Below are 144,179 nucleotides of genomic sequence, written 5' to 3' on the forward strand. Positions count from 1 at the left end.
ACTGTGGTGCGTGCTAGAACATGTAGTTGTTAACAGCCTAGCTCTTATCTCAATTGCAGATATCACAAGGAGCTGCCCTATCTTGATTGCTGTTCAGTTTCAATATAGAGGCAGTCACAGAGTTGAGTGAGCAACTATACAGCAATAATGCCTCTCCAAATTAAATGCATATAAAAAAACACTAAAAAAGTCGAGATGAAAAATACATTGGTAAATATTTGGATGTAAAAAGTTGTGGCCAAAATATTTGTCTATGAAATACATACATGTAGTGGAATGCAGGTTGATTTCTCCACTATCATTTAATCTTATATCTAAACACTTCCTTCCTGAACCACAAAAACAACAATTTAACACCTTCTTGTCTTAGCAGTTATCCAAACCTCCTGACTTTTACAGTAGCCCTACTCAAACTCAACCCTAAGTAAAACCTAAAGGAACCCTAACCCAAACCAAAGCCATACCCCAGCCCCATGCAACACTCTAATTTGTTTCCTTCCTGTAACCTAAACCTATCTTTTACACACTAGGTTTACGTTATCACTTACCCCTGACCCCAGCCTATTTTCTGACTATAAAACTTTCCACATGTTATCTGAAATCCATACTATACCCTATCTTTAACCTTTTACCCTAACCCTTAACACTACCGTTATCATATCTCTAACCTTAAACCTTACCCAAACTCTTAACCTTAATCCAATTATACTTAAAATGTCAGTTTCCAGTGCAATAACAGCTGAATAACATTAACACTACATTGTACTTTCATAATATGTTTTGAGTTTTTTGGAGATTCATCATTACCTACACAGGCATATTAGGGCACTTTTAGAATCACGTCCACTCATCCCCCAAGGTAGTTTTATGTAAATGGTTAAGCCTTGGTTCTAAGTAAGATTATCCTACTTCAGTGCTATACGATGACTCTCAACAGAGAAAAAGTAGTGATAAACGTAAGTGTTCCAACCCTCTTCAAATGCCCTCCCGATAATTACCAATGTGGACCCCAGATATGATTTCTATTTAAAATGTCCCTCTGGAGGACTCCATGTTATTGGGCAGACAAATTGACAATTTTAGTTTTTTGTTTTACAGTTCCTTAAGTCCTTAAGGAAAGCCATTCTAAAATTAGAAAAAAATGTCTTTGAAAAAAAAAAAGTCCTTAAACCATCACTACTCTGAACTCTTTCAGGTTTTTAGGAACAGTGTTCATTCCACGCCGTTAGCTAAGTAATTTATTTCTCTCATTTTGCTTTTTATTTAAAGTTTTTTTTTTTAAATGTTAATGACGTAACCAATATAATATCCAGGCAGCCTCCTGCGATGCTCTCCCTGCCCCTCCCACCACCCTCCCCCACAAACAGGGCTCTTGGCACAGAACTGGAGAATGTAAACCTTCAGCAGGACTAATCTGGAACTGTATCGAACCTGCGCTCTGTTACGGTCATCCTGAACTTTTGACCCAGTCCAGCATGACCAGATACCCACAGTTGGCAATTTATGCTTTTAGACACTATTTTTCACTTTATTCTTTAAGAATCCTTTAAGAATTTATCTTGTTTTATTTATTTAACTTTGCTCAATTTATCTAACCTTGGGCCTGATTTAGATCTTGACGGATTACTGTTGTCCTGCCACAATGGCGGACCCAAGTACTGCGTCAAGTTGACGGTGTTCCGACCATTGTATTTAGATGGATTGCAGGTTAGCCACCAACCACCTCGACGGAGTGCACTCACTGGCCATCAGGCTGACAGGTTCCCGCTGACCATATTCATATGTGACAGTTATACAGGCGTTCTACTGGAGGTGGATTGCTGACAGAGGGAGCCCATCGCGGGAGCCAATGTACATTGTACAATGGCAGTGGCTATGGAAAACATGCAGGTAGCCCCCATGTACTTTTGCCTAATATGTCCACCTTCATAACACACTACACAACACACTACAAACACAATGTGATCTTTCATCATTCCACCACAACTCAACATGTACATGCAGAAAACACACAATGTCATACATCCTAAATACAACATAAACACACTATTGATACTACACCTACATACAAAAGTACCACATCTACCAACACAATGACACACTCATCTACACAAACACACTCACGCCAAAGCACATCTACACACATCACAACAACCACAACAAAACTGCAACACTCAACTCAATGTTGCGCATGGCAACAAAACACACTACCAAACATACACAACAAACATTAGACCCACATGAAAGTGGCACAAATACAGACACAATCACATCAGCCATTCCAGCTCCTGCTACCTTATCCAGCCAATCCACTCACACCTTTCCGAAGTAAAAGTTGTGAGGTGCCAGATTTGTACCAAATAGATGTCCATTCATGAGGAGGACACCCCTGGACTATAGGCAGGAGGCAAGTTAAGGGCAACAGAGGCAGGGGAAATTGTGCCATCTAAACATTACTCACTGTCGCATATGTGATACATTACCAAAATCAAATACATGAGAGTAGGAGTACATGTCTGATGACTTAAGTCCAACTTTCACACTGTAGCCCTTATTATGATATTGACGGTAAATGCTGCTTACCGTCGTGCAGACGGCGGCCAACTTACCGCTGCGCTGGCGAATATCGGTTCACCATATTATGACACACACACTAATCTGACAGAATACTGCCACATACTCAAATCAGCCAGCCCAAAGTTCAGTGCAAATGTAGTGGTCCCAAAACCCACACCACGCCAACAGAACAACGCCCATCACATTATGACCCACGAATCACCACGGCAGACATTCAGCGGTGGTAAACCATTGGTGGTACTCACAATGGACACCCACAGACGAAACAATACCACAATGGACAATTTAAACAAAACACACCTGACACCCATACACACACCACACCCACACCACTATAAAACACACACCCACATCACCCACAGCCCTTTACGAATACAAATCATTGTTACCAGATAGACACCAAGACCACTGCGACAACTAGACACACACACCACTCACACCCATACACCCCTCACACACTCCACATCACACACCCTAACATATTACCCAACACACCCTCACCAACACACTTCACATAACACCCATGGCACCACAAAGGCACCCCTGTTTCACTGAGGAGGAGTTAAGGGCCATGGTGAAGGAAATCATCAGAGTAGAGCCACAGCTATTTGGAGCACCGGTGCAGCAGATATCAATAGCAAAGAAGATGGAGCTTTGGCAGAAAATCGTGGACAGGGTCAACGCCGTGGGACAGCACCCAAGAACAAGGGAGGATATAAGGAAGAGGTGGAATGACCTGTGGGGGAAGGTACGTTCCAGAGCAGCAAGACACCAGCTCGCTGTACAGAGGACTGGCGGTGGACCCCCACCTCCTCCACCATAACCAACAGCATGGGCGGAGCAGGTACTGGCAATACTGCATCCAGAGGGCCTGGCTGGAGTTGGAGGAGGACTGGACACTGGCAAGTCAACTTTTAACAATTATCACCCCCATACCTACATGCGATCACACACCCTCACCCTCACTCCCATCACTCCACTCTATCCCACACACTCCACCATCACATCACACTAATCCCAAGGCCTGCATTATGTACCAATGCGTGGACACCTCTCCCAGCCCTGCATGGACACTCATCACTGCATAGGGAAACTAACAATCCCACAATACACAAACATACACAAGCAAAAGCTGGTAGGGGAACAACAACCATAGAGGGGAAGCCACAGAAGTACAAATGTCAGACACCTGAAGCATAATACATCATTTACATCCCCATAGGAACCCCAGACAATGTCATTGGAGAGGATGTGCCACCACTATCTAGTCCCCCAACAGAAGAGGCTCACAGTGATGACAGTAACTTTGGACATCTGGATCTGGATATTCTACCTGGCCCATCAGGGACCACTGGACAGTCGGTCACCTAAGTCCAGTCACAGACCACCACAGAGCCTCCCCCATCAGTATCCAACACCCCCCCCCTCCAGCGTACCCACACCTCTGTCCCCAGGACACATCAATCAGCAATGTGCCCACCTGTAGAGGGACCCCAGACCACACCTCGTTTACAAGACAATCAGGGACCTGGGGTCAGTGGCAGTGGGCACACTATTCAGGGGACAGAGGCACAGGCCAACAGGGACACTGGGAGGACTGCTGTGCACCAGGGGGAGGACAGGACCAGGGAACCGACTCTCCAGGAGGCACTCTCTGAGATCCTGCTATCCTACCAACATTCCCAGCACACAATCGGCCAGATCTTAGATAACGTGCAGGAGAACAGGCGGCTGCAGGAGGGACAGTATCAGGGGATCAGGGAGGACTAGCAGGCCATCAACAACACCCTGATGTCCACAGCAGGGGTGCTGGCAGACATGGCCAACATTATGAGGGAGTCAGTGTCACACCAGCGGGCCCCTACCACTAGCCAGTCTTCTGAACAGCCCTCCACTTCTGCTGCTGCTAGTGGCCAGGAGGCCCCGCCACAGGACCAACAGGCCACTAGCACCCCTCCCCTTGCAGAAAGTGAACCACCCCGCAAACGTTCCCTGCGACCCAGACAAAAGCCAGAGACACTTGCCAAGAGCACCACCGGGAAATAAGACTCTCCTGATTGTCCCTCGTGTCCCACTCTGTCACCTTGTCCACCTTGAACAGCCATTGCTCCCCTTCCTATGTCCCCATGGACAATGCACCTGTGCTACAAACAGACTGGAACAATACACTAGAATTTCCTCCATCATCACCTCATTCCATTGCACTTTCCCCTCTATAGTTTAGCACTACAATAAACACCCTTGGATAAAAATCGACTACTAGTATTTCATGTATTGCAAATTTCTATTGATTGAAACAGCTACAACCATTACAAATGAACTGTACATAGAATGAGCATAAAATTAATGCCTGTAGCTGGCTGTTGAGATCACACCAGGAGAATGTGTCATATCACCAACATCTGCAAAATGAATATCCAGAGGTAACAGTAAGTGGGCAAGGAAGTGGCACAGCCACACAGAATACAACAATAGTCATAGAAATGGAAAGTTGCACTGTATCACCTGTATGTCATTGGAAGTACTGTCGGATCACAGATGACCTGTTGTCCACATCCTCATCCTCTGCCTCCTCATCCTCAATGTTCTCAGGGTCCACTGCTGCCACAGGGGCATCTCCAGTCTCTCCCTCCAGCAGAAAAAGTACATGCCGTCTGAGGGCCAGGCTGTGCAACATGCAGCATACCAATACTATCTGGCAGACCTTCTTGGGTGAGTAGCACAGGGACCTACCTGTTAGATTGAGGCACCTGAACCTGGCCTTCAGGAGGCCAAAGGTCCTTTCAATGATCCTTCTGGTTCACCCATGTGCCTCATTATAATGTTCTTCTTCCCTTTTCCTGGCATTCCTCACAGGGGTCAGCAGCCATGATAGGTTTGGATAACAAGAATCAACTGCCAATATTGAGGGACAACATTTAGCCACACACTATCCTATATGGCCAACACCATAGGCATACCCCAACATATACTGGATGGGAACCAGGGCTCACCTATTAGCCACACCCTGTCGCTTTGTAGTTGGGACATCACCTTTGGGATACTGCTATTCCTCAGGACAAAGGCATCATGCACTAACCCTGGATACATAGCATTGATGTGGGAGATGTCCTGGTCCGCCAAGCACACCATCTGCACATTCATGGATTGGAAACTCTTACGATTCATGAACACCTGTTCATTCTGGCGGGGGGACACAAATGCAATATGTGTTCCATCAATCGCACCAGTTATATTGGGGATATGTCCCATTGTATAGAATCCGGCCTTTTCAGTGGCCAAATCCTCAACTTGGGGGAAAGCAATGTAGCTGCACATGTGTTTTATCAGGGCAGACAACACTCTTGATAGCGCGTTTGAGAACACTGGCTGTGACCTTCCTGCTTCCAAGCCCACTGTCACTTGGAATGAACCAGTTGCCAGGAAATGGAGAACTGATAGCACTTGCACAAGAGGGGGGAACCCAGTGTGGTGACGGATAGCAGATATCAGGTCAGGCTCCAATTGGGCCAACAGCTTTGTGATTGTTGCCCGGTCCAGTCTACAGGTGAGTATTATGTGCCTATCCTCCAGTGTAGCCACGTCCACCACGGGGTTGTACACTGGGGTATGTCTCCATCTCCTATTCATCCACAGCGGTAGGTATCTAAGGGACACAAGAGTGAGTAGGCTGTCAAAAACTGAACAATGGAGGCACAACAGTAGTCCACAATGTGCAAACAGTTTATGACTCTGGTGTTTTTGCAGCTTGCCTCCAATCCACGTCTGGGCAGACTGACAGTTGCGGCTTTGTGCATACTTTTCAGACAGCCTGTATACAGGGAGGGTGGGCGTGTCACAGAGGTGCATCTACATATTGTATAGCCTTCCTGGGCTGAGAGAAGGGAGAGGCTGGGCACACCTGCATTTGTAAAGGCTGTAGCCTGGCCTTGCACAATAAAATCGTTTACCTACCACTGATGTTTGGAGCCTGTGCTGGAGGAGAGAAAGGGCACTCCCAGAACCAGTTGTAACTGGTTGGAACCCCCTCTCCTCCTCATTGACAAAGACACTGTAAACTGGGTATAAGTACAGAGGGATTTTCCCCCAATTAAAGCAGTCTTGAGGACTGAGAGACATTCTTGAACCTTGAAGAAGCTTCCCTGAATCTGGACACTGGATGCTGCTGAATGGACTCACCAGGACCCGCCTTGGACTGCTGCTGCTGTGCTGACCTGTGACCTGCTTGGTCATTAGGATGAACTGCCACTGCTTGCATCCACTTGTTGAACTGGCCTGTAGCTGGGTTGCCAGCCCTGTACCCCCTTCTTCATTTTTTGTCTCCAGAGGCAGGGTGTTGTGGCCCCTGACCCCTGTAACTCACTTCAGCACGAGGAGTGCTGCTTTGATGGCTTAAACGCTTTGAGAGCGCTCCTGTGTGGTCTCCACGCACTTTTCAAAGTGCTTTATTGGCTGCCCAAAGTCACCGCCGCAGCCCAGGACACCAGTGTTGCTCTATTTGCTTTTTAAGCGCTTCCTGGCTGCCCCAAATCACCATCGCAGCCCGGGATCCACATGGTCTAGAGACTAGAGAGAAACACTTGTGCACCACTTCGGGTGCGGGCGAGTGTGCTGCAACAGCCCCAGGAGGGAGAGAGACCTCATCGGAGGTCTCCTCCGGATCCCAGGGCCACCCCTGAGGAGGAGGACTCAGGGGAGGTGAGGGGAACGTCCTTCTTACCCCCGGTCACTGCCATAGGAGTGGGACGCTCCTAACTTTGCAACCAGGAATTGTTCTATAAAGAACGGGGAAAGGAGGCCTCAATGGAGGCCCCTTCCTCTCGCACCATTTCTTTTGTTGGGCTGCCGCCCACCCCTTGTTGGCGACAGGGCCCCTGGAGGCCTTGGGGGCCCCCAGAGATCGCGGGCCCCATGTGGGTCCTGTTTTCCACAACAGAGAGGGTGCAGACCACCCCTCTCCACCAGGAGCACCACGTGGCTCCCGTTTCACGCATAGGAGTGCCGGGGCCCCACATTCGTCTCCCAGGCACTAGGAGTGCCCCCCTTCACAGGAAACAGGTACTTTTGCGTGGACATATCTGAATGTTCCTTTTATGGGCATTCTAGGCCCCTATGTGCCAGTAACTTGCCATTTAATTTGATAATGTTCCTAACATGGTCATTTATGCTATTTTTATGACAAGTGCATACCTTTATTTACTGTGATTCTTGACTACTGCTTATGTTGCAGAGTATTAGTACCTTGTGTAACATTCTGACAACTGCTAAGGTAGCAGGGTATTACTGACGTGTAATTTTGGCCTAATTATGTTTTGTGCAATATAGTTTATTTTTACATAGCTCCGTGTTGTGTTTACTTTTGTGGTGTACATTTTGCATCACGTGTGTTGTGTGTGTTGTGCAAACGCTTTACACATTGCCTCCGGGTTAGGCCTGACTGCTCGTGCCAAGCTACCAAAGGGGTGAGCAGGGGTTATCGTGTAACTCCCTTGCCCTGACTAGAGTGGGTGGGTTCTGCCTGGCTTAGGCACATACCCTAGCCAACCAGAAACCCCATTTCTAACACCGATAAATTAAATAAGAAAGGAGGTGGACTTGTCAGTGTTGTTCGTGATCACATCCCTGTCCGTGTTGTCCCGGATGTTAGTAATATGCTTTGTGAATCCCTCACCTTTCAATTAGAAGTTACTAAACACTATACCTTTAGAGGCCTATTGATTTACGGTCCACCTGGTCCCAGGGCATCTTTCATACCTTAGCTTAGCCCATTATTAGAAACCAGTGTTAACTCTGAGGACTTTACATTTTTGGGGACTTTAATTACCATCTTGAAAATATTGAGGATAATGACACCGCTCTTCTGACCGAGACATTGTCCAGCCTAGGACTTTATCAATTTGTCAAACATCCCACACATTTGCAGAACACACGCTGGATGGCATCTTTTCCAGTAAAGCATACCTTCAGGTAACAGATCTTTTACATTTATTGTGGTCAGACCATAAAGCTGTGTTGTTGAGTATTAACTCAATATTCACCCAGCAGGGGTTCTAGCCCTCCATGTACCAAGGGCAGGGCTTGGCAGAATATTGGTTCAGCAGCCTTAAATACTACCCTATCAGAAACATTGCCAGATTTTAACCTAGTTGCTTGACAAACCTTGATACAATGATATATAACTACACTACATGGGTAGGAATGGCAATTAACACTTTAGCACCAGAAAAAACCCTTTTGAACCGCAGGAAAACACCTTCAGAACCATGGTTTTCTGTGAAGGTGTGAACTCAGAAAAAAGATTGTAGAAAGAAAGAGTGGCTATGGAGATCTAATTATGATCCCCAAGATAGAGAGATTTATAAGCAATCAATTGCGGAATACAAAATGCTTATTTTAAAGGAAAAATCTAAATATTTTGCCAATGAAATCATGCAAGCTAATAATTCTAAAAAAAAAAACTTTTCAACACTGTGAAAAGTATAGGAAAGTAATCTTTTTTCAGACTAAAGTAAATGACGTCTTCAACACTTTTGTGACTAACAGTGAAACATCACCTAAATCTTTGTTAGACAGCGGTTTGCCACATTTGACTGCGGCCTTGGTCAAGTTTTCCTTGCTTAGTACAAAACATGTTCTTAGTTTATTGAAATTGATCAAATCAGAATCGGCATCTGATTCCTGCCCCCCAAAATTGCGCACCTGGTTCCATAAATTTTAAGTAGTCAATTAACTCTGATTTTCAATGATGTAATTAACAGTGGCTATTTTCCCCTTGAATGGAAAAAAGCCCCCATCTTACCTTTATTAAAAAAAACACATCTAGACCCACAAGAGCTTATTAACTGTAGGCCAATTTACAGGCTTCCTTTCCCATCAATGATACTGGAGAAGGCATTGAACTCTAAACTTATGGCTTTTATTGATACCAACAGTCTGTTGGACTGCACCCAATATGGTTTTAGAAGATCGCATAGTATGGAGACATACATTGATAGCCGCATTGGAGGAGTTGAGGTCCATCCTAGATGGGGTGGCAAGGTTTTACTAACATTACTTGATCTTTCAGCAGCCTTTGATAGGGGCAGAGTTAGGAATTGGCAGTCTTGATCTTAGTTTGATAAAATCCTTCACTACAGAAAAGAGTGCAACAGATTGCCATGGAAGTGTTTCTCTCTGATCAATTCTGTCTGCCTTGTGGGGTGCCACAGGGCCTCTCGCTGAGCCCCAGTCTTTTTAATCTGTATGTCACTCCCTTAGGAATACTGATTAAATCAATTGGATTTTCAGTAGTCTCATATACAGATGATATCCAAATTGTGGTATCAGTATCAACCAGCTCAGAAGATACTGCCTCAAGATTCAGCTCCTGTATGGCTCAGATAGACATCTGGATGATGCTAAATTGTTTGAAGCTCAACTCTGGAAAATGAAAGCTCTTCTCCTAGGCAAAGATAACTCATTCTGGTCGCCAAATTGGTGGCTCCCGGAAATGAGGTTGCTTCCTTCTCAAGTACAGAAAGTGAAGAACTTATGGATTGTCTTTGATGCCAAGCTCACTTTTGAAGATCAGATTCATACTCCGGCTTCTTCTTCTTCCTTTACTTTAAAAATAATTAGGAAAACCTGCCCTTTCATTCCCCTGGACCTACAAAAAAATGATGGTTACCACCCTTGTCCTATTCAAACTGGACTATGGTAATGCCCTATATATATATAGGCCATTAAAAAAGACTTCTTCTCCAACTCCAGATGTTGAAAAATGCTTCAGCTCGGCTTCTGTTATGAACCTCAAAACAGCAGTTCATGTCTTAGGACTTTATTATGCTTCACTGGCTCCCAGTGGCCAAGAGGATTGCATTTAAATCTCTTTGCATAGCCTTTACGTCAGTGCATAACATCAGTCCCAGCTACAGTCAGGACAGATTCATCTGGCATATCCTGTTCCTTTGGCTAAGATCCCTAGAATCCAAGCACTTAGGCCCATATTTATACTTTTTTGACACAAAACTGTGCACACGCAGTTTTGTGTCAAAAAGTAAAGGGGCAGCATGCGTCATTTCAGAGTGCCAGCCGGGTGCCAAATTTACGGAATCCCGCAAGCCGAGACAAAGGGTGGGCTAGGGTCTAGGAAAATGACATTAGCTGGGTGGGGGTGGCGGTATGGGGGAAGTGGTTTTGCACCACAAAATGACAGTAGGCTGGTTAGAGGCATAAAATGCCTTTCGTCAGACTAGCATCATTTCCTGACGCAAAACCATCCATACCACATGACTCCTGTCTTAAAAACGACAGGAGTCATGCCCACCACCTCAATGACCAGCACAGGGGAGCAGGGTCCCTTGGGCATGGCCATTGCACCCCATGCCATGTAGTGGGGCCCATTTTAGGGCCACTAATGGCACTTTAAAAAAAATGTTTTAAATACTTACCTGTACTTACCCGGGATGGGGTTCCCCCTATCCTCTGGTGTCCCTCTGGTGTGGGTGAGGTTGTTCCTATGGCTAGGGGTGGGCACCTGTGTGCTCTTTCCATGGTGTTTGACCATGGAAATGGGTCCACAGGTCCCCTAATGCCCGCCCTGACCCAGGCGTTAAATAATGGCGCTAAGCAGACTTAGCACAATTATTTATGCCCGCCTCCCTCCGTGCTCCATTTTTGCATGGGAGGATAAATAAGGCATTAGGGGCTTTGAGTCATTTTTTGGACAGGAACCCCTACCTTGCATCTCATTCACGCAAGGTAGGCTCACGTATCCAATAAATGACTTTAACTCCAATATTTTGATGCTAGGCGGGTCTAGCGTTAAAATATAAATATGTAGTTGAGTTTGCGCTGAATAAGCGTAAACAAAATTATGCTAATTCAGCTCAAAGAAAGTATAAATATGCCCCTTAGTGCTATCTAGGGTTAAGTGAGCATCTTTGGGTGGAATGAGCTTCTTCTTGAGGATGATCACATTTTGGAATTCACTCCCTTTGAATCAAAAGAACTGTTCAGATCTACTGTCCTTCGGGAAGCTTCTTAAGACCTGGCTTTTTTACATTAGTGTAGCCCCTTTCTTTGCCTTTTTTATGTTCAGCAGCAGCAGCTCGAAGATGCCTCCGGGCATTCGAGGGCTATACAAAACCAAAAATCGAATCAAATGAAATAGTGACTCCATTCAGGTAAATGGTGCATTTAACCTCTCCATCCTAGTTAAAATTTAAATAAGTAAGTCCACTTTCATAATGAGCCAGCTCATACTTCCCCCTACAGCTATCCTCCCAATTTACATCTGACTACTTCACGCGCCACTTTATTTCCCCAACACCTTTTTACAACAACTAGCTAAGTGTTCCACAAAATGATGCTTCAATATTTTTAGGTGCCAAATGACTTAGTAAAGCTAGTAATCAATAGGGTAGTCGAGGCAATGTGGCGGTGCAGGTGGTGCAGCAGCACCCGTCGCACTTTCCACTGCCCGTAATGCCAAGTGCATGAGCAGTGCAAATTGGCAGTACCCCCATGCAAAGGCTGGCAGAGAGGGGACTCGTGAGCCCCAGGGTAGCACTGCAAGCAGCGCTGCCCTGCAGGATTGAGACCGCCAAGACCTCCTGGCTTTCCTCTGGCGGCAAACTGGCAGTGTTGGTGGTCCGCCCATGGTGGCTCCGCCACGGTCATAATGTGGCGTTTGGACCACCACTATGGCGTCGGTCCGACCGCCATGGCAAGTCTTCTGGTCTTAAGATCACCAGACTCAGAATGAGGGCTTATGTGCCATAATGTAATTAGGTAGCCAGGGGGTGCTTCCACCTCTGCGCTGCCTGTCAATTCCTGATTGTGCACAGGTATTAAGAGTTTGATTTATCCCAAAGTAGACCCACCCCTTCAATCCTGAAGCAAATCTCATCCTCTGTATTACAATGAAAATCATGAAAGGGGCATCTAGATTGGCTGGGACAGGTAATCCAAGTGCTCCATCTGAGAACATTGAACTGCTTTCTCTCTTTACCCCAGCTCTCAGATAGTTCAGCTGGGAGACCGTAAAGTGCTCATGCCTATATGGACGAGCCAGAGAACTGGCCAACCCATCATACGCAGTTTAATCTACTGCCTTGTCACTAATGATTAGGGGTAATGTGGTTTCCGTGAGGACCAGGCATCTTCATAACATTGAATAGAAAAAAAGACGACATAAAGCAATGAACATGAAGGCAGGGTGTGGTGCCTCATAGGAGGTGGGGCCAAGCCCCTGAGGATGACAACCTCTGGGAGCTGGACACAGCCGCGCTTACACCTGAATAGGTTGTGTCCTGTCCACACACAAAGGGATTAACGCCCATGTATTATCACCCTATCCAGCTTGGAGCCAGGGGAGGAAGGGAATTCCTTGCACTTCAAAGCCTATTTCTAGAACCTTCTTCCACCTTCCAGAACCAGGGCACCAAAGTATAAACATTGGACCTCAGAAACACCCACTTCAGTACACCTCTGAACTTGTGGATACTCTGCCAGGCAGAAGGCCTGCTGTGCTGCTTAAGGTCTGCCGCTCTTCTGGACTGCTGTTTTTCTCTGCTGACTTGTGTCTGCTGCCCTTTTGCCTGGGAGTAAAAAGGACTGGGCCTGCACCTCCCCAACCCAAGACGCAGAGTGACTCCAATGGCCAGTCAATTAGTCTCCTGATCTCAAGTCTCAGGCACATAAAAGACTTTCGATCAACATGCCGTTGCACCTGAACTCTGCCAGCTGTAAGTCTGCTCTGCCAAGTGGTACCACCCCAGTCCTGGACCCTTGGAAGTGCACCCAAAGCACTTGCTCCAGCAGATCTGACGCAAATACTGTCATCCCGATGCATAACTGTTGCTGCGTGGATGAGAATTGGCACATCACCCTTGTTGCATGGATCGGAACCGTTACATCGCCTCAACTGCGGCAATTGACTCAGGCACATGGCTTCTGTTGCAGGAACAGAATTGGCGCTTCGCCTTCGGACCCACCACATTTAGAAACCGACACCGTTGCTGAATGGAGAAAATCAATGCATCTTCTCTACTGCGTGGGGAAAATCAACTAATCTATTCCACTGCAGAGATCAACACCGGCGCATTGCATCAGCTACACCCCACATCTTCAACACTGATGAAACCAGGATTAAGGTCCTTTTCTTCAGTCGACCTCACTGGGTCTCTGTAGCCAGCCCATGCTCCATCGCATTCAGGCTTAACTCTTGACTTTGTTCCAGCCTGGCATGACCAGATGTCCTCGGGTGGCACTTCTTGCTTCTAAACCTTAATTGTCAGTTTAATCTTTAAAAATTCACAACTCAAGTTCTGCTTATTGGTTAGTTTGTTGTTTTGGTCATGGTTTTATTTATTAGAATAGGTTCTATTTGTCTAACTTGGTGAGGGATCCTTTTGTGTGGTGTTTCACTGTTTTACATTGCACAAATACTTCACACATTGCCTCCAAGTTAAGCCTGATGGTTTTGTGCCAAACTAACAAGGGGTTAACCACAGATTACCTTAGGGTTTGCTTGTGTCTTACCCTGATTAGGATTGTTGTTGCTGCTTGACCAGGGTTCTCACCCTAGTCAAGTACCAACCCAATTTCTAACACAATGGGCCTCATTTACGAATCTCTATCGGGACACTGTGCCATGGAGCATCATTTTTTTGATGCTCCGGTGGCACAGTGTGACATCCCATATTTACAAGTGTAAGCAACCAAACACAAATGATGGACAGAATGCGGAACCAAGCAACCATTCACCCCCAGCTACAGATCTGGGTTTAATCCATCAATTCTTTTGCTCACCATGCCACCCCATTTTGGACCCAGCCATATGCAAATCAGTGTTGACCTTGTTCCCCATGGGAACAGTCCAGTTGAACTGCCAGGCCAGGTCCTCCCCAGACCAGAAATAAGAATCCTAGGACCTGTTTCAAGGTGTCACCCTTCATCAGCCAGGCTTGTTTGAATCCAGTGGCATAGTGAGTCTGGGACCCACATCTGGGCATTCCTGGTGCACTTAGGGTCACAGAAGCAAACAAACACAAATGATGGATGGAATGCGTAACCAATCAAACATTCGCCCCCAGTCACAGATCTGAGTTTAATCCATCAATTATTTTGCTCACCACACCACCCCAGTTTGGACCCTGACATATGCAAATCAGTCTTGAGCCTGTTCCCCATGGGAACAGTCCAGCCTGAACTGCCAGGCCAGGTCCTCCATGGACCGGAAACAAGCATCCTGGGATCGATTTCAGGGTATCAGGTTTCATCAGCTAGGCTAGCTGGAATCCAGTGGCACATTTAGCCCAGGACCCACCTTGCCTGGCTTTTCATGGCCTTGGAAATATGGGCCCCTTTCAGGCATAAAACTGCGTGAAAAGGGCATACCATGGATGTTGCTGCAGGTGTTCTCATGCAACACCCATGGAACGCTAAGGAATCTGATGCATTTCTAAATTTACAAGTCTGGGAATGCGTCAAATTCGAATGCCACCTCAGAGGTGGCATAGAAGTGATGCAACAGGGAGAAATATCTTTATTCTGCAGCACACATGGAAAGAGGAAAACACCTCTCTTGATTGATTTTGTGCAGGAAGGTATCCCTTCCTGCATAAAAAACAATCATCCCCACAACACAGGCATCCTTGCACCCTGGTGAAAGTGTGCCCGCGCTGGCGCTAGACAGCACTTTGTGCACCATCACAAAGGGACGGGACAGAAATGTGCCGAATCTTGTAGATACAGTGCATTTCTACCCTTTCATGGTGGCGCTGGGTGGCACAGCAAGACACTTGGTGCGCCTCCCTGCAACATGGTGCTGGTAAATAAGCCCCTGTGTGTCTCCTAGATGCCAAACAAAGATTTACATATCTAATTAAACATAAGCCCCATCACTCTCAATCCCACCCACATCCCACACCAATCCCAAACAATATTGAATACGCTCCTTTTAGTTAACGAAAAGGATCAAAGGAATATAGTGACCCATATAGTCACTGACATTGCTCTTTATGCATGGGGGTGCCTGACAGCGTACATTTGGCTCAGGCATTCTTCAATAAAAACAAAGCCCATTAGCCCACCCAATCAACATTGGCACTATCAAAAGTATCAAATCATAATGCAACCATGTGCACTCACTTGAACTAAACTGAGGCATCTTCATCAAGTGCTCACACACGTCAAACATTGCAAAACATGTGTACTACAATTCATCATTGCACAAAGTTACTAAAATCAGTTTACACAAACCCAAGAGCAAATATACTTCATCTGAATGCACCATAATTATTGCAAAAGAGAGCATAAGGAATACTTAATCATTATCACTTAGGCCAGCGGTGCAATTTCACCAGTCCATCAAGTGGAACCTGGACTCCTGGAAATAGATCTCGTTTCCCCTCTGTGTTTCAGATGTATGACAAGAAAGATCAATGATGTTTCCGGTTGGTGAAAAAAATGTGCTTTCTCATTAAGCTCCACTCTCAATTTGGCTGGGAATATCACTGATCTCTTGATAGATTTTTCCACAATATCTTCTTAACTGCCAAGAACGATCTTCTAGCCTCCTGAACAAGCAGTGTGAAGTCAGGGTAGAATGCAATAGGGGTGCCTGCATATTGTAGATTTGGGACCGCAACCCTGTTTCTGTAATTAAGTGGGCATACAATTATGGGCCTTAGATCTTTCCTTGGTCATGGTTTGTAGGTCAGTAATCTATGAGCCCTCTCGGTGATAAAGATCTTAGAAACGTCTCCACTGGCAATGATTCCAGCAGGCTAGCCACAAACATTACTATGTTGGTTAGGTAACTGGTCTCTTCGATCCCCATGATTTGAATATAGTTTCTGCATAAGCATCCTTCCACTTCGTCATTCGTCATCTTCAGCAGTTTCATCTCACGCACCAATTTAGAGACAGTGTCTAACAATTCATGGTAGGAATCCTCAAAGTCAGAGATCCCTGTTACAGCTGCCATCAGACATTTAGCATTCACGTCCAGATGCTCCTGAAACTGATTGTCATTCATGTCTTTACACGAGGCACAGTGGATACCTGCTCCTGATCCTCTGACTGCCCTGGTGAATGCCACCTATCAAGCTGTAGCCTTGCCTGCCACTGTTCTGTCTTGTCCATTAGCCCCTGGACCCACTCCCCTCTGGCAACAGAATTTGCAGAGCCACTCTACTAACGCTGGTCACAGGCACTCAAGACTAAAAAAACAAGCAGAAGCAGGTAAACCATCAGATCTATCGTCAGATCTTTCTATGTATCTAGTGCCCCAGTCAAGACCCTCTGATTCCAAGGGCTGAAATGTCCTCATCACAAAAAAACGAGTCTGCTTTACTGTAATTATGCTTGGAAGATTCCCCTCTCATCACAAAAGGAGTCTGACAAGCAGAATGCATTTCTCCAAGGTGCCAGGTGCATTCCTTCAAACAATAGTGCAGCTCACAATGCCTGGGGTTCAACAAGCATTCACCTGCTCCAGGCTAAAAAAATCTGCAGCCTCAGCTGGCCCCAAAAATGCACCACTACTGTGTATCCATGCACTGCTCCTTGGGAATCGATTAAATGAGACACTGCACACCCCAGCCTGCACTAGAAATAATTGTGTGGCTCATAGTGACAGCCCAGGCTTACCAGCAGCACTCACACCACCATCCGCAAGGCGCATACCTGTGCTAGCATAGGTGTTTCAATTAGGTGTTTCAATTAGAGTTATTAAAGACTGTTTGAAATATTTTGAATAATGAATTTATGCTGAAAATGAATTAACGTAGAAAAATAATGCACGCATTTGAAAATGTGACCTTGATGAATGACCACCAATGTTCACAAAATGTACTAATCAATGTCTAATGTTTAATACATATGAAACGTTGAAAGAGTATTAAATTAATGCATTAATATGTCATATTAAGGGTTATGAAGTATGCTTTAGCTTTGTTAATTGTAGGCCTTAACTTAGCGAGTGTCTTGGCCTCTTTTGCCAGGCCTCATGCAGAAGCTGTATTTCTTAGTGTTTAATAAATAAAATGCTGACCAAGTGAATTTAACTGAAATGTCTGTCATATTGTTTAAATGTGCTTAACAGAAGCTTCTCGTGAGAACCGACTGCTAGATGATGTTCTTGCTAATGCAACATTTTATGTGCAATGTATGCGAGTTGGACTTCCCCAGGACAAGAACAATGAAGATACTGACTGTATTGGAAGCTGCAACAATATTGTTACCTGACAAGCCGGATGATAAGAACATCGTAAGGCGAACCAATCATCAGTATGGGAATGGAGAAATATTAGAATTCATAGTTTTGATATAGTAGTATCATTGGCCTAAGTGTGAACATACGACTAACTGACCAATAGGGAATTAGGAGGTAGTTTAGGTGACTTTGATATAACAACGCCACAGAGGGAAAAAGACTTCAGACCTTACCAGATTGAGAGAGACACTTTAGGAGAGAAGAGAGCATTCTCTTCTCGAAAGGTTATTACCTTCTTATGCGTCTTTATTAGAGACTTGTTTATCTTTAATGCTAAATCCCTTTAGCCTATACTTTCCTGACTGAGACCTGATTTCTTGCTGATCAACTGATGTCCTGAGGACGAAGACCGATTCTGCTTTGCTGACTCATAGGACCGATATAATGCTATAAAATTGTGGTTATTATGAATATTTGCTTTTTCTTTCTAGGTACCAACTGCGCTGTTTTGTCTATGGCTCTATCATAGTTAGATGTTTTCCAAATTTGTCTGACTAAATTGTTTTGCATGAAGCCCAACATGCTGATGCTAATCTGGTGATAGTTAAGGATTGTGACTTATGACAAAACAGAGTAACGTTTGATGGATTCCTCTGCTTAACTACATGTATTACATCTTGTTAACGTAGCTGACTCTGCTGTTGATTTTCAGTATAACTTTAGAATGTGTTGTAGTTCAAGCTTTGATTAGATTGTGTTTCTTCCGCCGCTTTGGACAATCAGTGTTGTTTCTATAGTGTTTCATTTGATTTTGAGATTAATATACATGACCTTAGAATTGTAAATATAGGAAAATAAACTTACTAAACTTTTACTAAAGGTGTGGTTATTCATGGCTGAAAGGCCATGGTGTGTGACAATTACTGACTCCAATTGATTTTATTGAATACTAATGATTATTGATTATTGTGTATTGATTATTGATTATGTACTGGAGCTATGGTAAGAACTGCTTAATTGCGAGTCAAAAGGTTTATCGACCTCTTCGTGTCCCCTTGTAAGTATGCTTATTAAGGTCTGACACACTAACAGTTATGGTAGCAGACTGATGGTTTGTCTCTTGAAGAGCTTGCCATAGATGTCCTGTACAGAGTGATAACAGAGACAGTAAGAGACCAGTGGTTCATCTCCTTAGGAGCCTACCATAGACGTGCAGTACACAGTGACGGATTCTCAGAGATTGTAGCAGTCTGAAGCTGGTCCTTTCGCGAGTCATTATTATTGAGATTTGGATTTTGTTTTCAATTATGATAATTGGAGAGAAAATGATGTTCCCTTAAGCCTAGAAATGACTTTCCCAGGTCCTGGATCCTGCTTATGGCTGTGTGGGGATGTTCTCAGCATTCTAGTGATAGAGTGAGTGAAATAGGTTGTGCTTGCACAGCTTATGCAAATCACAGGTGAATTGTGAGGTCTGTGAGGGTTTAAGAAGTTTGCGTACTCCAAATGAAGTTGTAGTAGGAGTGTGCGTACTCTGCAGTGTGAGAGTAGGGAAGTCGTCGAACTTCATATGTGTGTGGCGCTTTGTGCTTAGCAATTATCCACGTGGTTGTTGATGTATGGACCGTGCGTGGTCTAAGACTCCGTAGTACATTGAAAAGTGTATGAGACACTTGGTTATATGTTGTAATTTGTCTCGTTTAGTAGGTTGATCAGGCGTGGTCAACAAGTCAGTGTATGAGTTAAAGTGGGTGAATGAAAATTTTGACTGAGATTTGGCGAGTCCTATGTGCACCAGGACAGACCCATTGATGAGTTCAGAGCAAAATTTGCGGGTCAATCAATCAATTAATCAATCAAACAATTTATAAAGTGTGCTACTCACCCGTTAGGATCTCAAGGCGCTGGGGGGGAGCTATTGATCGAATAGCCATGTCTTGAGGTGTTTTCTGAAGGCCAGGAGGTCTTGGGTCTGGCGTAGTTGGAGCAGTAGGGAGTTCCAGGTCTTGGCGGCAAGGTAAGAGAAGGATCTTCCTCTGGTGGTGTTGCGGTGAATGCGGGGGACGGAGGCAAGGGCGAGGCTGTCGGAGCGGAGCTGGCGGGTGGGGGTGTGGAAGGTGAGCCTGTCGTTGAGGTAGGCCGGACCTGTGTTGTGGAGGGCTTTGTGTGTGTGGGTGAGTAGTTTGAATGTGATCCTCTTCGATACGGGTGGATGCGGCGTGGGACATCAAGAATGAGTCGGGCGAAGGCATTTTGGATACTTTGCATTTTCTTTTGTAGTTTGGCCGTGGTTTCTGCATAGAGCGCATTGCCGAAGTCCAGACGGCTGCTGACTAGGGCGTGGGTGACTGTTTTTCTGGTTTCGATGGGAATCCACTTGAAGATCTTGCGGAGGGTGTTATAGCAGGAAGTGGAGACTGCGTTGACCTGTTGAGTCATGCTGAGTGCTGAGTCAAGGATGATTCCCAAGTTCTGTACTTGGGTGGTGGGGGCGGCTCCGAGGGAGGTAGGCCACCAGGAGTCGTTCCAGGTGGAGAGGTTGCTGCCGAGGATGAGGACCTCTGTTTTGTCTGTGTTTAGCTTGAGGCGGCTTGATTCCATCCAGTCGGCGATATCGTGAAGTCTCTTGTGGAGGTTGTTTCTTGCTGTTGTGGGGTCTTTTGTGAGGGAGATGATCAGCTGGGTGTCGCCTGCATAGGATACTATGTTGATGTTGTGGGATCGTGCGATGTTGGCGAGGGGAGCCATGTAAACGTTGAAAAGTGTTGGGCTGAGGGAGGATCCTTGAGGGACACCACAGACGATTTTGGAGGATTCGGACAGGTAGGGCAGAAGGCGGACTCTCTGGGTTCTGCCGGAGAGGAAAGAGGAGATCCAGTCGAGGGCCTTGCCGCAGATACCGGTGTTGTGGAGGCGTGTTCAAAGGGTGTGGTGACAGACGGTGTTGAAAGCAGCGGAAAGGTCCAGGAGGATGAGCGCTGTGGTTTCGCCTTTGTCGAGCATGGTCCTGATGTCATCTGTGGCAGCAATGAGTGCGGTCTCCATGCTGTGGTTCTTGAGAAATCAGGATTGGGAGGTATCGAGCTCTTTGCTGTCTTCCAGGTAGCGGGACAGTTGGATGTTCACGATTTTTTCGATGACCTTCTCTGGGAAGAGGAGGAGGGAGATAGGTCGGTAATTAATGGGGTTATCTGGATCTGCTTTGGGTTTCTTCAACAGGGCATTGACGTTGGCGTGTTTCCATCTCTCCGGGAAGGTGGCTGTCTCGAAGGAGCTGTTGATGATTACGCAGAGGTGGGGGGATGATGTTGCTGGCTTTGTTGAAGATCTGGTGCGGGCACGGGTCCGAGGGGGAGCCAGAGTGGTTGGAGGCCATGGTGTTACTGGTGTCTTCATTGTTGACGTGGGTACAGGAGCATGGAGGGTTGGTGTTGTTTGATGCGTCGGGTTCTTGGTTGTTTGTGGTTGGCTGATGGATCTGGGGTTCGAAGCTGTTGTGGATGTCTTTGATCTTTCGATGGAAGTGAGTGGCGAGGGAGTTGCAGAGTTCCTGTGATGGCGAGGATTCGTGGGAACAGGTCCCGGGGTTGGAGAGTTCTTTGATGATGCTGAAGAGCTCTTTGTTGTTGTGGGCGTTGGTGTCTATTCGGCTTTTGTAGTTGGTTCTTTTGGTAGTGCGGATCAGCTGGTGATGTTTGCGGATGGCAGTCTTGAGGGCGGTGTGGTTGGATTCGGTGGGTGCAAGGCGCCAGGTCTTTGCTATTCTTCGCCATTCCCGTTTGGAGGCCTGCAGGTCGGGGGTGAACCAGCTGGCCTTGGGTCTGTGGTGGGAGTCTGAGGGTTGTTTGAGTGGTGCGAGGGTGTGGGCACAGTGTTCTAGCCATTTGTGCAGGTAGGTGGCGGCTGTGCTGGGGTCCCAGGTCCTGGGAGGGGGTGCCTGGGTGAGGGTGGAGAACTGCTGTTCTGTTGAGATTCTGTTCCAGTAACGGAGGGGGGTTCATGGTGAGGTGGTGAGTGACTGGCTTCTGAAAGGAGAAATGGATGCAGCGATGTTCGGTCCATAGGAGTTCGGTGGTGTGGCTGAAGGAGATGTGGTTGCTGGCTGAGAAGATGGGGTCGAGTGTGTGTCCTGCGGTGTGGGTGGGTGACGTGACGATCAGGAAGTGACTTTTAATCCCAAGATTCCTTGTTGAATTTTGCTTGTGAATCTGGGAGACTGAGAAAGAGGAATAGCTGTAAGTGTGGGAAGAGTCATCAGTGAAAATCTGTAAGGTTTCTGTAGCGATTGTGTCACCTTTCCTGTAGTAAACCTGGAGATTTGTTTTTGGATTTTGGTTAGTGCTTGCAATATTTTGCATTAGTTTTGTGTGGATTGGAGTTTAGGAGGACGAGCAGCAAGACTTTGTCAGCCGCAGTACTTGTGGGTGTGAAGTCATTGGAGCCGCGCTGAGATAGGTCGGTTAGTGAGAAGGGTCATGCACGGATTGGCAGCCGTCCGTGAGAGGCAATTGGTTGAGAACGTGAGTGAAAGGAATCTTGGGATTAAAAGTCACTTCCTGATTTGATTTTGAATAAACAAAAAGGTAGAAAAGATTATGTTTTTTTCAAAGCGTTGAGAAGTGCCCTAAGGGAAGATACGTATATTACAGCGAGTGTAGGAGAGCCTACACCACCAGAGAATACACTGGCTTACATTGTAATGGAAGAAAGTCTTTGGCTAAAGCAATGGTGCAAATTGACAGAGAAAGATGGGAGCTTAGCATTTCCTACAAATGGGACGTTCAATTTGAGGGTTTTGGAGCATTTCTGAATGGCGCTATATGAATTGAAGCCCCTTCCGAGACCAGCACAGTTTGAAGCATCAGCGATCAGGGGGCTAGTGGCCAGACAGCAACAGCAATTGAAATTCGAGAGAAGGATGAGAAAGTCAGAAAAGACTCCAGAGGAGGCTGGATGGGATTGTGATCAGAAGGTATGGAGAACAGAGATTTTGCAGGAAATTAAGTTGTGTCCAACAATTACGCAGGAGAATGAGAAGGAATGAGAAGGAAGGAAAGAAAGCGACTATGAAGACTAATAAAAGTCCTTCCAAATATAAGGGAGCTAGAAAGTCTTAAATAGTAGTAGAGGAATCCGACAATGATGAGGTCCTTACACAGTTATTGAGAGATCGACCATCACCATATACAGTACATGAGAGTGGTCTGAGTACTAGTGTTGATCCGACGGCCCTGAAGCAGGTTAATGGGACAGCGAGTCCAGTGCAGGCTAATGCTGACCTGACACAGAATGCGGTGTAAAATAGTCCTAATATGCCAACTACTCCTGTAGTGCAGACACAGATGCAACCGCCACAGGTGTAGAGAATTCATCCTGATGTGCCCATTTTGGAAACGACTTCGAACTTAGTGGTGCCCATGAAGCAGGTGATTTCAAGACCAATACTGGCTCAGAATGAGCCGACTCCGATTTTGTTGCCCCAAGTGCAGCCGCAGGTAATGCCGAGATTTACGCCAGTGACTTGGACACAGTCCGACATGACTCAGATGATGAATCAGAATATGGGAGTTACTCTCGCACTGAGTGTAGGTGCCAGAGCAGCCCCGGATGCTATATCGCTATCAATTACTGATGGTCCAGCGGTACCATTATTTGCACAAAAGAAAATGACTGTAAGTGAACAGGGATCCAAGACCCAGAGTTTAATGAGGGGAGGACCTAATGAACATGTTCGGGTAGTCTCTCCTGTGGGTCAGACTTTTGACGAATCCAGATCATTGTTAGATTTCAGTCCACTTGTTGCACTTCCAGATGCCATGACAGGATCAAATGTAAGCCAGAGCCTGAAATTGTTGACACCGCAGACTCCGAATGCAGTTGCACAGCAGGTGCCCCAATACAAGCGAGTAGCATTTCATTACAGGGACTGACAGCTCATCAGTTAACTGAATGATTAGACAAGCTGAATACCCCACAGAGTGCCCCTAAAGGAGAAGAGTATGGAAGTGGGTGAACTCATTGAGAGAACAATGGGGGTGAATAGGTTAGAATCCTACACAGAGGCAGAATTGAGATATTTGTGCCCAAAGATTACAAGAGAAGTGAGTAGGGTGCAATAGAGATTAGCAGACGTGGCAGGGAAATACGGCATAGAGATTGAGAAAATGAAGCACTTGAAAAGGAGCTACAGATTAGATTTAGAGGTGAAGGATTTTTAACATATGAGGTCGGCCAGAATAAAGGCACACCTTAAAGAATTACTGGAGAGTGCTCAGACCTTGGGAGCATTAGATAAATGGGAAGGCAGATGGGTAAAGTAAAGAGACAAGAGAAAAAGGGATTCTTTGGAGATGACTGAATGTGCAGCCGGACAAAGATCCAGTAAATATTTTACCATTGAGGGAGATTCCAGGGGGAAATTTGGTTCACGTCCCTTTGAGTAGAGGTGACATTCTATCTTTTACAAATGATTATCCAAAATTGAGAGAAAAGCCAGAAGAGTGGTATCAGCAGACAGACAGGTTTGTGAAACTTGTGAAGTGTTTGTGGGAGGACTTGAACGCATTACTAGAGATAGTCATTCCAGCTGATCTGTGGATGGAGTGTAAGAGGAGTGTAAACTGGCCAACGAGTGAACTTGAGAGAGATAAGAATGCAGATGCTCCGTCTCCTGAAGTAATGAAATATTACTATAAGTTGACTGAGTTTCTGAAATCGAGGATTTCGCCCAAAAATATTGATTGGCAGAGAATTGACAGGACAGCATGGGAAGCAAAAGAGTTGATACATGCGTATTATCAGAGGTTGCTGCAGGCATTCAAGCATTACAGTGGTACAGAAACAATTGAGGCGAAAGACATGCTACATTTTGTGTTCAGATATGTGGAAGGATTGAGACCTGAAATTGGCCAGATGATTAAGAGTCTTTTAATTTGCTGGCAAGTGAAGCCAATTGATGAGGTGTTGTAGTACGCAAAATACTAGGGTGATGAGATTGAGTTGAAGCCGGAAAAGTTGAAAGAGAAACCGATGGTGATGCAGATGAAAGCAGCTCAAATAGGAGTGCAAGGGAATTTTTCACAGCAGATGCCACAGCAGTAGGGAAATATGTTTCAGCCACAGATGAGAGCTAGAGGTCATCGAGGTTATATGAATCGTGGTCCAGACTTGAATACTGTAGTGGTTCAGAATGATGTGCAGGGAATGAAGAAGCTATTGCCGTGTCACATTTGCAGAGCGGTGTGACATTGGAAATGGGAGTGTCCCATGATGGTGCAGGAAGGTGTTGGTCAGCAGAGTAATTACATCAACTCATTTCAGAATGTCAGAGGACCGAGACTAAGGGGTTCTAACCCACATTTTCAGAATAATGTGAATCAAGTGCAAAATGTTTAGCCCATGCAGCAGGTGCAAATGCCTGTGCACATGTGTCACAGTTGCAGCCGATGCAGCAGCAGGTCCCCGTGGTGCCTAGACAGCAAATGCAAATACCTCAAGCCCCAATGGAGCAGCAACAGAGGATACTTTCTCAAAAGGTCACAGGACAGAGGCAAAACAGAAGTAGTAACACAGTGCATCAATTCCCTTTACACAGTGAGGATGGAATAAGTGATGAATGGATGAGTGACAGTTCAGATGAGGAGCCATGTGTGCTTGCGACTTTCTTAGAAGTCGATCAGAGGGGTCCTTATGTGAAGGGTAAGGTTATGGGTCACAGAGTTTCGTTCTTGGTGGACACAGGAGCTACACGCTCTACAGTGAGAAGCGCAGAGGTTCTGAATTTGACCCTTTCAGGTAGAACAGTTCAGGTTGTGGGGGTAGCAAACCAGTAATTGACAAAACCGATTACAGACCCAGTTCAAGTCAAGATTGGCAATTTTCAGGGACTGCATAAATTTGTAGTCTGCGATTCCAGTCCGGTATCCCTACTGGGAAGAGACTCAGGGCCAGATGTAGGTAGCGTTTTGCATGGCGCAAACTGCGAAAATAGTAGTTTGCGGCATGCAAAAAACACGCATTGCAATGCTCATTCCAAAATGGGAATGAGACTCGCAAATAGGAAGGGGTGTCCCCTTCCTATTTGCGACTTGCACCACAATGCTAAATTGCTTTGTGACCGCGAACGCGGTCGCAAAGCAATTCGCAGTTACCACCAGTGTCACACTGGTGGTAACCCATTCGCAAAACGGAAGGGGTCCCCATGGGACCCCTTCCCCTTTGTGAATGTTGCCATAAAGGTTTTTTCAGAGCAGGCAGTGGACCACTGCCTACTCTGAAAAAATGAAACCAAATGGTTTTGTTATTTTTTTGTATTGCAACTCGTTTTCCTTTAAGGAAAACGGGCTGCAATACAAAGAAAAAACTGCTTTATTTAAAAAGCAGTCACAGACATGGAGGTCTGCTGTCTCCAGCAGGCCACCATCCCTGTGAGTGCAGGGAATCTCAATGGGGTCACAAAATGCGACCCACCTCATTAATATTAATGAGGTGGGTCTTTGCGACCCCATTGAGATTCGCAGACGGTGTCTGAGACACCGTTCTGCATCCGATTTTGCGATTCGGAAATTGCGATTCACACGACTCGCAATTTCCGAATCGCAAAATGGGAAATTGCTACATCTGGCCCTTGCTGTGTAAAACAAAATGTTTGATTACTTGCTCAAATGACAGAATTGAGATTCAGACGAATAGTAATGATGAGGAAGACCAAGCCCCAGAAATAGAATGTGAAACTACCAATAAGAAGTACCATTTGATTGAGTTTTTCCCGATGTTCACTGTGAAAGAGCTCCCTCCTGATTTGGAGGGAACAGTACAAGAGAAGTTGTGGTATTTGACAGGAAAAGAAGGGGGTCTGATTAAGTGAGTGGAGCCAGTCAAAGTTAACAGAAAACCAAATGCAGTTTTTCCCCAAAGTCCGCAATACCACATGCCACAAGATGTCCTGATGAAAGTGGCTCAGATAATTGCAGATTTTGTGAAGCAAGGATTTCTGAAAGAAGTGTTGAGCAGTCCATGAAACTCACTTATAATGGGCTTGAAAAAGCCCTGTGGGAAGGTTCAGATTGTTCAGGATTTGAGAAAAATAAATGAGATTGTGGTCAAATGTTGTCCCATAGTGCCCAATCCAATTGGTATAATGCTACAAATTCCATATGATGCAGAGTGGTTCACAGTCATTGATTTGTCACAAGCGTTCTTTTCTGGGCCTCTTTATGAGGATAGCCAATTTCTCTTTTGTTTCAAATTCCTAGATCAAGTCTATTGCTGGTGCAGAATTCCTCAAGGGTATTCAGAGTCACCTTCACTATTCAACCAGATCTTGAAAAATAATTTGCAGTCGTTGGAATTGCCTTTTCTATCAACTTTGATGCAGTACACTGATGACTTACTGATTGTGTCCAAGACGAGGGACGAGTGCAAGTATGATACTATTGCCCTGTTGAACCATCTGGGAAAGAATGGTCATAAAGTGTCTCCACTGAAGTTGCAGTACTGTCAGAAAGTAGTGAAGTATTTGAGTCACCAGATTGGGAAGGGTTCAAGAAAGATATCCAGAGAAAGGATTACATCGATATTGCAGATAAGTCCCACAACCCCACAGAGAGATGTAAGGATGTTTTTGGGAATGGTGGGTTATTGTTACCCATGGATCCCAAATGTTTCAGTCATTTCAAGACCATTGCAGAAGCTGACTCATGGGGAAGTCACTGATTCTACAGTGTTAGACCAGGGTGAGATGAAAGCATTCACTGAGTTGAGAGAGAGTTTGTGCAGAGCTCCAGCATTGAGTATGCCTGATTACACGAAGCCTTTCCCATTCTTTTGTCATGAGCATGATGCATGTTCATTGTCTGTCTTGACACAAGTCCATGGAGGCGCACATCTCCCAGTAGCATATTTTTCAGCTACTTTGGACACAGTTGCAGCAGCCTTAGCAGGTTGTATGCATGCAGTTGCTGCAGTTGGTCAAAGTCTTTCACAGTGTGAAGGCGTGGTAATGGGATACCCCCTGACTGTAATGGTCCCTCACTTTATTGAGATTCTACTGACAAGGACGAAAACCCAATACTTGACTGGTGCTAGTTTGACTAGGTACAAAACAAGTATTTTGGGGTCACCAAATGTAACATTGAAAAGGTGCAGAGTGCTGAACCCCTCAACCTTACTTCCAAGTGAGAATGCTGAAATTGAAAAAGAAGAAGATGTTGAACATGACCGTCTAAAAGTAACTGATTTGTGCACAAAACCGAGACCTGACATTAGAGATACACGAGTGGAAGAAAATGACCAAATTATCTTTGTTGATGGTTCTTGTCTGAGAGACAATACAGGGACACTGAGAGCAGGATATGCTGTGTGCACAATTACAGGTACCTTGGAAGCTTCCTGGCTTCGAGGAGTGTATTCTGCCCAGTTAGCAGAACTGGTAGCTCTTACTAGAGCATGCCATGTTTCTGCTCAACTGAGAGTTACCATCTATACAGATAGCCAGTATTGATTTGGAATAGTCCATGATTTTGGTCAATTGTGGTCACAAAGACATTTCCTGACCTCTCCTGGTTCACCAGTGAGAAATGGTGAGAGAATCAAAGAACTGTTACATGCGATTCAAATGCCTGAAAAGATTGCCGTGGTGAAATGCAGTGCACATCTAAAGTCGCAGGACTATGTGTCATTGGGAAATGGATATGCGGATCAAGTTGTAAGGTTTTGCACATTGAACTGTATATCATTTAAACACAAGTGGGAACTGTTACCTGAAGAAGATGAAACTTGTTCAAGTTATGCATTGAAAATAATTGACACTTTTCGAAGAATTAAAATCTTTGCAGAATAATGTTGACAGGGAGGAAAAGCGTTCATGGAGCAAATTGAAATGTGTACAGAGACAAGATAAATTGTGGGTTTCTGAGGAGGGTCAATTGGTTTTGCCAAACAGCCTGTTGTCTCAAATGGCAAGGTACTATCATGGCCAAGCACATATTGGGAGGGATGCCATGGGTCGTCTGTTCAAACATGATTGGTTCAACCCAAAGTTTAGAAAAGTTGCTGAAGCAATTTGCCATTGTTGTGTCCTTTGCCAACAGTTAAACGCGGGGAAAGGGACAATGGTTGATTTGAGCCACATGGAAGAGTAGGAGGTCCATTCAGCAGAATGCAAATGGAAGTTATGGAGATGCCTGTGTGTGGAGGTTTGAGGTATGTGTTGGTAATTATATGCATCTTTAGTCACTGGATTGAAGCGTACCCTACACGAATAAATGATAGTCTCACAGTAGTGAAACTACTGCTTAGGGAACTGATACCACGTTTCAGGTTTCCGATCTCTTTAGAATCAGATAGTGGAAGTCACTTCAATAACGAAGCAATTAAATTACTTTGTGCGGCATTGAACATTGAGCAGAGGTTGCATTGTAGTTACCACCCTGAAGCATCATGACTAGTGGAACAGATGAATGGTACCTTGAAGTCGAGAGTTGCAAAGATGTGTGCAGCTACGAATTTGAAATCGCCCAACGCATTCCCTCTAGTGTTAATGCCAATGAGGAACACACCTGACAGGAAGAAAGGATTGTCGCCCCATGAGATCCCCATGGGCAGAGCAATGAGGTTACCAGCGGTGCCAGCAATTGCACTTGTCAACAGTACAGATGATATGGTGTTGGATTACTGCAATGATCTGGCTGATGTAGTCTGGTCTTTTTCTCAGCAGGTGGAGGCCACCACACTGCCACCAATCCATGAACCAGGGAACAGCCTGAGACCTGGGGACTGGGTTGTCATCTGAAAGCACGTGAGAAAGACATGTTTGGAGCTTCGTTGGAAGGGACCATACCAAGTGGTCCTGACTACTCGTACAGCTGTGAAGTGTGCTGGAATTCTGAACTGGATTCACGAGAGCCACACGAAGAAAGTGGCATGTCCACTGGATCATGAAGAAGCATTGTTGAGAGTACCAACAACAGTGAGACGAGTCTCAGGGCTGGAAGGAGAGCTAAGAGGAACTGAGACCGGATCCAAGCTCGTTGAGGATGGTTCAGTCACTCCTGTGAGAGACGATGGAGGAGACCTCCAGGAGAGTATCGGAGAGCCTATCTCAACTGAAGCAGCAGGAGAGCCTATTCAGAGGAGGGCATTTCCAGAAGAAAACGATCTTGAGAGATGAACAGAGCAATTGCTAGACCCAGAAGGGGAAGGAGTTGAGATAGATCAAAGTCAAAGTGATCTGACTCCTCCTGAACCGGTTGCAGGTCCATCAAGAGAAAATACCACAGAACAAGGAAAAGGTTCAAGTTCAATCTTGAAGAGAATGCTGACAAAGGGTCCACTGAAAGGAGATAAGTGGCCAGAATTGCAAGCAGAAAAAGGGAAAGAGGTGGTTGTCGAACCAACAATAGAGGAAGAAGTAGATACCACAAGGAAGGAAGATTTAAATGAATAATTGAATAGTGATCAAAAATTAAAAATGGAAAGAGAGTAGCAAGTCAAAAAAATGCAGGTCCTGAATGGGCGTATGCAACTACAAACAAATGGCAGCAACAGTTTTTGTCTTTTTGTTTTGATAGAGAAGTTCTGGGTCAGTATTTTGGCACATGAAGGAAGCTAATGAACAGAACTGTTTAAACAATATGAGAGAAAAAGTTTGAGAAAGAGACTGTTGAAGTAACAGGAAGAGACATTGATAACCTGATTTGACTTTTGAAACCTGATTTTGACAAAGCTGCTAACCGATTTTGACAAAAAGGGATCCTGGAAGTAAAACTGAACTGCTGAAAGAAGAATTGTCTATTTTTGATCTTTTGCTGCAAGTTTTATAAATGCCTTCTGCTTTCTGATTCTTTAAAGATCAGGGCTGACATTAATCAACAAGGTAGAACTGCTAGGCGTGTAAATATATAAGCATTGGTTTGGCAATTATGTGTGGGATAATGTTTGTGCTGTTGATTGTAGGTACATCTGTTCTGGATACGAGAGGAGCCAACCATACTTCTGCTTTTGAGACGACTACTGCACTAACAGCATTAGAGGAGTTTAAGTTATATGAGAAATATTTGCATGACTATATTGATGCGCAGGGAAAACTTTCTTCTAACGTTCTCTATCGCTTATTGAGTGAGTATGTTGAGACAATGGATGCGAAGAATTGTTTTGAGTGTATGCAGATTCCTTCATCAGTTGAGGAAGAAGTCACACATCATAGCTTACCTTTAACAAAGGGAATAAGTTACAGTCTGTTACTAACAAGGTTTTATAACCAGGAGCACATTCAGTACTTCTATTCAAATCATGACCTTGTGTTTTCGTTTGTTCCTATAATTAGGTATTTGAGAAAAGTAGCTGAGGATAATGACATAGTAATATTCAGAGGGTTCTTTAAACCTACATTAACGTTTGGCACAGCATATGCACACCAAAATAATATGAAATGCTTGCCTACACCTTTAGAGAAGAGCTTCTTAGATCACACAGATGACAGAAGAAAAGCATTAAAGGAGAAATTAGAAAAAGGCTTAGAGAAAATGACTTACAAGAATGACTATGCTTAAAGTGCAATTAAAACTCAAGGGAAATTAGCTTTAGATGCACAACACGTAGGGAAGCTTTGTGTATATAGTCCTAAATTACGCACTGACACTTTATTTGCGGGTACGAACGAATGTAGACATGTGTTTTTGTTTCAGAGTAAATGGACTTTTATGTTGAATGGACAGGGCCCTGCAATTCCAGGGATATACTATTTGTGGACTTAATGCTCATAATCGTCTTCCAAGAGGATGGTATGGGACATGTTATTTGGCGATAGTTTTCCCAAAATGGTGCACAGCCTCATGTGCACCGTTTTTTAACGCATGGGTCAGGGCAGGCGTTAAGGGACCTGTGGGCTCATTTCCATGGTCTGTGACCATGGAAGCAGTTAACAGGTGCTCTTCCCCGCCCCAAGTGACACCCCCTGCCACCCCCACCCACACCTGGAGGACACCCATGGATGGGGGGACCCATCCCAGGTAAGTACAGGTAAGTTGAGGTAAGTATTTTTTATTTTTTTTAAGTGGCATAGGGTGGCCTAACTTGGCCCCCCCTACATGCCACTGGGCCCATTGGCCATGCCCAGGGAACATAAGTCCCCTGGGCGTGGCCATTGGGCAGGGGGGCATGACTCCTGTCTTTGCTAAGACCGGAGTCATTTAAATGGGGGTTGTGCAACAAAAAATGGCGCAAGTCTGGTTAGAGCCATGATTTTTGTCTCTAACCTGACTTGCACCATTTTTTGAAGCACAACCCCCATTCTTCCCTATGCCTGCACGGCCTGGTTAGAATCTTTTTTTTTACTCTAACCAGCCCGCAGCGCCAGCTACCGTCAATCCATAAATAAGGCGCCTGGCTGGCGAGTTGGAATGGCCATAGTCGGCGGTAATTATTTTGACGTTAACCAGCGTCAGCGCTGGCTTGCATCAAAAAGTATAAACATGGGCCTTACTTACTAATCTGACTAATGCAAGTGCTGATTTGAAAGAATTGGAAGAACCAGGTATTGGGAAAAGGGTTTGCTTCAGTGGGAAATTGGCTCAGCAACATTTGGAATGGGGTACTATTGAAAATATTACAGGGAATATTAATTGATGTGGTTTGTTTATTGGGGATATGGGAATTATGCTAATTATGTAAAAAAATGAAAATGAAAAGGTCTAAGAATAATCAGAGAAAGTGTCCAGACGGGGCCACTCACCTGAAAAGAAGAATGTCTGCAGGGGCGATGGTATGCCCCGACCTCCTGGAATACCTCTCGGCACTTCCTGGTGGACATAGAAACCCTGGCAGGTGTCCCAAAAGGAAAGGGGGAGTGGAAGAGAAAGAGACAAAACACTGCCACGTCTTGCCGGTCCAGCCAGGAACCATGTGTCTTCGGGGGGCAGGTCGTTGTTGACAGAGTGATAGTAGAGTTAGTGTAATCAACTTCCTTGAGACGGAATCTCTCTTTCTGATATGGGCAAGGGAGCGGTAGAAGAACACCTGGCTGCTCCAGCACTTTTCTTGGATAATAACAACTGTTGGTACAATTACTAACACTGCATTACCAAAACCCCAAACTGAGTACCATAACAATAAGTACTGCAACATTAGGGCTGGCTTCATAGAGATTCACTGTTGCACACTACAATTAGAACTGTGGTTGCACTTATCATATACAAGAAAGACAAACAAGGGCATTAATTATATCACATATAACTTTCCTGCATGCATAAGGTAAACTAAAAGAAACAAAAACAGTCCAAAAAATACAAATGTTCACTCTTAGTTTAAACAGTTAGGGTGGCAGAGTTTGGTTTCACCTTGTGTGTGAAAAACCCTTCAAAAGCAAATTCCTCAAACCTGAAACACAGGCATGAATGGCACAATTTAAATCCGAGAGTTATGCTATTAGAGAAAGAAAAGTCACGTAAATGCTCTTTTAAAATTGCACTGCCACTTTTTGTAGTACTTTAGCTCAAGCAGATTTCCTGAAACACATATAGGCAAGTAACTACAATTATAATGTAGAATGTTCAGACATGCATTTGTCTCTTCAAGATAAGCACTCTGCCAAAATACGGGGTCTGAAATACACCAGCTGTTCTAGGAAAGCGCGGTGCTCAAAGAACAAACTCCTTGGAGAATACTAGTCACTTAGCTGCAGTCTTTTCTGGAGTGCTGGAGGAATGCTTGGTGTCAGCTGGTACAGGAACAAAGAAAATAAGTGCCTCAAAAGTCCTGAATACGAGGATGACAGCAGGGGCTGGACTGCCAAATCTGAAGCTGAGATCAGGAAGCAAAACAAAGCCAAGCAGGGAGGCATGCTTCACTCTGCTATTTATAGCCAATCAGGAAAGCAGTTGAGTTTGCATATGTGGATGAGCCACCACACCCAATTAGAAGTACATGTTTACACCTGCTCACATTAGCAAACAAGCATTGGTAAAACAAGCATTGATAAAACCAATTGTGTAACACAGCACATTATGTTTACTTAGAAACATGAAGGTTTAACCAAGAACAGAGATGAGATTTAACCCCAATCCCTGTGGATGCTGACAGATAACGCATGAGGCACCTTGGGGATTCCTGACAGTCCTCCCCACCAAGGACCCTTTCAAAGGACGGGGCTTGGAAGGGTGCAGGAGATGGAATTTTTTAGTAAGACGTGGAGCATGAACTGTGGACGCAGGTTCCCATGAATTATCCTCAGGCCCATGGCCTTTCCAAGCCAATAAATATAATAGAACACGATGGACATGCCTGGAGGCAAGAATTTTGGCCACATCAAATTCCCATTGCCCGTGTACTTTTACCGGGGGAGGTGGTGGGGCATCGCAGGTATCAGGGTAATAGGGACAGAGTAACAACACATGAAACACAGGGTGTCCCATGAAATCATCTGGCAGTGTCAGTTCTACTATCACAGGATTGATGATTTTGGCAATAGTAAAGGGGACTAGAAATCGGGGGTTTATTTTTCTGAATCCTGGAAGATGGATATATTTTGATGAGAGCCACACCTGATCTCCTATCTGATAAGAGGGAGCAGGTCTCCTTCTTTTGTCTGCTTGTTATTTTACTTGAGCTTGGTAGAGTTTTAAATGGTGTTGTATTGTTTTTGAATCTCCTGTAACTCTTAATGGTGTTTCTGTACTGATGGAAGCTTGTGGTTGGCACATTCTGTCTGCCCATCCGTTTGTGGATGATATTCAGGGGACAAGCGTACGTCCATACCGACAGAGGAACAGAAGCTACACCAAAACCATTATATAAATTGGGGTCATGATCAGAAACAATTGTGGTGGGCAACCCATGAAGCAGTACAATGTGTTGGACAAACAAATCAGAGAGGTTGGAAGCTGTAGGGAGGCATTTTAATGGAACAAAATGAACCTTTTTAGTTAGGTAATCTACAACCACCCATATGACAGTGTGTCCATTAGAAGCTGGGAGATCAGAAATAAAATCCATACTTATGGTATGCCATGGGGCCACCGGAATTGGCATGGTAAGTAACAATCCTCTGGCTGGAGTATGTGGGGTTTTAGCCCGAACCCAGGTGGAACAAGTCTGGATGTAGCTTCTGACATCCTGCACAAGTGTGGGCCACCAATACCATCTGTGACAGAGATCTGACATCTTTTTGTCACCCCGGTGACCTGCGAAGACAGAATCATGTCCCCAATGTAACAATGTATCCCGTAATTCTTTGGTAGGAACGTAAAACTGATCAGCATGGTATAGTAAACCCTCTTTTTTATACACATCAGTTGAAGAGGGAACCTTGTGTTGGGCTACCCGTGTTTTCTCAAGGAACTCTTGGGAAGTGCCCACAGCCACGATTTTTTCTGGGGGTATAATGCTTCTGACCTGTTCTAGCGCAACATCAGAGGAGAAACCCATCCTAGACAACGTTTCTGCCTTTTGTTATGTAGTACCGGGCCTATAGGTGATTACAAAGTCAAACTTGTTAAAGAATAGAAGCCAACGTAATTGACGAGGTGTCAGGGCCTTGATCGCTTCAAAAAACTGTAAATTACGGTGATCTGTGTAAACAGTTACGGTGTGTCTAGCTCCTAGTAGGTGGTGACGCCATTCCTGGAAGGCAAGCTTGATGGCCAGAAGTTCCTGCTCCGCCACTGTGTAATTTTGCTCTGCAGGTAGCAATTTCTTTGAGAAGTAAGCTACTGGATGGAAATGCCCAGACTCAGGATCTCCTCGGGACAAGACACCACCCACATCTGCTTCCACGAAAAATGGCTGAGCCAGGTCGGGATAATGGAGAACGGGTGCCTCAGTGAATGAGTTTTTAAGATGTTGGAAGGCTTTCTCAGTTTCTGCATCCCAGAGGAACTTAACCCCCTTTCGTAGGAGACAGTTATGGGAGATACCACGGTAGAAAAGTGGGTCATAAATCTCCGATAAAAATTTGTGATGCCCAAAAACTGTTGCACTTCCTTGGTGGATCTTGGGGCGACCCAATCCAGGATGGCCTGTACCTTGGACCTATCCGTGGAAATTCAGTCAAGAGTGATCACATATCCCAGGAATTCTACAGTTGTAGCATGAAAAACACATTTTTCCAGCTTGGCGAAGAGATGATGCTCACGAAGCCATTGTAAAACTGCTCTAACATGTCCTATATGTTCCTCAGTGGAAGACGAATAGATCAAAATGTCGTCTATGTATACCACTACACAGATATCCAGAAACTCCTACAGCACTTCATTGCTGAAAAATTTAAACGCTGCAGGAGCGTTACACAACCTGAAGGGCATCACTGTGTACTCGAAGAGTCCGAATTTAGTTCAGAATGTCTCTTCCACTCATCTCCCTTCATCACTCGGATCAAGTGGTAGGCACCCTGGAGGTTGAGTTTAGTATAAATGGTCGACTGACGTACCTGATCTAAAAGTACCAGGATCAACGGAAGTGGATACCAATTTGTTATGGTCACTTTGTTCACTGCGCGATAATCTATACAGGAGCGCAGCTCGCGATTCTTCTTAGGCATGAAGAACAAAGACGACGATACTAGTGACGTTGAATGATGAATGAAACCCTTAGCCAAAAGATCATCCAGGTAGTCTCGCAGGTATCAATTATCAGACTCAGAAAGAGCATACACCCTACTACATGGTAGCGTTGACCCTGGAATCAAGTCTATACGACAATCGTATGACCTATGTGGCGGCAGTTGGGTGGCCTTCTGTTCACTAAAGACATCATGGAAGTCTCTATACGGTGCAGGAATGGTGAGTGTGTTGTCCCAGCTTGATAGCGTACTATTTGTGGACCCACAATGCAAGGGTGTCACTAGTAATGGTTTGTCATGGTAACAGGAGTGCCACCAATGTTTAGAGTCTAATGTCACTGTCCTTGCTGCCCAGTCAATTTTGGGACTGTGTAGCTGAAGCCACGGTATCCCCAAAATGGCTCCAAATACTGGGGTATCTATGAGGTCAAACTGAATTTGTTCTGTATGGTTGTTTGCAAAAAGCATGGACAAGGGTGTTGTTTGATAAATGATAAGCCCGGAGGACAATTCTGAGCCATCCACGGCTCTGACTGGTTCAGGGACGTCTTTTCTGACAGTCGTAATATTTAGGGTTTTAGCTAAACCCAAGTCTAAAAAGTGTCCGGTAGCCCCAGAGTCAAGCAATATGGCAATTACCTTATGAACCTGAAGGGACAAAACTAACATCACAATGAGAGTTAGATGTCGAAGTACTGGACTGGTGGTATTAGCCAGAAGGTGTGAGACTGAGAGAGCGTAGCTTATATAATCTATATTAACATGAAAGGTTTGTGAATTAATGTACAATGATGCAGCACAGAAACTGTATTAACATGTTTAGCTAAAACGTGCACTTGAAATGTGCCCACAGGGAGTGGCTACCAATATATACGGGGACTAATGAAACTGACTAATAATGGTGAAATGTTTTGTTAAAATGTGATTTTACATTAATGTTGAAAGGCTAAATGTATTAGATTCTTGCTAATAAAGCAGTAGGCCTTAGTTAGCATGAGTCGAGGCCTAGCTGCCTGACTCTCATATAAAAAAAAAAATTCTAACGTGCAGTGTGCTGACTTGTTAAAGGACATGAACTCTTGTTTTTTTCAAGAGCTAGAAGCTGAATGGAACTGTAGTAGATCCGTTCTCATGAAATTCACCCTGCCTGTAGTAACATTTTTAGCTGAATGCAACAGTGTAGATTAATACTATTTACAAGGTCGCCTAAACCGGTACGGACAATGGAGCCACTGACCGAAGATGTGCAAAGGATCACAAGATGATGAAATCATACCGGACATTCCACCTGTTAAAGACGTCAATCATAAGCACCAATAAAATACGTGAGAACTGTTATGGATAACAAATTTGATGAGCTAATGTGTTTTTAATTGGTTAAAGATAGTGGGGTGCAACCCCTTGTCCAATTAGATTTTAGCGGAATGTTCCACGAAAAGGGGATTTAAACCCTTGACACCAGGAAGTAAATTATACTAGAGAGAATTAGGGAGCAGGAGACTAGGAGACGGGGAGATACTGATGCTACTTGCTATAACCCAGACACTTTGTCACTCAGCAAAGAGACTTTGCTGTTTGGTTCTTAAAACCATTCTGTCCTTAGGTTGACCATTTACACTTTACCTCCTTATGAGGGAAGTGCCCCTTTTTCCCCTTTTGCTGGAGCTGAATCTCTTTTGATGGCGAATCAACTGATGTCCTGAAGACGAAGACAGAACCTGAGTGCTGACCAAACTTGGAGGGTAACTATATGACAATGAAATTGTGATTGTCTGTTTGCTTTTCCTTTCTAGGTACCAACTGCTTCTCTTTTGACAGGAGCCATAGTTAGATGTTTTCCAAATTGATGTTACGAAATTGTTTTGCATGAAGTCCAAAATGGCAATGCTAATTTGAGGTTAGGTGAGGGGTTCACTGAACTGACGCAAATAGACAAATGACTGAATCTATGTTTTGTTGAACAGTGCGCTAATATACTCTGCTTAGAATAATCTATTCTGACGGTGTATTATATCCTAATGTTTGTGATTCTTGCTTTGATGAAATCAGAGTTGCCATATTGTGACTATGCTATTGTGTTTCTTGGTTTTGAGACTAATAAACTTGCTAGTAGTATTGTAACCAATAGGGAATAAATATCACTAAATTCATACTAAACTGGTGTGGTTATTCATGACTGCAAAGTCATGGTGTTTTTCAGAGTTTATTAAATGTTATTGACTAAAGTAAAGTGCATTGTGGTAATAAATATTGATGATGTCATTGATGTATTGATTGACATGTTGATTAGCTATCTCGTCCTAAGGTGTCTCTCAACAGGGTCAAAAGATTCATTGGCCTAAAACGAGTCCCAATGTGTAATAATTTATCATAAAGGGACGCGTTAACAGTTCTGGTAGCAGAGCGACAGTTTAAGCCCTTTGGGGCCCTAGGACGGAGAATTATTGTTTAGATTGTTTTTCTGAGATAATGCAAATTGGAGGTATGATGCATTTCTAAATTACCCATGACTCTCCGGGACCTCGGAAGCCTGCCTAAGTGAGTTGGGAATGTTCTCGGTGTTTTAGTATGTGTGGTGTAGAAATTGCGCTTGCTCAGCTTATGCTCATTGCAGGTGACTTGTGAAGTTTGTGTGGTTTTATGTCAGGTAATGTTGTTTTAGTAGGAGTGGGCGTACTCCGCAGTATGAGAGTAGGGAAGTCGGCGAACTTCATGTGAATGTGGCTCTTTGTGCTAAAAAATTATCCACGTGGTTGGTTGGTGATGTACGGACCCGTTGTGGTCTAAGACTTCGGAGTATATTGACAAGTGTAGGAGACACTTTGGTTTAAGTTGTAATTTGTGCGGTTTAATAGGTCAATCGGGCGTGGTTGACAAATCGAGTTTGAGTCAAGTTGTGTGTGTGAAACCTTTGATGGAGATTTGGCAAGTTCTATAGTGCACTAGAACAAACCATTGACAAGTCGAGAGTAGGATTTGCGGGTCGAATTCTGCTTGCGTATGTGGGAACTGAGAAGGAGAGAGTAGCGGCCGAGGCTTCAAGTGAAATCCATGTAAAGTTCTGAAGCGAATGTGTTACCCTTCCTGTAGTAAACCGGAAAATTTGAGTTGTTGGTGTTGTTAAAGGTGCTCGCAATATATTGCATTAGGGTGAATCCAGTGTAAGGAGGACAAGCCGCAAGACTTTGTCAGCTGCAGTGTGTGAGTGTGACGTCAGTGGTGCCGCGCTGGGATAGGTCAGTTGCTGAGAGGGGTCACGCACGGATTGGCAGCCGTCCGTGAGAGGCAATAGGTTGAGAAAGGCAGGTGAAGAGTGTTCTGGGAATTAAAGTCACTTCCTGATTAGATTCAAAACAAAATAAAAGACGTAACAATTAATTTTTTCAAGGCTTTAAAGAGCGCTCTGAAAGGAGACGCATACATTATGGCGAGTGAAGGGGAGCCTACACCGCCTGAGGGTACTCCAGCTTATATAGAAATGGAGGAGAAGGGAGTCGCACCATGTCTTTGGATGAATCAGTGGCGCAAATTAACAGAGAAGGAGGGATGTTCAGCATTTCCAGAGCACAGAACATTTAACACAAGAATCTTAGAAAATTTGAGGTGGATGTTAACTGTACAAAAGTTGCCTCCGAGACCAGCCCAGTATGAGGCAATAGCAGTCTGGGATTTAATGGCCATACGACAAAGACAGCAAAAACTTGAAAGGAGAATAAAAAGGGCAGAAAAGACATTAGCCGAGGCTAGATGGGACAATGAGAGCAAAATGTTGAGAAGGGGAATAGTTGACGGACTTAAGTTGTTTCCAGCAATTACACAAGAAGATGAGACACAGGGAAAGAAAGCCACTTGTAAGACAGACAAGGGCTCTAATAAGCCGAAGGAGACCCAGAGGTCTTGGGTAGACAAAGATGATTAAGACGATGAAGAGTTTCTTAATCTGTTGTTATATGATCGCCTGCCACCTTATGCCATAAATGACTCTGCTCCAAGCACTAGTGTGGGTCCTGGGAACCAGACACAGAGTAAGGAAGTTACAAATGCAATGCAGACAAGTGATACGGTTTTGATACAGAATGGTGTCAGTGTACCCACTGCACCAGATGCGCAGATACACTTGCAACCTCCACCACAGATACAGAGGATTTATCCAGACATCCCAGTACTAGAGACAAACACGAGTCTGATGGTGCCGCCTGATCCGATATACACAAGATCAAAGCTAGTACAGATTGAGCCAACTCCACAATTGCTGCCCCAGCTGCAGCAACAGCTGATTCCGGGTTATAATCCAGCAGCAGGACCTTCGTTAGTACCTGCACCAGCTACAGTGAGTCAAGCTTTGGGAGTTACTGCTCCACGGGGTTTAGGACCTGGTCAGACACCAGCTGCCATATCATTACCAATCACTGTTGGTCCCCCAGTACCATTGTATGCACAGGGTAAGTCTGACGTGTGTGATCAGGGAGTGAGAACCCTAGAGGTAGAAAGAGGAGGGTTCACAGGAACTCCCCAGCCAATAACATCAAGAGAGCAATCAGCAGAAGGACTTCGGTCCTTGTTAGACCTCAGTCCGATTGGGGCTCCTTTGGAGGCAATGAGACAAGCAGGGTTAAGGCCCGTATTTATACTTTTTGACGCTAAACTGCGCTAACGCAGTTTAGCGTCAAAAAGTTTTGCGCCGGCTAACGCCATTCTGAAGCGCCATGCGGGCGCCGTATTTATTGAATGGCGTTAGCCGGCGCAAGCAGACCGGCGCTGCCTGGTGTGCGCGGAAAAAAACCACGTACACCAGGCAGCGCCGGCGTTGGGAAAAATGGCGCTAGGGCGTCTTAAAAATGGTGCAAGTCAGGTTGACGCAAAAAATCGCCTCCACCCGATTTGTGCCATTTTTAACGACGCCCAGACGCCATTTACATGACTCCTGTCTTAGTAAAGACAGGAGTCATGCCCCCTTGCCCAATGGCCATGCCCAGGGGACTTCTGTCCCCTGGGCATGGTCATTGGGCATTGAGGCATGTAGGGGGGCACAAATCAGGCCCCCCTATGCCAAAAAAATATATTTAAAAAAAAAAAATTATACTTACCTGAACTTACCTGAATGTCCCTGGGGTGGGTCCCTCCAGCCTTGGGTGTCCTCCTGGGGTGGGCAAGGGTGGCAGGGGGGGTCCCTGGGGGCATGGGAGGGCAGCTGTGGGCTCATTTTGAGCCCACAGGTCCCTTAACGCCTGCCCTGACCCAGGCGTTAAAAAGAGGCGCAAATGCGGGTTTTTTTGACCCGGCCACTCCCGGGCGTCATTTTTGCCCGGGAGTATAAATATGACGCATTTGCGGCGCAGTCATTTTTTTGGACGGGAACGCCTACCTTGCATCTCATTAATGCAAGGAAGGCGTTCACGCAAAAAAATGACGCTCTTTCCTCCTACTTTGGCGCTAGACGCGTCTAACGCCAAAGTATAAATATGGCGTTAGTTTTGCGCCGAATTTGCGTCGATAAAAACAACGCAAATTTGGCGCAAACGGAGTATAAATATGCCCCTAAGTGTGCTAGCCCCACAAACAATGAGTACAAACACATTGCAGTCACCACTGATGCATTCAGGGAACATTTCGCTGCAATGTTTTTCTGCGCAAAAATTGAATGAGTGGTTAGAAAAGACTTATGCTTCCCAAAATACTGCAGTAACCGCAGATAAGCCAGAAAAGGGAGAATACCTGAATTTTGTGAGACTGGGCATGGAAGCTGCGGAACTAGTGGAAGGGACAATGGGGGTAAACAGATTAGAGTCACACACTGAAACAGAATTGAGGTATCTGTGCCCCAAGATCACAAAAGAAGTGGGCAAGGTGCATCAGAGGTTAGCAAACCTGGCAGACAAATACAACATAGACATTGCGAATACTAAACATTTGAAAAGAAGCTATAGATTAGACTTTGATTCTAAAGATTTTGGGCACATGAGATCTACCGGAATGAAAGCGCATCTTAAAGAGATACTGCAAAGTGCGCAGATCTGGGGTGCCTTAGAGAAGTGGGAAGGCAGATGGGCAAAGAAAAGAGATAAAGAGAAGGGGCGAAAGTCCAGATCCGAATCAGGCTAAAACTGCACCGAACACGGGGACAGTAAAGATGTTACCAATGAGAGAAACAGCTGGAGGGGTTCTAGTCCATGTGCCGTGGTCCAGGGGAGACATTCTGTCATTCACAAATGATTATCCCAGATTGAGGGAGAAGCCGATAGAGTGGTTCCAGCAGACAGATAGGTTTGTGAAGCTTGCGAAATGTATACCCTCTTTGAGATTATAGTTCCACCTGATCTATGGCATGAGTGCAAGAGGGGTGTGGACTGGCCAACACAGGAGCCAGCAAGGGATAAGGTGACTGGAGCACCATTTGAGGAGGTGATGAAGTGCTATCATAAAGTGATTGAGTTTTTGAAGCAGAAAGTGTCGCCGAAAGTGACTGATTGGCAGAAAATTGATCGAACCTCACAGGAGGCTAAAGAGTCTATTCATGCTTACTGTGAGAGATTGTTGAAAGCGTTCAAGCATTACAGTGGCACGGAGACCATAGAGCCGATAGACATGAATCATCTTGTGTTCAGGTTTGTTGAAGGGCTGAGACCAGAGATTAGCCAGATGATTAAGAATCATTTAATCTGTTGGCTGGCAAAGCCGATTGATGGGGTATTGCAATATGTGAAATACTGTAGTGATGAAATTGAGTTGAAGCAGAGAAAGTTGAAGGAGAAAGTGATGGTGATGCAGATTAAGGCAGCGCAAGCAGGGATGCAGGGAAACGGAGTACAGAAGATGACACAGCAGCAACTGCAAGGAAATGGCATATTTCAGGCACAACCGAGAGATCGAGGTTTTGTGAACCGTGGTCCAGACTTGAATACTGTTGTGGTTCAAAATGATGTGCAGGGGATGAAAAAGGTGTCACCATGTCACGCGTGCGGGCGTGTGGGGCACTGGAAGCGGGAATGCCCAAATGTGGTGCAGGATGGTGTTGTTCAACAAAGCAATGATGTCGGTACATTTCGAAATGTGAGGGGTCCGAAGGCGAGGGGCCAAAATCAGAGTTTCCAGAATAACATGGTACAGATGCAGGGGTTACAGCCCATGCAGCAAATACAAATGCAGCGTGTTCAACCAGCACAAATGCAGCAGGTACAACAGCAGGTTCCCATGGTACCTTTACAGCAAATGCAATTACCATTAGCTCCGATGGGACAGCAACAGGTGATGCTTCCTAAGCAGGTCACAAGCCAAACAATGAGTCAAAATAATATAGTACAGCAATTCCCATTGCATGGTGAGGATGGAATAAATGATGAATGGTCGGATGATAGTTCTGACAGTGAGGAGTGCAGGCTTGCAGCGTCCCTAGAAGTAGATCAGAGGGGACCCTATGTAGAGGGAAAGGTGATGGGACACAAGGTTTCATTTCTGGTTGACACAGGAGCTACGCGCTCTACAGTCAGAAGTGCAGTGGGTTCCGAAATGACCACTTTCAGGACGTACCATAAGGGTGGTTGGTGTGGCAAATCAGTACTTGACAAACCCGATTACAGAACCCGGTTCAAGTTGAGATTGGCAACTTCCAGGGATTACATAAATTTGTAGTCTGTGATTCTAGTCCAGTGTCCCTACTGGGAAGAGACTTACTGTGCAAAACGAAATGTTGGATTACTTGTTCTAATGAAGGAATTGAAGTGCAGACAAACAGTGATGATGAGGGGGACGATGGACAATTTACAGATCAAGAGACGGAAAGTACAAATGAGGAACACCCTTTGATAACCTTATTCCCAATGTTTACAGTGACTGACTTGCCACCTGAGTTGCAGGGAACAGTGACAGAGAAGGTGTGGGACCTCACAGGTAAAGAAGTAGGACTCATAAAGGGAGTAGAACCGATTAAGGTACAGGTTAAGCCGAATGCAGTGTTTCCGCAGGTACCACAGTACCACATGGCACAAGATGTCCTCATCCAGGTATCACAGATAATTGCAGACTTTGTAAAGCAAGGGGTTCTGAAAGAAGTGATGAGCAGCCCGTGTAATTCACCAATAATGGGTCTGAAAAAGCCTTGTGGAAAGGTCAGAATTGTGAAGTATTTGAGAAAAATAAATGAGACTGTTGTAAAGTGTTGCCCCATAGTGCCGAATCCAGCAGTGATCATGTTTCAGGTTCCATGTGATGCAGAGTGGTTCACAGTTGTGGACCTGTCGCAAGCATTATTTTCTGTGCCTCTTCATGAGGACAACCAATTTCTCTTCAGTTTCAAATATCTGGATAAGGTGTACAGTTGGTGCAGAATTCCTCAAGGGTTTTCTGAGTCACCGTCCATCTTCAATCAGATATTGAAGAAGGATTTGGAGTTGTTAGGACTGCCTTTCAGTTCGACTCTGGTACAATACATTGATGACTTGCTGATTGCATCCAGAAGAAAAGACGACTGCAGGCATGACACCATTGCCTTACTGAATCATTTGGAAAAGAACAGACATAAAGGGGGTTATTCTAACTTTGGAGGAGTGTTAATCCGTCCCAAAAGTGACGGTAAAGTGACGGATATACCACCAGCCGTATTACGAGTTCCATAGGATATAATGGACTCGTAATACGGCTGGTGGTAAATCCGTCACTTTTCTGTCACTTTTGGGACGGATTAACACCTCCTCCAAAGTTAGAATAACCCCCAAAGTGTCCACAAAGAAGCTGCAATACTGTCAGAAAGAGGTGAAGTATTTAGGTCACTTGATTGAAAAGGGCTACAGGAGAATATCCAAAGAAAGGGTGACAGCCATACTGAAGATGAATCCCCAGACAACAAAAAGAGATGTCAGGATGTTTTTTGGGGAATGGTGGGCTACTGTCGCCAGTGGATTCCCAACTTCTCGATTATCTCCAAACCTTTGGTTAAATTGACAGGTAAAGAAGTTCCGGATGACCCGGGTACCAAAATCTTGTCCGAGGAAGAGCTTGAGGCATTCATGGAATTGAGAGAGTGTATGTGCAGGGTGCCAGCTTTGGGTACACCTGATTACACGAAGCCTTTTCTACTGTTTTGTCATGAACGTGATGCTTGTTCTTTGTCTGTCTTAACACAGGTCCATGGAGGTGCAAACCGCCCAGTAGCTTATTTTTCAGCTACTTTGGACCCAGTCGCAGCAGCCTTACCGGGTTGTTTGCGCGCAGTTGCAGCAGTTGGTCAGAGCCTCACAAAGTGTGAAGGCATAGTGATCGGGCATCCCTTAACAGTAATGGTTCCACATTCAGTTGAAATTCTGTTAACCCGAACTAAGACTCAGCACATGACAAATGCTAGGCTGACGAGATATGAGACCATTATACTGGGGTCTCTGAATGTCTCTCTCAAGAGGTATACTGTATTGAACCCGGCAACTTTACTTCCTGTTGAAAATGCTGAGATTAATAATACTGAGGAAGTAGAACATGATTGTCTTGAGGTGACAGAACTATGCACCAAACCCAGACCTGACATTAAGGATAAACAAGTTAGAAGAAAATGATTACATTATGTTTGTTGATGGTTCATGCTTGAGAGACTCAGTCGGAATACTGAGAGCTGGTTATGCCGTGTGTACAATCACCGGTATCCTAGAAGCTTCCTGGCTTAATTAATTGCCCTTACTAAGGCATGCCACACAGCTGCAAACCTGAAAGTCACTATCTATACTGACAGCAGATACGGATTTGGAATTGTACATGATTTTGGCCAATTATGGTCACAGAGGGGTTTCATGACCTCTTCTGGCTCACCATTGAAAAATGGCGAAAAGATTAAGGATTTGTTGCATGCGATTCAGTTACCTCTTGAAATTGCCGTGGTGAAATGCAATGCTCATGTCAAGTCACAAGACTTTGGGGGTCATTCTGACCTCGGCGGTAAAAGGCCCTTACCGCCGGTCAGAAGTCCGCCATACTACCGCCGCGGCCGCGGTGGACCGCCACGGTCATTCTGACCACCAACTGTGAAACCGCCAAAAATCCGACATCCAAGGAAGGCCGCCACATCAGTGGGCCGCGGAAAACTGGAGATGACCAAACCTCCACCGTCACGCCAACACAAACACGCCCATGCCATTCTGACCCACGAATCCACGCGGCGGTCTTTCAACCGCGGTATTCCATTGGCGGTACACACTGCTGCGGTCAAAATACACACACAGCTCCAAAACACTGCCACATTGGACATTTTGAAATACGCACACCTGACACACATACAAACAACGCTCCCAAACATCCAATCAACTATAAAACACACACCCACATCACCCACAAACCCCCACTAGTTGGAAATCGGAGCGAAGGCGAGAGCGAGAGCGAGAGATAGCGATAGCGAGCACAGCATTAGAAAACCCCAACACACACAGGAACACAACTTCATCACCCACACCACATCTACGCACACATCACCACATATCACCACGCACATCACCACAAACACCACCCCACACCTCATCCACACCACCCCATGGCACCCCAAAGACACCCAAGGTTTTCGGACCAAGAACTCCGGGTCATGGTGGAGGAAATCATGAGGGTTGAGCCCCAGCTCTTCGGCACACAGGTGCAGCACACCACCATAGCAAGGAAGGCTGAACTATGGCAAAGGATCGTAGACAGGGTCAACGCTGTGGGACAGCATCCCAGAAATCGGGAAGATATCAGAAAGCGATGGAACGACCTACGGGGGAAGGTGCGCTCGATGATCTCCAGGCACAACATCGCTGTGCAGAAGACTGGCGGCGGACCCCCACCCACCCCACCCCAATTCACAGCATGGGAGCAAGAGGTGGTAAACATCCTGCATCCTGATGGCCTCGCTGGAGTAGGAGGAGGAATGGACTCTGGTAAGTAGAATCTCAACTACTTCACCCCCCCCAAACCCCAGCATGCCAACCCCCCCCCTCACCCCCAATCTCACCCCCCAGCACATAACCTCCCTGCCAATGTCTCACCAGCACAACCCACCCTAAACAACACCAACCCCTGAATGCCAACACAAACCATAGACAGCCACCACCAAAGCATGACCATTGCACATACCCATACACCCCCCCCAAACCCTCACAACACCTCCCACAAGGGAATCCCAGCACTGGGGGACAAGGGCACCCAAAATGCATGCCATGGCACACACAGAAACAATAACCATACTCCTTTACCCCTGCAGGGCCCGAACGACAACACACCGCCACGGAGGGTCCAGAGATGTCCATCCCACCCCCAGAACAGGCCCCCAGCGAGGACAGCAGCTCTGTCGACCTAGAACCTGATGACAAGCCCGGACCATCGATGACCTCTGGACAGTCGGTTCCCCACACACAGACACAGGCCCTTGCAGACCCAAACCCCTCTGGGAACACCAGCACAGCTTCCACCCAGCGGGCCCATGCCTCTGTCCCGCGGACGCGTCAATCAGCGGTGTGTCCGCCACTACAGGGCACCCAGGCTGACCCAACACCCCAACAACAACAGGGACCTGGGGGCAGTGGTAGTGGGCACACCGTCCAGGGGACAGAGGCCCGGGGAAACAGGGCAACTGGGAGGGCTGCTGTGCGACAGGGGGGGGAGGACAGGCCCAGGGAACCGACTCTCCAAGAGGCCCTCACCACCATCATGGGAGCGTATCATCACTCCCAGGAGACGATGGCGACGGTACTGGCCAGGTTCACCGAGATCCAGGCACAGCAGGAGGAACGGTACATGGGGTTCAGCAATGAACTCCGGGCCATCGCTACCGCAATGGGGACCATAGTCCAGGCCCTCAACCGCATTGAAACCACATTGCGGGACCATGTGGCACCGCAAAGGGCCCCTGTCACTAGCCAGGAACAGCCTACCTCCTCCGCCGGCGCTAGTGGTCAGGAGGCCCCCACAGAACGACGGGCCACCAGAACCCCACTTCCTGCTGAAGAACAACCACCCCGCAAGAGGAACCTGAGATCTCAAAGGAAGACAGAGTAGGATGCCAAGACAACCGCCAGTCTAATATCCCCCCGGATGTCATTCCACTGTCCCACAGTGTCACCCTGTCCAACCTTGAACTGCCCCTGCTCCATCCTTCCACTGCCATATGAACAATGCACCTGTGCGACCGAGAACTGGACTCTGCCATGGACATAACTCCACCCTCACCCTTCACCGTTTTAATATCATGTACCAAAATATAGCACTAAAAATAAATCACTCATTGCACATAAATCATTCTGGAGTCAGCCTGTATTATTTACAAATGTATAACACATTACTTATCAATAATGTTCTGTTATATATGTGTGGACAACATACCGATGTCAATAAGCATTAGTCCATGGGCTAACCAGGCAGAAGTCACGCAGTGGGTCATACAGCACTGAAAAGGGAAGGGAAAAGTAAACTTCAGGTTAAAAGAACTGGGGGGAAATACACAAAGTAAAGATGCAGGGGGCATTCACTAAATGGTAAATGGCGTGGGTGATTCCTACCTGGGTGCTACTGAAAATACTGTTGGATAACTCTGTCCCTGTTGTCTGGGTCGTCCTCTTCGTCTTCCTCCTCTTCACTCTCCGCAGGCTCCACAGCTGCTTCAACACCACCATCTGGGCCATCCTCCTGCAGGAAGGGCACCTGACGTCGCAATGCCAGATTGTGAAGCATACAGCAGGCCACGATGATCTGGCACACCTTCTTTGGTGAGTACATCAGGGATCCCCCTGTCATATGTAGGCACCTAAACCTGGCCTTCAGGAGGCCAAAGGTTCTTTCAATGACCCTCCTAGTTCGCCCATGGGCCTCATTGTACCGTTCCTCTGCCCTGGTCCGGGGATTCCTCACTGGGGTCAATAGCCAAGGCAGGTTGGGGTAACCAGAGTCACCAATTAGCCACACACGTTGTCTCTGTAGCTGTTCCATCACATAAGAGATGCTGTATTTCGCATCACATACGCGTCATGCACTGACCCAGGGAACTTGGCATTCACATGGGAGATGTACTGGTCAGCCAAACAGACCACCTGGACGTTCATCGAATGGTAACTTTTCCTGTTTCTGTACACCTGCTCATCGTCTTTTGGGGGTACTAAAGCCACATGGGTCCCATCAATGGCACCAATGATGTTGGGGATATGTCCAAGGGCATAAAAATCACCCTTCACAGTGGCCAAATCAACCTCCTCAGGGAATACAATGTAGCGCCGCATGTGTTTCGTCAGGGCAGACAACACTCTAGACAAGATTTTTGAAAACATAGGCTGAGACATTCCAGATGACATGGCCACTGTTGTCTGGAATTAGCCACTTGCCAAAAAATGGAGGACTGACAGAACCTGCACTAGAGGGGGAATTCCTGTGGGTTGGCGGATGGGGGACATCAGGTCTGGCTCCACCTGGGCACACAGTTCATGTATAGTGGCTCGGTCAAGTCGGTATCGTAGTATGATGTGGCGTTCTTCCATTGTCGACAGGTCCACCAGTGGGCGGTACACGCGAGGATTCATCCTTCTCCTCGCAAGTCCCAGCGGACGGTGCCTAGGAAGGACAACATGGAGCACAGAGTCAAGCAAGTCACAGGTACGTTCACCACTGCATGCACAGTACACGAAAAGGTATGGATGGCTATGTTTGGATGTGTGGCAATGCAAGGCCTAGGCCTGTGTGACGCAGTTGAAATTAAGCCATGTGGGCCCTTGAAATGGCGGGTGCCTGACCGGTGAAGTGGGACAATGGGATGTGAGGTCAATGCGCTGGCGTGGCACACCGTGGCGGTAGGCGGTCGAAGACCGCTATACGAACCCGCATTGGTTAACATTGAACCCTATGGGATGCAGGAGCCAATGACGATGTGCGCCGGCGGTCGCGGTACGCACCGCCGCGGTACGCACCGCCGCGGCCGCCATTTTCTATCTGCCTAATCACTCGATACCTGATCATCCACAGGAGAGGACCTATACTGCAAGTGCTGCTGTGACCTCGGTCTGGAAGTGACAATGGCTGCTGCGACTGGGGAAAGGGCCCCTGCCTTCACGTCTGAAGTGTTGGAGAAACTAGTGGATGGGGTCCTCCCCCAGTATGCGCTACTCTACAGTCCTCCAGACCAACAGGTGAGTACACTGAGTGCACATTGAATGGGTTATGTCTGTGTGGAGTGGGGTGGATGTAAGTTGTTGGGGTGGGGAGAAAATGAGGACTGCAACACACGACAGATGAGAGAATGGGCCACATGGCAAGGTTGGGGAGGGGGGGGGCATGTACTCCAAACATGCCAAAATTTCACGTATTCTCTTTCCCACCCTGTACATGTCTAACAGGTGAGCGCCCATCAGAAAATCGACATTTGGCGTGCCATCGCCAAGGAAGTCCGGGCCCTGGGGGTCTACACCCGACGGGGCACCCACTGCCGCAAGAGGTGGGAGGACATCCGCCGCGGAACCCGAAAGACCGCCGAGTCACTGCTGGGGATGGCCTCCCGACCTAGGAGGGGTGCCAGTCGTACCCTGACCCCCCTGATGTCCCAGATCCTGGCGGTGGCCTACCCTGATTTGGATGGGCGCTTGAGGACATCACAGCAGACACAAGGGGGTGAGTACCTGCACATTCTGCTATCCTTAAGGGCAGTTGAGGCGTCTGGGTGGGGGAGGAGGGCCGTGGGTGACACTAGGCCAGGGCGCTTTCTGTAGTGTAGTCCCCTCCCTTAGACATGGCCCTGTGCCCCCGCCCCCCACCTCTGTAGGGTGCCAAGTACAGCTATCCATGGTCCTGCATCACCCATGTGCGCGTCTGTTGTCCCTAGACCTGTTGGCCTAGTCAGAAGTACTGAGTAGTGTACCCCAATTTCGCGGCTTAGTGCATGAGGCACCTGTGTCTGTCCTCTCCGCCAACGGTATTGACAAGGCATACACTCAACTTTGTATTATTTCTCCCCCCACCCTTATTCTTTGTCTTCTTGTGCATCAGCATCATCAGGCGGAGGAGAATTGGCGTCGGAGCACGAGGGAGCTGCAAGTCACAATGCCCCGGTGGGCACTGGAACAGACACCGAGGGCACCAGTGATCCAGAGGGCGAGGGGAGCACCACAACGGGGACCGGTGAAGACACCAGCGACACGGACACGTCCTCATTTGGGAGCTCCCTAGCGGGGGCGGCAACATCCGGGCCCCCCACCTCCACAGGTACAGCCGCCACCCAGCGCTCCAGCTCCGCCCTCCCAGCAGCCCCTCAGCCTTCGCTCCGTGCCCGCTCACCCAGGAAGGCGGGCGTCTCCTTCGGCCCAGGCACCTCAGCTCCTGCCCCAGTTACCCCTGCTGCCCTCAGTGCGGAGCTCATTGACCTCGTGAGGACGTTCATTGTTGGGCAGACTACCCTTTTGAATGCCATCCAGGGGGTGGAAAGGGAGGTGCATCTGAGCAATGCCTACCTGGAGGGCATTCATTCGGGTCAGGCTGCCCATCAACGATCGTTCACTGCTCTGGCCTCAGCACTGACGGCAGCCATTGTCCCTGTCTCCAGCCTCCCTCTTCTAACTGCCTCCACCCTTTCTCTGTCTCCTGTCCCTCAGCCTATCCCATCCACACCATCAGACCAGCCTGCACACACCTCAACACCCAAGGCCAGATCATCCAGACACAAGCACCTCAGGACACACAAGCATTCACCCCAGCAACACCCAGATGCAGACATTCCAACAGTCACTACCACCTCTGTGTCCCCCTCCTCCTCGTCTCCCTCCTCCCTCCCTGTGACGTCTACACTCACACCTGCATGCACACCACCATCAGCCAGTGCTTCCATCACCAGCACACCCTCCACTACAGTCCTCACACGTGCAGTCACCACCCCCACTGCCATCTACACGTCCCCTGTGTCCTCTCCCACTGTGTCTGTCACCCCCTCTTCCAAGACACATAAACGCAGGCAGACACCCAAACAACAGCCAACCACCTCACGACAGCCTACGCCTCAGTCACCTGCACCCAAAGACAGCACACCTGACTCTCCTACAACCACATCCTCTTCCTCCACTTCCATCACCACTACTCCTACCCTTTACCTTGGTCCTAAGAAATGTTACCTCTCCAATCTTAACCTCTTTCCCTCCCCTGACCCACCCCCTCCATCGGTTAAGAGTCCCAAGAGCACCTCAGCCACCACCAGCCCAGGATCGAGGGTCCAAGTGGTGCATGGCTTCTGGAGTCCACCCTTTGGCGGCAGTGACACTTCACTGAGCAGCAAGGGGACATCCAGCCCACCCCCAGGCAAGAGGACACGTAAACTGAAGGGCCGCCGTGAGAGGACTGAGACGGCTGCCCCCAAGGAGCCAACAACGGCCACTTCACCTGCCACAACAGCCAGGGGAGGCAAGGGCCCGAGAGCCCCATCTAAGGAGCGAAAGGGCAGCAGGGCGGAGAGGTCCCATCAGGAGCGCGGAGCTGGAGGGCCCCGCAAGCCCCATCCCGCCTGCAAGGGACGACAGCAAAGGGCCCAGGACTCCGGCCCCGAAGGGGCCTGCCACTGCACAGTCGGAGGGCGAGTGATCAGGGTGTCCAGCCCAGGTCTGGCTCCCTAGACTTCCTGGAAGAGCACCGCTGAAGAGGGCCCCGCCGTGCAGAAGAGCACCGCTGAACAGGGCCCCGCCGTGAAGACAGGCACCGCTGAAGAGGGCCCCGCCGTGCAGAAGAGCACCGCTGAACATGGCCCCACCATGAAGACAGGCACCGCTGAAGAGGGCCCCGCCGTGCAGAAGAGCACCGCTGAACAGGGCCCCGCCGTGCAGAAGAGCACCGCTGAACAGGGCCCCGCCGTGAAGACAGGCACCGCTGAAGAGGGCCCCGACGTGCAGAAGAGCACCGCTGAACAGGGCCCCGCAGTGAAGACAGGCACCGCTGAACATGGCCCCGCCGTGCAGAAGAGCACCGCTGAACAGGGCCCCGCCGTGAAGACAGGCACCGCTGAAGAGGGCCCCGCCGTGCAGAAGAGCACCGCTGAACAGGGCCCCGCCGTGCAGTAGAGCACCGCTGAACAGGGCCCCGCCGTGAAGACAGGCACCGCTGAAGAGGGCCCCGCCGTGCAGAAGAGCACCGCTGAACAGGGCCCCGCCGTGCAGTAGAGCACCGCTGAACAGGGCCCCGCCGTGAAGACAGGCACCGCTGAAGAGGGCCCCGCCGTGCAGAAGAGCACCGCTGAACAGGGCCCCGCCGTGAAGACAGGCACCGCTGAACAGGGCCCCGCCGTGAAGACAGGCACCGCTGAAGAGGGCCCCGCCGTGCAGAAGAGCACCGCTGAACAGGGCCCCGCCGTGAAGACAGGCACCGCTGAACAGGGCCCCGCCGTGAAGACAGGCACCGCTGAAGAGGGCCCCGCTGTGCAGAAGAGCACCGCTGAACAGGGCCCCGCCGTGCAGAAGAGCACCGCTGAACAGGGCCCCGCCGTGCAGAAGAGCACCGCTGAAGAGGGCCCCGCCGTGCAGAAGAGCACCGCTGAAGAGGGCCCCGCCGTGCAGAAGAGCACCGCTGAACACAGCCCCGCCGTGAAGACAGGCACCGCTGAAGAGGGCCCCGCCGTGCAGAAGAGCACCGCTGAACAGGGCCCCGCCGTGCAGAAGAGCACCGCTGAACAGGGCCCCGCCGTGAAGACAGGCACCGCTGAAGAGGGCCCGCCGTGCAGAAGAGCACCGCTGAACAGGGCCCCGCCGTGAAGACAGGCACCGCTGAACAGGGCCCCGCCGTCTCAAGCACTGCTCCGCTGGGCCCTTCCTGTCAAGCACCGCTCCGCTGAGCCCTGCCGTCTCAAGCACCGCTCCGCTGGGCCCCGCAGTCTCAAGCACCGCTCCGCTGAGCCCCGCCGTCTCAAGCACCGCTCCGCTGGGCCCTTCCTGTCAAGCACCGCTCCGCTGGGCCCTTCCTGTCAAGCACCGCTCCGCTGGGCCCTGCCGTCTCATGCACCGCTCCGCTGGGCCCTTCCTGTCAAGCACCGCTCCGCTGGGCCCCGCCATCTCAAGCACCGCTCCGCTGGGCCCTTCCTGTCAAGCACCGCTCCGCTGGGCCCCGCCATCTCAAGCACCGCTCCGCTGGGCCCTTCCTGTCAAGCACCGCTCCGCTGGGCCCCGCCGTCTCATGCACCGCTCCGCTGGGCCCTTCCTGTCAAGCACCGCTCCGCTGGGCCCTGCCGTCTCAAGCACCGCTCCGCTGGGCCCCGCCGTCTCAAGCACCGCTCCGCTGGGCCCTTCCTGTCAAGCACCGCTCCGCTGGGCCCCGCCGTCTCAAGCACCGCTCCGCTGGGCCCCGGCGTCTCATGCACCGCTCCGCTGGGCCCTTCCTGTCAAGCACCGCTCCGCTGAGCCCCGCCGTCTCAAGCACCGCTCCGCTGGGCCCTTCCTGTCAAGCACCGCTCCGCTGGGCCCCGCCGTCTCATGCACCGCTCCGCTGGGCCCTTCCTGTCAAGCACCGCTCCGCTGGGCCCCACCATCTCAAGCACCGCTCCGCTGGGCCCTCCCTGTCAAGCACCGCTCCGCTGGGCCCCGCCGTCTCAAGCACCGCTCCGCTGGGCCCTTCCTGTCAAGCACCGCTCCGCTGGGCCCCGCCGTCTCAAGCACCGCTCCGCTGGGCCCCGCCGTCTCATGCACCGCTCCGCTGGGCCCTTCCTGTCAAGCACCGCTCCGCTGGGCCCCGCCATCTCAAGCACCGCTCCGCTGGGCCCTTCCTGTCAAGCACCGCTCCGCTGGGCCCCGCCGTCTCAAGCACCGCTCCGCTGGGCCCTTCCTGTCAAGCACCGCTCCGCTGGGCCCCGCCGTCTCAAGCACCGCTCCGCTGGGCCCTTCCTGTCAAGCACCGCTCTGCTTGGCCCCGCCGTCTCAAGCACCGCTCCGCTGGGCCCCGCCGTCTCATGCACCGCTCCGCTGGGCCCTTCCTGTCAAGCACTGCTCCGCTGAGCCCCGCCGTCTCAAGCACCGCTCCGCTGGGCCCTTCCTGTCAAGCACCGCTCCGCTGGGCCCCGCCGTCTCATGCACCGCTCCGCTGGGCCCTTCCTGTCAAGCACCGCTCCGCTGGCCCCTTCCTGTCAAGCACCGCTCCGCTGGGCCCCGCCGTCTCATGCACCGCTTCGCTGGGCCCTTCCTGTCAAGCACCGCTCCGCTGGGCCCCGCCGTCTCAAGCACCGCTCCGCTGGGCCCTTCCTGTCAAGCACTCCCCAGGATATGGCAGTGGGCAATCCAATCACTGTAGAGACATTGAGAGACTGTGGCTTTGCACTCCCCAGGATATGGCAGTGGGCATGGTGGCCCCTTCGTGGGTCTGGCGTCGTGGACTCATGTGGCTGAGGTGCCCCCCCTTCCCTTACCCCTGAGGTGCCTGTAGTTTTGTCATCAGATGCCCCTGCAGTGTTCTCTCCAAAGGACTCAGGTCTCGTGTGTGGGCTTTGCCCTTGTGTTGCTACACTTTGGCCCACGGACAAATCGTTACTACGTAAAATGTGCAGGACTGATTTCTGCAGTTGTCCACTGCTGTGTATATAGACTTTTTAAATGTAAATATTCTGGCTAGTTGACCAATACTTATCGGAGGCTATTTTGGACATAAATATTTATTGACAATTTTGAAATGTCATTGCATTTTTTACGGAGGTTTGGTTGGTGTCACTGTGACTTGTTGCTCTGCATTGGTGTGTACATATTGGGGGTGGGGGGGGTTGCATATGTGTGTGCCCGTAACCTTTCGTCCTCCCCCCTCCCGTGTGTCGTAGGTGCTGTACTCACCGTTGACCTCTGCGCCGGAGTTCGTACTCGTGGTAGATGAGCAGGTAGACGAGAGCAGGTATGATGTTCAATTCGGGTTCCATGCTGTCCTCCGTACTCGTGGAGTGCGTAGAGGTGAGCGTTTTCACATTCGTAGTCTGTTTCCGCCGTGTTTTTATCGGCGGGGCTCCCGCCCCGGAAAAGGTGGCGGATTGGTGGGTCATGATAGTGTGGGCGGTACATTGTCTTCCGCCTGGCTGTTAGCGGTGACCGCTGCGCTGTTTGTCGGTCCGGCCGTGGCGGTCGGAGTGTTAATGTGGCGGGCTGTGTTGGCGGTTCCCGCCAGGGTCAGAATTCCATTTTTTGGACCGCCGGCCTGTTGGCGGGTTGGCCGCCGCTTTATCACCGACCGCCAGGGTTAGAATCACCCCCTTTGTGTCAATGGGAAACGGCTATGCAGATCAAGTCGCAAGGTTTTGCTCATTGAACTGTGTATCGTTCAAGGATCAGTGGGAACTATTATCTGAAACAGAAAATGAAACATGTTTGAACTTTGCATTAAGAGTGGTGGATACATTAGATGAGCTAAAATCACTGCAGGGCCGTGCTAGCAGAGAGGATAAACGCTCCTGGCAGAGAATGCAATGTGTACAGAGGTCTGATGACTTGTGGGTCTCAGAGGAGGGGAAGTTGGTTTTGCCAAACAGTCTTTTGTCACAGTTTGCAAGGCTTTACCATGGTCAGGCACATCTTGGGAGAAACGCAATGATCAGATTATTCCAAATTGATTGGTTCAATCCGAAATTCAGGCAAGCCGCAGAGGTTACCTGTCACAGGTGCATCATCTGTCAACAGATGAATGCAGGAAAAGGGACTGTGGTGACTTTGAGCCATATAGGGAGAGATGGAAGTCCGTTTAGCAAGATGGATTTCATTGAAATGCCTGTGTGTGGAGGCTTGAGGTACGTGTTGGCGATTGTGTGTGTTTTCAGTCACTGGATTGAAGCCTACCCTACATGTAGAAATGACAGTCTCACAGTAGCAAAGCTGTTACTTAGAGAATAAATACCACAGTTCAGATTTCCGGTCTCTTTAGAATCAGATAGTGGCAGACACTTCGACAATGAGGTGATTAAGCTCTTGTGTGCTGCATTAGACATTGAACAGAAACTGCATTGTAGCTACTGCCCTGAGCATCAGGACTAGTGGAACAGATGAATAGTACCTTGAAGTAGAGAATGGCAAAAATGTGTGCAGCTACCAATATGAAGTGGCCAGATACATTGCCCTTAGTGCTGATGTCAATGAGAAACACACCTGATAAGAAGACAGGACTATCCCCCCACGAGATTTTGATGGGCAGAGCTATGAGGTTGCCCGCAGTACCTGCAAATGCTCTTGTGAATATCACAGATGATATGGTGTTGGACTACTGCCAGGGTCTGGCTGATGTGGTCCACTCTTTTTCTCACCAGGTGGAGGCTAACACATTGCCACCGATCAGTGATCCATGTCACACCCTGAAAACCGGTGACTGGGTGGTTGTCAAGAAACACGTGAGGAAGTTGTGTTTGGAGCCGCGTTGGAAGGGGCCATATCAAGTAATACTGACAACAACCACTGCTGTGAAATGTGCCGGCGTTCCAAACTGGATACATGCCAGTCACACAAAGAAGGTGACACGTCCGACTGATGAGGAACTTGAAGTGTCCCAAACAACATCTGCAGAGAAGGAAGTCTCAGGGCCGGAGCGTATTCAAAGGGAAACTTAGACTGAAGGAGAGCCTACTGAGGACGGCTTAGTCCCTCAAACAGTAAACAAATTCGAGAGAGGTGACAGTGAGCCTATCTCAGTGGAGGCAGCAGGAGAACCGAGACAAGGGGAGGTTCTCCCAGAAGTAGACGGATACAGGTTTGAACTTGAGCCCATTACAGATCCTGAAGACGAGGGGGAAGGAACAGAAGGAGGACAAAGTACATCAACTCCTCCTGAGCCGCTTGCAGGTCCATCAAGAGAGAACACCAAAGCACAAGAGGAGGATGCTGTTCAACGTCCTGATAGGCTAAGCAGAAATAAAACGCATAAAGGTGATAACTGGCCAAAGAAGCAAGCTGCAAAAGAGAAAGTGGACCCTGGTGACACAATAGAGGAAGAAATTGATACAATTAGGAAAGAAGATCTCAGGGAAGGAGAGTTGCAAAGTGAACGCAGACTAAAAAGAAAAAGAGTCGCAAACAGAAGATACGCAGGTCCTCAATGGGCATATGCAACGACATCTGAATGGCAAAAAGAATTCTTAGCATTCTGTTTTGATCGAGAGGTACCAGGCCAATACTACGGCACCTGAATTCAACAGAGAAAGAGACTGTGTTAAGTAGTGAAATTGAAATGGAAAGCTGAAAAGCTGAGAAAAGAGACTAAAAATTACTGGTTGTGACACTGATAATCTGAATTGACTCCGAAAACCAATTATGACAAGAAGTTAACCTGATTTGACAAAAGGGTCCTGGGGTGAGTGAAACGCTGTAAATACTCGCAGAAAGAAAGAGAGACTTTACATTTAAAAAAAAAAAAAGAATGAGCTTTTAAATCGTCTTCAAGTTGATTGTTTGTCTTATATCTTCTGAAATCTGATTCTTTACAGATCGTGGCTTACACTAGAAATAGTAGCAAAAAGGGTAGGGTATGTGGTTGGTTAAGTGCTATCTTTGGTATTGTGTGTGCAATAATAATTATAGGTGTGATTGTGGGAATGCCATGGTTGGATAAGAAAGTAACTAACAGTGCTTCAAAACCTGAGACTGCTGCACTAACACCATCGAAAAAGTTCGAGCAGGATGCAAAATACTTACATGAGGGAACTAATTCTGAAGGGGAACTCTCTACTAACGTCTTCTATCGCTTGCTGAATGAGTATGTTAGACACAATGGATGCAAAGAATTGATATGTGTGCACAAAGATTCCTTCATCAGTACAAGAAGGGGTCACCTACCATAGTTTGCCTCTTACATATGGGATAAGCTGTAGTTTGCTGCTAACAAGATTCTATGACCAGGAACATGTGCAATATTTTTATTCTAATTTAGATATAGGGGGTCATTCTGACCCTGGCGGTAAAAGGCAGTTACCGCCGGTCAGAAGACCGCCATAACACCGCCGCGGCCGCGGTAACCCGCCAGGGTCATTCTGACCCACAACTGCCAAACCGCCAAAAACCCGACCTCCACTGAAGGCCGCCACGTCAGCGGTCAGCGATAAACTGGAGATGACCAAACCTCCACCGTCACGCCAACAGAAATACGCCCATGCCATTACGACCCACGAATCCACGCGGCGGTCTTACAACCGCGGTATCCCATTGGCGGTACACACCGCTGCGGTCAAAATACACACACCTTTACAAAACACAGCCACATTGGATACTTCAAAATACACACACCTGAGACACATACAAACACCACTCCCACACAATCAATACGATATAAAACACACACCCACATCACCCACAAACCCCCACAAATCGAAATTCAGAGACAAGGCGCAATACACAGAGAGAGAGCACAGGGAACGCAAACCACAACACACACAGGAACCCAACATCATCCCCCACACTACATCTACGCACAAAACACCACACACCACTACACTCATCACCACAAACACCACCCCACACCTCATCCACACCACCCCATGGCACCCCAAAGACACCCCAGGTTCTCGGACCAAGAACTCAGGGTCATGGTGGAGGAAATAATTAGGGTAGAGCCCCAGCTCTTCGGCACACAGGTGCAGCACACCACAATAGCCAGGAAGGCGGAGCTATGGCAAAGGATCGTCGACAGGGTCAACGCTGTTGGACAGCATCCCAGAAATCGGGAAGACATCCGAAAGCGCTGGAACGACCTACGGGGGAAGGTGCGGACGATGGTGTCAAGACACAACATCGCTGTGCAGAAGACTGGCGGCGGACCCCCACCCACTCCACCCGAATTCACAGCATGGGAGCAAGAGGTCTTGAACATCCTGCATCCTGAGGGCCTCGCTGGAGTAGGCGGAGGAATGGACTCTGGTAAGTCTAATCTCAACTACTTCACCCCCCCAACCACCAGCATGCCAACCCACACCCCCACCCTCACCCCCAACCCCCCAGCACATATCCTCCCTGCTAATGTCTCACCAGCACAACCCACCCAAACCAACACCAACCCCTGAATGTCAACACAAACCATGGACACCCATCACCTAAGCATGACCACTGCACATACCCATCTCCCCCCCAAACCACCCTCACAACTCCTCCAACAAGGGAATGCCAGCACTGGGGGACAAGGGCACCCACAAATCGCACGCCATGGCACACACAGAAGCAATAACCATACTCTTTTACCCCTGCAGGTCCAGAACACCAACACACCGGCCCAGAGGGTCCAGAAATGTCCATTCCACCCCCAGAACAGGCCCCCAGTGATGACAGCAGCTCTGTCGACCTAGAACCTGATGACCAGCCCAGACCATCGGGAACCTCTAGACAGTCGGTTCCCCTCAGGCAGCCACAGGCCCCAGCAGACCTACCCCCCTCTGGAAACCCCAGCACAGCACCCACCCAGCGGGCCCATGCCTCTGTCTCCAGGACAGGTCAAGCAGCGGTGTGTCTACTACTACAGGGCACCCAGGGCAACCCACCACCCCAACAACAACAGGGACCTGGGGGCAGTGGTAGTGGGCACACCGTCCAGGGGACAGAGGCCCAGGAACAAAGGGGAACTGGGAGGGCTGCTGTGCGACAGAGGGAGGACAGGCCTAGGGAACCCGCTGTCCAAGAGGCCCTCACCACCATCATGGGAGCGTACCACCACTCCCAAGAGACGATGGCGACGGTCCTGGCCAGGTTCCAGGAGATCCAGGCTATGCAGGAGGGCCAGTACATGGGGTTCCGGGAAGAACTGCGCAGCATCATTTCCGCAATGGGTACAATCGTGGTGGCACTCAACCAGATTGTCACCACATTGCGGGACCATGTGGCCCCCCAAAGGGCCCCTGCCACTAGCATGGAGGATGAACAGCCCACCACCTCCGCCGGCGCTAGTGGTCAGGAGGCCCCGACACAACAGCAACGGGCCACCCAGACCCCACCCCCTGAAGAACATGAACCACCCCGCAAGAAAGGCCTGAGATCGAGGAAGAAGACAGAGTAGGATGTCAAGACCCCCTCCATGCACGGATCCCCCCGGATGTCATCCCACTATCCCACTTGTTCACCCTGTCCAAACTTGAACTGCCCCTGCTCCACCTTCCACAGGCATATGGACAATGCACCTGTGCGAACATGAGTCTGGAGTCTGCCATGGACATGCCTCCACCATCACCCATCACCCTTTTTGAACTATACACCAATTTTTGCACTTCAATAAACACAATTATTGCACAAAAACCATCTGGAGTCTGCTATTTATTTTTTTAAACCAAATGTATTCGATATAACCAACCAAAAATGTCCAAATACATTGTGATGACAACATACCAGTGTCACACAGCGGTAGTCCATGGGGAAATAAACCAGAGGGCACTCCGTGGGGACCAGATCACTGAAATAGGAAGGCAAATTCACAACTAAGTTACCATACATTGGGGTGAAAGGTCAGACAGTAGAGAGCCAGTACTGTTACAGATATAATCAAATGCAGGAGTAGATTCTTACCTGTGTCTTACTGGAAATACTGCAGTATCACTCTGTCCCTGTTGTCTGTGTCGTCCTCTTCGTCTTCCTCCTCTTCACTCTCCGCAGGCTCCACAGCGGCCACAACACCACCATCTGGACCATCCTCCTGCAGGAAAGGCACCTGGCGTCGCAAAGCCAGGTTGTGAAGCATGCAGCAGGCCACGATGATATGACACACCTTCTTTAGTGAGTACATTAGGGATCCACCTGTCATATGCAGGCACCTAAACCTGGCCTTCTGGAGGCCGAAGGTCAGCTCGATCACCCTCCTAGTACGCCCATGGGCCTCATTGTACCGTTCCTCTGCCTTTGTCCTGGGATTCCTCACTGGGGTCAATAGCCAAGGCAGGTTGGGGTAACCAGAGTCACCAATTAGCCACACACGCTGTCTCTGTAGCTGTTCCATCACATAAGGGATGCTGCTATTTCGCATGACGTACGCGTCATGCACTGACCCTGGGAACTTGGCATTTACATGGGAGATGTACTGGTCAGCCAAACAGACCACCTGGACATTCATGGAATGATAACTTTTTCGGTTCCTGTACACCTGTTCATTGTCTTTTGGGGGGACCAAAGCCACATGGGTACCATCAATGGCACCAATGATATTGGGAATGTGTCCAAGGGCATAGAAATCACCCTTCACTGTAGGCAAGTCACCCACCTCAGGGAAAATGATGTAGCTCCGCATGTATTTCATCAGGGCAGACAACACTCTAGACAATACCCTTGAAAACATAGGCTGAGACCTCCCAGATGAAATGGCCACTGTAGTTTGAAATGATCCACTAGCCAAAAAATGGAGTACTGACAGCACCTGCACTAGAGGCGGAATCCCTGTGGGTTGGCGGATGGGTGACATCAGGTCTGGCTCCAGCTGGGCATACAGTTCCTGTATAGCGGCACTGTTGAGTCTGTAGGTGAGTATGACATGTCGTTCTTCCATTGTCGACAGGTCCACCAGCGGTCTGTACACGGGAACATTCCTCCGTCTCCTCGCAAGTCCCAGCGGACGGTGCCTAGGAAGGACAACATGGAGCACAGAGTCAATCAACCCACATGTAAGTTCCCACAGCCTGCACAGTACACAAATCTCTCTGGATTGAATAGCTTGTATGAGTGTCGATGCAAGGCCTAGCCATGTGTGACGCAGTAGGAATTAAGCCATGGGGGCCCTTGAAATGGCGGCTGCCTGACCTGTGAAGTGTGACAATGTGAAGTGAGGTCATTGCGCTGGCGTGGCACGCCGTGGCGGTAGGCGGTCGAAGACCGCGGCGCAAAGCAGCATTGGTTAACATTGTACCCTATGAGTTTCAGGAGCCAATGACGATGTGCGCCAGTGACACCGACACGTCCTCGGATGGGAGCTCCCTTGCGGTGGCGGCAACATCCGTGCCCACCGATACTACAGGTACAGCCGCCACCCAGCGCACCAGCTCTGCCCTCCCAGCAGCCCCTCGGCCTTCGGCCCGTGCCCGCACGGCCAGGAAGGAGGCCATCTCCTTCGCCCCAGGCACCTCAGGCCCTTCCCCAGTCACCCCTGCTGCCCTCAGTGAGGAGGTCATTGACCTCCTGAGGACCATCATTGTTGGGCAGTCTACCCTTTTGAATGCCATCCAGGGTGTGGAGAGGGAGGTGCATCAAAGCAATGCATACCTGGAGGGCCTTCATTCGGGTCAGGCTGCCCAGCAGCGATCGTTCAACGCTCTGGCCTCAGCACTGACGGCAGCGATTGTCCCTGTCTCCAGCCTCCCTCTTCTAACTCCCTCCACCCAGTCCCACTCCCCTGTTCCTCTGCCTATCCCATCCACACCTACAGACCAGCCTGCACACACCTCAACACCCAAGGGAAGCTCATCCAGACATAAGCACCACAGAACACACAAGCATTCACACAAGCAACATACAGATGCAGACATGCCAACAGCCACTACCTCCTCTGTGTCCCTCACCTCCTCATCTCCCTCCTCCCCCCCTGTGACGTCTACACTCACACCTGCATGCACACCACCATCAGCCAGTACACCCATCACCAGCACACCCTCCACACCAGTCCGCACACGTGCAGTCACCACTCCCACTGCCATGTACACGTCCCCTGTGTCCTCTCCCAGTGTGTCTGTCACCCCCGCTTCCAAACCACACAAACGCAGGCAGGCACCCAACCAACAGCCATCCACCTCACGTCAGCCTCCAGCCCAAGCACCTGCACCCAAAGACACCAGACTTGACTCTCCTACAACCACATCCTCTTCCTCCACTCCCATACCCACTCCAGCTACCCTTCCTACGGCTCCTAAAAAACTAATCCTCTATAAACTGGACCTCTTTTCCTCACCTGACCCACCCCCTCCATCTCGTAAGAGTTCCAAAAACACCTCAGCCACCACCAGCCCAGCAACTCCCAAGAACGTCGTGGCTGGTTTTTGGAGTCCACCCTTTCCTTGTGCATGGACATCGACCAGCAGCAAAGGCACAGCCAGCCCCCCCCGGGAAGAGGAGCAAAAAACTGAAGGGCAGGCGCGACAGGCCTGATACGCCTGCCCCCAAGGAGGGTAGCCTTGCACCGTCACCTGCCACATCGGGTAAGGGAGCCAAGGGCTACGGAGAGTCTGTCAAGGAGGGCAAGGGCAGCAAAGCGCAAAAGGCAGGGAGCAGCCGACCTGGCCATGAGGGCCCCACCAGCCCCATTCCGGGGGTATCGGAGGAGACCCAGGGCCCCAGGACTCCATCACAGGAGGGCCCCGCAACGGAAAGGTCCGATGCTGACTGAGCAGGAAGTATTGGCCAGGTGTGGTTCACTCGAAACACAAGACAGGCACCGCTAAACAGGGCCCCGCTGTGAGGAGCACCGCTGAACAGGGCCCCGCCGTGAGGAGCACCGCTGAACAGGGCCCCGCCGTGAGGAGCACCGCTGAACAGGGCCCCTCCGTGAGAAGCACCGCTGAACAGGGACCCGCCGTGAGAAGCACAGCTGAACAGGGCCCCGCCGTGAGGAGCACCGCTGAACAGGGCCCCGCCGTGAGAAGCACCGCTGAACAGGGCCCCGCCGTGAGAAGCACCGCTGAACAGGGCCCCGCCGTGAGGAGCACCGCTGAACAGGGCCCCGCCGTGAGAAGCACCGCTGAACAGGGCCCCGCCGTGAGAAGCACCGCTGAACAGGGCCCCGCCGTGAGAAGCACCGCTGAACAGGGCCCCGCCGTAAGAAGCGCAGCTGAACAGGGCCCCGCCGTGAGGAGCACCGCTGAACAGGGCCCCGCCGTGAGGAGCACCGCTGAACAGGGCCCCGCCAAGACAGGCACCGCTGAACAGGGCCCTCCTGTCAAGCACCGCTCCGCTGGGCCCTCCTGTCAAGCACCGCTCCGCTGGGCCCTCATCTCAAGCACCGCTCCGCTGGGCCCTCATCTCAAGCACCGCTCTGCTGGGCCCTCCTGTCAAGCACCGCTCCGCTGGGCCCTCCTGTCAAGCACCGCTCCGCTGGGCCCTCATCTCAAGCACCGCTCCGCTGGGCCCTCCTGTCAAGCACCGCTCCGCTGGGCCCTCCTGTCAAGCACCGCTCCGCTGGGCCCTCCTGTCAAGCACCGCTCCGCTGGGCCCTCATCTCAAGCACCGCTCCGTAGGGCCCTCCTGTCAAGCACCGATGGCCCATTGGCAGGCCCGGTTCTGTGTCGGGCAGGGCTTCACGAGGCACTCTGCCCACCATGCCTCCTCCATGACCAGTGGACTCTGTAATCCACCTGATGGACTGTGGCTTTGCACCCCCCAGGATGGCACAGTGGGCAATCCACCCACTCTAGAGACTTGAGAGACTGTGGCTTTGCACTCCCCAGGATGGCACAGTGGGCAACCCACCCACTGTAGAGACTTGAGAGACTGTGGCTTTGCACTCCCCAGGATGGCACAGTGGGCATGGAGGCCCTTCGTGGATCTGGCGTCGTGGACTCATGTGGCTGAGGTGCCCCCCCTTCCCTTCCCCCTGAGGTGCCAGTATTTGATTTTTGTGATGCCCCAGCAGTGTTCTCTCCAATGGACTCGATCTCGTGTGTGGGCTTTGCCCATGTGTTGCTGCACATTGGCCCACGGACATTTGGACTTTGCAAAACTGTGCCGGACTTTTGCTACTTGTATATATATATAGTTCTAGATGTGTAATAATTCTTTATATATTGCTAATTTCGCTATACTTAATTCTTGCTATAATATAGTTATATTTTTACAATCATTGCCTTTTGTCTTTGCTTTTTTGTTTTGGGGGTTTGGGGGTGTCACTCTGACTTTTTAATCTGCATTGGTGTGTAGGTATTTCGGTGGGGGTGAGGGTGGGGGTGGGTGTGTGGCGTATGTGTGTGCCCGTAACCTTTCCTCCTCCCCCCTCCCCTGTGTCGTAGGTGCAGTACTCACCGTTGTCGTCTGCGGCGACGTTCGTGATCCTGGAAGAAGAGCAGGAAGGCAATGGCTGGGAGGATGTGGAGTTCCGGTTCCATGCTGTCCCGATTCCGCGTGGAGTGTGTCGAGGTGAGCGTTTTCCATTGGAAATGTTTGTTTCCGCCATGTTTTTATCGGCGGGGCTCCCGCCCCGGAAAAGGTGGCGGATTGGTGAGTCGTGATAGGGTGGGCGGTACATTGTCTGCCGCCTGGCTGTTGGTGGTGACCGCCGCGCTGTTTGTTTGTGCCGCCGTGGCGGTCGGAGTGTTAAAGCGGCGGCCTGTGCTGGCGGTTGCCGCCAGGGTCAGAATTCCATTTTTTGGACCGCCAGCCTGTTGGCGGGTTGGCCGCCGCTTTAACACTGACCGCCAGGGTCAGAATGACCCCCATAGTGTTCTCTTTTGTGCCTGTGATTGAGTTTTTAAATAAATTAGCTAAAGAGCACAGTATAAAATTAGTTAGGGGATTCTTTGAGGCAACACTAACCTTTGGGACAGCTTACGCGCACCGCAATAATTTAACCTGCTTGCTAACACCTGTAGAGAAGAGCTTTTTAGATCATACTGATGACAGACGCAAAGCACAAAAAAAAAGGCTAGAAAAGGGGTTAGAAAAACGCACATATGCAAATGATTATGCTTACACCGCAATAAAAACACAGGGCAAGTTAGCTACAGACGCATTGCATGTAGGAAGTCTTTGTATATTAAGACCAAAATCTGAGCATGACACTTTATTTGTGGGAACGAGTGAATGCAGGCATGTGTTTTTATTTCAGAGTAAATGGACGTTTATGTTAAATGGACAGGATCCAGAGATCCCTGGGATCTAATATATACAGTATGTGGACTCAATGCTTATTACCGTCTCCCTAAGGGATGGTATGGGACATGTTATTTGGGAATAGATTTACCAAATTGATGACTTAAAACAAATATCTAAAGTGTCTGAATTACAACATTCTAGACAGAAGAGGGAGACAATGGCTGCTGTCGCTGGTGACATTTTTGGAGCCATAATTCCTTCAGTAGGGGTTATCTTAAACTCCATAAAGATTCAAAAGTTGTCTACTATTGTGGATAACATGCTGACAAATTTCACAGGGGCTATACACCTGATGGATACTGAACTTGCTGCGGAAAGAGCTATGACTCTTCAAAACCGGCTTGCTTTAGACATTCTTTTAGCGAAGAGTGGCGGAGTCTGTAAGATGCTTAACGAGCGCCATTGCTGTGCGTTAATTCCTGATAATAGTAAAAAGATTAGAGGTATGCTTACTAACATAACAAGAGATAGTGCAGATTTGAAGGACTTGAAGGAACCTGGAGTTTGGGAGAAAGTTGGGAAAGGAATTACTAGAATAGGGAGTGGGTTTAGTAATATTTGGAATGGGGTACTTGCAAAAATATTAGGGGGTCTACTGATTGTTCTGATTTGTTTATTGGGTTTATGGGGAGCATGCAAAATTAATGAAAGAATTTCAAAACGAAGTAAAAGAAATTAAGAAAATGAAAGGGAGAAAATGTTCAATGAAATTTGGGAAAGCTCACACAAAGGGAAAGATGTTGAAATGAGTATCATGCGCAAAGTGAAAAATTGAAAGTGAAAGGTTGAAAGGGAAAGGTTTGTGTGATGACAAAGGTCTGAGGGACTGAGAGAGCGTAGCTTATATAATCTATATTAACATGAAATGTTTATAAATTATTGTACAATGATGCTGCATAGAAACTGTATTAACATGTTTAGCTAAAACGTGCACTTGAAATGTGCCCACGGTGAGTGGCCACCAATATATACGGGGACTAATGAAACTGACTAATAATGGTGAAACGTTTTGTTAAAATGTGATTTTACATTAATGTTGAAAGGCTAAATGTATTAGATTCTTGCTAATAAAGCAGTAGGCCTTAGTTAGCATGAGTCGAGGCCTAGCTGCCTGACTCTCATATTAAATGTATTTTTCTAACGTGCAGTGTGCTGACTTGTTAAAGGACATGAACTCTTGTTTTTTTTCAAGAGCTAGAAGCTGAATGTAACTGTAGTAGATCCGTTCTCATGAAATTCACCCTGCCTGTAGTAACATTTTTAGCTGAATGCAACAGTGTAGAATAATACTATGTACAAGGTCGCCTAAACCGGTACGGACAATGGAGCCACTGACCAAAAATGTGCAAAGGACCACAAGATGATGAAATCATGCCGGACATTCCACCCGTTAGAGACGTCAATCATAAGCACCAATAAAATACATGAGAACTGTTATGGGATAACAAATTTGATGAGCTAACATGTTTTTAATTGGTTAAAGATAGTGGGGTGCAACCCCTTGTCCGATTAGATTTTAGGGGAATGTACCACGAAAAGGGGATAAAAACCCTTGACACCAGGAAGTAAATTAGACTAGAGAGAATTAGGGAGCAGGAGACTAGGAGAGGGGGGGATGCTGATGCTACTTGCTATGACCCAGACACTTTGTCACTCAGCATAGAGACTTTGCTGTTTGGTTCTTAAAACCATTCTGTCCTTAGGTTGCCCATTTACACTTTACCTCCTTATGAGGGAAGTGCCCCTTTTTCCCCTTTTGCTGGAGCTGAATCTCTTTTGATGGTGAATCAACTGATGTCCTGAAGACGAAGACAGAACCTGAGTGCTGACCAAACTTGGAGGGTAACTATATGACAATGAAATTGTGATTGTCTGTTTGCTTTTCCTTTCTAGGTACCAACTGCTTCTCTTTTGACAGGAGCCATAGTTAGATGTTTTCCAAATTGATGTTGTATGAAATTGTTTTGCATGAAGTCCAACATGCCAATGCTAATTTGAGGTTAGGTGAGGGGTTCACTGAACTGACGCAAATAGACAAATGACTGAATCTATGTTTTGTTGAACAGTGCGCTAATATACTCTGCTTAGAATAATCTATGGTCACGGTGTGTTATAGCCTAATGTTTGTGATTCTTGCTTTGATGAAATCTTATCAGAGTTGCCATATTGTGACTATGCTATTGTGTTTCTTGGTTTTGAGACTAATAAACCTGCTAGTAGTATTGTAACCAACAGGGAATAAATATCACTAAATTCATTCTAAACTGGTGTGGTTATTCATGACTGCAAGGTCATGGTGTTTTTCAGAGTTTATTAAATGTTATTGACTAAAGTAAAGTGCATTGTGGTAATAAATATTGATGATATTATTGATGTATTGATTGACATGTGACTAGCTATCTCGTCCTAAGGTGTCTCTCAACAGGGTCAAAAGATTCATTGGCCTAAAACGAGTCTCAATGTGTAATAATTTATCATAAAGGGATGCGTTAACAAGACCATATTGAAAGAAGCACTTGATAAAATGGTCTCAGAAGTTATCGAGCCAGTTAGTTTTCCACCTGGTCAGGACGAGAGAATTCAGGCCCTGTTACCGCTCCAATGACTTTCTTTGGAGCAGTAGGCTTGTTAGGACATTCCCGAGCAAAATGCCCTGCCTTACTGCAGTATAAACACAGTTTAAATTTTTTCCTACGTTCTTTCTCTTCCTTAGATAGTGGACCGCACACACTGCCAATTTGCATGGGCTCAGGTGTATCATGAGTGAGAATGGTGCACTCCTTTTTCTCAGTTTTGAGCACCACTAAGCGTGTGTCACCCTGGAATTTTTCTCCCTTACGTTCACTCAAGCGGTGATCCAAACGTACCACCAGGTCAATGAAATCGGAACACTCCGTACGAGGTTCCACAATTTGGGCTAGAACATCCTTGAGATCGTCCCAAAGGCCACAATAGAAGAGGGAGGTCCTCTTCTCCTTGGGCCACTCAGTCCCTGCACCAACCGATTGAAAGAGGTGATATAGGACAGTAGATCCTTGTTTCCTGGTACAAATCCAGCAACTCATTGTCACTGGCTTGTACGAAGAGGTGTTTGGCGAACAGTTTCCACAAGGCTTCCTTGAACCGGTTGAAATCATACAGTATAGGGTCATTGCGCTCCACCAGCAGAATAGTCCAATTAGCTGCATTGCTTCCCAAACAAGAGATAACAAAAGCTACCTTTGCAGCATCATTTGGGAATGCAGCTGTCTGACACAAAAACTGTAGCCGGCACTGGTTGAGAAAAGTGTTGAACTTGGCAATATCTCCAAAAAACTTTTCAGAAGGAGCTAAGGGCAGAGGGGTTGGTGTTGTGACCATTACCTGCATGGGTTGTGTGGTGGAAGTTGCTGGGCCTGAATCGGGTCTAGGAACATGATTAGACGGGTCAAACCGAGGGGCCTCTAGTACTGGAGATCCTTGTTTTAGTTTGACTCCTCCCCAGGGGTGTCTTGTGGTTCATACTGCTGGAGTTCAGTGTGCAACTCCAGGTTCTCTTGCTTTAAAGAAAGAACTTCCTTCTGTAATCCTGCAAGGGCCCTAGTTAAATCTAATAAAGATGGAGCATCCTGATCAGCTGGTAAAGCCTGTGCTAAACCTTGAAAGTACCCATTGAGGAATCCATCGCCCTGGCAGCCCTGCATGTTGTGGCTTGGCTTTGTGTCGAGAAAGGGCCACTCACCTGAAAAGCAGGATGTCTGCAGGGACGATGGTATGCTCCCCGACCTCCTGGAACACCTCTCGACACTTCCTGGTGGACACAGAAACCCCAGCAGGTGTCCCAAAAGGAAAGGGGGAGTGGAAGAGAAAGAGACAAAACACTGCCACGTCTTTCCGGTCCAGCCAGGCACCCTGTATCTTCAGGGGGGGGGCAGGTTGTTGTTGACAGAGTGATAGTAGAGTTAGTGCACTCAACTTCCTTGAAACTGAATCTCTTTTTTTATATGGGCACAGGAGCGGTAGAAGAACACTGGGATGCTCCAGCACTTTTCTTGGATAATAATAACTGTTGGCACAATTACTAACACTGCATTACCAAAATCCCAAACTGAGTAACATGACAATAAGTACTGCAACACTAGGGCTGGCTTCAAAGAGATTCACTGTTGCACACTACAATTAGAACTGTGGTTGCACTTATCATACACAAGAAAGATAAACAAGGGCATTAATTATATCACGTATAACTTTCCTGCATGCATAAGGTTAAACTAAAAGGAACAAAAACAATCCAAGAAATAAAAATGTCCACTCTCGGTATAAACACTTACGGTGGCACACTTTGGTTTGGTTTTACTGTGTGTGTGAAAAACACTTTAAAAGCAAATTCCTCAAACCTGAAACACAGGCATGAATGAAACAATTTAAATCCAAGACGTATGCTATTAGAGAAAGAAAAGTCACGTAAATGCTCTTTTAAAATTGCACTGTCACTTTTTGTAGTACTTGAGCTCAAGCAGATTTCCTGAAGCACATTTAGGCAAGTAACTACAATAATAATGTAGAATGGTCCAAAATGCATTTGTCTCTTCAAGATACGAAGTCTGAAATACACCAGCTGTTCTAGGAAAGCGCAGCGCTCAAAGAACAAACTCCCTGGAGAATACTAGTCACTTAGCTGCAGTCTTTTTCGGAGTGCTGGAGGAATGCCTAGTGTCAGCTGGTACAGGAATGAAGAAAAGAAGTGCCTCCAAAGTCCTGAATACGAGGATGACAGCAGGGGCTGGACTGCCAAATCAGATCCTGAGATCAGGAAGCAAAACAAAGCCAAGCAGGGAGTCATGCTTCACTCTGCTATTTATAGCCAATCAGGAAAGCAGTTGAGTTTCCACATGTGGATGAGTCACCACACCCAATTAGTAGCACATGTCTACACCACACACAATTAGAAGCACATGTCTACACCTGCTCACATTAGCAAACAAGCATTGGTAAAACAAGCATTGATAAAACCAATTGTGTAACACAGCACATTATGTTTACTTAGAAACATGAAGGTTTAATCAAGAACAGAGATATGATTTAACCCTAATCCCTGGGGATGCTGACAGATAATGCAGGAGGCACCTTGGGGATTCCTGACAGGAGGGAAGAAAAGAAAAGAGAAACGTTTTACAGGGAATATTCAAGGGGAAGACAATATTATGAAGAAATTGAGTTGTAAAAGTTTTTAGCTGATGGGAAATTCGTGAGAAATAGTGTGATGACACATTTATTCATCAGAGGAAAGATTGCTAGTGCAGGTGTTTTAATTAGAGTTATTAATGAGTGTTTATGTATTTTGAATAATGAGTTTATGTAGAAAATGAATTAACGTAGAAAAATAATGCACGCATTTGAAAATGGGACCTCGAAGAATGGCCACCAATGTTCACAAAATGTACTAATTAATGATTAATACATATGAAACGTTGAAAAAGTATTAGAATAATGCAGTTATATGTCATATTAAGGGTTATGAAGTATGCTTTAGCTTTATTAATTGTAGGCCTTAAGTTAGCGAGTGTCTTGGTCTATTTTGCCAGGCCTCATGCAGAAGCTGAATTTCTTAGCGTTTAATAAAAAAGAATGATGACCAAGTGAATTAAACTGTGAAATGTCTATTGTATTGTTTAAATGTGCTTACCTGAAGCTTCTCGTGAGAACCGACTGCTAGAAGATGATGTTCTTACTAATGCAAAATATTATGTGAAATGTGTGTGAGATGGTCTTTCCCAGGACAAGAACAATGAAGATACTGACTGGAGTGGAAGCTGCAACAATATTGTTACCTGACAAGCCGGATGATGAGGACATTGTAAGGCAAACCAATCATCAGTATGGGAATGGAGAAATATAAGAATTCATAGATTTGATATAGTAGTATCATTGGACAAAGTGTGAACATACGATTAAATGACCAATAGGGAATTAGGGGATAGCTTAGGTGACTTTGATATAACAACGCCACAAAGAGAAAAATACGTCAGACCTTACCAGATTGAGAGAGACTCTTTAGGAGAAAAGAGAGCATTCTCTTCTCGAAAGGTTACTACCTTCTTATGCGTCTTTACTAGAGACGTGTTTATCTTTAATGCTAAATGACTTTGCCCATACTTTCCTGACTGAGACCTGATGCCTTGCTGATCGACTGATGTCCTGAAGACGAAGATTGATTCTGCTTTGCTGACGCATACCGAGGATAGGTATAATGTGATAAAACTGTGATTATTATGCATATTTGCTTTTTCTTTCAAGGTACCAACTCTGCTGTTTTGTCTATGGCTCTATCGTAGTTAGATGTTTTCCAAATTTGTAATACTAAATTGTTTTGCATGAAGCCCAACATGCTGTTGCTAATCTGGTGATAGTTAATTCAGGATTCTTATTTATGACAAAAGACACTGTTTGATGGATTCCTCTGCTTAACTGTATGTATTACATCTCGTTAACGCAGCTGACTCTGCTATTGATTTGCACTATAACTTTAGAATGTGTAGTAGTTCAAGTTTTGATTTGATTGTGTTTCTTCCGCCGCTTTGGACAACCAGTGTTGTATTTATATGTGTTTCAGTTGATTTTGAGGTTAATATACATGATCTTAGCATTGTTAATATAGGGAAATAAACTTACTAAACTTTTACTAAAGGTGTGTTTATTCATGGGTGAACGGCCATGGCGCTAGACAATTACAGACTCCATTAATTATTGATTTTATTGATTACTAATGATTGTTGATTATTGTGTATTGATTATTGATTATGTACTGGAGCTATAGTAAGAACTTCTTAATTGCGATTCAAAAGGTTCATCGACCTATTCGCGTACCCTTGTAAGTATACTTTTTAAGGTCTGATGCACTAACACCTGCAAATACTAGATTAAGGCCTCCATCCACCCATCATTGATAATAGATCGTGATAGGCTGCGGAGTACCGACAAGCAGGGCAGGCCAAACCGTAACCAATGCTCAATGGCCAGGAAGCACAAAACGACTATGGGCGCCAGGGCCCTTCTTGCCTCCACTCACCCCGCCATCCCAAAAGCAAGGCCCTCCATGAATGCAAGGCCTTCAAACAGTCTCACAGGGTCAGTAGCCCCTGATCACTAACCTGACCACCATGCAAGCCTCCTTAATTCTGCAGCTGGCATACTTGCCTGCTCAGACCCACTATTCACCATACCAGGGCAGTTACTGTTCAAGATTCAACAGGGGCGCGATGTAGGAAGACCAGTCCTTGAGAGGTATGCTGTCGCTGATTGCCTGCCAGATGGCAACCATGGTTCCTGATGGGCCGCGAGCCTCCTCCATGACTGGACTTTACCATCTTCAGTACTGGCACGCTCACGCTGGGGATCACATAACGCCGTGTCCACTGTTCTAGGCCGCAGACCACAGGCCCGCACAAAAAGGCCTGTGGCAAATAGTTCCATCAGTATCCTGGGACCTGCGCTAGTAAGTGGCATGGCACTTCAAACACCCTGAGCTAATGACAGCGAAACAGGATCGGCGGGCCGGAACAGCACACTGTTCAAAGCGGCCATATTGCTTTACGGCTCTCTGACAAACTCCACTCCATCTCCTTATCTCATTAGAAAGCCACTCAAAATCAGCATTATTCCTTACTTATGAACTTTCATTTTTATTGCGACTGTCCACTATTTTATCTAATATTATGTAAAGTTGTCAAATAAATTCCTGTGTTCAATTGATTGTAAAATGCTCCTCTATTTAAATCACAGAAAGACAATTATAAAATACGTTTAGGTTCATAATATATAAGTTTCTTAAATTGATGAATTCCATAGCCACGTTTTCACTCACACAGGACAGTGACCCAGAAAGTTGTCTTCGAGCAGGTGAGTGCATTTTTTTCCATTAGCAGTGTCGAGACGACAGAATCAGATTTTTTTTTTTACCAGAACTTTCTTGAATTAGGTGAATCAATTTTTTGTATTGTTATCGTGCAGGCGATAGAATCTCATTATGCTCCTGCTTGGCTGAAAGTTGGTGCATAACCTGCTTTGTTCTCAGAGCCGCTCTCACATATTATATATAGCTCAGAATATATTTGCTTTCAATTGCATTTCTCCCAGCAGAATGTGATTTTCCATAACGAACCACCTTGTGTGGCTGGCCTGCAGGTGTATTTTTATATCTGTCACCGATGGATGCATTTCCAGTTTAATGAAATACCGTGCTGTGCCGCATCCAGGTAAATGGTACCTCACGAAGTACAAACTATGCCCGCGCTGTCATTCTCACACTACTAGGCATGTTATTTGCTACCAGTGTGGTACTATTGAGGGCGGTTATTCATAGCACACCTTGGTATTTAAATTCATTTTTTGTGTGATTTTATGGGAAAGTGATGTGTACAGAAACGCACCCATTTTGATTGTGCTTGCAAGTCTTATTTTCTTACATTTTTAGTTGCTGTCCATCCAAGCTATATATAGAGCGTTATCATAGATGTCTCAGAAATGCTGTTCAAAATATGTGAAGCTTACCACGGAAACATTTTTTATTGGTTACCACAATTTTGCTTGAGCCTCCCACCCACTCTTTTCTCGTCGATTTTCATTTTTAGCAAACTCGTTATTTTTGTATTAACAGCACAGTGACACGGGGTATGCCATGTAGCCTCATTTAAATTATAGCCTTTTCCAACATGTGTTTGAAAATTTAATAATTAGGTGGCAATTCACATTTGCGAAGCGTATTTGATTTATTCTCCTTTGTGTAAGAGAACAATGTTAGTGTCATTTCGCCTCACAAAAGTGGGAGCTAAGGACGTGGTACTGTAAAATATGCAAAACGTCATTAAAAATTGAGAACTGTCAAAGTGTGTTCTTTGAGCGGGATAGAGCAATGTCACCATAATGCGAAAAATAATCAAAACCATCATTCGTTAAAAAAGGATAAAGTTGACAGGCCTGTGGGGCATCACGAAAGCAACTGTTTTGTTCAACTTCATAATAAAGAGAAGATGGCGAGTATTGCTGCATTACCGTGATGCAGATGAAGGGATTTCGGAGTGATTGGTGGGTCATGGGGTTCCACAAACACACTAAACACCTTGCTGTGTGCCTTCAGAAACGTTAGTTGACCCAAGACAGTAAAAACGAAGCACTGTATACCTAGCATTAAAAAACCTACCGACAACACATGCAAACATCATCAAATTATCCCTTAAATACCGGGACAGGCTGAATGAAACATGCTGCATACATTAGCCATTTGTGTGTGTGTGATAAATAGGTGTGAAATAGGTTCTTATGGGAATAAACTACAGAATTGTTCAACATAATTATGCAAAATACTGCCATGATAGTTGTTAGAACTCAATTTATACTTAAGATATTAAATAGTGCATTCATCATGTACAGAGATGGGTTAGATTAGCAAAATTAATCTTTTCGCCTTCTTCTACCCTGTATTTTGTCTCAGCATTTTTTTTATTTTGTCCACTTTGGTGTCTGAAGGCCTGCTAATTAGTAAAACTATTTATATTCTCAATTATTATAAACTCTCACTCAGCTAAATTAACTGCTATCAAGTGTAGTAGTAAAAGTAAAACACAAGTTTATTAGTTAATTAAAACCATAAAACTTTCCTTCCACATAAACATTTAACAGAACAATTTTAGTGCAAAAAGGCAATTACAGTTCTTTAGCTTAAGGTGAAGTGGTTAGTGAGTTTTTCTTCTATATACAGATTTTAAGAAAGGAACATACTGCTATAAGTATTAATAATGAGACAACAGAACAATCTTTTTGTATGTAAAATGAATACAACGCCGGATAAAATCCTATGTTTAAAATGAAAAGCTATATGAGATGTCGTTCCCCCGAGATATTTAATGAAAACAGTGGCAGACAAATGAGGCATTGGTAAAATAGGACAAAGTGGGGGGAGGCCTTCCATCAGTTTTATCTACCCCTACTTACGTCTGATTGTTGAAGCCGGACTTTATTACGACACGAGCTAAGCAACTCTGTGGACTACATAGGAGCCTTCCCTTCTTTAGGATGTTCAAAGCAGGTTATAGGGATTTCGCTATCGTTTCCGCCCTCCCTCTATCTGGACATTTCGAGAGGTCGTGGTTTTATGAGTGAAAATTTCCAAAAATTGAACCAGCCTAATGTTCAATATTGTATTTTGAGGGTTAAAGGCTGCAATTAGTGCTTGTCTGCAGGATCTAATTCTTAAGCCGTTAAATTATTTTTTCAGCAAGAGTCTCCTTTCGGCCGCCAGGGCTGGACAAATGCAGACCACATGCATCAAGTTTTCATCTGCTAGATGGCAGAGACGGCACTCCTGGGAGTCTGCTTGCCGCTCCTTCTTCCATTTTGGCATGAGGTCTAAAGTAGGGACATCACCCAGCCTAAGTCTGAGAAAGGATTGCTTGATTTTCCGTGAGTACGGGCCAGCCATAAGTGGTGATTCTTTAAATGTTTTGTAGGAGTTAAGGATCAACCAACTATGTTCCCTTTTGGACAATGAGATCTTATCTTCTAGCCGGCTCTGTAATTTACTCACTTTATTCACTGCTTTATTGAAAATGGGGATGGGTAAGGACCTGTTCCATACCTCATCTAATTTCAGAAGACTCTTACTTTCTTCTAGAAATTTTATGTAGTTGGAGTTCCCTCTTTCTAGGATAATTTCCTGCCAGACTAGATTGGCTAAAGACCCCTTTGAAGCGCGGCTCAATTTGTAGCAGCATTTAATGTATGCCGCCGGACGGGCTAACGACTGTTTGACCAGCATGAATTCCAGTCTGACCTGGGCTGGCGATGCACGCCCAGGTAGCCGAAAAACGCGTTTATAGGTTTTTATCAGAAGCTTTTCCAGAAGACCTACTTCCATCCCCCTCATTATTTCGGTCCCATAGGTGATAGTTGGAAGAAGCTTCGCTCTCATTACAGCTGTTAATGGGTACAGAGCATGACCACAGATTGAGTTTGCTAGCTTACAAAAGGCGTAAGTAAGGGCCTGCGTCTTGTTTTTTATTGCTTCTTTTTGTGATGTGTAATTACCTCTAGCATCCACCACCAATCCTAGGTATCTGTATGATGTGTGCTCAACCACAGTTGGGCAGTGCGCACTTATTCAAAGAGAAGTAAATATGTAGCCAGCTAAACTTCAAACATGATATATGTTGTCAGAAATGCATGTTTTCAGCAACCAGGCTGTATGTAAGGCATATAACCAAAGTGTAGTATAAAGTAAACCTCCTTCCTTTTTTTGAACATATTTTATTGATTTTACTTCAAATACCACATAGATCTTGGCAGACGTAACCGACATTACATTGTGTGGCACTACAGAAAAGAAACAAGGAAAACTTGATAATAACAAACATAAACATTGAAATAAACCTACTCCCGTTACACCCACCAACCACATCTCCCCAGCCGTCTGCCAATGTGAAAAAGTCGAACCTACATCCCATCATCCCACCCCAACATCAGGCAAGTCACCTGCACAGGTGAGCGGCCCCAGGTGAACACCTCTATAATCAGCCCATATCGTCCATATCTTTTGATGTTTGGGGGGGGGCAACCCCGTGCCTTGTACACCACTATCTACATCCCTAAGCATTGATCAATCTCCTTTTTCAACTTCGCCAAGGAGTGGGAAACTGCTGCCCACCACTCTCTGGCTATGTCACGTTTTGCATGTGTGAGACCCAGAGAAAGCAATGCCAGTTTGTACCTCTTCCCACCGAGGACAACTGTAAGATTCAGGAGGATGACTCGAAGTGTCTCGGGACCTGCCAGGACAGGACCCCACTCAGGCATGTCACCACCCCCTGCCAATAGCTAACTCCAGACAGCTCCATATTGTATAAAAAAAGGGCCCTATATCACTCCGCAGTAGAGGCACGCCGGTGAGGTAATCACCCCATCCTCCATAGCCTATGTCTTGTGTAATATACCCTGTGTTTATATTTAAATTGGATCAATCACAACTTAGCTGCCACTGCTGTGGCACTGAGCTTCCTCAGAATTTCTGTCCAGTCCTCATGTTCCAACTTCCTACGTCAGCCTCCCATGCCGCATGGAAAGGGCCAAAAGTGTCTGGTTGATTAGAAATCAGGGACTGATACATTTTTGTGAGTTTGTGATCTCCGAGGTCCCCCATAAGGAGTTTACCCTGCGCTCGGGGAGGTCCATGAGATGGCACCATATAGGGACAGCGCATGACAGAGCTGCAGATATTTATAAAATTTGACTGCAGTGTAGCTGGAACTCTGAAGGGGCAGAGTGTCCTAAGGTCCATGCCATTTTTCACATCTCCCAAAGTGGAAATGCCAATAAGGTCCCACTTCCGGAGTCTCTCTAGCGCAGCCACCTGGGGGAACAGTAATCCCTGCCATAAAGGGGTCTGCTCTGTCAATCTTCATCACCACTTCGTGCGCCAGAGAGAGGAATGCCACAGGCCAAAAACCACTCTGGTGCTGGGGGAAGAATTCCCACTTATCCCCGCCCCCCCCATATAAATAAGTCTTGAGTGGGGTAACCCCTATTGACCACCTAACCACAGCATCTGCTGGGTCTTCCCACGCACCACACCACCAATCATTGATAATAATAAGAATAATATTCTACATCAGCCTCTGCAATGCCTCTACAATATGTGGTCTGACAACACTTACCAAGGGACACTCGACGAGGCCCCCTTCCCACAGGAAGGCATTCAGGATTGAACGTAGCCTGCGGAACCACCACTGTGGTATATCAAAAAGAACATTTTGCAGTAACCATTAATTTTGTAACTTTGAAAAAAGGGCACTGGTAAAACCAAATTCGCAGTCTTTAAATGATCTGGGCAGGAAAAACCAAGGGAAAAAAATAGATTTTTATGTCCTATAAGACATTTCCTAGGTTGGGAATAAAAAATATATCCAGCTCAGCTAAGTGCTTAAAAAAACAAGCTATACCTGGCTGATGATCCGTAACTAAGTGAAACAGGTCCTGGGTTGCTTATGTTCTGGTTCAATGATCTGGCAGTTCATGTGGGACTGTCCCAATTGGAGCAGGGTCAAGACTAAATGACATATGGCCAGGTCCAAACTGAGGTTGCATGGTGTGCAAAATAACGATGGACTGTGATGCGACCCTGAGTTACTATCAGTGACTGAGATTAATACAAGCATTCAAACCATCACTTTTTTGTATACCTTAGTGTGACATCCTAAGTGGGACAAGTGTGCCCAGATATGGGTCCTGTGCACACTATGTCACTGGAACCAAGCTATACCTGGCTAATGAGCCCTAATTATGGCAAACCCAGTCCTTGGTCCAAAAAGATGCCTAGAGCAGATTAGTGTTTTCTACATTTTGGCCCTGGACTTCTTTTGGTGTAGACCACTGAAGTTGCAGAAGGTCTGCTTGGCTAATGCTCTGCTTAATTGAGCACTATATTTTTTATTCTCACTTTCCATAACTGCCACTCTGAAATCAAGTGCACCCCTCTGCCTTTGTGCAGTGTGCATTTATGTAGTGTCAAAAAAGAAGGAAGTACTTTTTTTCACATAAACCGAAAGCATAACATGTTGTTATATTTACTGACTTACAGTAGTGTCAGTGTCCTCGCGGTCTCTCTGAGAACACTGTGATCTGAAGGTTCTCGGGATCGCGAGGAGACAGGAGGTTCGGAATCGGTTGAGAAAAACTTAATGGAGTGTGTGGCCTGTTTTGGTTGATGGCACTTGGAATAAATCTTAACATACTCTCGCTAATTGATCATGCATCTTTATAACACTGGCGACGAGAGCCTGGAGGAGACAGGCGTTACCATCAACCTCTCATGAACCCACGAATCTTACTGTTTAGTCACACCAATTGACTGCTGGGCGTCGTTTTCAACAGGCCAAACGTTCCTGATCTTCGTGACTGAGGCTGTCCTAATTGGGACAGTGAAACTGCTGATATTTCTGGAGGTGCTGCGATACTCGACACAGCGTTCATGTGTGCGATGCGACTTTTGGATTTGCCGGTTGTTTTCTTTTGCGCATACGCACAAAACAATTGAACATTTTGAAAGGAGTTTGACTTGTCCGTGTACACTGATACAAATTTGGTGTTATTTGGCGGCCATTTTAGGTGTATTATTTTTCTTCAAACTACTTGATTAGTTTATTGTATTCTTCGGCTGTAAAGCTATTAAGCTCCTTGCACCAATTCATGAACTAGTTGGAACTGTCGATTTTACAAGTATTATTATCATCACAATGGCAAATACTACAATGTCACAGCCTCCTGCATTTTTATCGGACAAAGGTGACCCAATTTTGCTGTGGAAACGCTGGAAAAATCTATTTGATTCCTATTTAATAGTGATTGGAGGTGAAAAGTTTTCCCCTTTAAGGAAACAAAGTGTACTTCTGCACAAATTAGGAGTGGAAGGCAGGAATATATATGACAGTTTGGAAATATTGCAGATAGGTGGAGCTGAAGGACAACCAAGAGATGTGTACGAGATGTCAACCAAAATGTTAGCACTACATTTTGAATCCAAGCTAAATATAGTCCTTGAAAGACATAAGTTCTTTGCCAGAACTCAAGGGAAAACAGAAAGTGTAGGAAATTGTGTTGCTTCCCTGCGAACTTTAGCACGTACATGGGATTTTGGTGACCTTACTGACTCTCTTATCAGAGATCAGCTAGTGCGTTGTACCAACAATAGACGTGTGCAAGAAAAATTGTTAACAAAAAACCCTGATCTGAGAGAGGCGATTGCAATAGTGGAAGGAATGGAAAGCACCAGCAACTGGATTAAAGAAATGCATGATCCTGGAACACAATCTGTCTCTGAATCTGATACTATAAAAGTGACTAGTGATGAAGTGTTAAAAATCAGCTTCGACAACAAAAAAGGAAAAGAAAATAAAGAATTGCGATGTTACCGTTGTGGCAACTCAGGACATATGGCTAACAGTTCAAATTGTTACGCTAAGAATTCTGTTTGTAGAAAGTGTGGGAAAAGGGGCCACTATGTAAGGGTTTGCAAAGCTGAAAAACAGTTGAATGTAGATTCTATTACTGACGATATGGGCAAAATGGTGTTCTGCGTGAAGTCTGGTGATGGTTGTGTTGTAAACAGTGTAGGAACTGTGGATGAGGGACCTATAGTTATGCCTGAATGTGCTGTTAGAATAGATGACAAAGTTGTTAAGGTGCTGGCAGACTCAGGATCTCCATACACCATGGTAGGTGACAAGAATTGGCACACAATATTTGGCAATAAATATGGTCCTTTAGAAGAACCGGATATTAGTTCAGTGAGTTATGGTGGCACCAAGATTGACATAATAGGTTATAAGGTTATGACAATTAAATTTCAAGATAAAATGACTGTAGGAAAGGTTTATGTAGCCAAAAGAGGGGACAATTTGTTGGGTTGGCGACATCAGCGGGATATGGGTATTAAGTTAGATCCTAACGCTGCATTTCAAGTCTTGGTGGTGAATGAGCAAGATACCAATCTTGATATTTTTGAGGAATTTCCTTCTGTGTTCAATGATAAGCTGGGGTGTCTTAATGGTTTTGAACACAAGATAATTCTCAAGAGTAATGCAACTCCTTCGGTGCAGAAAGTGAGAAAAGTCCCAAGATTAATGTTAGAACCTCTCAAGAAAGAACTTACAAGATTGTTGGATTTGGGTGTAATTGAAGAAATTGAATCTTCTGAGTGGTTAGCCCCAGTAGTTTTGGCACCGAAGGAAGGTGGGAAACAGATTCGCATGTGTGTGGACCTCAGGGAGCTCAACAAATACATTTGGGTGGATCGTCAACCTTTGCCGAATATTTCAGAAGAATTATCAGGGTTGAACGGCTCAAAGTTTTTCAGTGTTCTTGACCTATCGTCGGCTTACCACCAAATTGTCCTTCATCCTGATTCTAGACATTTGACGTCTTTTGCAAAGTTGTTAAGGTGCTGGCAGACTCAGGATCCCCATACACCATGGTAGGTGACAAGAATTGGCACACAATATTTGGCAATAAATATGGTCCTTTAGAAGAACCGGATATTAGTCCAGTGAGTTATGGTGGCACCAAGATTGACATAATAGGTTATAAGGTTATGACAATTCAATTTCAAGATAAAATGACTGTAGGAAAGGTTTATGTAGCCAAAAGAGGGGACAATTTGTTGGGTTGGCGACATCAGCGGGATATGGGTATTAAGTTAGATCCTAACGCTGCATGTCAAGTCTTGGTGGTGAATGAGCAAGATACCAATCTTGATATTTTTGAGGAATTTCCTCTGTGTTCAATGATAAGCTGGGGTGTCTTAATGGTTTTGAACACAAGATAATTCTCAAGAGTAATGCAACTCCTTCGGTGCAGAAAGTGAGAAAAGTCCCAAGATTAATGTTAGAACCTCTCAAGAAAGAACTTACAAGATTGTTGGATTTGGGTGTAATTGAAGAAATTGAAACTTCTGAGTGGTTAGCCCCAGTAGTTTTGGCACCGAAGGAAGGTGGGAAACAGATTTGCATGTGTGTGGACCTCAGGGATTCTTGAGGATGCCGTTTGGGCTAGCCTCGGCTGCCGCTTGTTTTCAACGAATTATGAAAAAGGTTTTAGGAAGTGTGACTGGCATTCTATTTTTCCAGGATGATATCTTGGTACATGGAAGAACGCTAGGTGAACATGACAAGGTTTTAAGAAGAGTATTAGGGAAACTGTCTTCATCTGGTTTAACTATAAAGATGCAAAAATGTAAGTTAAGGGTCACTTCTGTTTCTTATTTGGGTCATACCATTTCAGGTGAAGGCATAAAGCCCAAACTGGAGCTAGTTAATTCCATTATCCTAGCTCCTGAACCAAAAGATAAAGATAGTGTACGATCGTTCCTGGGCCTGGCAGAGTATTACTCCAAATTTATTATGAATTTTTCCAGTATAGTTCAACCTTTGAGGTCTCTTCTTAAAAAAGGTACTGAATTCAATTGGTCTGAAGAGTGTAAGATGTCTTTTGAATTGGTGAAAAACAGTATTGGCAAGATGCCGACTTTAGGGCATTTTAACAGTTTTGCTAAAACTATATTGTACACTGATGCAAGCATTAGTGGATTGGGGGCTGTATTAACTCAGAAGGTGGAGGGAGAAGAAAAGGCTATTGCTTTTGCATCCCGTTCCCTTAAGGATGCAGAACAGAATTATTCGGTCATTGAGAGGGAAGCTCTTGCTTGTTCTTGGGCAATCAAGCATTTTAAGTTTTATTTATGGGGTTTGCCTTTTGTAGTGAAAACTGACCATAAGCCCCTTATCCAAATTTTTTCCTCACAGAAGAATGAAGACTTGTCACCCAGAATAAAAAGGTGGGTTGAAGGCCTATTAGACTACAATTTTCAAGTGGAATATATACCTGGTACAAGGAACTGTGTAGCGGATTTCTTGTCTCGAGCCCCCATTGACAGTGGAGATGAAAGGTTGGATGATGTCGGAGTAATAAATTGGGTGAGAGAAATAGCTATAGCTGAAGAGGTATGGAAGAGTGCGAGAGAAGAAGATCTTTCTAGGAAGATACTTGTTGAATTTATTGTAAAGGGGTGGCCAGAATTTAAAGATGTTCCTGATGACTTGAAGGGGTTTTGGAATGTACGAGATGAACTTTGTTGTAATGATGAGGAGTTGTTTAGAGGGAGTAAAACTATTCCTCCTATGGGTGTAAGGGATAAGATTGTCAATTTAGCCCATGAAGGCCACATGGGTAGAAATTTGACTAAATGTAGGCTTAGAGAAGTGTATTGGTGGCCAGGTTTAGACCGAGATGTTGAGGCTGTAGTTAAAGACTGTGTATCCTGTGCACACAGTGATAAATGCAAGTCTGTAGTCAAAACTCCACTTTCCCCTGTTAATGTACCAGAAAGACCTTGGATGAAGTTGGGGCTTGATTTCATGGGCCCATTTCACTTATTACCTGCAAATGAACGTTATGTGATGCTTCTGGTAGATTATACCTCGAAGTGGGTTGTAACAAAGTGTGTAGGCACTCTAGACACTAATACTGTGATTGAATTTCTTAAAGAGGAGTTCTCGCGTGAAGGAGTGCCCAGTCAATTAGTGACGGATAATGGAGTGCAATTGACTTCTCAGGAAATGCAAGATTTCCTGAAGTCGTTGGCTATATTACATCTGAGAACAGCTCTGTACCTACCTCGAGCTAATGGTCTTGCTGAAAGGATGAACAGAATGGTGAAATATTGTGTTCAAGAGGCTGTTCGGACTAGAATGCCACTTTATGATTTGCTTAGAGAAATGTGGTGGGCACATCGCAACACCCCCAATATGGTCACTTCAATTTCTCCTTTTGTGTATTTAAGAGGAAGAGTGGGTTGTACTAAAATGAATCCTGCATGGATGGATGGAATGCTTGCGACAATCAGATCAACTAGGTGAGAAGTTGAATAAGGGTCCTGATTTGAGAAGGTCTTATCAGCAAAAGTATAAAAATAGATTTGATTTCAAACATAATGCATCTGAAGTAAAATGGTATGTAGGTGATAGGGTATTAGTGAAGAAACCTGGTTTTGGGAAGAAAGGGATGTCAGGATTCATGGGTCCATTCTGCATCAAGGAAGTTAGACGGAATGTTGTGATTTTAGACAATGGTGATGCATGGAGCATGTCCAGGATTGTGAAGTGGAGTAAACCATCTGGATCTCACAGTCAGGACTTGCAGAAATCTCATGTGCACAGTGGATCCAAGGACTTTCTAACTTGTGGTGAATCCAACAGACTTATGCATCAAGACAACATGCCTGAAATCTCTACTGAGTTAAAAAGGAACTTCAGAGTTCATCGCAAGCCACGTTGGCTAAAGGATTTTGTGCCTTGAGACATATATGTTTTTTATATACTGTGTTTTTATATTTCTCTGTACTTCTTTTCATTGTTATTTTATAATTGTTCTGTATTCCTATTTAGTAGTTGTTAAGTAACGGTGTTCTATTTAGTAGTTGTGTAGTAAGGGGGATGTGTTACATTTACTGACTTACAGTAGTGTCAGTGTCCTCGCGGTCTCTCTGAGAACACTGTGATCTGAAGGTTCTCGGGATCGCGAGGAGACGGGAGGTTCGGAATCGGTTGAGAAAAACTTAATGGAGTGTGTGGCCTGTTTTGGTTGATGGCACTTGGAATAAATCTTAACATACTCTCGCTAATTGATCATGCATCTTTATAACACATGTGCTCTCAGGAGGGTGCGTTTTTGAGTCTAGGCTGCAAGATGTAATATAAATGAGCAATATGCATTGAAACCTTCATTCTGTGCTTATAAAACCAAAATCACATTTCACAGGTGATCAGGGCTGAAAAGAGCAGTGTTCGGGTTAGATTTGTATGGCAAATAACTTGTTTATTAGTTTGGGAATATAAACGCTATCCTGCAAGAGCTCAATTTAGTGCTTACAAAAAGAATACCCATCAGTGGCTGGAACTCACATCTCTTCATACTTTCTTTACACATCTGCTGAGATAGATCCATCAGTTACCATTACAAATCAAAGCCACACAAAGTCCAGTACGGGACAGAAGGGTAGCGATAGGTACTTTTTGGTCACATTCACCTCATAATAGCCTTCATAGCGCATGACTAACTTTAAACCATATTGCACAAGCCCTGCCCTAGACGAAGCCTGCAGCACATAGGTAGGTGTAGCAGCAGAGTCATGAGTAGAATACGATGGCAATTAGAGCCCAGGACAGCTGAAGAAACAGGCACCTATCTCGAATTTGTGGTGCATATGACTGTATGATAGCTTTGTTTAACATAGAACATATCCCCAAGAAAGGAACTGGATCACAATGAGCTGAAACCTAGAAAGGGAGAAGCCTGGGAATTGTGTTAAGGTTTATCTATCAAATCAAATCAAATCAAAAACATTTATAAAGCGCGCTACTCACCCGTGAGGGTCTCAGGGCGCTAGGGGGAGGGGGTTACTGCTGCTCGAAGAGCCAGGTCTTGAGTTGCCTCCGGAATGCGAGGTGGTCCTGGATGGTCCTGAGGTTGGTGGGGAGGGAATTCCATGTCTTGGCCGCAGGGTAAGAGAAGGATTTCCCACCTGCCGTGGTGCGGCGGATGGAAGGGACGGCGGCGAGTGCGAGGTTGGCGGAGGCGTTTTGTATTCACTGCAGACGTTTTTGGAGTTTAGCGGTGGTTCCTGCGTATAGGGTGTTTCCGTAGTCCAGGCAGCTCGTGACAAGGGCGTGGGTCACAGTCTTTCTGGTGTTGGCGGGGATCCAACGGAAGATCTTTCGGAGCATGCGGAGGGTGAGGAAGCAGGAAGATGATACAGCGTTGACTTGTTTGGTCATGGTGAGAAGCGGGTCCAGGATGAATCTGAGGTTGCGTGCGTGGTCTGAGGGGGTTGGTGCGGTGCCAAGGGCCGTGGGACACCAGGAGTCGTCCCAGGCGGACAGGGTGTTTCCTAGGATGAGGGCTTCCGTTTTGTCTGAGTTCAGTTTCAGACGGTTGAGTTTCATCCATTCTGCGACGTCTTTCATTCCATCTTGCAGGTTGGTCTTGGCGCTGGTGGGGTCCTTGGTGAGGGAGAGTATCAGCTGAGTGTCGTCGGCGTAGGAAGTGATGTTGATGTTGTGTTTGAGTACGAGGTCTGCGAGGGTGCTCATGTAGACATTGAAGAGAGTCGGGCTGAGCGAGGAGCCTTGTGGGACACCACAGATGATCTCGGTGGGGTCTGAGCGGAACGGAGGGCGGTAGATTCTTTGGGAGCGGTTGGAGAGGAAAGAGGTGATCCAGTCCAGGGCCTGTCCTTGGATACCGGTGGAGCGCAGGCGGGATGTTAGGGTTCGGCAGACGGTGTCGAAGGCAGCCGATAGGTCGAGGAGAATGAGGGCGACTGTTTCTCCGTTGTCCATCAGAATTCTGATGTCGTCTGTGACTAAGATGAGGGCGGTTTCTGTGCTGTGATTGGCTCGGAATCCGGACTGAGAGGGGTCGAGTAGGTTGTTGTCTTCAAGGAAGTTGGTAAGTTGCCTGTTGACGGTCTTCTCTATGACTTTGGCAGGGAAGGGGAGGAGCGAGATGGGGCGGAAGTTCTTCAGGTCGCTGGGGTCCGCCGTAGGTTTCTTCAGTAGGGCGTTGACTTCTGCGTGTTTCCAGCTCTCGGGGAAGGTGGCAGAAGCAAACGAGCTGTTGATGATGGTCTGGAGATGTGGGGCGATCATGTCGTCGGCTTTGTTGAAGATGAAGTCTGGGCAGGGGTACTAGGGGGCACCGGAGTGGATGAAGTTCATGGTAGCTTTGGTCTCCTCCGTGCTGATGTGAGTCCAGGCGTTGAGAGTGATGGCTGGGGTTGTAGGTTCTGTGGTGGTTGGCTGGGTCTGGTGCCCGAAGCTGTCGTGTAGGTCGGTGATCTTACGATGGAAGAAGGTGGTGAGGGAGTTGCAGAGGTCTTGTGAGAGCGTGATGGCGTTGGAGTTGGCGTTAGGATTGGAGAGCTCTTTGACAATGTTGAAGAGTTCTTTGCTGTTGTGAGTGTTCTTGTCCAGTCTGTTTGTGAAGGAAGTTCTTTTGGTGGCGCGGATCAGTTGGTGGTGTTCGCGGGTGGCGTCTTTGAGGGCAGACATGTTTTCTGCGGTGTGGTCCTTTCGCCAGGCTTTCTCGAGGGTGCAGCAGTTTTTTTGGGATTCCTTGAGGGTGTCTGTGAACCACAGAGGTTTCCTGGTGTTGGTCTGTCTTGGGAGGCATCTGAGGGGTGCGAGGTTGTCCGTGCAGTTGGTGATCCAATGCGTGAGGCTGAGGGCTGCGTCGTTGGGGTTGGTGGAGAAGGTGGGTTGGTTGTTGCTGAGAGTGGAGAGAAGCTGTTCTGTGGGGATTTTGTTCCAATGTCTGCGTGGGATGGGTTGTGTACGGAGGTGGAGAGTCTCGCGTCTGAAGGTGAAGTGGACACATCTGTGGTCGGTCCAGTGTATTACGGAGGAGTGGCTGAAGGATACATAGTTGCTGGCGGAGAAGATGGGGTCGAGCGTGTGTCCGGCGATGTGGATGGGGGTGTTCACCAGTTGCTTGAGACCGAGGTTGGCGAGGTTGTTGAGCAGGGCGGTGGTGTTGGGGTCGTTGTTCTGTTCCAGGTGGAAGTTGAGGTCACCAAGGAGGATGTAGTCCGGCGAGGCAAGGGCGTGCGGGTAGATGAAGTCAGTGATAGATTCGCTGAAGAGGGCGTGTGGTCCAGGGGGTCTGTAGATGAGAGTTCCTCTGAGGGTGGTCCTGGGGTTGGTGTGGATCTGGAAGTGCAGGTGTTCGGCGGCGAGGGGGGTGTCTTCGGTGGAGGTGGTGACGTTGATGGAGTCCTTGAAGACGATGGCGATTCCTCCACCGACTTGGTTGGTGCGGTCTCTCCTGGTGATCTTGTAGCCGTCGGGGATGGCTATGGTGATGTCGGGGGCCGAAGAGGCGTTCATCCAGGTCTCAGTGATGAAGGCGACGTCCGGTGCGGTGGAGTCCAGGAGGTCCCATAGTTCAATGGCGTGCTTGTGGACGGAGCGTGCGTTGATCAGGATGCATTTGAGGTGGTTGTTGGCGCGTGGGCTGGCGGGCGGGGTGGAGTCACGGTGGAAGGTGAGTTTGCAGGTGAGGCATGCGAAGGGTCCATGGGTGCGTTTAGGGTTGGCTTGGAAGCAGGTTCTGGAGCGCCCCGGGTTGAGAGCGTGGAGGGAGGTGTGGTCGTAGCGGTGCTGCGGGGTTTGGGAGTGCTGGGGGCCAGGGGACGTGGCGCTGGGCTCGGTCCAGGCGCAGACGGGCTTGCCTTTGGCGCGCCAGCGGTGCGGCTGCGCAGCGGCCGCCATAAGAGGGAGGAGGGGGGGAGGAGGGGTCGGCGGGAGGCGGGAGGGGGGGCGACGAATGGGAGCAGGGGGGGCGGGAGGTGGCGGCGGGAAAGCGGAGGGCGGGGGGACAGGTAGAGGGGGAAGGAAAAAAAGATAGGGAAGGGGGGATTACAGAGGAGGAGAGGAGTCAGGAAGAACAGAAGAGAGGGGTAGAAGAGTCAGGGGAGAAGAGTCAAGAGAGAAGAGTCAGGAGGAAGAGTCAAGAAGAAGAGAGTCAAGAGGAAGATTCAAGAAGAAGAGTCACGAGGAAGAGTCACGAAGAAGAGTCAAGAAGAAGAGTCAAGAAGAAGAGTCAAGAAGAAGAGTCAAGAAGAAGAGTCAAGAAGAAGAGGAGAGAGGAGTCAAGAAGAAGAGGAGAGAGGAGTCAGGAAGAAGAGGAGAGACCAGAGAGGCAGAGGAGGGAAGTGTCCCGAAGATGAGCAGAAGGCCACAGATGAAGAAAGAAGAAGAAAAGAACACGCAGGACGGGGTGCAGAGGAGGAGAAGAGCACAGAAGAACACAGATGAAGAAAAAGAAGGAAGAACACGCAGGACGGGGTGCAGAGGAGGAGAAGAGCAGAAGAACACAGATGAAGAAAAGGAAGAAAGACACGCAGGACGGGGTGCAGAGGAGGAGAAGAGCACAGAAGAACACAGATGAAGAAAAAGAAGAAAGAACACGCAGGACGAGGTGCAGAGAAGAGAAGAAGAACACAGATGAAGAGCAAAGCAGGAAGAGAACGCGGTGAGGAAGAGGAGAAGAGAAGAACACAGATGAAGAAAAAGAAGAAAGAACACAGATGAAGAAAAAGAAGAAAAAACACGCAGGACGGGGTGCAGAGGAGAGAAGAAGAACACAGATGAAGAGCAAAGCAGGAAGAGAACGCGGTGATGAAGAGGAGCGGGGCACAGAGGGAGAGCAGAACACGCACAAGAGGAGCAGAGAGCGGAGGAAGATGGCTACCAGAAGAAGGAGCAGCGAGCGAAGGGAAATGGACAGCAGAGGTGCGGAGAAAGGTTGGAGGAGAGAGCGGGAGGCAGAGGACAGAAGTTCAGGGAAAGAGAGGTGAGTAGCGCGGGGCTGGGCGAGGGGCTGGGTGGGGGGAGTACCTAGGGTTTTAGTAGGTCTTGCTGGGAGGTGTCAGGAGCCTGGGCTGGTGGAGCTGCAGCGGCAGGGGGAGCGACCTACCCTAGGGTCAAGGGTCTATGAGTTTTCACAGATCCCTAACTGGCTTTACTCTTCAAAATACCCTGCTTAACCAAATGTTAGGGCAGAGAGGACTAGGATATTTAAAAATAAGAAGATAGACTTGCATGCGGCACTGATGAATTCCTACCTGGCTAAATATTAGCAAGAGGTACTTAAAGCTTCAGAGTTGAATCTCTAAGCCCAGTTCTCATCCTGGCGCAAGAAGAACGAGATGCAATGCTGCCCTCACTAGCACAAATAGAGTCACTGCAAACACAAGTATATACCATTGAATCCCAGAAAAAATCTGCATTTTCCAGGATCTGCTTCCATTTAGTGCACACTAAATAATCAAAGCAGCAATCAATAAATAACTGTGAGATTACTGGTCGGCTTCTTCCATCACAGAGAGCTATTGATGTTTTGGGTGGGAAGAACAAAGATGTTCTGTATAGCACCCAAATTTCTACTCACAGATTCCCATTTTTATTGCTTGAATGCGATCAGTGCTGAACAGCGAGCTCCTAAATCGATCAATCAGCCAATAGAATAATACTCTGTCATTAGACCATTCAAATTAGCTTCTGGGAAGACTAACAATGAAAAACCTGAGACTCCTCAGATTATTTTTCAACCTAAGGAGGCGCAGACAACCTGGGCCAAGCATTTTGCCTCATTCAGCCTCCTTTTCTAATCTACCCACAAATCAGATCTCGAAGTTATTTAAACCACAATCCACTCCACAACCAGGAAAAAGGCAGAATCTGTAATTTCAATTTCAGCAAATTGCCAGGCACAGCGCAGATAACTGGAGAGACCAAAAAATCCCGTTGCAAAGGAAGCTGTTGTTCACCTGAAAGAAAACATGTGGACTAGCAGCAACTGGACCAATCACCCTAGTGAACCCTCTTTTCCGTGCCAGCAAAGTACAGATGCTCCCTTGGATAGAGGACGCTTTTGCAGTTGTAAAGAAATCCAGAAGACTTGTTGGGACTGGACGTTTTGCTGTAGATCAAATTTCGAAGTTATTGGAATCATTCAACATGTTGTAACCAAGTACTATGGTCTGTAGAATGAGCACTGAAAAAGTACATAGTTTGTCATCAAGATAACATTGCTACAGAACATTTTTCTAAATGTTGGCACCAGTACGAGTTGCAAGGCGTACTCTAACAGCACACGGTCTAAACACTCTCATTTTAGTGGTTTAACCCACTCTTAGGGGGTCCTTCTGACCTCGGCAGTAAAAGGCCCTTACCGCCGGTCAGAAGACCGCCATAACACCGCCGCGGCCGCGGTTAACCGCCACGGTCATTCTGACCCACAACGGCCAAACCTCCAAAATTCCGTCCTCCACTGCAGCCCGCCACATCAGCGGGCAGCGATAAACTGGAGATAACCAAACCTCCACCGTCACGCCAACAGAAATACGCCCATGCCATTACGACCCACGAATCCACACGGCGGTCATTCAAACTCGGTATTCCATTGGCGCTACACACCGCCGCGGTCAGAATACACACACAGCACCAAAACACAGTCACATTGGACAATTTGAAATACACACACCTGATACACATACACACACCACTCCCACACAATCAACCAACTATAAAACACACACCCACATCACCCACAAACCCCTGCGACCATAATTACTGAGAGAAGGAGAGAGAGACACAGCAGACAATCCAAAGCAAGACACACTGAGGCACACTACACCATCACACACACCACATAGTAGCACAAAGCACCACTCACCAACATATTTATCATCACATACACCACCCCACACCTCACCCACACCACCCCATGGCACCCCAAAGGCACCCACGCTTTTCGGACCAAGAACTCCGGGTCATGGTGGAGGAAATCCTAAGAGTGGAACCCCAGCTCTTCGACTCGCAGGTGCAGCACACCAGTATAGCTAGGAAGGCGGAGCTATGGCAGCGGATCGTGGACAGGGTCAACGCGGTGGGACAGCATCCCAGGAATAGGGAGGACATACGCAAAAGATGGAACGACCTACGGGGGAAGGTCCGATCGATGGTCTCCAGGCACAACATCGCGGTCCAGAAGACTGGCGGCGGACCCCCACCCACCCCTCCCGAATTCACATCGTGGGAGCAAGACGTCTTGAACATCCTGCATCCTCAGGGCCTCGCAGGAGTAGCCGGAGGAATGGACTCTGGTAAGTCCAATCTCAACTACTATATCCCCCCACCCCACCAGCATGCCAACCCACACCCCCACCCTCACCCACAACCCCCCAGCACACATCCTCCCTGACAATGTCTCACCAGCACAACCCACCCATCCCAACACCAACTCCTGCATGCCAACACAAATCATGGGCACCCATCACCTAAGCATGACCACTGCACTAAACCCCCCCCCCCCCACTAACTACCCTCACAACACCTCCCTCAAGGGAATGCCTGCACTGGGGGACAAGGGCACCCATAACACGCACGCTATTGCACACACAGAAACAATAACCAAACTCTCTTACCCCATGCAGGACCCGAACGACAACACCAGCCAGGAGGGTCCAGAAGTGTCCATCCCACCACCGGAACAGGCCCACACTGAGGATAGCAGCTCTGTCGACAGTGAACCTGATGACCAGTCCGGACCATCGGGGACCTCTGGGCAGTCGGTTCCCCTCAGGCAGCCACAGGCCACACCAGACCCGACCCCCTCTGCCAACACCAGCACAGCTCCCACCCAGCGGGCCCATGCCTCTGTCTCTAGGACAGCTCAATCAGCGGTGTGTCTGCCACTACAGGGCACCCAGGCTAACCCAACACCCCAACAACAACAGGGACCTGGGGGCAGTGGTAGCGGGCACACCGTCCAGGGGACAGAGGCCGGGGGAAACCGGGCAGCTCGGAGGGCTGCTGTGCGACAGGGGGGGGAGGAGAGGCCCAGGGAACCCACTCTCCAAGAGGCCCTCACCACCCTCATAGGGGCATACCACCACTCCCAAGAAACGATGGCGACGGTACTGGCCAGGTTCACTGAGATCCAGGCACAGCAGGAGGAACGCTACATGGGGTTCAGGGAGGAGCTGAGAATCATCGGGACCGCAATGGGGACCATCGTCCTGGCCCTCCACAGGATAGAGGACGCGTTGCGGGACCATGGTGCACCAGACAGGGCCCCTTTCACTAGCCCGGACCAGGAACAGCCTACCACCTCCGCCGGCGCTAGTGGACAGGAGGTCCCAACACCTCGACAGCCCCCCAGAACCCCACCTCCTGCTGAAGAACAACCACCCCGTAAGAGGAGCCTGAGACCAAAAAAAAAGACAGAGTAGGATGTCAAGACCCCCGCCAGCAGGACATACCCCCTCAAGTCTTCCCACTGTCCCACATTGCCACCCTGTCCAACCATGAACTGCCTATGCTCCATCCTTCCACAGGCAAAAGGACAATGCACCTGTGAGACTGAGAACTGGAGTCTGCCATGGATATTCCTCCACCCCCACCCATCACCCTTAGAATCACATGTTCCGATATCTAGCACTGTAAATAAATCACATTTTGCACACAAATCTGTTTTGAGTCATGCTGTATTATTAACAAATGTATTACATATTACTGTTCAATTTCTGTTCTGTCAATTAGTCATGACAACATACCAATGTCAATACGCTGTATTTCATGGGCGAACCAAGCAGAAGTCAGGTACTGAGTCAGACAGCACTGAGAAGGGAAGGGAAAGGCAAAAATTTATGAAAAACATCTGTGGGGAACTACAGAAAGTACAGATGCAGGAGGCTATAAGCAATTGTGAAATGGCGTGGGTGATTCTTACCTGTGTGTTACTGGAAATACTGTTGTATCACTCTGTCCCTATTGTCTGTGTCATCCTCAGAGTCTTCCTCCTCTTCACTCTCCACAGGCTCCACGGCTTCTACAACACCACCATCTGGACCATCCTCCTGCAGGAAAGGCACCTGGCGTCGCAAAGCCAGGTTGTGGAGCATACAGCACGCCACGATGATATGGCACACCTTCTTTGGTGAGTACATTAGGGATCCACCTGTCATATGCAGGCACCTAAACCTGGCCTTCATGAGCCCAAAGGTTCGCTCAATCACCCTCCTAGTACGCCCATGGGCCTCATTGTACCGTTCCTCTGCCCTGGTCCTGGGATTCCTCACTGGGGTCAATAGCCACGGCAGGTTGGGGTAACCAGAGTCACCTATTAGCCACACACGCTGTCTCTGTAGCTGTTCCATCACATAGGGAATGCTGCTATTTCGCATAACATACGCGTCATGCACTGACCCTGGGAACTTGGCATTTACATGGGAGATGTACTGGTCAGCCAAACAGACCACCTGGATATTCATTGAATGGTAATTCTTCCTGTTCCTGTACACCTGTTCATCGTCATTTGGGGGGACTAAAGCCACATGGGTCCCATCAATTGCACCAATGATGTTGGGGATGTGTCCAAGGGCATAGAAATCAGCTTTCACTGTAGGCAAATCACCCTCCTCTGGGAAAATGATGTAGCTCCGCATGAGTTTCATCAGGGCAGACAACACTCTGGATAAGATCTTGGAAAACGTAGGCTGAGACATCCCAGATGACATGGCCACTGTTGTCTGGAATGAGCCAGTTGCAAAGAAATGGAGGACAGACAGAACCTGCACTAGAGGGGGAATTCCTGTGGGTTGGCGGATGGGGGACATCAGGGCTGGCTCCAGCTGGGCACACAGTTCATGGATGGAGGCACGGTCAAGTCGGTATCGTAGTATTATATGGCGTTCTTCCATTGTGGACAGGTCCACCAGCGGCCGGTACACGCGAGGATTCCTCCTTCTCATCGCTAGTCCCAGCGGACGGTGCCTAGGAAGGAGAATATGGAGTACAGAGTCAATCCACTCACAGGTACGTACAACACAGCTTGCACAGTACAGGTAAATGTATGGTTTGATATGTTTGTATGTGTGCCATTGCAAGGCCTAGGCCTGTGTGACGCATTAGAAATTAAGCCATGTGGGCCCTTGAAATGGCCGATGCCTGACCTGTGAAGTGGGACAATGGGATGTGAGGTCACTGCGCTGGCGGGGCACACCGTGGCGGTAGGCGGTCGAAGACCGCTGTGCGAAGACGCATTGGTTAACATTGAAGCCTATGGGTTTCAGGAGCCAATGACGATGTGCGCCGGCGGTCGCGGGACGCACCGCCGCGGTACGCACCGCCGCGGGCGTGACCGCCATTTTCTATCTGCTCAATCATTCGAGACCTGATCATCCACAGGAGAGGACCTATACTGCAAGTGCTGCTGTGAACTCGGTCTGGAAGTGACAATGGCTGCTGCTACTGGTGAAAGGGCCCCCTCCTTCAGTTCAGAAGAGTTGGAGAAGCTCGTGGACGGGGTCCTCCCTCAGTATGCGCAACTCTACGGTCCTCCAGACCAACAGGTGAGTACACTCAGTGCACATTGAATGGGTTATGCCTGTGTGGAGGGGGGGGATGTAAGTTGGTGGGGTGTGGAGGGAATGGGGAGTGCAACGCATGACAGATGAGAGAATGGGAACCATGACAAGGTTGGGGAGGGGGGGGCATGTACTCCAAACATGCAGATATGTGACGGTTTCTCTTTCCCACCCTGTACATGTCAAACAGGTGAGCGCCCACCAGAAAATCGATATTTGGCGTGCCATCGCCGAGGAAGTCCGGAACTTGGGGGTCCACAACAGACGGGGCACCCACTGCCGCAAGAGGTGGGAGGACATCCGCCGCGGAACGAGGAAGACCGCAGAAACACTGCTGGGGATGGCCTCCCGACCTAGGAGGGGTGCCAGTTGCACCATGACCCCCCTGATGTCCCGGATCCTGGCGGTGGCCTACCCTAATTTGGATGGGCGCTTGAGGACAGCACAGCAGACACAAGGGGGTGAGTATCCGCACATTCTCCTATCTGTATGCGCATTGGAGGCGTCTGGGTGGGGGAGGAGGGCTGTGGGTGACATTAGGCCCGGGCGCTCTCTGTAGTGTAGTCCACTCCCTTAGGCATGGCCCTGTGCCCCCGCCCCCCACCTCAGTAGGGTGCCAAGTGCAGCTACCCATGCTCCAGCATCACACATGTGCGCGTGTGTTGTCCCTAGACCTGTTTGCCTAGTCAGAAGTACTGAGTAGTGTACCCCAAGTTCGCGACTTAGTGCACGAGGCACCTGTGTCTGTCCTCTCCGCAAAGGGTATTGCTAAGGCATGCACTCAACTTTGTTTAATTTCTCCCCCCACCCTAAATCTTTGTCTTCTTGTGTTTTAGCATCATCAGGCGGAGGAGATTTGGCGTCGGAGCAGGAGGGAGCTGCAGGTCACCAGGCCCCGGTGGGCACTGACACAGACACCGAGGGCACCAGTGATCCGGAGGGCGAGGGGAGCACCACAACGGGGGCCGGTGGAGACACCAGCGACACGGACACGTCCTCGTTTGGGAGCTCCCTAGCGGTGGCGGCACCATCTGTGCCCCCCGCAACAACAGGTACAGCCGCCACCCAGCGCACCAGCACCGCCCTCCCAGCAGCCCCTCAGTCTTCGCTCCGTGGCCGCTCGGCCAGGAAGGCGCGCGTCTCCTTCGCCCCAGGCACCTCAGCCCCTGCCTCTGTTACCCCTGCTGCCCTCAGTGCGGAGCTCATTGACCTGGTGAGGACGGTCATTGTTGGGCAGACTACCCTTCTGAATGCCATCCAGGGGGTGGAAAGGGAGGTGCATCGGAGCAATGCCTACCTGGAGGGCATTCATTTGGGTCAGGCTGCCCATCAACGAGCGTTCACTGCTCTGGCCTCAGCACTGACGGCAGCCATTGTCCCTGTCTCCAGTCTCCCTCTTCTATCTGCCTCCACCCTTTCTCTGTCTCCTGTACCTCAACCTATCCCATCCACACCATCAGACCAGCCTGCACACACCTCAACACCCAAGGCCAGCTCATCCAAACATAAGCACCACAGAAAACACAAGCATTCACCCAAGCAACACACAGATGCAGACATATCAACAGTCACTACCACCTCTGTGTCCCCGTCCTCCTCGTCTCCCTCCTCCCTCCCTGTGACGTCTACACTCACACCTGCATGCACCCCAACATCAGCCAGTTCTTCCACCACCAGCAAACCCTCTACTACAGTCCGCACACCTGCAGTCACCACCCCCTGTGTCCTCTGCCACTGTGTCTCTCACCCCCTCTTCCAAGACACATAAACGCAGGCAGACACCCAAACAACAGCCAACCACCTCACCACAGCCTACGTCCCAGTCACCTGCACCCAAGGACAGCACACCTGGCTCTCATACAACCACATCCTCTTCCTCCACTTCTCTCACCACTACTCCTACCCCTTACCTTGGTCCCAAGAAAAATTACCTCTCCAGTTTTGACCTCTTTCCCTCCCCCGACCCACCCCCTCCAACTGGGAAAAGTCCCAAGGGCACCTCAGCCACCACCAGCCCAACTACTACAGTGCAAGTGGTGCATGGCATGTGGAGTCCACCCTTTGGCGGCAGTAACACTTCGGTGAGCAGCAAGGGGACAGCCAGCCCCCCCCCAGGCAAGAGGACCCTGAAATTGAAGGGCCGCCGTGAGCGGACAGAGACGGCTGCCCCCAAGGAGGTGACTCCGGCCACTTCACCGGCCACAGCAGCCAGGGGAGGCAAGGGCCCGAGAGCCCCATCTAAGGAGCGGAAGGACAGCAGGGCGGAGAGGACAACCACCAGGAGCGCGGAGCAGGAGGGCCCCACAAGCCCCATCCCGGCAGCAAGGGACGACACCAAAGGGCCCAGGACTCACTCCCCGAAGGGGCCTGACACAGCACGGTCGGAGGGCGACTGAGCAGGGTGTCCAGGCCAGGTATGACTCCCTTGACATATTGCAAGAGCACTGCTGAACAGGGCCCCGCCGTGAAGACAGGTACCGCTGAACAGGGCCCCGTCGTGAAGACAGGTACCGCTGAACAGGGCCCCGCCGTGAAGACAGGTACCGCTGAACAGGGCCCCGCTGTGCAGAAGAGCACCGCTGAACAGGGCCCCGCCGTGAAGACAGGTACCGCTGAACAGGGCCCCGCCGTGAAGACAGGTACCGCTGAACAGGGCCCCGCCGTGAAGACAGGTACCGATGAACAGGGCCCCGCCGTGCAGAAGAGCACCGCTGAACAGGGCCCCGCCGTGAAGACAGGTACCACTGAACAGGGCCCCGCCGTGAAGACAGGTACTGCTGAACAGGGCCCCGCCGTGCAGAAGAGCACCGCTGAACAGGGCCCCGCCGTGAAGACAGGTACCGCTGAACAGGGCCCCGCCGTGAAGACAGGTACCGCTGAACAGGGCCCCGCCGTGCAGAAGAGCACCGCTGAACAGGGCCCCGCCGTGCAGAAGAGCACCGCTGAACAGGGCTCCGCCGTGAAGACAGGTACCGCTGAACAGGGCCCGCCGTGAAGACAGGTACCGCTGAACAGGGCCCCGCCGTGAAGACAGGTACCGCTGAACAGGGCCCCGCCGTGCAGAAGAGCACCGCTGAACAGGGCCCCGCCGTGAAGGCAGGTACCGCTGAACAGGGCCCCGCCGGGAAGACAGGTACCGCTGAACAGGGCCCCGCCGTGAAGACAGGTACCGCTGAACAGGGCCCCGCCGTGAAGACAGGTACCGCTGAACAGGGCCCCGCCGTGCAGAAGAGCACCGCTGAACAGGGCCCCGCCGTGAAGACAGGTACCGCTGAACAGGGCCCCGCCGTGAAGACAGGTACCGCTGAACAGGGCCCCACCGTGAAGACAGGTACCGCTGAACAGGGCCCCGCCGTGAAGACAGGTACCGCTGAACAGGGCCCCGCCGTGAAGACAGGTACCGCTGAACAGGGCCCCGCCGTGCAGAAGAGCACCGCTGAACAGGGCCCCGCCGTGCAGAAGAGCACCGCTGAACAGGGCCCCGCCGTGAAGACAGGTACTGCTGAACATGGCCCCGCTGTGCAGAAGAGCACCGCTGAACAGGGCCCCGCCGTGAAGACAGGTACCGCTGAACAGGGCCCCGCCGTGAAGACAGGTACCGCTGAACAGGGCCCCGCCGTGAAGACAGGTACCGATGAACAGGGCCCCGCCGTGCAGAAGAGCACCGCTGAACAGGGCCCCGCCGTGAAGACAGGTACCACTGAACAGGGCCCCGCCGTGAAGACAGGTACTGCTGAACAGGGCCCCGCCGTGCAGAAGAGCACCGCTGAACAGGGCCCCGCCGTGAAGACAGGTACCGCTGAACAGGGCCCCGCCGTGAAGACAAGTACCGCTGAACAGGGCCCCGCCGTGCAGAAGAGCACCGCTGAACAGGGCCCCGCCGTGCAGAAGAGCACCGCTGAACAGGGCCCCGCCGTGAAGACAGGTACCGCTGAACAGGGCCCCGCCGTGAAGACAGGTACCGCTGAACAGGGCCCCGCCGTGAAGACAGGTACCGCTGAACAGGGCCCGCCGTGCAGAAGAGCACCGCTGAACAGGGCCCCGCCGTGAAGACAGGTACCGCTGAACAGGGCCCCGCCGGGAAGACAGGTACCGCTGAACAGGGCCCCGCCGTGAAGACAGGTACCGCTGAACAGGGCCCCGCCGTGAAGACAGGTACCGCTGAACAGGGCCCCGCCGTGCAGAAGAGCACCGCTGAACAGGGCCCCGCCGTGAAGACAGGTACCGCTGAACAGGGCCCCGCCGTGAAGACAGGTACCGCTGAACAGGGCCCCACCGTGAAGACAGGTACCGCTGAACAGGGCCCCGCCGTGAAGACAGGTACCGCTGAACAGGGCCCCGCCGTGAAGACAGGTACCGCTGAACAGGGCCCCGCCATGCAGAAGAGCACCGCTGAACAGGGCCCCGCCGTGCAGAAGAGCACCGCTGAACAGGACCCCGCCGTGAAGACAGGTACCGCTGAACAGGGCCCCGCCGTGAAGACAGGTACCGCTGAACAGGGCCCCGCCGTGAAGACAGGTACCGCTGAACAGGGCCCCGCCGTGAAGACAGGTACCGCTGAACAGGGCCCCGCCGTGCAGAAGAGCACCGCTGAACAGGGCCCCGCCGTGCAGAAGAGCACCGCTGAACAGGGCCCCGCCGTGAAGACAGGTACCGCTGAACAGGGCCCCGCCGTGAAGACAGGTACCGCTGAACAGGGCCCCGCCTTGAAGACAGGTACGGCTGAACAGGGCCCCGCCGTGAAGACAGGTACCGCTGAACAGGGCCCCGCCGTGAAGACAGGTACCGCTGAACAGGGCCCCGCCGTGAAGACAGGTACCGCTGAACAGGGCCCCGCCGTGCAGAAGAGCACCGCTGAACAGGGCCCCGCCGTGCAGAAGAGCACCGCTGAACAGGGCCCCGCCGTGAAGACAGGTACCGCTGAACAGGGCCCCGCCGTGAAGACAGGTACCGCTGAACAGGGCCCCGCCGTCTCAGGCACCGCTCTGCTGGGCCCTTCCTGTCAAGCACCGCTCTGCTGGGCCCTTCCTGTCAAGCACCACTCCGCTGGGCCCTTCCTGTCAAGCACCGCTCCGCTGGGCCCTTCCTGTCAAGCACCGCTCCGCTGGGCCCTTCCTGTCAAGCACCGCTCCGCTGGGCCCTTCCTGTCAAGCACCGCTCCGCTGGACCCTTCCTGTCAAGCACCGCTCCGCTGGGCCCTTCCTGTCAAGCGCCGCTCCGCTGGGCCCTTCCTGTCAAGCCCCGCTCCGCTGGACCCTTCCTGTCAAGCACCGCTCCGCTGGACATCGCCATGTCATGCACCGCTGCGCTGGGTCCCGCCGTCTCAGGCACTGTTTATGGTTCACTGTGCCCACCATGCCTCCTCCTTGACCAGTGGACTCTGTAATCCACCTGAGAGACTGTGGCTTTGCACTCCCCAGGATGGCACAGTGGGCAATCCACCCACTGTAGAGACTTTAGAGACTGTGGCTTTGCACTCCCCAGGATGGTCCAGTGGGCAACCCACCCACTGCAGAGACTTGAGAGACTGTGGCTTTGCACTCCCCAGGATGGTACAGTGGGCAACCCACCCACTGTAGAGACATTGAGAGACTGTGGCTTTGCACTCCCCAGGATGGTCCAGTGGGCAACCCACCCACTGCAGAGACTTGAGAGACTGTGGCTTTGCACTCCCCAGGATGGTACAGTGGGCAACCCACCCACTGTAGAGACATTGAGAGACTGTGGCTTTGCACTCCCCAGGATGGTCCAGTGGGCAACCCACCCACTGCAGAGACTTGAGAGACTGTGGCTTTGCACTCCCCAGGATGGTACAGTGGGCAACCCACCCACTGTAGAGACATTGAGAGACTGTGGCTTTGCACTCCCCAGGATGGTCCAGTGGGCAACCCACCCACTGCAGAGACTTGAGAGACTGTGGCTTTGCACTCCCCAGGATGGTACAGTGGGCATGGTGGCTCCTCGTGGATCTGGCGTTGTGGACTCATGTGGCTGTGGTGGCCCCCCCTTCCCTTCCCCCTGAGGTGCCTGTAGTTTTGACATCGGATGCCCCTGCAGTGTTCTCTCCAAAGGACTCAGGTCTCGTGTGTGGGCTTTGCCCTTGTTTCGCAGAACCTTGGCCCACGGACATGTTAGATTCGTAGGATGTGCAGGACTTGTTACTTCAGTGATACACTGATGTGTATATCTTTTTGGTTTTTGTAAATATTTTTCACGGTTGCTCAATTATTTCCAGGTGCTTTTTTTGTACATTAAAATTTATTCCATATTTGGTTGTGTCATTGTATTTTTAAAGGGTCTTTGTGTGGTGTCACTGTGACTTCCTGCTCTGCATTGGTGTGTACATATTGGGGGGGTCGCATATGTGTATGCCCATAACCTTTCTTCCTCCCCCCTCCCGTGTGTCGTAAGTGCAGTACTCACCGTTGACGTCTGCGCCGGAGTTCGTACTCGTGGTAGATGAGCAGGTAGACGAGAGCAGGTATGATGTTCAATTCGGGTTCCATGCTGTCCGGATTCCGCGTGGAGTGTCTCGAGGTGAGCGTTTTCCATTGGAAATGTCTGTTTCCGCCGTGTTTTTATCGGCGGGGCTCCCGCCCCGGAAAAGGTGGCGGATTGGTGGGTCGTGATAGGGTGGGCGGTACATTGTCTGCCGCCTGGCTGTTGGCGGTGACCGCCGCGCTGTTTGTTTGTTCCGCCGTGGCGGTCGGAGTGTTAATGCGGCGGGCTGTGTTGGCGGTTCCCGCCAGGGTCAGAATTGCATATTTTTGACCGCCGGCCTGTTGGCGGGTTGGCCGCCGCTTTATCACCGACCGCCAGGGTCAGAATGACCCCCTTAGTGTTGTGGGAAGGTCACGACAACAAAGGAATTACTCAACAGAGGTATCCGACCTTGTGAAGTTGTCCTGGACCACACATTACAGCTTGCCAGATCTTGGACTTCCAAAAAGTCTTCTATGTTTTAATGCAAAACATTTGACCAGAAAGAACCACAAACCAATAACCAAATATTGTCACTCATGAGTAAGAAGCTAAAGTACATGGGTGTTGGTCTCCCAAATCCCCTACACTAATACTGGAGTTTTGAGTTTGCATTGATTTTATGCAGCATCCCTTTTTTGTTAATTGTTTGGTCGGCATCCAATTCATTTATTTTTTGTGCCAGTCTACTTGTTTTTTTTTCCTTTAGAAATAAGGTGGTTTGGGACTTCTAAGTTCTTACTTCAAATGTACTGTGGTTTTGGCTTCACCACATGCATTTTTCCACGGAAGGCCTTGCTACTTGAACCACGCTACCAAGGGTGAGCTATGGATTCCTTATAGAAGCCAGTTTTCCTTTTAGGATCAGACTGTTTAGGTATTCAGGGAGCTCAGATACATCTTACAATAGTATTGTGTGCTCTCCTGGTGACTCTTGAAATCCATTTTTTTATACAGAATGCATGTTTTATTCACTTAGGTGTCATCTATGAGTGTAAAGAATTTCTGAAACATGTCAATGTTGTTACATTTTCTCAGTGTCACATTAAACTTTTCACGTAAGTAACTAAGGGCCATATGTAGTAAGAATGGATTTTCCAAATAACGATGTTTACCAAATCGATATTTGGAAATCGCAGTTTCTAATGTATCATAAGAAGCAACATCGATTTTGTGATTCCTTAGAATTCACAATCGCAATTTAGTGATTACCAAATTGCAGTACCCTAAATAGGAAATCACAATTAGTTGATTGCAAATTTGTGAATGTCCCTTTCTGGAGCAGTATCATGACATCACAACGAGGAACTGAGCTATCCCATGCTGTTTCCATGACCCAGCTCTACAGGAGAAGGCAGGCTGTGTCAGCAGAGCTACTGTGAGCTTGTGTGGAGATGATTTTGTAAGCAATTTGACCACTATGGCCACTGATGACAGTGTCAAGGATGCAGGAGGTCACAAGAGAAAGCTGCAATTCAGCAATAAAGAACTTGAGATGCTCTCTAAGGAGTGTGTCCAACAAGCTGTTTGGAAAACGCTCACTGCAAGTTTCTGAAAGTGAGGAGCAGAAAGTCTGAAAGTACATCCAGGTGAAGATCAGTGCAGGTGGTGTTACACAGCACGTTTTTGAAGAAATACACAAGCCCTGGTATGGTCTTTGTACACAATCCAAAGAAAAGGTGGCTTGCAGACTCACAGAGGCACAGTGCACAAGTGGCAGACCATCAACTCAGCCACCATCTAGAGCCCTGGAGTACATGACTGAGGCTACATTGCAGCCCACAACTATTGCTGTGGTCTCTGACATTGATACCTCTGCCACACTCAGTACCAGAAAGGCAAGATTTTTATTTTGCTACATATAAAAATGCATTAGGTACAAACTAATACAATTAGAAATTTTGAGTTAAATCAAAACAAAATCCACTTCAGGACACATTTTATCATTAGTGCACCAAACATTATGAGAACTGAAGTTGTATGTCCAATTGCAAATTAAGCATTTTGTAGTTTTAGCTAACGTGATATAAAACATGACAAGAAAGAACATCATAATAGTTGTAGATTTTTACTTGAAACTAAATGTATGTAAAATGATACATCACAAGACATATATTGAACTAAACTATCTATCATACATCTCACAGAACTACCTGCAACAATTCCAGAGGAAATTGAACAGGAGGAAATTCAGGAGACTCAGCCAGATATACAGTCTGAAAACATTGCAACTCCAACACCCACAACACCTGCACCACCCTCGCACAGAGCTGAAGTGTCTCCATTCCCTGATTGTATAGAACAAAATGATAGGGTCACAGCAGACATGCCTACAACTGCATCTGATGTGAGATCTACACAAATCTGTCAGTCCCTTATTCTGCGCAGAACCAATGCCATCAGAAGAGGTAGAATTGGTGATGGAAGGGCTACTCAGGAAGATGACAGTGCAGCTGTATTCGGCTGTTTGGAGGCATCTGTGTTATTGGTGCAGCACCTTCAATGTAAGAATATAAGGTAATTAAAGTCACAGTTGGTGTCAATGAATTAAAAACATTTGTGACATTACAGTAAACATGGCATCAAGCAGCTGAACACAACTGTTGAGGAGGGGAAACAGTTGCTGACAATTATAGGGAGCTTACAAATGTAATTAAGGAATTACGCACAGTAACGCAGCACGATAATATTACATACTGCTGTTGCCATCATCAACTAATAGGCAGATTGGGTGGTTTCACTAGATTTGTCCATTGCCTGACAAAATTAACTGCAGCATTATCTCACTATGCAGTCACTATGCAAGTTGAGATGGCACATTGCAGTGGAGGTGTACCAGGATGTTTAGTGCAAGTCACCAATGCGATTGAACACATGCACACAGCACACATCTCAGCAACCAGTTACTTGGATGGAGGGGAAAGTGAAGAGTGATCCATCCTAAGTAGTATTACTGCCCCCAAAATTAGGAATATGCATCATAGTTGCATACAAAGGCCCGTATTTATACTTTTTTTGCGCCGCATTTGCGTCGTTTTTTGACGCAAAAAAATGTGTAGGTTTGCGCCGTTTGGCGTCAAAAAGCGGCGCAAATGCGGCGCTAAAAAAAGTATAAATACGGGCCAAAGTACTTCTATAGAGGGCTCACCACCGCAAAGTCCAGAGCACAACGAAAGACCAAGTGGAGTGCGAGGGCGAAAAATGCAGTGTGAACATGGTTGTATGGTCACATTTCTGATTTATGAAACCGCCAGATGTACCGATTCACACTGTTTGCGAATGTAAATAGGCTTGATACATCTAACCCGTAGGAACCTAACTCAAAAACCGTTGTAATAATCACATTTTACTTAATCCTGGAATTGGAGGATTCAACCAAGAGTAGGCCAAAAGTAAAGGGGCTAAATATGAGTTTGCCAGCAAAGGAACCAAACTTGCATTATGCCAACAGTAACAGGGCAGCACATCTTTGGCATGAGGTCCGATTTCCTATAGATGAGGCCCTTAGTCTCTACAGAAAGATTAGCCAAATTCAATCTGTCTGGAAGAGTGAATGGCACCTAGGGAAAACCAATGAAGTAAAAGAAAAGTAAGTGATGTATGTTTGAGTTTCTTCACTCCAACAATCAGGCAGGTTCCACTATGAAAGAAAGCCTTTGATGGAACAATGGCAACCATGTTAAGTCTTCGAGAATGCGACAAAGGATTTAAGCCTGTACAACAGTTCAGAATGTGCCCAATCCAATTTAAGCCTTAACTATTTCCTACATATTAATTTGGCTGTTGGATCTCGTTTTGCAGTCCATGCTCTGAACAATAGTTTTGAATCAAGGTGAAGTCTCAGAGCTGTAGCTTACAATACAATTATCACGGAGAAGGCTTTCTGGGCATTTTCTTGTCACATTTGGTGTGATCTGCAGACCACTAGTTTGAAATCCCCACAAACGCCAGCATTCCCCCTTCAGAATTTTAGTGTCAATAAATTGAGAATCATTAATTGAATTAACAACGATACTAAGTATAGCAGTGCTTGGGAAATGCAAAAGCTGTTTTGTGAATTGTACAAAACACGTCATTATGATTTCCATTGTTATATATTGTATCATTCACATCCAAGGATTGTTTTTGCAACATTTAAGTAAGTGTGTGGGTCAGACCTTTAAGAGAGACTCTCTGAATTTTCTCCTTAACAGAATTGTTAGTATTGTTTTGCATTAAATTCTGACAATCCATTATCTGATTTATGTTGCGTTTTTATATCAGGATAATTGTACATGTCGACAAGGTTTGCAAGTGCTGTAGATATTTGGTGGTTTCATTTTTACAGAAAATGCCTTTGGGTTGGTCCACTAATTTTGCAGTTGCACTGTACTAAAGTTTTGAACCAACAGCACTTTGATGCCTCCTTCCCTTCTCTTGAGAGAAGAACAGGATCAAGAGATACCACAGAACATATATGAATGTCTGCCCTTTATTCATCTGTTTTTGCAGGTGTGACTGGTTGCAGCTTTGATGCAGATGCAATCTTTCCTCTGCTCCACCCCCATTATTGTAGAGCTCATGTGATCAGTGCCCCATTCTGATGTCGATATGTACTTGTTTGCAGAACTTGACTGAGCAGGCTGCTGTGTTTCTTGTAAGCAATGGAATTTAATGGCAACAACATGTGGCTGGCTGGTGTTTTGTGTTCCTTATATGCTTATTTCATATGGTAACCAACCAAAGGTGGCTGGTGACATGCATAAGTGGTGGGTTAAAGACATCAATTAATTCTACCCACTGACAGGCACTGTGAGAAACCAGTAATACCTTTAGGGTCAACACGAAAGTCCCCAATCATGGCTCATTATAAACAGTTTTAATAATGAATCACAACTGAGAGCTCTGGAGTTTGGGCTGAAGGCAGTGCGAATTTCTCACAGTGCCAGTTAGTGGATCATAAAATTAAAAATAAAACATGTACTTACCCACTGCTTCTCTTCTTCTGGTCCTCGGTGTTCTTCCAGTCTGTCAGAGCATGTGGGCTTCGAATGAACTCCCTAAACCCAGCCAGATGCTGCTATCAGGCTGCTAATAATATCAATCAGCAGAGAGAAGTGCCAGGATTGGCTGGAGTGGGCTGACTCAGCACTATTTTGGACACTGGGGGTCTGTGCCTGCTCTCCACCCAGCTGACTAGCACAGCTCAGGTTGGAGAGGTTTAAAGTGCACTTGTTGGACTGGCCGTTGCCAGACAGCCAGACAACGTGACATGCACACTTTAAACTGGAATGGGCACCACTTCTCTCCTGCTGCCAATCAGCAGCAAAGGCTCGGCCCTGAACAGCCAGGCTGGAACTGGGAGCTGTGACAAATAAAATGGAAATAAAGTAATTTTATTACCATTTTATTTTTCACCTTTGCTGTGCTCCCAGAAGCGGGGTGACGCTTCTCCACCCGAATGGAGAAGCAATGGATGTAGTCAAGAATCAGTTCCGGAGTGGCCATAGCAGGCATCGGGCATTTCCATGGGTGGCTGGGAAAGTGGGGACCGGTTTTTTTATTGGGGTCTGGTTTTGCAGCAGTGCAGCAATATTAGCTCACAGTAACAAAAGCAGCAGCCGTTCACACTTGCACGCAACACAAACACCCCCCACCGTGGAACTGGTCAGACAAAATTGCCAGGGCTGTTTTGGGTTCCCAGTCCAGCCCTGCCAATATGTTTTGGCAAACATTTAATTTGTGTTCGTGGTTCTAGATGGACCTTGCACATCATGACTTCTTTTTCACCATCAGTCTTTCACCAAGAACAAAACAGATGAAAATGTAGAGAAGGCATTAAAAAGGAAGAAGGAATGACAGTAGTAATAAAATGTGAAAACAGGGATAAAAAAAGCCTGTGACAGTGAGATGACTAGACAAGAAATTGAGGGGTGGTGTTTGAAAGAGGTACAGAAAGAATCAAGCCCAGGCAGGCTTAATATTAGGCAACGACGGTGGCCTCATAAGAATAACTAGTGTGCTGCATTTTTATTTTTTTCACAGACTAAAGCCGTCATTACGAATATGGCGGCCTGGGCCGCCATGCCGGCGGTGGCGTTAATTACCACCACCGGCATGGCAGTCCAGACCGTCATATAATAAACGTGGCAGAACCTCCACTTTTGTAACTCCGCCACCGCCAGGCTTCAGCCACCAGGCAGCCTGGCGATGGCGGAGTTACATATCTGACAGGGCAGCGCTGCATGCAGCGCTTCCCACCGGATAATGTTTCAGGTTTCACCAGCCTTTCCCTGGCAGTTTACTCTGCCAGGGAAAGGCGGACGGAATGGGTGCCTCGGGACCCCCCCTGGGGGCCACTGCACTGCCCATGCACTTGGCATGGGCAGTGCAGGGGACCCCATGCACAGCCCCGTCACGCATTTCCCTGCCCGATTTATGGGCAGTGAAATGTGCGACTGGTGCTGCTGCACCCTCCGCACTGCTACATTGCTGCCGGCTTCATATAAGGCCGGCGTCAATGTTCATGCCCTGCATTAAGCTGGGCTGGCTGGAAACACTGTTTACACCCTTCCGGCCCAGCTGAATGATCATTATGTGGCCGGCGGGGGTTCTACACGCTGGAGGTCTTTTGTTGACCGCCAGCGCCGAACGCGGAGTGTTTTCCTGCTGAGTTCATAATGCCCACCGAAGTACCCGAGTGCCCACATTTCTTTTCATTTTTGCATATTAGCAATAGATCATGGAATCTTATCTTCAGAGTTTCATATATTTTATAACACAGAATTGGTAAATTATGTTTACAGATAATGCCACAGCAATTTCAATATCCTTTACGTGTTTATACATTATCTAATACGTAGTGAAGCATCAATTAAATGCATGCATTCCTATGCGTACATTACTGTGATGTATTCCTCTTTCCGCTTAATAATGAAATGTGTGTAAGACTTCAGAAATGTGTCCACAAATTATAAATATACCCTTCACATCGTTTTTGTTATAGTTGTATTTGTTAAAACGGCTAACAGCTGTATTAAATTTAGACACATCTAAGTTCGCAAAATACTATGATTTTCTTTCAACTACACAAAATGATCAGGTGGAATGTAAAACAGTACACCTGCAAAACGACTTCTCGTACTCAGAAAGGCTTTTGTGAATGGCTTTAAGAGGGAGCTTGTCTTGGGTTTAGCGGGCTCCCGTAGAGGGCAAAGGAGCACCACCCAGTACCGTTTCACAGTGATAATGCCGTGAGCTTGCTTATCAGGGCCCAGCAGCATCACACAATGTTTGCCCTGGCACGCTATACAAAAGAACTGCTGTGTTTCCATTGTGAAGTAGTGCAGAGTGATGAGAGATCATACAATAGCCCAGGAAGCCTAGCAGGGGGATAGTGTGGAAATGAGTCCAGCTGAAGCTACACGAGGAGGGTGTCGTGTGTAAAGCAGAAGTGGGCGCGTTCTTTGCCGGCATCATTTGAGTTACCAAAATAAAAACTTATCAGATTAGTGTCACCTGTAGTTCTGCCAATCGAATGTTATGTGTGGTTCAGTAGTCTATGGCTGTGATTGACAAATAAAGTAGTAAATCTAAACTAGCAGATGTACACCTCCTTGTGCCTGTAGATTTACTTCTTTCTTTGATACACAAACATTCACAGAAACCTGGAGAGAGCTGCACCAGGTGCAGGTTTCAATTCAAATTACGGGAAGGCCATGTGATATTTGTAGTGGAATCCTGTTTCTGCCTGTGCAAGCTCAAGTTTTTTCCCCTCCTTGGGGAAAATAGATTATCCTTTAGAAAAACTCCTCCTACACCCACAGCAAATCTAGTGATGATCCATTCCATTCCCACTCTCGAAATCATTTTACCCGAGTCCTTGGTATCCAGGAGTCAAAAGGGATTGAGGGGACGTTGGAGTTTGTGGACGTTCACATACTTCCAAGGCTAACCAGCTCTTTGGAGGCAGGTCTGTGCTTCTGGGTGTGCTGTTAAGTCATACTAATACAAATTGTGTGCTATGTAAACAACAGATAACATTAATATTAGTACAAAACACAAACACATAGTGAAATGCAATGCAATAAGTTACACGTCACTTTTCCCAAATTTATTGAACCATAAAATATTTTGTCTGCAAGAAATATTAAAAATAATATTTGCCATTAAAAACACATCCACCACATGGTATTTATTTATTTAGAAATGAACAACCCCCTTTGATGTATGCGTCATTTACTGTCCTTATTTATCTCCACTCTGTCCCACTTCAACATTGTCTTCAATCCCACAAATTTCTTTCTACAAGGAGGAGTCCCTAGTCCTGCCAAAATTTTTCTTCGTCTTCACAATTTTTTGAGTGGCATAAATAGTTGGTATGAGCATTATATTTTGCTCCCCTGGTGGAATTGGCAGAATTTTGGCCACTCTGCGGTATGCTTATAATGCAGACTTCCAGCCAAATACCTCCAACCGCCATGTTGTGGAGTTTGTTTCTCACATGCAGCACAAGAAAAATAAGTTGGTGAGCGCGAGTGAGATTTGGTGTACCCTAGTGGGATTTTTGTTCACTAGGAAGGCACATGGTGACATTCTCCAATGCGGGTGGTCACAACTGTTCATGGTCTGAAAGCTGCTCATCGAGTTGAAAATACTCGAGCAGCAGCAGAATCAACTCAAGAATCAATGCCCTTTTACATGCTGCCTGGTGCCATTGGCACTAAATTTTCAATGCAGAATTAGCTTGTCAGAATTAGCTAAATCACAGCATGCGCAGAGTGATGTGCCTATTTCTTTCCGATTGCAGAATTCTGTGGATTCTTCCTGAGTTTTTTTGTAAATTAGCAGAATTCCATGCAGTAAAACTCTGCAAGTTCTACCCAGGCCTAATTAATAGAAGATATACCTGCCGTAGATTGCCATTTTCCTCTTCCCACTCCATTCATGCAGAGGCACCCCATTTAACCACTGCTGCTTCCAGTAAGCAATAAGGAACCACACACAATAGCAACTGACGAGCCTCTTCAATAAGGTGAAGTAGTATATTCTACTTTCTAATAGTGGTGATACAGTCAACTGTAAGTGTCACAACCTCTGCTCAGCCAACTTATCTGCCCCACCATGAAGAAGCACCAAAAAACAGCACTTGGAACATCCCCACATAATGCCTTTCACCACCTGCTGCATTTTGTAAGTACCACTGTATCAAACATTAAAGTCCCCCATCACTCGCCGATTTCTACACTTTTTCACTAAGTGTATGGTCAGAAAGTGGAACGTAGCCTTCCAGTTCATTCACATGTTCTAAAACACAGGCCTGAGAAAGTCTTGCAATATTTCAATGAGATTTCCTGTGTCATGTGATGTGGCAGTCATCTTGGATAGCTGAGGGTATTTAAGCCCCACCAAAGACACATGCCAGTTGCTTGTCTTTCCTCGGTGAGGTTCCTGAGGAGTGAAATCTTACTTACCTCTTACTTCTCTGACCCACTTCCCTGCAAGTCAAGTCTATTGGGTCTTGTTAGAAATGGGGTCTTTGGTTGGCAGTCAGGTTTACCCCCTGTCCAAGCAACGACCCTCACTCTAGTCAGGGTAAAAGAGATTCACCTTCAGCTGACCCCCGATCACCTCCTTGGCAGCTTGGCACGAGCAGCAGGTTTAACCTCAGAGTGCTATGTGTAAAGTGTTTGTACCAACACACAGTAACTTAATGAAAACACTATAAAATGACACAACACAGGTTTAGAAAAATAGAAAATATTAATCTAAACAAAACAAGACCAAAACGACAAAAATCCACAAAACACAAGTCAAGTTATCAAGTAAAAAGCAAAAAGAGTCTTCATGTAGTTTTAAACACAAAGCTAACGCTGTTAGCTTGAAAATGTACCTGAGTGCCTCAAAAATAACCCTGCATGGGCGAGTGTGCATCAGTTTTTACACGCCCAATGGTATTTGAGTTGGAAATCCTGCTGCACGATAATGCAAAAACCACGCAGCGCAGGTTGCGATCTCACCAGCCTCTGTCAGTGCTGCCACGGACATCGATATTCCAGTCGCGTTGCAGGTGAGCATCAATTTTCAGCTGCGAAGGCAGCGGTGCATCGATTTTTCAGCCGCAGATCAGAGTCGCGTTGATCTTTTCCCCCCACGGCAATCTGTGCATGGATTTCTCACTCTTGGGCTGCCAGCTTCTCCTTTCAGGGTTCCAGGAACTGGATGCCCACCACTTGGCAGGGTAGAAGTCTCAGCAGAGGCTCCAGGTGCTGGCAGAGAGAAGTCTTTGCTGTCCCTGAGACTTCAAACAACAGGAGGCAAGCTCTAAATCAAGCCCTTGGAGAGTTCTTCACAAGATGGAAGGCACACAAAGTCCAGTCTTTGTCCTCTAGCCCAGCCAGAAGCAGGAACTGCAGGATAGCTACATAAAGCACAGTCACAGGCAGGGCAGCTCTTCTTTCTCAGCTCTTCTCAAAGGCAGAGGTTCTTCTTGGTTTCCAGAAGTGTTCCAAAGTCTGTGGTTTTGGGTGCCCTTCTTATACCCATTTTGCACTTTGAATTAGGCTTCCTTCAAAGTAAATACTCTCTTGTTTGTGAAATCCTGCCTTTCCTAGGCCCCAGACACACACCAGGGGGGTGGAGACTGCATTGTGAGAGGGCATGCACAGCCCTTTCAGGTGTGAGTGACCACTCCTTCCCTCCCTCCTAGCACAGATGGCTCATCAGGAAATGTAGGCTACACCCCAGCTCCCTTTGTGTCACTGTCTAGTGAGAGGTGCAACCAGCCCAACTGTCAAACTGACCCAGACAGGGAATCCACACACAGGCAGAGTCACAGAAATGGTTTAAGCAAGAAAATGCCCACTTTTTAAAAGTGGCATTTTCAAACGCACAATCTTAAAATCAACTTTACTAAAAGATGTATTTTTAAATTTAGATCAGAGACCCCAAACTCCACATGTCTATCTGCTCCCACAGGGAATCTACACTTTAATCATATTTAAAGGTAGCCCTCATGATAACCTATGAGAGGGACAGGCCTTGTAACAGTGAAAAACGAATTTAACATTATTTCAGTGTCAGGACATATAAAACACATTACTATATGTACTACCTTAACCATACACTGCACCCTGCCCTTGGGGTGCCTTACATGTAAGAAAAGGGAAGGTTTAGGCCTGGCAAGTGGGTGCACTTGGCAAGTCAAATTTACAGCTTAAAACTACACACACAGACACTGCAGTGGCAGGTCTGAGACATGATTTCAGAGCTACGTAGGTGGGTGGCACAACCAGTGCTGCAGGCCCACTAGTAGCATTTGATTTACAGGCCCTGGGCACCTCTAGTGCACTCTACTAGGGACTTGCCAGTAAAGCAAATATGCCAATCATGGATAAACCAATCAACAATACAATTTATACAGAGAGAATATGCACTTTAGCACTGGTTAGCGGTGGTAAAGTTCTCAGAGTTCAAAAGACAACAGCAACAGGTCAGAAAAAATAGGAGGCAGGAGGCAAAAAGATTGGGGATGACCCTGCATAAGGGAAAAATTCCAACAGGTCTCCAGTCCGAATCCTTTGAGGATCCTGTTCTTCTTCACGTGTGTTTTACTTGTGGTGGTTCTTGAATCACACCCTTTTGGTACGTTCATTCCTGTGGCTCCCTTGACCTGAGTCAGGCCCATTATGTTCACACATTCTAGCCCATTACAATATATTGAAACTCCTTCTTAGATAATTTAGGGTCTCAGTTTGACCACACAACCCCAACTTCATTGCTCTTTTTATCGAAGACTTTACATTGCTGGCAAGGTCTCTGCTCTCCGTCGATTCCCAGTATTCTCTATTGAATGTGAATTGAACATTGTCAAAGTGTAATCATTTCCAGTTCTGTTGACCTGTATTAAATACGTTACCAGTCCTCTTCCCCTTCCTCCAATCCTCATCATTCAACTCCCTAATGTTATCACTGCAGCCTGGTCATTCCCATCTGCATTATTTTGGTTAATGGAACTTCACTTTTGATTAGAGAACATTACGTCCTTTATTCATCAGCCCCTACCTTATACTGACCAATGTTTATTCTTCTCAACACAGGTTGTCATAATTCAGGAGGTGGCCCGTTGAGACATGGGTTACCTCTCCCTCTCCTCAACACCTACTGAATCATCAAAAACAATTGGCCTAAATGCTATGAATGTGTTGGAGGCTTGCACCATATCTGGTTACATATTCCCAGGAATGCATATGTGAATCTAAACAACATTTTTCTAGAAATCAATGGCTTTAGTTTTCTCATAAAGACACCCCTGCACTATATAGAATGTTTAGTCTCACACTTTTTAAGGTTACCATATAGTAAGACTGACATTTGTTTTTGCCATCCTACAGACCAATGGTGCTATATTTTTCAGTTTGCACACGTGTACAGTCCTTAAGTGACCTGGACCTGGTTTGTGCTTTAGGAAACTACAAAATAATTCAAATAAAGTGAGCATTTAATTTTTGCAGCAGAAACAGCTGATGAAGTCTTCTTCCCACCTCGGGTTCAGAGACCTCAGTTCTGCAGGTGAGACACCATCAACATTAATCTTTCATCCTCAGGCTGTGGCACTGTTCCTGGGTTGGTTGAACTGTGCTGCTTCAATCTGATGAAACAAAGAGTGAACTACATCAGCTAGACCTTTGGAATAATCCAGCACTAAGTCAACTGCTATGTTCACAAGTGCATTTGCAGGTACTACTGGCAGTCTCATTGTGCGACCCATCAATATCTCATGGGGGGACAGTCACGTCTTCCTGTCAGGGGTGATATACATGCTCCTCAGGACAAGTGGCAACGCATCAGGCCACTTCAATGCTGTCAAGGCACAAACCTTTGCCAATCGAGCTTTCAGTGTTTCATTAATTTGCCCCACCAATCTAGATGCCTCTGGTATGTAACTGTTGTGCAACTTTTGCTCAATGTTCAGTGCTGCACACAATAACTTTATGATCTCATTATTAAAATGAGTTCCTCTAATTGATTCCAACGATGTTGGGAATCCGTATCTTGGTATTAGTTCCCGAAGCAGCAGCTTAGCTACAGTGAGACCATCATTCCTACGTGTTGGATAAACCTCGATCCACTTGGAAAAGATACACAAAATAACCAACACAAACTTCAATCCTTTGCAAGCAGGCATCTCAATGAAGCCAAGTTGCATCTTGCTAAATGGACCTCTGATTTAACTATGTGGCTCAAGTTAACCACTGTGAGTTTCCCTACATTCATTTGTTGGCATGTAACATATCTGTGAAAACTGCTTCTACAATCAATCTGAATCTGGGATTTTACCATGTCTGTTTAAATTTGTGAATCATTGCATCTCTGCCAAGATGATTCTGATCATGATAACACCTAGCCATCAAGTTCAACAAACAATCTAGCAACACGACTTTCCCTTCATTTGAAATCAAGACATCATCTCCCTCTCTCTGCGAACAACCTGTTTTTATCCAACCTCTGTGTTCTTCCTCTGTTGCTTCTTCCTGCAATCTCTTAATTTCATCACAGGAATCATCAACTGACAGCAAGAAATGTTGTTTTGTCTCATTGGTGTCACTGTCATTACTCCAGCTCCACTTTTTCATAGAAGGTGGCCCAATGGAGTACACAGTATCTGTCAATTTGGTCATCACAGGCATTACCCAAAGATACTATGGCCCTCATGACATCAGTGGTATTCTCAGAATACTGCCGATGCCAAGGGCGCCAGAAGACCGCCAGTGCTGGTGGTCTTCCTCCTGCCATATTATGGACACTGCAGGAATTCCGCCACAATAAGAGTGGAAATCCTGCAGCAGCCATGCTGGCAGACGGTGGCGCCCAGCGCTGCTACCACCAGCACCGCCCCACCAGTAGGATGCCAGCCATATTAAGGCCATTAGTACGGCCTGGCGGTGTCCTGCTGGCGGGGCTCTGCTGGCCGTGGCAGCGCCCCTACCCGTTCCCTGTCAGACAATCCTCCTCCCCGGACAAGGTCAGTTGGGGTCCGACAGGGGAAGTGAGTTGGAGTGTTTTGTGTGTGTGTGTGGTGTCTGCCTGTGTGTATGTATGTGTGTGTGAATGTGAGTGTTGTGGTGTATGCGTGGTTGTATGCGTGTGAATGAATTTGTGTACAAAAGTTCAAGTGAGTGTGTGTCTGCATGTCAGTGTGTATGCATGCCTGAATGGGTGTTTGGATGTCTGTATGAATGTGTGCCTGAATGCGTGTTGGTATGTATGAGTGAATGTGTGCATGGAAGTGTAGGTGAGTGGGTGTATGCATGCTGCGTGTGGGTGTCTGTGTGCGTATATTCGAGGAGCGGGGTGTGGGGTGAGGAGCACTGTGACTATAGGGGGCCAGGTGGAGGAGGGGTGATGTGAGTGTGTGTGGCTGTGTGCGTGTATGGCTGGAGGGTGTGGCAGTTGTGTGATGGGTGCATGTCTGTGTGTGCATGAATGGGTGTCGTGTTTGCGGGTATGTGTGTAGGGAGTCATTGAATCAGGGGGTGTTTAAATTGGGGGGTGAGTTTGGATGTGGGGTGGGGTGTTAGGTGCTTGCTGTTGGGAGCCACCTACTGGTGACAGTGAAGGAATTCCCTGTCACTGGTATGCCCTACAACCATGGTTTTCATGGCATTGCTAACTCTGCTGAAACCATGGTGGAAGGCTGGCTCATAACGCCGCAGGCGGTAATCTTTGGGCCTCCAGGTCAGCGATGAACATGTTCAAAGACTCTAAATTCTTTTTCAGGATCTGATCGAAAATGGATGGAGATTCTGAAAACCCTTGTGGAGTAGAGCACCATGAATACTCACAGCTGCCAAACCGGAAACAAAAGAGGAACTGACTATCCTTGTGCAATGGCACTAAGAAAAATGCATGCTACTAATTGATAACTAAAAACCACTCTGCTTCACATGGAATCTGAAATGAAATCACTGCAGGACTTGGCATTATGTGACAACAGGATAAGTGTGTTCATTTTCCTGAAATCCTAAACTATGTGCTATTTCCCACTTGAGTTTCACAAACCCATAACTAGAGAATTACATGGACTGCTCATTTCTTTTAGAACTTCCTGCTCAACAAAATCTGCTATCACTGGAGTAATTACTTCAATCACTTCTGGTGTAATAATTACTTTTACTAGTTCAGCATCTCGAAAAAGTCCAATATCTTTTCCAGAGATATCCCAAACTCTCATTGTTACTGTCTCTTGTGATTCATCTGGAACATCTTTAACTGTCATGGCACGAAACAATGTAATGAGAGGCTACATCTCATCAGTTTGATTGGAAGTCTCATCATTGATATTGGTCTAGATTTCAATTACTTCTTGTGTGCAAGTAATGGAATATTTTAATTTACATAGTAAGTCTCTATCTAACAGGCAGGCTGACAGGACTTGAATCACAAGCTACAAATCGGTGCAGACCCTCAAAGTTAACTACCTTAACTAGAATGGGCTCTGTAATGGGATATACCAAGTGCTGGTTTGCTACTCCTACAACCTTAACTGTTCTTCCTGAAAGGGGGACATTTCTCTGATTTTAAAATTGACTGTTGTCAACCACCTGCACAACACCACCACTTTGCACCAAATTATTTACATTACCATAGGGACACTCCTGCTTCCAATGTCTGATGCCACCACATGCATGACAAGGCAGTATTTTCTTCATGTTATGAACATCAGGCACATTCACATATGGATCTACTAGAACTCCACAACCACTTCCTCTAAACTGAGGTACCATATTTCCCTGCTGTTGCATCCCTTGCATTCCTCCTGCGTTCACCATATCCTGTGATCTCTACATACCTGCTGCTTGGGCAGATATAATGTGCATCACCATTACCTTTTCCTTCAACCATTTCTTGTTTATATCAATCTCATCACTACAATACTTTGCATATTGTAGCACTTCATCAATCGGCTTTCCTTGCCAGCAAATAAATGACTCTTAATCATATTGCTAATTTCTGGCTTTAATACTTGAACGAATCTGAACACAACATGAATAATGTCTCTTGGCTCAATATTTTCTGTGCCACTGCATTGTATGAATGATTTCAGCGGCTTCTTATAATATGCATAAACATATTCCTTTGCTTCCTGAGATGTTCTGTCAATTCTTTGCCAATCAATGTCTTTAGGGGAAATTCTAGTCTTCGAAAACTCAATCACCTTGTAATAGTTCTTTATCACCTCTTCAGATGGCGAACCTGACAATGGATCTCTATACGGTTCACGCGTTTGCCAATCAACACTCCTTTTACACTCAACCCACAAATCTGCTCGAACCACATTCTCAAAAAAAGTATTTAAATCTTCCCACAAGCACTTCACAAGCTTGACAAACCTTTCCGTTTGCTGATACCATTCCACTGGCTTCTCCCTCAATTTTGGGTAATCATTTGTAAATGACAGTATGCTACTTCTACTCCAAGGGACATGAACAAAATTCCCTCTAGGAATTATTCTCATTTTCATCATTTTTCCTGCTCCCTCAGCCTGCTGTACATCAATTGTAGATGCAGTCAGCTTTTTCTTCTGATCTCTTTTCTTTGCCTATCTACCTTCCCATTTATCTAATGCTCTCTCTATGTTTGAATGCTTTGAATCAATTCTTCACTGTGAATTTTCATTCCAGGTGTTCTCATGTTTGCAATATCTTTTGAGTCAAATTCTAATCTGTACCTCTTCTTTAATTGTTTGGATTTATCCATTTCAATTTCTAATTTCTCATAAGCATGTCCTGCATGAAGAGTAACATCTTTGCACATGAAGGGCAATTCATTCTCATGCACGAATCTAATCCAATTCAAGGATTCTCTCAATCATTTCATTTAATTCCAATTTTCATCTGGCCCTGTTCAGTGTCCTTTCTCCTTCAGGCATGTTTTCTGAAGCTGATGCTCCACTCAAATTATCTAACCATTCAGTCAATTGCTGGGCTGTCAATCCTTGTAAACTAATGTTATTACAATTTTTTGCAGGGTACAAACTGCAGAATATTGCAAGGGGCTCTCATAACGTGCTCAGTATGGTGGACATGTCACGTCAGTTAGTGGACCAACTCCAATATCTGGCTTGAACTGAAAGAATTCATATGGGTCATGGCTGGCACAGCAGTGCTCAGTCTTTCCATTTCTGGATTTTTTCCAAAAGGTGAATTAATTACTGACATTGGATTAGGAATCTGTGGACCACTCTCTTTATTACTCTGGGCATACATTGGGACTACTGGATTTATGGTTAAGGGAACTTTTCAGGCTTCTGAACCTGACAAATTCTATTGATTTTGCTGTAACATTAATCCTTTGCTCTGGCCAGTTAATACTGGACCAAAAGCCTGATTTGACTGATTCTGGGCAATATTCTGCAGTGTCATTACTGAGGAATACATAGGCATGGTCTGTCTCTGGTTCACAATTTTTGCAGGTGTCTGTACATTAGATGTGGGCTCAAACTAAATCATTCTGAATTAGCTGTGACATAACTGAAACTGGACATTCTGAATTGTGTGAACATTTACTAATGTTCACCTGTGCAACATTAACAGTAGGCACAGTTGGAAATATCTGAACCTGGCGTTGTACAGCCTGGGCTGTGGCAACACTCAGGACTATATTTTGGCTTACTGATTCGACTGCATTGTATGGTGGGGGAGGATTCTGCAACAACTGAGTTATAAATTTATCAACTGAATCACTTTCATCATCTGCTACCCTTTTATTTTCATCTCATTTCTGTTATGTATCTTCTTCCGATTTTTTTTGGCTTTAGGCTTAACACTTCCACCACCTTCCTCCATAATTGCTGGAAATAACATCACTGCATGTAATGTATTTGCTCTCCACATTTTCGGCATCACACCTATCTTCTGCTAGCATCTTCTCTGCTTTCTTCATTTTCCTTTCAAAATTTTGCCCTCTTTTTATCTTGCAACTAATTCCCAAATAGCAAGTGCTTTTAATTGTGCAGGTCTATGTAGAGGTTTTAATTCATACATCACCCTCCTCAGGTTCTCTAAAATTCTCATATTAAAGGTTTTATAACTAGGAAAAGCTAGGATACCCTTTTCTCAGTTAATTTGCACCACTGATGTACCTAAAGACACGTTGAAACTCCTCTCTCGTCCACTACCTCAAATTCTGGTGTACCCTCAGGAGGATTAGGCTCACCCTCTCTAACTGCAATGAAAACACCTCCTCTCAATGTACTCTTTAAAGCTTTGATAAACTTAATTTTTTGTACACAATTAATTCACAAATACAACATCTATATAACCAGGAAGTCATTTTCAATCCCACAATCCTATTCACAAACTGTTCTCAACCTATAGCAGCTTAGTCTTCACCAATCCATGTGCAGCTTTTCTCACTAACTGACCTTTCCCAGTGCAGACCAGATGAAGTCACGCTCACTCAGTTTAGCAGCTATGACTCACTTTAGAGCCATCTCGTACACTTCACACGCAAACTCTAAATGCAAATTTTGCGAGCACAAAAACCAAAACCAAAAACCTGTCTGCTCACTATGGGTAGGACTCAAACACTTCAGAAGCCTTGCGGGAAACTTTGACTGCAGTCTTTTGCACAAACAGCTTATCTTACGGCTGTAGCTTTCTTACAAACACAAGTAGGATTTGACCCACAAACCTGTCTCCAATTAGTATGGATCCTCCATGTGCACCCAGGATTCAACTAATAACAACCAACAACACACACCCTCAAGGGAGATACTACTGGTGTTTTCAACAGTGTTCAATCGACCAACACTTTACCTCCAGACAATATTAACCAAGTGTCTCCATACACTTGTACATACTCTGGAGTCTTAGACCTCGCAGGACCTGCTACCAACAACCACATGGGCAATTTTCGAGCACAAAGTGCCACATTCACTTGGAGTATGCCAACATCCCAACTCTCACACCAGGAGTACGCAAACTTCCTACTTCACTCATACATCACACTACACCACGATTTGCTAAAGCATTTCAAGTGCAAACCCTACTCAAAACACATACCGTACATTTGGGAAACATGCTAGAATTTCATCAACCCCTACACCACACCAAAGAACAGCTCACACTGTGGGAAAATTCTGACTCTACTGTTCACAAGACATAACCATCCTCTGCTACCAAAAACTGTTGCAGCGGAAACAACCGAGTAAATCTTCTTCCCGCCTCTGGTTCAGAGACCTCAGTTCCGTGTCTGAGACACCATCAACGCCAACTTTAATGTCTCACCCTCTAGAGGTCAACCAGATCTTTAGACTTGGTGAAGGAGGTAGCAGCCAGAAACATTCAATCACAAATTAATGACAATTTACCATAAGCAATATTAGACACCATGAATAATTCAACACTAAATCATAAACTCCAAACCAAAAAAAGTTTCAAAGCTTAATTGTAATCCCAAAATCAATGTCACATAAATGGTGAGCAGAACCAAATTATAAGCACACATGAAAACCATAGGCTGACTGAAACATCTGAAAAGATTTAACCTGCTAAACATCAATACTGCTAAACACTCCAAAAGAATTATGTAGGCTAGCAACAACACAATAGGAACGTTATCAATAGAATTCAAATGATGGTGTCATTAGTAAATCATCAAAATGCAGTTTTAATAATAAATTTCAGGGCTGGGGCCATTCCTAATACTAACCAGAATTGAGACTTGCATGTGTGGGAATGGGCTAACACAAAAATGAAAGAAGGCAAATATAATTTGGAAAACATCAAACTAGGGCAACTCACTACAAAAATATACTAGTGCAAGTGATTAGGCAAAAAAGAAAAAGAAGAAACTACATTTACTTATACTTCTCCTCATGGAAAAGCAGACATCGTTGATTCATCAGGATAGAGCATTTTGAGCATTCACCATCTTCTGGCATCGGTTGGCAGTAGCACCAGGACAGTGCATAAACATGAGCTGCACATAGGACAATCAGCAGTTCAGAATTAGTTGGCTTATTAGTACTAATGTCTCAGTTTGTCAATTTGAAAGGTTATTTCAAAAGCTCAGTTGAAATGCAATTTCAAGTTCCAGAATATTCAGCTTAATTCTCATGGTCAAAACAAAAGGCCATAAACTAATTTTCCCATTTATTTGTGATAAGGCAGATCCATTGAGGTTAACAGTATCTGTGACTTGGCACTCTTCTTCTTTTCATTCTCCTTACAGCACTGTGGGTTATAACATAATAATGAAGGTCTGCTGGGAGTTTTGCCAGGTAATTTATCTTTGTTTCACTTGTCTGAGATGGGAAACATGTAACTTCATAGGCTGTTTTTTTCTCTTTTCTGTCTCTTTAGGTCATGTTCTGAGTCTTCCCCCTTCCGAACTTGCTTCCACGTCGTGGGATAGCTTTTGCTGGGTCAAGATCTCGACTGGTCCCCCTCGGAATAAAGAAACATGGACTGGTCTCAGGTAAGTGTTTCTAATATTTAGTATGGGAGTTGGGCCACCGGGGAGGTGCTCGTGGAGGTAAGTGGGGTATATACATTAATGGTAATTTATTTTTCAGGGGTGATTCTTATGTAAAAGGTGCTCTCTAATAGTCTTCTACCACCACCAATCAGGATAATTCTATGTTCGTTTCTCCATGAATAACCCCTTATTCTCTCTCTCCCTCCCCTCGCTCTTCACAAATAATGGCCTTTTTTAATCTAAATACAGCGGTACCTTGTTTAGCCACGTTCCTCCAGGAACGTGGCGTGACTGTCCTGTGGTGTTACTCTCTCCGTGTTGCTTAACGCTCATGGCTGGCTTAGTTTCTCCTCCTCTCTCTGCTCTCACCCGTTTATGCGGTTCTGGTTTCTCCCAGTTTTGTCCTGCGTCTTCTTCCTCGGCATCTTCTTCTTTTCTTTCTCCTGGTTCCCCGCTTTGCGCTGTCCTCCCACCTCCTTCTTTCTCTTCCATCTGTTGTTCATGACACTCTTCTGGGGTGTGACCCCGGAACCCCTCCTCTTCTCTGGGGGAGTTTCTCCCCATCGTGCTCCCTTAGATCCTTGCAGACAAATCCTCCTCTGTCACGTCCCAGCACTTGGTTGTACTCGTAACGGTACTTCCATTACATAACTCCCCATCCAAGCATGGTTCATTGGGCCATGACGGTCCCTGGACTCCATGACAGATAGTCGTCTGTGACCATCTCTTTACATGAAAGATGAACGGTCTGGCATGAGAAAGGTTGGAGTGCTAAAAACCATCAAAGTATCCAGGGGTTAGTGTCTTTATGTCATACTAGCTAGGTTAATGGAGCGTGATCCGTAAGTATGTGAAAAGAAAGTCCCAATAAGTAGTACTGAAGAGCCTTTACTGCCCATTTTATACATAAGCATTCCTTTTCTATGGTTGGATACTTCTGTTCATGAGGCAAAAGTTTACGACTACTGTACACCACCGGGTGGAGTTTTATTGTTGGGTTGTAGCAGTACTGCTCCTAACCCTTGGTTTGAAGCATTGGTCTGGAGCAAAAAGGGTTCGGTGAAATCAGGACAATGGAGAACCGGTCGGGTAAAAGAATACTCCGTAGGGTATGAAAACTGCCTTTTTGTTGGGGTGTCAAGGATGCGATACGGTCAAGTTTATTTGCTTGTAGCAGATTAGTTAATGAGGCAGCCTTGTCAGCAAAGTGGGGTACATACCTCCGGTAATATATATATATATATATATATATATATATATATATATATATATATTTCTTTGTCGTGGGGTAGGTTATCTCTTGTATATCTTTTATTTTGTCGACCTAGGGTCTAATGGTGCCTTGTTTGATGTTGTACTCTAAATACTGTATTGACTCCTGGGCTATTCAACACTTACTAGAATTTGCAGTTAATTTTGTTTCCTCAAGAGTGTTGCTCACTGTCTCTAAATGTAACAAATGCTTCTCCCAAGAAGGACTGAAGACGACAGTGTTGTCAAAATATGCAGCTGCATGGTCTCTATGTGAAATAAGGAATTTGTCCATTAGTGTCTGGAATGTAGTGGGAGCTCCGTGTAGTCTGAAGGGAATTACCTTAAAGTGATACAGACCAGATGGAGTGGTGAAGACTGGTTTACACCTATCCTCTGGGGATCAGGGTATATGCTAATACCCCTTTGTCAGGTCTATGGTGGTGAGTTATCGAGCTGACCCTAACTGTTCAATCATTTCATCCACCCTAGGCATTGGATATGTATCAAAGTCTAAGACTATTATGTGGTTTTGACCAATACAATCAGGGAGCACCAGGGGCTGGTGGAAGATTTGATAATATCGCCATCCAACATCTTGGTGACTTCTTCCTCCACAACGTTTCTCCAGGCCTCAGGAATACGATCAGGTTTCAAACGGATGTGTTTCCCTTTTTCCGTATGAATATGATGTTGAGCCAGAGGAGTTCACCTAGGAGCAGTAGAAAAGACATTCCTATAGCGATTTATCAATGATAGCCCTGTTCTTTCTGTTCTTGGGTCAGATTATCATTTAGGGTTGAAAAGGGTTCCATTGTTTCGGTGTTTGTTGGTGGAAACTGTATATTCAGGGAATGAGTATTGGTAATTGTTAGAAATAGGGAATTTGGTTGACAGTCAGGTTACCCCCTGTCCAAACAAGGACCCTCACTCTAGGCAGGGTAAAGCAGAATCACCCTCAGTTAACCCGCACTCACCCTCTTGGTAGCTTGGCAGGAACAGGCAGGCTTAACTTCACAAGCAATGTGTAAAGTATTTTCACCAACACACACAGTAATTCAGTGGAAACACTAAAAAAAAAAGACACAACACAGGTTTAGAGTAATATTTATCTAAACAAAACAAGACCAAAACAACAAAATCCAATTTACAGAAGTCAAGATATTAATTTTTAAAAGAATAAGAGTCTTAGGGCCAGATGTATCATACAACCGATTTGCGATTCTGAAATAGCAATTTTTAAGAAATCGTTATTTCAGAAATGCAAAAAGGAATGTATGGTTTTTGTGATTCGGTAATAGCGATTTCTTAAAAATCGCAAATGCTATTACCGAATCGCAAATAGAGAATCCGTCCCCATTCGCACCTATGGGCCTGTAAGCCCATATTTGCGAATTGTTTGCATGTCTCAAATTGTGAATTCCAGTTAGAAATTTGAAATTTGAGAAATTCAAACCCCAGGGTGCTGGGGGCCTAAGGCCCCCTCTGCTGCACCCCAAAATAATATATAAATAATATTTAAGGACATGTAACAACAGGAGGCAAGCTCAGTTTAAGCCCTTGGAGATTCTTCTTCAAGCAGGAATGCACAGCAAAGTCCAGCCTTTGCCCCCTTTTCACCGGCAGAAGCAGCAACTGCAGGATAGCCCAACAAAGCACAATAACAGGCAGGGGTAGCACTTGTCCTCAGCTCCTCAGCTCTTCTCCTTGGCAGAGGTTCCTCTTGAATCCAGAAGTGATCAAATCTTCAGGGGATCTGGGTGCTCTTCTTATACCCCTTTCTGCCTTTGAAGTAGGCAAACTTCAAAGGAAAGTCTCTCTTGTTTGTAAGATCCTGCCTTGCCCAGGCCAGACCCCAAACACATACCAGGGGGTTGGAGACTGCATTGTGTGAGGGCAGACACACCCCTTTCAGGTGTCAGTGACCACTCCTCCCCTCCCTCCCAGCATAGATGGCTCATCGGGATATGCAGTCTACACCACAGTTCCCTTTGTATCACTGTCTAGAGAGAGGTGCAAGCAGCCTAACTGTCAAACTGACCCAGACAGGGAATCCACAAACAGGGAGAGTCACAGAATGTTTTAAGCAAGAAAATGCCTACTTTCTAAAAGTGGCATTTTCAAACACACGATCTAAAAACCAGCTTCACTAAAAGATGTACTTTTAAATTGTGAGTTCAGAGACCCCAAACTTCATATGTCTATCTGCTCCCAAAGGGAATCTGTGCTTTAATAACATTTAGAGGCAGCCCCCAATGTTAACCTATGGGAGAGATAGGCCTTGCAACAGTGAAAACTGAATGTGGCATAATTTCACTGTTAGAACATGTAAAACATATAAGTACCAATGTGCCAACTAGAACATACACTGCACACTGTCCATGGGGCCACCTAGGGGCTTCCTTAGGGGTGCCTTACATATATAAAAAGGAAGGTTTGTTACACTTGCCAAGTTGAATTGGCAGTTTAAAACTGCACTCACTGACACTGCAGTGGCAGGTCTGAGCCATGTTTACAGGGCTACTAATGAGGGTGGCACAACCAGTGCTGCAAGCCCACTAGTAGCATTTGATGTACAGGCCCTGGACACCTCTAGTGCACTGTACTAGGAACTTACTAGTAAATCATATATGCTAATCATGGAAAGCCAATTACACATACATTTCACATAGGAGCACTTGCACTTTAGCACTGGATAGCAGTGGTCAAGTGCCCAGAGTATCAAAAACAGCAAAAACAGAGTCCAGCACAAATCAACAAACCTGGGAAGCAGAGGCAAAAAGTTAGGGGAGACCACACCAAGGATGCCAAGTCTAACTGTAATTAGAGATACTTGGGTGGGTATACCCTTCGGATTCTCTCTTTCCTTCCAACCTTTCGTAAGATTAATGTGGTATATCTGTTTGTTCTTATTTACATGGGGTACTGCTATCCTATACCTAACCGGAGACACCTTACCTGTCACTACATATGGTCCATGCCATTTTGCAATCAGTTTTTTCTCAGAGGAGGGGAGTAAAATGAGTACTTTGCTACCAACTTGCAGTTCTCTTAATTTACTTCCCTGATCGTAATAAGTTTTTTGCTTCATTTGGGTGTTTTCCATCTGTTCATGTGCCTCCACCCACTGGAAGTGTAAACTGTCTTTTATATTTTAGGCGTACTCCAAAAGGTTCCTACCCTCATCTTCTTCCTCTTCCCATTTTCTGCTGCCATATCCAATAGACTTCTAGGAAGTCTTCCAAAAACTAACTCAAAGGACAGTGTCCTGTTGAGGATTGTATATGGGTGCGAATTGCATACAAAACTAGTGATAGTTTTTTTGTCCCAATCCCTACCAGCATCAGAAATGGTCTTTTTGAGTAGTGACTTAATGTATGATTGTATATGAGGATGATATACTGAGGTCCTCAATTGCTTGATACCTAACAGATCACATGTATGTTTCATTAACTTGGACATAAAAGGAGTTCCTTGATCTGTTAATAATACTTTAGGGAAACCCATTCTTGAAAAAAATGCAATCATTGCTTGAGCCACCAGAGTGGTAGTCATGTTTCTCAGTGGAACAGCCTTAGGGTGTCTGGTGACATAGTCAACGAGAACTATTGTGTACCGATAACCACTCGAAGAAGTGACTATGGGACCAACCAAGTCCATACCAACCCTGATAAATGGGGTCTCAATAATGGGTAAGGGACATAAGGGAGCTTTGGGCTGCTTAGGGGGTTGGTAAGTTGACATCTGGGACAAGAGGCACAACATTTCCATGTGTCTGAATATACCCTGGCCAATAGAAACAATGGAGAAGATAAGATTCATTTTTTTCTTGACCATAATGACCTCCTCTGGTTTGACTATGTGCCAAGTGCAAAACTTGGGATCTAAAGGGATTTAGTACTAATAGCTGGATTTGTGTTTTGTCCTGGGTTTTTACATTTCTATACAGCAAACCCATTTTTATGGTAAAGAAGACTCCTACCTTATCCCTTGTTTCTGGAATGACCTGGCTCTACGGGTGGCGTCTTCCCTCTGGCAGGTATGGAAGCTCCCCGAATGAGGATTTCTATGGTGTACTGTGGAGGAGAAGGAAAGAATATGAGATAAACCAGAAATGCCATATCTTTTGTTGTTTTCTCTCTTTGCTCTATGGCTCAACTTTATCTTTTCCTTACCTCCTTCTATAGTATCTCCATAAAAAGGAGCCTCTGATAACCACTGGAATGTTTTCTCTTGGCTGACTACTTTATTCAATAATATCAGGAAGTCGTTGTAATCAGTACCTATTATAAGGTCCTCTATTAAATTGGGTATACCACCAACCATAAGTACTTCTATCGTTCCTCTCCATTCAATTGTCACCTGAACAAGGGGATAGACTCTAGTCTCTCCATGTACACAAGCTTTTGGCATTTTATCTCCCTCTCCCAATTGTTGAGTAGTCCCCCTTTCAGCTTTGATAACGGACTGACGGCACCCGTAATCTATCAGCACCTGGGTGGGCTGACCATTTACTGTCATTTCTAAGACATATCTAGTGCTTTGTACACAGGAACCTCCCTTTCCAGAAGCCGATTTCCGTGGGTTCAGGATTCTGGACCCATCGGGGACAACTCCGGGCTATAAGCCCCACACTGCGCAGTTTTAGTACTCTTTTCCCAGCAGTCGAGGAGGTCTATTACTGTCTAGGAGACCCCTCTGAGGGGTTCTTTCACCCGAAGACTTCTCCGCAGGGAGGAGTGCTCTGTTCCTGCATGGTAGATAGTTCTTAGAATCTATTTTCCGGAGGTATCCACTGGCAAACTCTATAGCATCTGTTATGGAAATATTAGGGTGTTGTCTTATCCAATGTCGAGTCGAACTGGGAAGAGCCTCAAAGTACTGTCCTAATAAGATCTTCTGTACTAACTCCTCCTTGGTAGATTCCTCAGGCTTTAGCCATCGTAATCCTACATCTTGTATTCTGAAATATAATGTCCGGGGGTCATCGTTGTTGCATCTTTTCTCACGTCGGAATTTTACCCTATAATGTTCACTATCAAACCCAATTTTTCCAATATTGTCTTTTTGATCTCATCATAAGGAGTCAGTCCACCCGGATTGGCCGCTTGATATGCAGTTTGTAACTCGTCTGTCAACAAAGGTGCTATATACTGACCCTATCATTCCTTGGGCCAGGTGGCAGAGAGGGCTACCCTCTCAAAATTGGTATAGAAAGAATCATGATCCTCTCCAGTCAGATATTTCTGCACGACCAAGCTTGGCACGTTTGGGTGAACCTTGGAGCCCACAAACATTTCAGTTAACTTCTGTATGGCAGTCTTATTGACTAATTGGTTATTGGCAGTTATTGTCACCTGACTCTTCAGAAATTGTTCCCTATCTTTCTGTGCCATTTTCACTTGTTCCTCGAATACTAACTGTAGATGTTGCTATCCTTCTGCCAACTGGTGTAACAGATCATCCATGGTTGTATCTGTGTTCATGTAGACAGCAGGTAATACCCCGTAGACTTTAGCGAGCACAAATCCCGCTTCTGATACCACTGTTGTGGGGTAGAAAGTAATAATGAAGGTCTACAGGAAGTTTTGCTAGTTAATTTATCTTTATTTCACTTGTCTGAGGTGGTTAACATGTAACTTCATAGTATTTTTTTCTGGTTTCTGTCTCTTTAGGTCATGTCCTGAGTCTTCAACATTCCTGTCTTGCTTCCACGTTGTGGGAAAGCTTTCTCTGGGTCAAGACCTCGATTGGTCCCCCTCGGAATAAAGAAACACATACTGGTCTCAGGTAAGTGTTTCTAATATTGAGTATGGGGGTTGGGCCACCTCCAGGTGATCTGCCTAACATCCCACAAACACCATCCTCCAGTCCACCCGCAGCACAGTACTCCCAAGACCCTGGACTTACAATCAACACACTACAATAGGAGTCCAGTGGGAGCTGGCAGATTAGGTGCAGGTGGGGATGGAGACCATGGTGGGAACCCTAGAGGCAGTCCATGGGGGCCTAAGTCAAAATAAGGACAACTCGGCTGCCATACAAGGCACCTACTCTCTGCTGCATGGCCTCCAGCAGTCCGTGGCTGGCATCGCTGGTGTCATAAAACAGAAGCACAAGCAAGTGCCCACCCAAAGTGTCACCAGCGAGGTTGCAACAGACTGGGGGCAATGCAAAAGTTCTTGGAGTCCATGGAGCTGAAGCAGGACTCCTTTATTGCCAGCATGGGTACCTACTATCAGGACGTTGTTGTTGCATTGCAGACCCTACAGCTCCTCATTGCAGCTGTGCTACCCTATGTGTTCCCACAGATGAGAGCTGCTGTGGACCCAGGACCCACATCTTCCACCCCTGATGTGTGCGTGCCTCCCTCTACTTCAACACCTACAACACCCCTGTCACAAGAGGCACCTCATACATCAGAGGATGAAGATGTGGAAGAAACATCTTTCACTAGGAAAACCGCCTGATAGCACTTCTCTGTGGGACATCCCACTTTCTCCGTTGCTCTGTGCTAAAGATAATGCCAGTGTCCAAATAAATGGCACTATCCTCAATTTGACTCTCCCACTGTTGACCTCTCACATATGTGGACTCAACTTGTGACCAGTCTTCCCTAATGGCAATGTGGTCATCCTCCACACTAAAGCACTCCTCTCCAAAACATGTCCCATTATAGGCTCATCCTCATGAACTCTCTCTGGACATCCAATGGCTTGATACATCTGTTGGGGTTGTTGTCTAGTGAAATGTACATCAGTATATCACATAGTTTTGCACTTGTAAATAAAATCACTAATCACAACCTTTGTATTGTATGTGTGACTGAAGCTGGACCAATATGAACATGTTGCACTGTGTGAAGCAAATACACTGACTACTTGTCAAAGGGATATGTATGGATTGAAGACATAGGTAAAAGCACACAGAGTGAGTGAAACCTAATTGATGAAAATGATATTATGTTGAATATCAAGCATTTGCTGAGGCTCCCAATCATGTAGTGCAACAGGTAGCATGAAGTCATTGTGACAGGTGATGTACCTCACAACACAGGTGGCTAGTTTAAGCACCTGTTCAACATTGATGTGACAACCAAATGTTGCAAATGTGAATCTGTATGGGGCAGGCAAACGTGTGTGAGTAACAAATACCAGAATTAGAGTGAGTGCAATAACGACAGCATTCCACCAATGCATGTACAATGACTTACCAACACAGATCAACTGCATATGAATAAATATTTTGCAATGTGTTTCCATTCAAATCCAGATTGTCACATACATTGCTCAATGATGTTTGTAGATAGTTGATGTGATTCTCTTGCCAACCTAGCAGGTACTTGCCCGTAGGGAATTCACGCAGTCACACATGTTGCCAAATACTGCTAGCACAGCCAAAGGCATGTACCTCACATAACATGTGCAGATGCTAACTCCTAGACAGTAAATCATGATGGAGACTCTAATGTAGGAAATAACAATATTTATTAAAACCATAAATATTTAACTAAAACAACCTAAACTACCAAACCTAGCTATCCTAACCAAACCTACACTTCCTTAAACCAATTTATACCTACAGCTATCTTAACCTAACTTAACCTATACAAGTAATGGCACATGATAAACATCAGCCCCCAACCCCCTTAAAACACATCTGCAGGCAAGGACCACAGGTAGTACAGCTATACTGAAACTAACTAAACAGCTAGTCCTAAACAAATATATATTTTTTGTATGTTTGTATATTTGAGTTTTTTTGTAATTTTTTCTATAAACACATGCCTTAAACATCAACCTTCCACCCACTAAAATATCTCATAAAAACAAATCCCTACAAATGTACCAACCCCTAATGAAAACTACAGTGTACTACAACTGACCTACACTACACTAATGTATCTAAACTGAACTAAAAACCCCAACAATAAAACCTATCTAGAAGGGAAGGGATGGAAGAATCCATTTGGCCTATTCTGCTCCTCATAGTTTCATGACCGACTTGTTTTATTTCCCGGAGCAGGATGAGAATCATATCCATTTTATATTCCAGCTTGGAGACACAGTATTTGAGGTTAGGCAATTCCTTCCACATGTCGTGATCCAAGTCCTTATTCACAAGGGTCCCAGACCTGGAAGAACATGAGAACTATGATGTTCCTGTGCACACACAGAAAGAAAATGTTCTGTGAACCACATATTGACACCCAGCATTGATGTGTAGGACCCTGTAATCCTGGCACAGATCCCTACTGTCATCACTGTGTTTGGACTCATCAGCCCTGTGTGGCCCACACATACACATCGGAAATAGGTAGCACTGTGAGTAACAACAGCCTATCTGTGCATATGAAAAACCTTTGTCAGGTATGAAGTCTCCTGCCATGTTAACCTATGAATGAGCATGCACATATGTTCATAGATCCTGGCACTGTAGACATTTCTCTTTGGTCATACCAGCAAACATGTGGGATCTCAGTGATAGCAATCACAACCTCCTTGAAATTACTTGGACGCAAATGCACATACTGGACACAAACTATACCTTACTGTCCATATACATAGATAGCATATGGACTTAAATTTGGTATGCATTCACTTTGTACATGCCATTGCACACAGCATACAACATTGGGCACCCAATCTTTGCACTACCTGTTTGACATATAGAATGACGCTCACTGGTAGCATCAGGGTCACTGAAGCTTTTCAGCTCTCCAGTGGTGTAAAGCACGGGTCCACCTGCAAGACATAACATGAGACATAGCACTGTGATTATTGGAAGGTGAGCAGTGTGGTCACATATTGCACCTTACACATGACTTTCAAATAGCCATAGAACATTTCTGATTGTACAAGCTCAAATAGTCCATTTGACATGTCTGAATGACGTAAATTGGTAGGTCAGGCTGACCTGTACACATATATGATGAAACATTCATACATGTCTTAGGTATATTGTTGCCTGCTTGCAAATGACCCACTAACCAAAGTATTAGTATAGCTAGCTGAGTGTAATGCCACTCTGCACCCACAACTCACAGAGCACACTCAGTCCCAACCAGCAATACCCCTGCCTTACACTTTTCATCAGATGGACATGAGTATGCTACATACAATATGAGTTAGACATCCTTGTCCCCTTATTTCACAGACATAGGTAGATGTCATTGTTGCATAGTCATAGACACTGAACATACATGTCTTGGCCATCCCCAAACCTCAACATTCTGAAATCAGTTACAGACATGTGTGTGACATATACAGATTTATGACAGCCCACATGTTTGAACCAAGAACAAAGTTAAATACATCATGCCTCATCTACAGTAGAAATGAGTATCTGAAGTGTCTCCAAATAAACCACGTCCCCCAGGACGGCACATGTTGACATATGCCCTGGCAGCAGGCCATGTATTGTAAACATGCACACTTTCTCACATTGCCCACAGCATATTTGTTGCCATGTGCACGGTAGGGCTAACAGAGAACGTGGCCAACAGGTATTTTAGGGACACTCCTCGGTGTTAGCTCATGGCAGCCCAGTATTTTGACAGGTTTGTGTCATGCTTTATCTATGAAATGCCATTTTTGGGGTGGGGGTGAGATGGCATTTATGCCCCAACATATGTGAGCCACTGACACTATGGGCCTTGTTTACAAACCCAAGTGTCACCCTGCACGACAAGACCAACATTTATATGAAGTTTCTGTGGCACAGTGCCAAGCCATGATCCCAAGGCTAGAAGTGCATCATATACAAACAACACCTCAGGAGTAGCATCACAGTGGCACAATGGTAACCTTCCTATGTGTGCTGCTTTCTGCAGCCCACATACAGTAAACTCCACTGATGATTGTGTATGGGGATAAAGGTGTCCCTTCCTGCACATGAATACTTGTCCCTGTCAATTATGTACCCTTGCACCATGACACAAGGGTGCCTGTATTGGTGCTCATCAACAAATTCTGTGCCAGCAAAGGAGAGTAGGGCAGGGATGTGCCATATGTCATAGTTACAGCAGCAGGTTGGTGCAGCAACATGAATTGCAGCCCTGCCCTGGGCCATGACTTAGTAACAGAAGCCCTATGACCAGCACACATCTAAATACAATTACAATCCAAAGCCTCATCCATAAAGCATGCATACTTACCAATAGTCCCACCAACCTTGATCCCAAGGTAGTCCAATAGATTACGTTCCCTGCTAATGATGTCAGCCCAATGATTTTTCAGCTGGTGCAGTGTGCAGTCCACCTCAAAGATTCGCAATATGTGGAAGTGGACCTTCCACCCCTGCAGCTTGTGTGCCTCTGTGTTGTACCCTTGTATGACACGACCTCCCATGGCCACCATGTTTAGAAGATTGTGGGACACCAACCATATGAATCCTCCAAAGTCCTGTGCACCCATGTTCCTGGCCCTTCCCTTCCCAAACATGTCCCACCCCTGACGCACGATTGTCCCAAAAAAAAAAAACACCAAACTACTCCCAACTGTCCCATATAACCATTTTACCCCAAGGATAAACACCTGACAATACACAGTAAGATGCAAAACTAAATACAAATACAAAATAGAATTTAGACATAAGGGATATAGGAAGGACAGCAACCAGCACAACAGAGTCACACAACAGCACCTCTCTCAGCCAGCAGCACAACACCACCTCTTCCAATCACAGACACAAAAGAGTGTGAGTGGAAGAGAAAGTGAAAATAACTTCAAGGTTCCTGGTTTGCAGCATGGATGATCCATTGCATCAGTTCCTGGGTGTACTCAGCACATTTTCAGCCAATGTTTCATTTTTTTAATACATAACAGCAGTGTGTGGGTTTTTCAGGAAGACTGACAAAGCACCATGATGAAATTCTAATGCGTCGGATAGCAAGCGTCAGTTTTTGGCTGACACAATGGCTGAAAAGAGACGCATGTGGTAAATGCATTGATGTTTTTTTACTCAATGACTGAAATATGTGGATTACTGTATGTTCTGATGTGGAATGCATGTAAGGAGTCATAAGGATTTCAGTTTTGTATGTGAATAGGTGTGTTTACCACCTTCATCTCTTTCTATTTGTCTAATGTGTATATTGTGAGTGTACATAGGTGAAAGTACATGCATTACTGGGATCAAATAATGCATATGACACAGCTCCTATGTTTGGTCAACAGCACACATCAGAATGGACGCCCTATTGGCCAACTATGTATTGGTACCGGATTCCATTGCTTAGATGACACCCAGGGATGCAGAGGACTTGCCCTGGAATGTGGTCAGCACACATATATCTATAACAATGCAGGCGGATGTGATCTGTGCTGTGTTCAAGGTGCAGACAGCAGGCTGTCATGGAACATGGGGAAGCTATAGTCACCTGTTCAGGCAAGTGATGGGGTAGGCTGAACACAAGTGTTAGGGATGTGTCAATGGTGCAATTTGATCATGCCCCTCCCCCCCCAGGGCCTCCCATCAGGGGACACACTGCAGGTTCACCTCTGGAGATTGTCTTGGCACCTGGCCCCACATCTTACAAACAGTGTACAGTCCAAATCAGGTGATGATCACTGTAGCATGGATCCACGCTCCCATGCATGGGACGATGCACCCTCTGTTGCTGCCACAGCCAGCATGAGTGTCGTAAACTGCTGCTATGGTATGCGTGTCAGTACATACATATGCAGCACCTTCAGGCATTTGCCAGGACACGGGGGATGAGTAACTGTAAGCAAAGAGCCAAGGTGCACATACACTAGTAATACCACACTGAATTTGGTGGGATAAAGTTGCCCATAAGATGCAATTTCCAAATGGGCTAGCATGCGATGGGGCCCTGACTTGTCCATGTCCCCTGATTTGTGGTGGACATGATTTTGACTCATACTGAGGGTGCAATGTTAACACACCATGCATGCCTTTGCATGACCTCAGATGAACTGATGACAGGAAGGCAACAAACATACAAACTTTACTACACCTTGCATCAAGATGGTGTTACTCGTGCATCACAGTGAGTGTACACATACAATCCATATGTATTTTGACATTGTGACAGGTAATGGGACTCATCTGGACGCAGTCCCAAACTTGTCAGGCCTCCCCAGTGTAGCAGAAACAAGGATGGATCAATCAGTGTGTCCTTGGACCATCTGCTTCAATGTGTCTGGAATCCTCACATTGGCCATGTTGGACTGGGCCATGGATAGTACATGTGCATGGAGGTGGAGAATGAACTGTGATGCCAAATGACAGCAGATCGTGTATGTATGTGAGCCTCTTCTACATCCACATTTTTATGCCGGTCATCCATGTAATCCATGTGTTCTGCCCAGCACTGATGCTCTGGCAATGCCCCTCCAATACACCCATAACAATGAGTGACACTTGTTAGCTTGTTGGGGTGCATTCTGTAGCTCCATAGGTATGAGTCCAAGATGTATGATACAGCTGGACTTTCATGGCCTCACAAATATTGTTGAGAGGTTTGTGCCATCAGCTGGTCCATGGGAGAGGTGACACTAGCGTCATTGGCCTGTGGTGCCTGGGCTCAGATCTGTATGACTTGCCATCCTAGGTGAGGCCACTAGCAGCTTGTATTTGGCTTCCAGGACAGGTTGTCTTATTACTTCCTCCTGGTATTAGTTATGTTGATGTTAGCATTTGCAGGTTTTTCTATTTCTCATTGAAAAAAGTTTGAGTCCTGTCATGACACATTTATCTCTTTCCTAGCAATAATTGGGCTTAAGTCAGATTTTTCCATGTTCGCCTATGGAGCTAAGGCCCTGATTTATACTTTTTGGTGCAAAACTGCACTAACCCAGTTATGCACCAAAAAGTTTAGCACCGGCTTGCCTTATTTCTGAGCACCAGCTGGGCACCATATTAATGGAATGGTGCAAGCCGTTGCAAAGGGTAGGCTAGCTTAAAAAAAATGACGTTAGCCGGTTGGGGCTGGCGGTATGGAAGAAGGGTTTTTGTACCAAAAAATTATGTTAGGCAGGTTAGAGTAAAACAAATTACTCTAGCCAGCCTAGAGTAATTTTTTGACACTAAACCATCCATACCACATGAATCCTGTCTTAAAAAAGACAGGAGTCATGCCCACCACCCCAATGGCCAGCACAGGATACCAGGGTCTCCTGGGCATGGCTATTGCACCCAGGGCATTGTAGGGGGGACCACTTCAGGGCCCCCAACAGCACTTTAAAACAAAAAAACTTACCTGTACTTACCTATACTTACCTGGGATAGGTCCACCATCCTCCGCTGTCCCTCTGCTGTGAGTAGGGGTGTTCCTAGACTTATTCCATGGTATTCCACCATGGAAATGGGCCTACAGGTCACCTAACCCCTGCCCTGTCCTAGCCGCTAAGTAATGGTGCAAAGCAAGCTTTGCATCATTATTTGACACCTCCTCCTCCCCGGGTGTGATTTTTGCACGGGAGGAAAAATAAGGTGCTAGGGCCTTAGAGTAATTTTTTGCCCGGGAACGCCTACCTTGCATCTCATTGACGCAAGGTAGTTTTCCACAGGCAAAAAATGACTTTAACTCCAATATTTTGGCGCTAGACACATCTATGAATATGGAGTTAAGTTTGTGCCATATTTGCTTAAAAAAAAAGGACGCAAATCCGGCACAAACAGTATAAATATGCCCCTAATTTTCTAGATTGTGAATAAACTTTGATGTGCATTGTTCCCCTCTCCAGAACATATCACACATCTTTGGAAATATCCCTATACATGACACCCCATCCCCGGGACACCTAGGGGAGACCTTAGGTGTGAATTGTATGTAAAGTTGATGTGGATTGATAACTTTGATATGTATTTTCTTCAAAAGTGAGTTTGGCACACAGTTAAATTTTGGAGGACAGTATGCAAGGCAGGGCTGACTTAAATGACAGCAGGCAACACAGCAGTGAACACTCCAGTGCAGAAACTCTACTGGGCCTCTGACCTTTCCTGCCCTATTATATACTAGGGACTTATAGGTAGTTTGATTCCCCTTTGTCCTTTCATCTACTAGGGACATAGAGGTAGTTTGATTCCCCCTTGCTCTATTATCTACTAGGGACTCACACAAGCCTATCATTTACAATTGTGATCCTAGCACTTTAACATATTACATTTATTCAGAGGAGTGGCCCTGGGCCTGATTAGCAGACTCAGGGTACGACCAGGGTAATTTACTACCGGTGCCATTCAAAGAAATCTGTGTGAACATGCTAAGAGGTTGACTTTCTCACACTGTGAATGGACAGGTAATTTGTCTACACAATGGTTCTACTTATAGGTGTTGTTTTACATAGGGACAATTAATTTTGTTGTCATACTCTTCTGACATTGGCATTCACACATGTGCCACACACATGACTAGTATGGTACATGGTAGTATGGTACATCAGCAATGTTTCTGCTATTGATGGTTCATTTTGTGCTGGCTTCTCATCTTCCTCATCGTCATCATCTAGTTCCTCCTGCTCCTCATTGTGATTGTGCCATGGGAGAATATGCCCTGCACATGCATTTTGTGATAAGCAGCACACTTGGATTAGTTCAGTTGGCATTGGTAGCGAGCAGAGTAATGGACCCCCAAACTTATCCTGACTCTTGGAGTAGTACTTGTGTTCTCCAGAAGTACCCTCCACAATGTAGCAGGTCCTGTTTGCGACCTGAATGTGACTCTGCTGGGCTTCCATATGTGTATGTTTGTGAAGAGTATTCACCCACAGCTGCAGAATATATCCTTTGTCAGATGAACCGTGATTAGGGGTGGATTATCTGAATGGTCATGCCAGCTAATGGCCCCACATCAGTATAAAAATGATTTTGTGTCCTGGTTGGCTCATACACATTGCCAACAATATGAGGCATGCTATGACATTGTTTGGCATGCATGCAAGATGATCACTGATTTTCCCAACACTGTGCTATGTATACATTTGTCGTCCTCTGTGATACACTTACTATTAGTCATACATGTGAGTGCAAATGACATGGATGTGGTGAGTTGTCACAAGTGAGATAAATCTTTTGGCCATTGAGTTGTCACATATCTCACACTGATCCAATGGCCGTTTATGACTACCAATCACAGACATTAGCATAGAGTTTGTGCCTAATGCATCACATAGTGATATTGATCTCTCTGTTGTTCTTTTGTCCCAACAGTTATTATTTGATTAAGAGTGTTTTCAGTTCAACATGTTTGTTTAATAGCCAATGCAGATATTACACACCACACTTTTCAGAGATCAGTGCTTTGTGTCTTTTACTTAGAGGATGTAGCCAGTGTTCACACTTTACTGACACCTGTTGTGGCCTACTTATGGTTTCCTGGTTGTGGCTGAGGTGTTATTAACCGGGACTGTGACATAAACTCCAAGACATTTGTTAAGTGAAATAATATATTTACATGTTTGGCATTCTCATACCTTCAGTGACATGTGTTCATGAAAACAATTCTGGACTATTTCTGGCATTTCTACGTGCACCTGCATCTGTTTTCTGTATTTCACCATCATGTTGTGGCTCATGCTTCTCTTCCCTGGGGTCCTGTGGTTCTTCATCCCAGGGGACATCTGTCTGCACACATATATTGTGCAGTACTGCAGATGTCAAAATTACTTTGCACACAAAGGGTGGGGAATAAAACAGTCTACTCCGAGAAACATCCAGGCAGTGAAACCAGGCCTTGAGCAGGCCAAAGGTCTGCTCAACTATGTTCTATGTGCGGATGTTGGCATGGGTATGGGCCTTTTCCGGCTTAGTTTGGGGGTTGCCAAATGTTGTTATCACCCACTGCTGGATGCCATATCCTTGGTCAGTTGAAATGTATAACAGAAAAACAGTGTTATTCATTTTGGTTACTTTGTTTGCAACAGTTGTGCCCATGTGTGTTCTGTGTATTGTTTTATCATGCCCTTCTCCCAGTTATGACCACATGATGAGCTAATAATGCCAGTGTAGTGCCATTTACAGGGGCCTGCTCACTCACTGTATGTGAAAATGCAGTACATGAGCAGATACATAATTCAATTCAACATCCTGACTATGATGTTTCTGTAGCCGATTTTTGTGGAGGCTGATTCCCATTGCCCTAGTATACTCACTGTTATCTGTTCATGCTACATGTATCGGGTGACAGAATGTGGATGTGAATCTTTTCTGTAGATCATGCCTAGGTGGGTGGTAACATACCAAACATGCCTGACAAAGATACATGCATGTGACCATGTTCTTCCCCAGATGTTGGTGTTGGCCTGCATTACATTGGTACAGGCATTTGATGTACAATATTGACCAGGGCAGTTGACATGATGGCATCCACAGAGTATGCAGTCACACATCCCAAATGAGTGACACAATGTCACACATGCTGTTTCCCAGTCCATGGTTGTGTGTTACAATGGTGGAACATTGTGTAGATGCGTGACGGCAGTGTGCCCAATTTGTTCACACAGCACATGCACTGTAGATATGTGAGTTGTCCTCTGCAGTCCAGCTACTCAACTTCCTGCAGTGTACACCATCTCAAAGAAGGGGAACTGGTACTCAATAATTGTGGCGTCCTGCTCTTTCTAGCTCCTTCAGACTAGACTTGCATACAAGTTGTCTAGCCAGCACACGTTCACACTTGTATCAGGGGTTGTATGAGTTCTTCCCTGTTTTCAGAATGGTGTTTGTGTGAGTGAAGCAAGTTCCAGCCAAGGCTGCTGCCTTAGAGGCATGGTGAGTGATGTATGTGTCAACAGCATTAGACATCACAAAAGTGAGTTCTTTTGCATAGTATTATACATGTCACATGCCCGTGAGCTATGGTTTGTTAGCTTACACATAGGGGGTAATTATGACCCTGGCGGTGAATGTTAATGTGGCGGTATGACCGTCAACAGGCTGGTGGTACATACCGCCACATTATGAGATTGGTGGGTTGACTGCAGCCAACCTGCCACTTCTCGACTCATACTGCCATGGTAGTATGAGCCACTGGAGATGTGTATCTCAAGCCTGGCGACCAGCATAGTACCGGCGGCAGCATTATGAGCCTGTCTACCACCATGATTTTCGTGGCGTTAGCAACGCCACGAAAACCATGGCCTGTAGGCCCTACCGGTGACAGGGAAAGGCTCCCCCACCCCCCAACACTCACCTGACACCCCCATCAAAACACCCCTCTGATCCTCACACACACACACCACACCCCTCCGATCCTCACAGACACCCCCAGCCCTTTTGATCCTCACACACACACCTCCACCCCCTCTGATCCTCACACACACACACCCCCGATCCTCACAGACACCGCCCACCTCCTCCGATGCTCAGTCACAGACCCAACCCCATACACGCAAACACCTGCAGACACGCACCACGCATACACCCAGTCACTCACACTGGCAAAAACACATTCCTACACACACTGTCATACATGCATTCATACACACATACATCCAGACATGCTCACACGCATTCTTACAAAGATCACCCTGCCATGCAGACACGCACTCACTTCACCATTCTTGCACACATTCACTCACACGCATACAACCACGCAAACAACACCACACACATAGACACATTCATACACTCACTCACACATTCATGCACACACTCAGACACACACACACACAAAAACCCCCACAGTCCCACCCCCTCACCTGTCGGAAGCCTGACTTACCTTGAGCGAGGAGGTCTTCTGGTAGGGAACAGGAAGGGGCGCTGCTACTGCCAGCAGCTTCCCGCCAGCAGAACACCGCCATGCCGTATGAATTGTCATAATACGGCTGGCGGTGTTGTACTGGTGTGTTGCGGTGTTGGTGGTAGAAACACCACCTTACCACCGTTTACCACCATGAACACTGCTGGATTTCCACCCTTCTTGTGGCAGAAGTCCGGCAGTGCTCATAATATGGTGGTTGATGGATGGCAGCCACGGTGGCGGTATTTTGGCGGCGATCACTGTTTTTACCGCCACTGTCAAAATGATGGCCTTAGGCCCTCATTATGAACACAATGGTTAACACCGCACCGCTGGTGGTAACAACCGCCAGTAGACGTGCGGTCCGAACCGCCAAATAATGAGCAAAATGAAACACAGGCATTGTGAAAAGCACTCACCGCAAGCAGATGAGTGCCGACAACGATGGCAGAGCCCACCTACAGGCCAATGGAAAGGCCCTACCCGCCCATCAAATAATGAAGCACTAGACCGCCGTCAGTTCCGGGGCAGGAACCACCGCCATGCAAAGCCAGGCGGAAACTAACCAAATATAAGTAAAAACTCACCGGAGGGCTACACAACACGCCAAAGCAGACATGGAGAGAGAGTTGCAGATCATGCCAGCCCTGCTCCTTGCCATATACCTCCACGACCGAGACCGCAAATGAAGACGATGACGGTAAGTACCGCAACCTACTAAACAAGGGAAGAAAGGGCACAGTTACATAACCACCCACTCCACCCACCCTGCAACGCTCCACAACCCTTCACAGCAGCACAAGCCGTAGACCCCACAGCAAGAGGTACTTACCCGACACAAGGCAAATCCATCCTTCCCAAAGTACATACATGTGCCCCACACCCACAAACAATGAAATGAGAGACCACAGATCCAGAGTGTGCATCAGCCAACACAGGCCAGACATTAACCTTTATTATGCTCATTCAGCAACAGAAGTGCATAGAAGGCCAATGGGCAGTCCATATGGAAAGAAGTCTGATGGGCCACAATGGCCCCAACTTGACTCCCACAAGTGCTATTGTACTCCACCACATAGGGGCAACAATGGGGCATCTAGGCACCCCAGGGAACAGGGGCAGGGGGTAAGGGGGAGGGATTTATGACTGGGGGCTTAGATTTATGTTTGTAAGGTAGAGGGGGTTTGGGTTTGCCCTTGGAAGGTGGGCGAGTAGGCTTGGACCGGGGGGTGGCAGATGGACCTGGTTCAGCACCGGGCTTCTTCCTCTCTGGAGAAGGGGCACAGGAATGGGAAGGGCGGACAGGGGCAGGCTGTGACGTGGAAGGAGTGGAATTGGCAAGGAGGTGAGCATGTTTAGGGATGAGACGGGGTGGGCCAGTGGGTTGGAATAGGTCAACACGGGAGAGGAAAGGGTTCTTAGGTGCAATTGGGGTGGACCTGGATGAAGGCGTGGGAGTGGAGGCAGAGGGAGTGGTCATGACAGGTGTAGGTGTGCGTGACGTGGCTGCAGGTGGCTGGACAGTATGCTGAGGTGTGATGGGTGTGTGATGGGTGTGTGTTTTGGTGCGTTTGAGTGTCTTTGGAGGAGGTGGGGTGGACACAGAGGGACAAGGCAGGCTGACAGTGTAAATGGATGTTGTCTGGGTGTCTGCAAGTCTGGTGAGTGTGCTGCATGTGTTAACTAAAGTTGTTGTGGTGAGTGCAGGTGTGGTGTCTGGGGTG

The sequence above is a fragment of the Pleurodeles waltl genome, chromosome 9, assembly GCF_031143425.1.
Source record: "Pleurodeles waltl isolate 20211129_DDA chromosome 9, aPleWal1.hap1.20221129, whole genome shotgun sequence".
In the NCBI taxonomy this organism is placed as follows: Eukaryota; Metazoa; Chordata; class Amphibia; order Caudata; family Salamandridae; genus Pleurodeles; species Pleurodeles waltl.